The sequence below is a fragment of the Falco rusticolus genome, chromosome 1 (assembly GCF_015220075.1).
Source record: "Falco rusticolus isolate bFalRus1 chromosome 1, bFalRus1.pri, whole genome shotgun sequence".
NCBI classification, from domain to species: Eukaryota; Metazoa; Chordata; class Aves; order Falconiformes; family Falconidae; genus Falco; species Falco rusticolus.
Window position 1 is genome coordinate 45,790,376 of NC_051187.1, and position 125,986 is coordinate 45,916,361.

At 37.0% G+C, this 125,986-nt stretch overlaps 2 long non-coding RNA genes across 5 annotated transcripts; both read left to right on the top strand.

Moving 5' to 3' along the window:
* The first annotated feature begins 49,734 nt into the window (after positions 1-49,734).
* LOC119143372 lies at positions 49,735-82,523 on the top strand. 4 transcript variants are annotated; one of them, XR_005102683.1, is made up of 3 exons: positions 49,735-49,929; positions 79,382-79,502; positions 80,836-82,523. It is a non-coding gene; the product is annotated as an uncharacterized LOC119143372 (long non-coding RNA). The 4 variants fall into 4 exon arrangements; XR_005102684.1 differs by having other exon boundaries at positions 80,841-82,523; XR_005102687.1 differs by lacking the exon at positions 49,735-49,929 and adding an exon at positions 54,810-55,479.
* A 28,539-nt stretch (positions 82,524-111,062) lies between these two features.
* On the top strand, positions 111,063-120,392 carry LOC119143382. Its single transcript, XR_005102692.1, has 3 exons — positions 111,063-111,692; positions 114,949-115,082; positions 118,984-120,392. It is a non-coding gene; the product is annotated as an uncharacterized LOC119143382 (long non-coding RNA).
* Positions 120,393-125,986: the final 5,594 nt, after the last annotated feature.

Here is a 125,986-nt window from a genome sequence, read left to right on the forward strand (position 1 = left end):
AGGAGGTAAAACAAATACAATCAAAAGCAATTTAAATTTAAACTTTATATACTTTGGTAAAGTGATTTGGGGATTTAAGTATTACTTGAAGACTGGACCATGTGTTTTTTCATGATAATCAGAAAATGTAGTCAGTTAAGTATTGCCTTCGTGCTATGTTGATAAGTGGTCACCATAAACCAAACTTTTTATAAGTTCTAAAGTAATTAAAAACATTTGACCTCTCCAGTGCCCCTTAAAAATAAAGGCATAATATTGAATTCAAGACCTCCAAGACTGAATCTATTAGAGAGAAACAGCTATGTATTTAAGAAGTTTTCCTACCAATTAAGAAAATGATTCATGGGGGTTTTGTCCACTTTCCTAGTAATCTTACTCTGGATGCTGCTTAAATCGAAATCCATTAGCTTTTTCTCTGTATTCCTAATCAAAGAAGTGCATGCCATGCCTTGCTTATCCTAACATTTACGCATACAACATCAGGGCAAGTTGGTGTAGCATCATTCATAGCTGCAAACTTTCTTATTTCAGCTCTACTTATACACAGCTCTGTTCAAATGACAGTCTGTAATCAAATTCTCTATATTATTGTCCCTTCTGAAAAATTAAAATTGTGAATATTGCTTTGAGATGTTCACTTGAGATTAATTTAGATTTTTAACTCATTCAGAGATCTTTGCTTTAGTGGACTTTATATGGTTGTATAAAAGATAAAGTTACCATTTTTGTGCAGGCTTGTTATGCTATTACTACATTGCAAAAGTTCCATGTTTTTATTTCTCTTCAGTGCTAAATTACTTAGCTTGCTAATAGTGAATTTGTTTTCATTAATTGCCTCTCTGAACTCAGCTCCTTGGGTATTGTTAAGAACTCCGATCCTAATATATCTAGGGGTCTTCTCACTAGGCTCATGTCCTACGTGTTTATGGATTACTGGTGAATCCTCCAGTACCTTTGATAACAACCTTTAAAGCGACTTCTGGTTTTCATCTAGTGTGAACTGAGAGTTGTGAGGATATGCATTTGGGGTTGCATTGTAGCTTATTACGGCTAATCAAAAGATATCGAGACCCAGACTTGAGCTTTGTTTGGTTTCAAGCTCTGATGAAACAATGGCTGTATCTAAGCTTGAGAAGAATGTTAAAATAACATGAACATTCGAAACATGAAAACTAAACCTATGGATACTTGTACTCCACTGATGCATTCAGAAATGTGGTCCATGTTTGGCATTATTTAGTGTTACAAAGTTCAGAAAAAATAGAAATGGAGCAATGGCTATATCTAATAGAGGCAGTTTGTTATGTCAGCCTGCAATAGCTGGCTGCCTTCTGCTGTGGCCATCGTAGAAATGGAAAGCTAGCATTTTAATTCCTTGAAACTCTAAAACCTAAGTCTATTGCTTAAAAATGTAAATTTATCTTTTTTGGAGGGTGAGAAGTGGTGATTTTAATTTTTTCATCTATTGTAGTGCCAGCCTATTCAAAAACTAAAAAAAATCCCACTTAGTTTTACTGAATTTTATATATGCAAATCTTCCAACATAGTCTATTCCTGTGAGGTTTTGCTCAAAGTAAATCTCTCTAGAATCTTCTCACTTTGTAGCTGTGATCACCACTTAAAATTAGAAACTTATATTCTTCTTAGGAAAAAAAAAAAATCATTAAAATTGATTATATTGTGGTTTGAGTCTAATAAAAAAACATAGTATAAAGAAAATTGAGTGGCATATCTGGAACTGAGTTTATGTAGTAAATTCCAGTATCTTTACAAATCTTTAAACCACGTCATTGAGGGTGAGAAATAAAAAGTTTCTTCTTCTATTGGCATAGTTTTCTTCACAAGACAGAATTTTGTATATTCTTCACAGGACCTTTGGGTATTGCTTTTTTCGACAGTTCTTTGCAAATACCATTTTGTAAGGCAAAGTGAAATAAGTATTGTCCTGTGTCACATGCAGAATACAATTCATTACATCTATGTCGGATATCAGTTGCACATTTGTAGGTATTTTTTTAAATACATTCTAGTGTGTGGTTTTTTTAAGAACAATTGCCTTGATGCTTAACTGGATTACTTTTTTTTGTCTTCTTGCTATCAGTAAAGTGTTCTAATTGTGATGCTAAGTATCTGTAGCAGTCTTCAAATACTAGGGGGGAATTTTAACAGCATCATCAGTGTGTACTTACACTTCAGTAAATTTAGAAAATGAGTATGCTTACAGAGCTGTAAAATAATCGGATCTGTTCAGTTTCACTTTGCTTTGACCCTAGAATGCAGATTTTCTGCTAGAGCTCCCTGACTGCAAAGTTAAATTCCAATTAGAAGATATGCTTATATAGAAATGCAGTTAAGCAGATCTTTAAACTTAAGTGAAAGCATAGTACTTCTTGAATATTTCAAACATCTTACTGGCAGTGAGGCTCAGTTTCTGGTGCATAGAATGGTATTTCTTGGTCTAGGCGTATTGATTTTTCTGTGTTTTCAGGTATATTAATGTCCAGCAAGTAATGTTCCTTTCATACTTCAAAAGGAAGTTTGAAAGAACTGTCAGAACCGTATGTAGCGTATGACCAGTAAATGTAGCAGGGTTTTGTTTCTGAATGACATGAACTTGTAAATAACTGTTGTGCTTCAGATAAACAGAGTGTTCAGCGTCGTGCTGGAAAGCTCATAGCACAAACTGAAGCGCAGCAGCTGTCACACACTCCAGCAGTCCTGCCTTAGTTAACTCGTCTTACTGATGATGATTTTTCCAGTTGTCATCTATTTCAAGAGATTTGATTTTGCATATATATTCCATTGGTAGGTAGTATATTAATGGTGCAGTGCCAAAACTGGAATGTGATATAGCAGTATGTTTACTTAACTGTAATATAAAAGGATTATTTTTTCTACTAAAAGGAGTAAGAAAATATTTTCTGTCTATAGATATTCCAAATTAAACAATGGTGTGTTTTGAATTTTGATCAATGTGAGCAAGGCCACATAAGTTCTACACCAGGAAAGATTACCAAGAATATACTTAATGATGCAATGAAGAAAAAAACTTATTGCTTTGGTAATAAGAAAACTGTAAAATCTTTCTAAAGCTTTACTCTGTGTACATGTGTCTTGAGAACATGAAATATATTACTGTGTAATTAAGGCTTTACCTTAAGTCCAAGTGTGTAGGAAAGAAGAAAATTATAACAAACTTTAGAAATTACCGAACTCGGTGGATGCAAAGTCTTCGTGTTCAAACTAAATAAAGATCTTTGGCACCTTAAGGCAGGTACCAACTTAACCTGCTTAAGAATAGGACACAGGCACAGTGTCCTGGGGGGAAGAGGTATAGCTGGCCTAGATGTGGGCCAACAAGTGCTCTCGGGGGTTCCCGTGTTGTTTCAGGAGCTGGAGTTATGAACGATCCTGGCACTGAGTCCCAAGCCTGGCATGCAGATGCTGAGATCTGGGTCAGCAGATAGCTGGGTCATCCCTTGGGAGGAGTGCTGAGCGACTCAGCGCGGGGAGGTGGTTCACCCACCTTTCAGGCTTCGTAAATAGTATGTATTGAAATGGCACTTGCTGCTTTCCATAGTGGAGAACTAAAACCCATTGGAGGTACTGGTCTAAAAAAAGAATAAAAGGAGGTCAGGTCTCTACTGTTCTTATTTAAAAATGAAAAGCAGGGAAAGATAGTGTAAACAAAGATATTATTCATAAGAAATAGGGAGGGAAGGCGGCATTCAAGCTGCGTTTCCCAGAGGTATTTAAATACCTAGTTCTCACAAAAATTCTGTGTTAGGCACCAATATAAAATACCCGGGAGAATATGGACAATATTGATCAAATCAATTAGCTTCTTTTATGTTGCTTCTCCCTTAAACATTCCTTAGAAGGTAGCCTTTTTTAGTTGCATACTTCAGTCTGTAGCACTCAGAAGACTAATCTTTTCTCGAGCTTTAATATGCTTTCAAACAGACAACAAATGAAAAAAATGTGCCCCAACTTCTTTCAGCTAGAAAACTGTAACTACTTACAGTTTTTGCAGCTACAAAACAATGTTCGCACACATTCAATACTTTTATAGGAGGATGATAGCAGCTGGTAAAGGTGGATACATGTAAATGAAGTAAAAGGTTTCCTTTTATCTATTTTTCATTATCTGATTTATTTAAAATAATTTATTGAGGGAGGAAAATAATGAATTGCAATAATGCATTTTCTCAAAACAGAATGAAAAAGCTTCAGTCAAATTCACATTAAGCTTTGGAAATAAGTGATGCTGAAACCCATTCATTGTGGGTTTAAGGTAGGGCTTTGTCTTGAACCTCCATTCTTTTCCAAATATTCTGGGAACAGAATAATAATATTACAACAGATTGTGAGAGCCTGTAATCAACAGGTCAGAAAGCCACTTTTAGATGGTAAAATTTAGGGTTGACATAGAGCATTGTTTTGTCAGTTTAACAAGGGGATGACTTCCAGAGAGGAAAGCTCAGCTTGAGCTTCTTTACTATTACTTATATTTCACTAACACACAGACAGTTTTGATGATTTTAAAAGCAGAAAGAAACAGCAATTTTTTTGTGTTTAAATGGACTGCCTATAATAAACCTATAATTACCTATAACACATTTCAATAATTCCCCCTTACTGTGTTTTTGAACAGTAAACGATAGTGTATGGTGTAGACTTGGGTAATTGTTGACGGTGGTTTTCTTGATTCCACTGTATACTTCTGTTTTGGTATAATCCATGCTTGATTGCCATGAAGAGTGAAATTACTAATCAGCAAAATGTTGCTCTGAATTATCACCTTCTGATAGCAAGGTGCTGGAGTTGAACAGAGGAATGAAAGGATCTGTGGGGTGGCTTTATTAATTTTATTTGCATCATAAAAAGTAAACTATATTTGGGTGGGCTGCTCAGTTTTGTAGCAGAATGAGCAATGAATGTAAGAGTTCTTAGCACAAACGAAACTGAAATTAGGGGGCCACAGAACCTTCCATCCATGCAAATAAATCACATCAACATATGTAATGTTTAATCACTTGCCACATTACATTGCACAGGATAATATCTGGAAGATAGAAAAGATCTTTCTTATATTCACTGCTGCCTCCACAGATAGTTTCTCTGCATGTGCAAAAGGTTTCCTTCCGTTTTCTGGTAGAAGAGCAGAAAAGGGGACATTAGTGAAATGATGCTGATACTGATTGCAGCTGCTAAGCGGTATTGAGAAGGGCATGTAGGGGGACCTTCTGAAACCTCAGTGATTTCTTGAGTCTGTTAATTCCTCTCTGTCATCCACTGTTCATACCCAGAATTCACTGTCCGATGTGACTGCATTTTCAATGAACCTTTTGCCAGTTGTCCACTGCTATCTGTCTGTAGGAAGACTTCTTGAAGCTGCTTCTAGCTACAATACACTGACTCATTGAGTGTGACTCCTAACTGTGCTTATGCATGAAAAATGAATGTTTGACCCTAAATTCTATGGTTATGTTTCTATGCAGTGTTGAGTTATACATTTAATGATAAAATAAATGTTGGGTCTAGTTTATTCACCATACTAAGGCAGTAACATCAGTTATAATTCTTTAAAAAAGAATCAGTTTGTTGCACTGTGTTTATTTTCTCTGTGCCTGTCACAGAAACTATTGTCAAAGTCAGGCCCACATAAAAGCCCTTGGGCACAGTTCCTGTCATTTGGAAATAGTCATTATTTCTTCTAATGCTTTACAATGAGTGATGAAATGGTTGGAAATAACACAAAAGGGGGCTTTTGAATCGTCTGAAACTGTTTATTATATCTTGGCATTTAGTATTTAAAATTGCTTCCTGAATTACTGAAGGCATTAAATGTGGTGCAAATGCATTTCATGTGCCTGTATTTCTCAAGAAGGAACGTTAGAAGTAAAACAGAGATGGTTTTGTAACTCTTTGGGAATTTGAAGGATTAGGGAGAGGAGAATTTCTTGCATTATTTATCATGTAAGAAGCAATCACATAAAGTATTTTTAAGTAGTGATAAAGAAGTGGTGTTGGAATAAAATGATGCTCCTCAGAAGTTTTGTTTTTAGTGGAAACAGTATGCCTTTAGGAATGCAGTGGGAGTTTTTTTGCCCTAATCTGACTTAATTATGTCTTTGAGATTTTGCTTTCACTGGGTGAATTTCTCAGGGTCTTTTGTTGCTGAGTAGAATTACTATTACGTGGTGCAAAGTATCAGGCATGTTATATTTTCAGGCTGTTGATTTGCAAGTGAGATCATGAAAGAAATAAGTGTTTTCAGCATGATGCTTTTAAAAATCTGACTCCCTCACTGTACTTTTCAAGTGCATGTTATTAATTCATCTTTAGCTGAATGCTCTCTGCCCTCAAGCAAAAGCAATGGAGCTTGCAAACCTCTCAGTTACTCTGCTAGTTGCATCCCAGATTCTGCAGCATAGGCTAGAGCTGATATGGGACCCTTGTGTCATGCTGTGTCTCAGCAGGGCGTCATTATTCTGTTCAGGACACTATGAAACCGAGCAGGCTGTGGTTCAGCTGAATCCTGAGATCAGAGGAATGCAGGTGGTATGTGTGCACATAAGCAAAAGCAAAACCATAGAAAAGGAGAAGGCTAAGTATTTGAGGATGCTTTCCGGTACCCCTTGTTGACAGGTGATTTCTTCAAGAACAGTAGTTAATTTTAGGTAGTCAAAATAAAGATAAATTGTTTTTGTCTGTTTATTTTGCTAGCCCTCTCTGAATAATGTTACTAATCTATAATGGATGCATAACAACAAAATGGGTTGCCACAAAAATGGAATCAAATGTTTGTCTTGTTCTAGCTTGTCAAAGACTCACTTCACCCTGAATATAAAAAAAAAATAATCATGGAAAAGTAAAGCCTTATGACTTTATGATTTTGACTCTGATATTCTGCTTCCTGTACCTTCCCACATTTTGTTGTCTGTTTCCTGAAGGTAATACATCACACATGCATTAAGAAATGATTAAGGGTGATTCATATCTTCATGTTTCATTGAAACATTTCTTTTGGTCCAGTTCTATCCAGTATTTTCACTGGGTAATAGAGAGTTTTAGTAGGTTTTGTATTTAATTTATTTTTAATCATAATTTTTCAGGCTACTTTAATGGTCTCTTAATTCATAAGCAGTAACTTCTGCTGATGGGAGAATCCATTGAAGATTGGGTTCTAATTTCAGCAACAGTCATAAAAATGCTGTCATAAAATACAGCTGACTGTCATAAAATACAGCTGAAGCAAGTAAGTTGAAGGGTAGAATTCTGAGGTGTGACATGGTATTATAAAAAGTGCAGTAGCATCTCTCATATGTGTCACAGCATGGTGTTTCTTTCCCTTTTTTAATGTTGTCAGCTCTGGGAAAAAAATGACATTTGACACACAGCACCATAGTTTAGAAAGTAGCATAGTTCCCTTTTTATTTTTCTCTTTGGTTAATTTTTTTCTAGTAACTTATTGTTGCCAGTCTAAAAACCAGCTAGTTAAAACATTTACCCCTTTATAAATATCCAAGTAAGGAGGCAAAGGAAGGGTACTTGTTTGTATTGTGACAAACGCGGCTCCAAAGAAACCTTCCCGACCCCAAGAAGTGATAAAAGATTGTGCCTTTTTGGATTGCAAAGCAATCTTTTGAGAAAACTGTGTGATAATATTTACCCTGACAATTTGGTTCCTGAAGAGCCACAGTACTGCAAAATACCTCCTGTACTCAGATGCCATGTATTTCCCAGCTTTAGAACACAATTTCCTGGATTTAAAAATAACTGCTGACAGATCTGTGGGGAAATCTGCTTTGGCAAGGCACAGCAGTCACCAATTTACTTACTAACATAGTTAACAAATGTAAATTTATTGTATGGTAAGGAAAAAAACCCTCTAGGTAAAAAATGACATGAAAACACTTGTTTTGCAACTGAAGCAGGCAGTGGTTTTGAAGCTTATTAAACATAATTATTTTAAATTCTTTTGAATTCTTTTCAAGCCTTTCAGAAAAGATGGACCATTACAAAATAAGATTGAATTATGTCAAATGAGATGTTATCTTCCAGATAGGATGATGCAATGGTATTCTGTATGTTCAAAGAAAGGGATTTTAAGGATTTAAGGAAATGACGGGAAATCTGGTCTCTTTCCAGTCTGCTCTGATTTGTTTGCCATTGCAGACAACACTTTAATATGAACTCCTACTAAGTAAAGACAATTTAAACTTTGGTGTTAAGTTACTCAGAAGAAGCTTTTGTAATAATAAAACAAAATAATTAAAATAACTTTTGTAAGATATTAATGCAACTGTAAACAGAGATATGGATCCATGGAAATACAATTACCTGAATTCTCACTATGATGAAATATCAAAGTGTGATCATATGAAGTATCATGTGGATATTTTTATTTTTTATATTTTATATTTTTATATATTAAGTTTTATATTTTAGTAAGATATTTCAGGGTGCTTGTCCTTGCCACCATTTATATAAGGTCTGTACAACTTTGTCAGTTATGTCTTGTTTTATTAATGTAGAATAATTTTAATGTTTCACTTAGCAGTGCTGTTCAGGAAAGCTTTCCAAATTTCAAATATTGAAATGACTTTTTAACTTAATCGTGTATTTTAAATCCTGAGCTTGTTTACCCTACTTCTCACCCTATTGGGCTTAATAATTTTGTAAGGTTTAGACAACCCTTGGAGAATTCTAAGGCTGCACATTCTCCGTGAAAATGTATGCTGTTTAATTAATCGCTTAATTAAACGATTATTAATTCATAGGACGAATTTATTAATGCTTTCTCAGAGGACTGAAAAGGTGCTCCAGCCAAATGTTCTGAATTTTTTCACTATAGGTGATGTTAGAATAAAAATCAATGCTCCTAAATGGGTTTTTACTACTTGGGCAAAAGTTTCCTTTCAGTATTGACAAGCTGTAATTATAGTTTTATATTATTAATGTAACATACATATGTGACTGATAAGCTGCTAATAGTCTTTTTAAATCTCCTGCTACTTGGATGCTTTCTCCTGCAGCCTTATGAGAACCATGCTAAAAAAGGGGTGAAGTAAATGCTGTCTTGGTAACACAATACTGGTGTAGCCAAGAGGGACACATGCGTTGTTGTCTGTCTTTCCCTTTACTCCTACTTAAATTTAGGCTCGGGGTGGTGGACCCTCAGGTGTGTACAGTCCAAGGACATTCCAGTAGGACTCAGTGTTGTGTGTGTTGGTGAAACGCTGCCTTCCCTGAGGGGCAGGAGGACTTATGCTGGGGACTAAGTGCTTTTAGTGGTATTTTGGTTTTGGAAGTTCCATTTCCACCGTCGAAATCTTTGTGCTGTACACTTCTTGGGATGCTTGGCCATGGCAGAATGATTACGCAAAGTCTTTTGGTGTACCCCATGGTGCCACCTCCTGATCTATGCACATTTGCTGTCTCTGCGTTTGTCCTTACATGTACCACAGGCAGCCTGTGACCTTGTCAGGGCACTGACAGAAATGTGCACCAGGCTTAGTGGCGTCTGCGAAGCTGTGAAGGGACATCTTGGAAGATGGGCCAGAAAAGCATCTGGGCTGCTCCTGTAGTACAGCTTGCAGGTGGTATTTAACCCAGCATTTCTTAAATTCATCTTTGACGTGCTACTGGGGAGGCTGCCCACTTAAACTCTGTCTGACCTACACAATATGGTAGTTGATGGTAAATGTGACAGTGTACTGGGAGATACTGCATTATTTTCCATGACCTAAAGACTTAGCCAAGTATTTTAGTATGAATATCATCTAATTTAAGATATGTCCCAAAGCAGTGTCAAGACCTATTTAACTGGCTGTGCACATGAACAGGTTCTATTTTTGAAAGTCAAATGTTATATCTGACTATTTCAGTTTCAGATAAAAAAAATAAATGTCTTCACATCAGCAAAAAGGTAATATGGCTTTCATTGAGTTTGCTGAAGAGTCTTTCTGTAAAAATCAAGGAGTGAAAGGAACCATTGGAAAGTTCTAAGTATTTTTTTTCATTAAATATTCTCTTAATCTTTATTATGTGAAAATGAAGAAGCGCTAGAATCAAACTTTAGATACCAATAATTCTTTTCTCTTGCTTTACCCCTTTTATTGGCTCCTATCCAAAATATTATTTTCTGATTTTCTTTAGGCTCTAGCTTTTCTTATCCCAAATGTTTTTTATTGCTTATTGCTGAACACTTTTGTGAGGTATGCTCAGTTTATCTCTGAGATAAAAATGAATTGTCTATTTCTTGAAGGCATGGCATTGATTTGTATGATAAGATTCATATTTTCTGCTTTGAAGTGGAAAGCTTTAAAAAGGTATTGATGGCACCAAGAAAAGGTTCCTCTCAGTTTACCTCAACTAGAAATGCTGCTGAATATTATCATTGCTATGTTTTAAGTTATTTGAGATTTCCTTTACAGCAGTGTTATACCATTAGTTATTACACGTCCAACACACAAACTCTAAAAATGTACAATGAGACTTAGCTCCTTCTACCTCTGAGTCTTTATTTTAAGACACGTTACAGTGTTTTCTTATGTGGGTTAATACAGACAACTGCATAGAAAATAATTCAATATTAATGCAAAATATCTGCTTCAAAAACGTTTATGGCAGTACTAGAGTTATTTTAAGATGAGATTCAATGTGTCAACATTACAAGAAGAGAAGGAAAAAAGATGGTAATGTCATGAAGACCTCATGGCTGAAAAGGGTGATATTTTGGAAGACCGGTGATACATGTTGACTTTCAAATGAAATACAATATCTGGAAAAAAAAAAACAAAAAACCAAACCACCCAGCTCTCAACTTACAAAAGATTTGTTGGATTGGAATGTGAAACTAGTGAAAGCATAGTAAGGGTCAATGCTCAGTTTCCATAACTGTTAAGTTTGCCTGCTTGAGCACTACCTCCGTCTTCATGTGTCAGACACAATCTTTAAATTTCATTTTTTCCAGTGCGTAAGTTAATTTACATCACAGAAATGGGCAATCTAATTTCAGTGAAAGATGTTCTGAGAATTCCATGCAATACTGAAAAAACCCAGATTCATAAGTTAGAATGTGATTACATATTAATTGGAAAATATTTTAAAATATTTACCTGTAAGACAATTACATTAATTTATTAGAAGAAATAATTAATTACTTTTATTAGAATAAATAATGAGGCTTATAGAAAGGGATATGTAGAATAATGTCATCAATGGCCTTCCATTATTTCCCCAAGGCAAACTTCTACATGCACTGCATATGTCTGATCTGCATTGCAGGTTTCTATTACATATTCTGCTCTTGTTCCATGTTTGGGATTCCCAGGGATCTGCAGCATTGATCACAGAAGATGCTTTTGCCTTAAATGTTGGGAGTGTTCCTGTATTTTAAATAAATAATAGTAAAAGGGAATAAAATGTAAAGTTAATGTACTAGGACAGCAGACTACATAGACTGTCATATCTCTTTGTCACTATTTTTGCTGCAACGTTTTACTAAAGCCAAACAGCCTGCACTTGATATATAGATTTAGGTCAATGAAAATATATTCCAAAACAAGTATGACAAAAATAAAGGAAAGATTAAAGAAATGTGAAAGTAAGAGCCTGGGTGATCCTGTTGTTTCCTTCCCCATCTTAACAACCCCCCACCCTCACAAATCCTTTTTTTTTTTTTTTTTAATGTTCTCTTGAGCTGTGCTGACTGCTTCATGTTAATATCAAGTGGAACTTCAAGGAACTGGAAATGAGAGTTAGTGGGAAATAATGAATAAAAATCTTAACTGTTAAATGCTTCTAAGCTTTTATTTATAGGGGAATTAAGCTAGTAATCAAAGCCAACAGAAAGATTTTCAAAGCAGTAAAACTGTCATGAGGGCACTGTAATGAATGTGCCATGTAGGGGGTGTTAAGGCTGCAGTGGCCCACCAGTTACTTTTGGAACAGTATTTCTTTGGGTCAATTACTCTGTTATTTGTGTTTGAATTGCAATGAAATTGACACTGAGAGCTCAGCTAAAATGTTACAGGTGCGGCAGCAATACGGCAGCAACCGTTTGGTATAAGTGGTGCTGGTGGGCTAGAAACTGGATGAGTTTGAGAGTAATAGGTGCTGTTGTGTCCTCTTAACAAGTGTTATTTGGATGATTATTTTATCAAAGACGTTGTAAAATTTTCATTCTGGCTAGAATATGTTCCTTCCTTGCATAAAGCTTCCATGTTTTCGGTGTCCACTAAACTTACCTGACTGGAAAGGGAAGGCTTGGTGTTTCCTTTACTCTCATCCATCGCTGTTTGTCAGGTTGAATTGTGAGCAGCAAAGGGTAATGACAGCAAGAGAAGTGAATAGCAGAAGAGCACCAGCCTATTTTCTTAACAAGCATACGTTTTTCTGAGAGGAAGAGTTGTGTCAACAGCTGCTGGGTATTGGTCATGTCTCAGCTCAACGACGGTCTCCAGTGATGCCTTGAACAGTCTTTAGCCACCAATGGGCCAAAGTGTTTTTCAGCAGCCAAATGTGTCCGAATCGATCGAAAGGCCAGTTATCTCTGTAACAGCACACATGGGTATGCAGCACTGCTATTAATCGTGCTTATCCCCTTGCATGGTGTTATCCCGACTGCCACCATGTGTCACAGACCAAGAAAACAAGTCAGTGTTTTGCACTCAAAGCTAAAACGTTCAAGGATGATTTATTAGCACTTCTCTGTTAGTTTTCTCTCTCAATGTGTAATATTCTATGGTAATGGGCAGATATGAACGTAGCACACATAAACCAGAAAGCTTTGGTTTAAAAGCAGATCAACTTTCTTTGTAGCTTAATTTCAGGGCTGGCGTAGGTGCTGAGCTCTTTTAGCTGAGTGTGTTTGTGAAGGTTGCTGTGAAAGCTCTGGTGCTCCATCTATGTTCCTTTTAGTATCCAAGCTAGGGTTGTTAAAGTTGCCTTGGGATGTATGTAACATAGGCTCGCATCTTCAGAACATACCGCAGTTGTTAACTTTGAGTTTTGCTATTCTGTTTTCAGTGTCTAGCACAGTAGTTATCAGAGACACAGACAGACAACATAGAAATTGTTTTTCTCTAAGAAAGACACAATGGAGGATTTAAAATATTCAAAATGCTTTTTCTGTCTATACAAAATGATGTTCTATTAAGTGATAGTCTTCTAAAGTTTATCTGCAGTAATGTTTTTTTACTTTAGGCACAAGACTGCACTTATTTTTCAGTGCTGACATTTATCCTGCTAGGTATTAAAAATGTTTACGTGGCTACAAGTGATGAATTGATAAAATACAGAGATTAAAGTCACTTCTGCATATCACACATAAGTAGATATCTTTGAAAGCTTAAAAAGAGAAGTGCTTTTTTAACCCTATGGAGATTTTTCTAGATACAAGCACATTAAATGAGCAAAGTCATGCCATCACAAATAAAGTTATAATAAAATTTCAGATACAAGCTTGAGAGCTTGGACACAACAGCTGTATTTTGAAAGGTAAAACTTTAATATGTAATACCAATATTTGATAATTTCTTGGAAATTATAAAATCTGTTAACTAGTAGGCTAAGGCATTAGCAATAACTTAAAATATTTTAAAATGTTGTATGAAGGAAATATCACAGTGTGGTCACCAGTAGCTTATTAAAGAATACTGCAGCTATTGCAGCTGTTCCATAACTGACTACATTACAAGCCTGAGTCTTTGATTTTGTGTAGTAATGTAACCTGTGTTACCTTTCTTCCCCTTATTTGTCAGACAGACTTATACCAATAACTGGGTATATCAGGAGACTTATGGTAAATTAAATAGTGTTATAATTTAAACAGCTTTTTGTGCTATTTATAATCTTTAACATGTGTTACTCTCTGACCAGTGTAATCTCTGCAAAAATACGGCAGTTGGTTCATAACAGCTCTCTTTGGCACCACATGGGTCACTTAATAAATATTCCAAGCTGTGGTCCAAAGGGGAAAAAGACTTGGAAAAAAACTCTATTGAAATTTATGTGAAAATAACCAGATGAAACCTGGTTTCATAACTAGTAAACATCTTGGATCTATCATGATAGAGCTTGACTTTTATGTTTACAATAAAAAGTTCCATAATAAAAATGGAAAGGTACTGTTTACTATGTCTTAATACATTTAGCCTTAAATTTGATTTTCAGAGCTGGGTGATCGCTTTTCCATAACTTTTGCAACAAATCTGTAACAAACCTAAAAAATATGCCGATGCTGCTGCTGCTTGAGGCACCATCCAGAAAATGGTGAGCTACTCTCCCACTCAGTTTAAACAGGATGCAGCTGGCTTATTAAGAAAATAAGTTATGTAGCAATAAAAGGGGAATCAAAAGTCACAGACTTGGGGAATTGTTTTAAGTTTGTCTCTGTTACTTTCTATCATTTTGGCAAAATGAAACCCAGGCTATTTGCAGCTCATTGATGGATAAAGCTTCTATATTTGCCTGTAACACAAATATTCTTGCAGATAATGCACCTCGTATTTCCAGTAGTAAACCTGACTTTGTATTTCAATTATGTTTGATAGGAAAGCAAGAACAGGGAACTAATTTTGCTCCCACCACAATGAGGGGCTACATTTCCCTCTCTTGGGCAGGAATGGGTTCTAACCCCAGTGCAATGCTTGTGTAGTGCAATTGGCCCTTAACGAAAACTTAGCCACTTTCAGAGGTTCACCTTCCTCCCAGTAAGCAAAACTTTTGCAATACCGATTCAAACAGGCAACAAAATTATCTGCAAGCAACATATTTTCAGACTGCAGTTAAACACATACCTAAATATCAATACTATCACACAATACAAAATCCATTAATGCAAAGACCCTTTTAATTTTTTTGTGATTAGCTCTTAATTATGCAGATGAAATTTAAGACATAATTCAGATGAATCTTTATTTATTTAGCTAGAACATGCACTCACAATTGACAATATGCAGAACTCTGTTACTATAGTTACCATTAAATGAGACTGAGCAATCTGTCAAAGACAAATTTACGACAATCACTGCTGTAATAAATCTGCATTAAAAAATCAACACTAAATTTTGAAGTTATGCCATCTTACAAGAAATACCTAGTCTTTAATGCTTTTGGTATTTAAAGGTATCGGATGATTCTTAAGCGACCGAGTGTAAAAATTGTTATTCTTACAGCCTGAACAGAAGGAAAAGTAACACTTTGTCCTAGGCTTTCCCAGTTTAGGCAAGTAATTACCGCGGCTCAGTCTTATAATTATGCATTAAAATAAAGAGTTAAATTCAGGTTTGCTGTGATCGCATTGAAGTCATATAGCTATGCCTTGGCTTCAGAAGTACAGACTGTCTGGGCAAGACTTGCTATACAACTATGTTTAACATTGGCTTTTAGTATGTCTCCTTCAGGGCTTGATAGTTTTGGATTTTGATGTGAAAAAAATTATGCTTTTGTCCCTGAATGACCTGAACAGCACCTAGGTGCATTATAATGAACTGGAGTCCAACTCAGGTGTGCCCTAAGCTCGTAAATGCTTGGTGCTGTATGATTTTACAGCCCTCAAGTATATTTTGTGATTAGAAGAAAATGTTGACACAATGAGGAAAACGAGGAAAATTGAACCCTAGTAAGCTTTAACTCAGGTAATCACAGACTTCATTGTTGTGTTTTGGGGGTTTTTTTGGTTTGTTTTTTTTTTTTTTTGGGGGGGGGCTTTTTTTTGTTCTATGGTTAGTATTATTTTTTAATGAATAAGGAGTATTATTAGCAGTGAGTTTGTTACATGCCGTCACAGATGTGCTTTTCTTCTCTTTCATTTTTGATAGCAGAGTTTCAAGTTTTTTTCCCCCTTCTCAAATAAGGACATAAGTCTTCTGCTGTCATACTTGCTTTCTACCCTCCCAGCATCTATCCCTGCAGGGCAGTCCCACTTCATTTTCTCCTCCTCTTGCCCCACAGATGGTTACCTGTTGCCCTCCTGCCTCCACCTCACCAGGGTGGTCACTGTTTTGCTTCTGATTTTTTTCAGAAGCTCAGAGGTTATTACTGATGACATTTCTGCAGCTGCGGGAAGAACAGCCTGGGGAAGGACTGAGAGAGTTGATCTGACTCTCCCCAGTGGTGGGCTGTTGAGGGAATCACCTGGAACAATTTACCAGCAATACCGATAAACGCAGCTTTCAGTGAGATTGAATGTGTCACTACACTTTCTTTATATTCCCTTGATTTTCTAGCTAAGGTACAAAAAAAAAAAGTTCAAAAACATGGTAAACCAGCTGTATCTACAAAATACTAGCAGTGTCTATTAACGACTTATAATGAATATTTCAACTTTCTGGCTCTGAAGCACAAATGATGCCAGATACTTTTGATTGTGAAGAACTGGAGTATTTCAAGTGGTAGCTTTTTCAAGCAGTAACTTAGTTTTGATATAGTTTAATGAAGAGAGATTTATGCAAGACCCACAATATTGCATGATGTTTTTAACACAAGAAGTTATCTGACTATAAACACTGCTGTCAGACTGCTCAAATACTTATAAAAGCCACTGCGGCAGAGCAATAATAATCGAAAAGCAGCAGAGTACATCTGGTGGAGACTGAGGTTATAGAAATTTTTAGTTTGTTTCTGCACAGGTTCTAGAAAAAAATGACCACTTAAGTTAAGCAAGAAGAAAATGGGAATGTAGAACAAAAAAAAAATAATTGAATATTCACATCTATTAAAAAATAGTTATGCTATACAAAATGGAAGTGACAGAAATAAAAAAAAGGACTTATGCTGTAAACAGGAAGCAAAGTGTGTCACTTGGCTTTTCCAGCTGCTTCTTCCATTGAGCTTTTGGGGAAACCTTTACGAAGTGAGTTTTTCAGAAGTCATAGCTGCTATGCGAGGAAGAGGATTGTGATTATTTTCCTTATAGAAACAAAGTTGTGATGCACAAAACTGACTTGCGGTCTTGCTATGTTATCCTTTAATAATAAAATTTACAAAATCCCAACCTAGAGAAGTCATTTTAAACTCAACTTGTTAATAATAATGTCAGTATTTAATCCTTTAAAAATCCTTCAAATGTTACACATTTGAACTTGAGAAACAGTTAAAAAGAATGGAAGGTCAATCCTTACTATGTTACAATTACTCTATTTACTTAAAACAGACATGTTACAAACGTAACTTCCCCTTAGAAGTCTTAACTGAAATCAAGAAGATTTAGTCTAAGGGTTACCCATTCTGATTTTTTCCTTGGATGTGGTATGTTTTTATGCCAGTTTTGCCCAAATGACTCTCTCTGATCTTCATTCTTTTCATGGCAAAACTGCATACTCAACATATCAAATAATTTGAAAAACTAACACTGTTGCTTACATTGGATTTTTTGTCACCTATTTTAGCCTGTGTACTAACTGTCAACAAAAGGATCCTGACAAAAATGTTGTCATTTAGATATACCACAGGTATATGAAGGTATTTTGGGAGGCAGTCTTAAAGCTCACAGTCAGAAGCACTAGGTGGTGTATTTATAGCAGACGTGATTCCTCTGATTTTGAGGGAAGCTCCCTGGTAAAGAGGAGCACTCCAGCTGGCTGTGAAATGTTCATTACCCTGCAAGCCTTAGCTCTGACTTTTTATTACTGCTGAAAATCCAGACCACAAAAATAAACAACAAAACCAGAAAATAATTTCTTTTTTTTTGTCTAGAAACTGGGTCAGAATCACACAGACGGTGTTCACCCATCTTCTGTTTCTTATTATTCCTATTTTTGGTTTATTCCTTGTTGCATTCGATACAAAATTATATATTTTATAGTCATTTAGTAATAGGGCTAACACCTGACACCAGACTTTTTATTATTTTTATTCTTTTTCCAGAGGGAAAGTACAATGAATTGTTTTGTTTTGATAATGTTTTCATTTGCCGTTTCCTTTGGCAGATGTTGTGATTTATGTTTCTGTGGTCTGTATTGTGGAGGAGGCAGCACTTCAAGAGAACAAACCTTGCACTTGGGATATAGGTCATAGTGCCTCGTTTGCAATAAGGGAATTCGCTCTGTTGTCTTGGCCCTTTCTTGGGGAAGTATCTTTTCTGTGTGAAAGGTTTTCTGCATCCGAGGAGTGGAGTTGTTAGTCATGGGCTCATGAGATTTTTTTAGCATATTTGTTTTTCTCATTCTGCTCAAGATTATGGCAAAGTAAGCCTTCACTGATACCTTCTGGTTTATGTGTAATCAACATTCTGAAAAGAAGAACAAAAAATGTCAATTGAACATTTATTATTTGTTTTTGAGTAAAACATCTTAGCTGGAGAAATCACATAGTTGAACAAATGGGTGTGGAATATTTGGGAACAAATTCAACCGTGTTGATGTTTACATTGTAAATTTACCTGGAGTAAAGAATATATTTGCCTTCCAAAGGTCAAATGGGGCAGAATGCTGCCAGCTGCGTGGTTGCACAGGTGTGTGTTTATTGCTGCCCGTGCAGTCCTTGGGTGTTAGATAAGGTGCCCTTGGTGCAGCGCTCTGTGAGCTGACCTTCGCACCTTGGACACCTCCTGCTTCAGGCTCTGTTTGGCTGTTACTGCCCCAAGGACCAGGCTGGTAGGAGCAAGCTGAAAGGTGCTCTGCTGCTCCAGGTTTCATCTCTAATGCGTTCTGATTTTACGGTGTGACACAATATTCAGGGAAGGTGCTTTTGGAGAGCAGAAATTGTGAACTTTGCATGAAAAGTGCCCACACAAATTGAAACTGTATAAAAAAAAAAAAATCCTGCAAATCTAAGTGGTCTTGAGCAATTATTAATTTTACTGGTGTTTGAGAGATCTGTATTTGCTAGTAATCTATTTGTATTTGTGACTATATGTGACAACTGAAATAATTGTGAAATCACATGTGTATTGCAGCATGTCCTGGTAGGGTTTTTGAGCTCTTGTACTTGCCATATAACAGACAACTTACATGTGTGGTTTCATTACATTTCAAATAGTAAGGCTTGGTATTTGGTCTTATATTTTTTTCATTTTATAGGAATTTTGGGGTTTAAAAATTAAGACGACATGGGAAAACATAATTTTCACATCAAATTTATAATGTAATTTAAAAAAGCCATAAGGTTCTTTCCACCCAACACTTTTCCATATTGCCATTTCTGGACAATCTCATCTTCTGGGGGATTTTTTCTTCCATCGGCTTTATCGATAAAAAGCATTATCGCGTTTAAAGGAGATATAAATTGCTATCTACTGAATTATGTTATGCGTTTAAGCGGGATTAGGTATCCATACTGCTTCTGTCAGATTCACAGGTTTCGAAATGTGAAGTAAAGTACATTTTCTGCACTTGTGACCTTGAGCAACAGTAAAAGTAAATTTGATGTAAAGAGAAATATTCCTCGGACGCATTATGCAGAAATGCCAAAAGGACATTGAATACAAATGAGAAAATTATTGCAGGTAAGTGTATACAGATGTACAGAGAATAAAATGTTTGCATTATTCACTTTGAACAACAGAAACAAGTTGTGTAGGGCTGGATAGGCCTTTTAGGTCACAGAATCCTGTCCCTTTCTCTGCTGCATGCAAATGCATTATAAACTCGTTAGCTGTATTTATGAGACCCCTGATTTTGAGTCACAGCACACCTTCACTTCTTCACAGGTAAGGCGTTTCAAAGATGGAATGCTCTAACGAAAATGCCCGGGATGTTGTATAGATGTAGTACTGTACAACTCCTCCTTCCCCCAGGCATATGGAAAATTGCATGCTTTGGAGAATTGAGTATGCTTTGATATGTGGGAAACAGCATGAAGGGGACCGGATCCCACCAGATGAAATAGGAGTATATAGAATATTTAAGCATGGACAACAAGCCATATAAAAATACTGTAGAAAACATTTATTTTCTCTGATAACAGAAACATAAGTTTCTGAACTTGAAGTTGAACTTTATTACGTGCTGGTGAAGAAAGGCTCATCCCTCTGCATAATGGTGTACCGAATTAAAGTGACATGCGTATTGTTACCCCAAAACCTTCCTTGCTAGCAGAGGTCACAGCTGGGGGTAAGTTCCAACAGGTTATGGAATGACCCTGCCAGTGCTTTAGTGACCTGTGCCAGAGAAGTGTGATGAAAAAGAATATCAAATCACACTGACATATCACTGGTTTATTATGCTAATGTCTGCCTTCACTGAACAGCTCTCCAGAATCTGACATTTACCCAGCATTCCCACAGGATGCTCATTACTATGTTAGCTGGCTTGTATCTGAAATATGAAGGGGTTCATTAATTTTTTTTAAAGATATCTCTGGAGCTGCTTTGCACCCCACTTTATGAAGAAAAGTGTTCCAAACATCAAAGTCTTCTGTGGATTGAAGTTTTCTAGCAAGCTCTCTTTTCTAACGTTGTTTCACTTATCAGTAATGACCTAAAAGTGCCTGCTAAGGATGCTGCCGTAGCACAGTCTCATGAGTGGAAACAGTTGTGGCTTTGCCACTTCTTGTTAGAAAGAGGAATACCTGCTAGGGACTGAGTAGTGGCATTTTTTTATGTTATTATTTTATAATTGAAGAATGGAAAGAACTACACTTGTTTAACTGTGAATTATCATTGTACTTTATGAATTCTTTCATCATGGATGAAAATCTTCACAGAAAACTAAATCTTCAAAGCTTGTTGTCCTGGAGATTTGTTATGCTTCTACAGGGGAAGATAAAAATAATTTGAAAAGCAGAAAAACTTGACAGTCTACACATGCACATAATTGCCTTAAGACTCAAATTTCACCCTGTGCTTCCAGGGTTATTTGAGCTGGGGGTTATTGTGTTGAGTTTGGCTTTTCCTTTTAGAGCAATTATATTTTAGGCATGCTGTTAATACTTGCTTTTTAAAGGATTAAATTCAAGCTGCAGTTGAAGGGGTGAAAGTCACCGGGCCTCTTTTTCCCACATTCAATTAATTAGAATTGAACCCTGAGGGTAAAACTTATTAATGAAATGTAAATGTAAAATTATGCTACCCTGGATAAACAAATGTGCTGTGCCAAGAAATCCATTAGCTGAGTTTCTTATTTTCTACTTAAACCCTTGCTATTCAGGGGGCATCAGGAGGGCAGCAGACAGGCAGAGGAATCTGAATTACAATACTGTAGTTTCCAGCTCTCATTTTGTAACCTCATCCTGTTTTCCCATAATTTTGATTACATTTCCTTCAGTGTTTTTAGGAGATACTAAAGATGAGATGAGGAAATGAGCAAAGACACAAGCCCATGAGGGTTTGGATAAATGACAGAGTATCCTACTTATTTTGATCTGCGCCATTCTTTTTCCAAGACAGTCTAACCCATCAAACATTCCAAGGCTCAATACATCGGAACATATAGCAGTGTTAACGTAGGATAAATCTGAGTACATGACCCTGACAAAAAGAGATACAGCTTGCACAGGCTAACTAGAATTTTAAGTTTGAGCTCCCAGCTTAATATGGTGCATTTTAAAGACTGTTTCTTTTTCCTCTGCTACTTCTGAATGACTTTTCCTGGAAAAGGGCCTAACGGAGGAAGCTGGTATTCCAGGTACCCAGGATACTGAAGAATCCTTGATAATCCAGTTTAAAATATTGCTCTAGATCCATATAGCTTTTAATTGTTGCCTTCACAAAAACATTTTTGGTTTATATATCGTAGGTTTTTCTTTACAAAGTTAAATTAAATTGAATATATCATCCTGTCAACCAAGCCTTTTTGGAATGGTTAACAATACTGGGTGTTGTTTTCCCTACCAAATCAACTAATAATATGCATCTGTAAATTTAGTTGCTTGTATATCCATGTCTTTAAAAACCTGAACCATACTAGTTCAGTCTTCATCTCTGCTACAAAATGCTATTATTTCTTTTTTGTACTGCCATCTATCTTTTTTTTTTTCCTATCTGGTTGGTGATCCATCTTATATCTTCTTATTCTGTGGTTATTCCTTTAAAACCTTTTTTCCAAGGACCTTGTCAAAAGAAATTTGAAGGTCCCAATGACTTATATTTGCTTGTTTTCTTTCACACATCTTGTCCTGACCTTCTGCAAAAATAATAATATATACTTTTATAGAGCTTGTGCTCAGTGACACTATTTTCACTATACCATCTGAGATTTTCATGTTTTGCTATGGTATTCTTGTTCACTTTCTAAGGAATGGAGTAACTTTTTTGATCTTTGGCACTCTTTAAATTCCAGTTTAACCATTTTCCAAATACCTAGAGAAAATACACTGCACATTTATCTGGAATTAGGAATGTCATGTTACACTGATTCTGCTTAACTGGTTTGCTGATTTACTGCTATTAAATCTTAACTCTGAAAGCATGCACTTCTTCCAATAAAATCTTTTAAATTCATATAAGGTGGTTTTGGTTTTCTTATTTTCATGCCTACCAAGTTTTGATCTGCTCTGTCTTGATCTTTTATATGTATTACTTCAAAAGCTAATTTCTTTATATTAGATTTATTTATAGATGTGACTGTGTGGTGCTTAGCTACCAACCAAGGTTAACCCACAACACATGGAAATTAGATTTATTGCTGCTGAAAGGCTTGTATTACTCTGATAAGGGAAGCCTTTGCTGTATTCGCAGTGTTAATAAAGCACGCTTCCTTTATCATCCCAGCACCAGCCTTAGTCCTGGAGAGAAGGTGCTGGTTTTTCTTGGAGATTAACAGCTTTGTGTTTTGACCCAGGCTATTTTTGCCCTGTATTTGCTAGTTAGAAAAAAGTGTGATTGTGTAAAAGATTTAAGTGGGTGCTAATGTATCTTTAGTGGTTGTTTGACACTTCTCATCTTTATATGTTATTCTTCAAAGCTGTTAACCAAGAGTTTTCTTACTTAGGGTCTGGTTTGATGTTGGTAGGAGTCACCAATAGAATCCAGTGAGATATCTTTGATGATTTCATGTCTCCTACTTTACAAATACTTTGAAAATGTTCTCTGATGTTTTGCCAGGGCTTGCAGTCTGTGCTGTCAAAGGTAGCAACACTGGAAGAGCTGGTGCAGGACTTTTATCCAAGCCACGATAGCTGAAAGCTGAGTGCCTTATGTTTAGGTGCGTACCAAACCTTCTGTGTAGGGGGAGAGCTTCAAAAGCATCCTAAGTGTGTTGTGGCTTTTACATGGCTGAAAGATTGATTCAGAACTCATTTAAACCAAGAGAATTATCTACTGATTTTGGTAATCTGTGGTAAACTTCATTAGCAAAAAACCTGTTCTGCAGTGTATGAGAGAATTAAAGTTAATATCTTAAACTGTAAACAACACAATTAAAAGAGATTACGAAGACAACTGAGACAGTGTTTCAAAGAAAGAATGAAATTCCAAAAATTAAGCATAAATGCATGGCTTGGATGCCATACAGAAGTCCAGCTTCATGTGACAGAAGCTGCGGAGGAAGCGATGTTTGCACCAGCAGCGACGGGATTGTGTGCGCATACTGCTACAGAAAACCAGAAACCAAGGACCCTGAAAGACACTTCAGAGCAGGAGCAAGCCTTTGTTTGCTGCACAGCAGGTCTTGAGCTACCAGACCTTTAATTTAAGACACAGTTATGATGAGCAGTGTTTATGTAATCTTGTCAGGTTTTTACCTTAAACTGTATTATTATTTCAGAACCAGTGTCTGAATGATGCACTATTTTTTGAAAAACAACCAACCAACCAACCCAATATATTTTCAAAAGTAATTTTCTACTCACCTAGACAAGATGAACCTACAGTTAGTGTGTTTAGACTTGAGATAATTTGTGACCATGGTCCGTATTTATTTCTGTTGAGCCTTCCAGTGTGTTCATAGCTGACATTTTTGAAGCCACAGGATCATGTTTCCTCCTTTGTGGGGGTTAGTTAGTTAGTTCAGAGTTCTTCCACCAGCTTCGCTGATGCACTCGTGAGCAATTTGCACCTATTTTGAGGGAACTGTCTCACACCGACCGCAGACTGTGAGAAGTGCAAAAACTGAAGCTTAAAGCTGGAAGAACTCAGGCAGTAGCTGCACACAGATGAGCAGGCACAGTCTTTGCAAATGTAAGCCACGGGCTGTGCAGGGACAGGGATGTGTTCAGAAGCACGCCAGTTCCTCCCTGATGTACCATGTATGAAATGGGCATCGCTGGCACAGAGCTGATTTTTGTGTTGCTTCAAGCTGTCGCAAAGTTTCCAAATCAGGTCACCTTGGCTTGCACCTGTTAATTTAGTCAGATGTCACTGGGTTTAGTTGTTTCCCTATTCATTGTGACAACGTAGAGACAAAGGTTTGTACTTTACTGTAATCTCTAGTCATGTTTTAAGTCAAAGTTTCTACTGACAGCAGATTTTTTTTTTCTTCCATCAGCAGTCCCAAAGTCAGAGCTTTTGCACTGAAATAGTCTGGTTTATTTTTTGCAAAGAAAGGTGATAAACAGAAAGGAAGAGGCATAGGTATTTTTTAGCATAGTTTGGTTGGTTTGGTTTTGGTTGTTTGCTTGGTTGGTTTTGTTTTTTTTTTCTGTCTGTACCTATTAAGATGTGCAAAGAACAGAACACTGAAATGTCTTTCAAAGGTTGATGACTCAATAACTAAAATGCAACATCAGGACTTAAAATACGTTTTGATTACCTTTGCCTAAACTAGGGTGTTGGCCAAATCTGCTTTTTTCCCTTGTTTCCCAGCTCTTCATCTATATTAGAGACCTCCCAAGATGACCTCATTGCATGTAAACATATGAGGTACACAGACATTATATAATCAAGGATATGATGCTGTGTATGTCAGTTATATTTATATATATCAACTCCTTAGAAATTCTACGAAATCCAGGCATGTATGCTGTGCATGTATAGACAGCAATACAGGCTTTTTTTTGGTAGCAGAAGGTACTTATTGCCCTTCTTGGTAAGGAGGTTACTAAGAATGAGAAATACTTCAAAGTAATGGTTTTATGTTGACATCTGTAGTATTGAAAGGGTCTGGAAAGATGATAAAGAATATGAGTTCTGAGAAAACCCTCCTCTAGTGTACTACAGAAGGGATCAGTTCATTAAACTGAAAGAGAAATCCAGCTTATTACCAGAAAAAAATTTAAAGGAAAAAAATTCTTTAGGACAGCTGTGGGATGGTGATGGGATGGGATAGCGAAGTTATAGGTCATTATAGTACTAACTGTAAGGGGCACAAACCTCCAGAACTGGATTTTGGGTGTTAAGAAGTTTTATGCTTGTTTTGAGTGTAATTTATTGGTGATCAGAATCTGTTTAACAGTGTCGTGTTGAAGGACCGCTTACCGGAAACAGCAGACCCCTGTCCCCAAGTGCTGCAGTTGTACCTCTAACGGTTTACCATCAATGGCTAACGGTTTTCTGCATAAAGTATATTAATCTTCCTGATGTTATGTCTGCCTGATTTGTGCAAAAGTATTTCTTGGAGCTTTTCCAGAAGAGACAAAGTCCCTTCTCTTGGGGGCAATGCTGATGGAATGCTGCTGTGATAGTTACTTTCATATTTGTGTTGAGTGGGGGGGTTAGATCATGTAGATTTCCCACTGTATAGTTGTTCAAGATATTCAGTATTTTAAATATTTTAGATGTGCTTTATCAAATACACAAGATGCATATGGGTTCCTTCAGCAACAATAAGCATTCAGAACAGATGTCCAGTTATTGACAGTTATTTATTAGTTTTTGTTAGGTTCTTTGGGTTTTTTTGTGGATTCCTCTTTGTGGGCTCTAATGAAGTCTCAAGCTGAATTTCTGAAGGAGTCTTTTATTTCATGCAAGCTGAAATCCTGAGTTCAAAGACAATTGTGACCTATTTTTTTGGCTCTGCAGTTTGCTTTCTACAGTCTTTGAGGAGCCTAGAGTACACCAGTGCACCCATGTGTGCAGTGCACCATGGTAAAGCCCCATAAACAAAAGACTTGGTAGTCGCTGGCTCTACCAGCAAGACTGGTTGCTGTCATGGTTCAAACCACTGTGCTGCATTGAGCTGTACCTGAGCGGTGCCTTCCATGTGGCAACAGGATAGAAAAGCTAAAGATAGCAGTAGAACAAAAACCGATGAGTAAAATTAATTAAGAATACTAAATACATACTAAATAAAAAAATACAATTAAACTTAGATGAAGAAATGTGCAAATCAGTAATTGAAAAGTTGCTAAACTTGATTAAAATAACCTAGAAGTTAATGATAAAATAAAATACCCCCCCAACCTCTTAGAAATAATGTTCTTTGATTATTTATCACCATATTCTAACAGAAACTAATTAGGCTAATATAGAAGAACCTGAAATGCATGCTTAATAGAAAAACAGGACCGATTTCTTTTGAAGGACTCTTGGGGAAATACATATATAGATTTTAAATGACGTATAGTTATATTTCCCAGATGTTTTATTGAAATACATTCAGATGTAAAATAAATCAGTAGACTATGTAATGAAATCAAGCACTATGAAGCAAAGAAAAAGAAAACCAATCTCTCCAACAGCATACTTTCTAATGGTCTTTTCTTTTAAAATTATAAATCCACCAAATTTAAATATTTATGGCCTTCGTGTCTAAAAATAATCCCCAAGCCGTGCCTGCCAGCTTGCTTAACTCTATGATAAAGACAGATACTTTTTGGCTTTATGATCCTTTTGATTATTTGTCTTGGCTGGGTGATAAAAGAAGAAATTACATTGTGCACGAAAGCCAGCTATAGTTATAGCACAAATGTGGGGATCCAAAGGCTGGTGGCTGTAGTTTACAATGGTTTAAAAAAGGATAATGGAAATGTAGAGGCTTGCTTTTAGTATGGAAAAAAATCAACCTGATAATAGTTGGTATTTATTGACCCTTTCTGTTAACCTTGTTCTAGAACAATTAGTTTTCTCCACTTTTGGATTGTACATAAGCATGGACAATCTTTTTCTTTTTTTCTACCAGATTTTTTACTGTTGCTACTGTTGTATTCTACCAGGTAGTACCACCAAGTACGTAGGTGTGAAGAAGCAGTAAAAAATTCTTACCTGAGAACAATGCGTATCCACAAACATACATTTGTCTGTTTATGTATGCATGTGTGTGTGTGTGTATATATATTTATGTATGTATATATCTGGCTGCCACGGGGTTCTCTTTGTTGCAGTTAGGACTGACCCAGCTCTGCCCTTCTGGGCAGGCTCTCTGAAGATCACTGATTGCTCCCAGCTGTATCTGCTCCTGCCATTGGTCATCCAGACCAACAAAAACTTTTGAAATTGCATGGAGAACAGAATTTCTTGAAAACCAAGTACTTTATTTCCAAGACCTCTATTTTGGCTAGAAAAAGGAACCTTTGTACTCTCAAATTTTATAATAGTGTTCTGATCAGAGAAATCTGATAGGAAAACAAGCCAAAGAAAAGGCGTACAATTCCTTCTCCCACCCGCTCTGCCCTCTCTCTCCTCCACCTCCATTCTCAAGTGTGAAGTTATCACAGTTTATTAGTGTCATACCAGCCTGGGTTAAGTTATCTTACCCGGTATTGCTGTCTCTGAGGCCACCTGCAAAGCTGGTCTAGATATCTGAATTATGTAGTTTCACTACCTTTATTTTATAACTAACAGTTTTGCTCTATTCTGGTATTTGACTTCCCCCCCCCCCCCCCCCCCCCGTTTGCCTCTGTACTTTTCAAATGCTTGTTGTTTCCATCTCTGTTCTTCAGGCATTCAGCATTCACTTTGCTGTGAAGGGCAAAACATGGCAAAACCCTGGCCATTCCCAGTTCATCCAGGTTAATGTGACAAACAGGTCAGGCACATGGTAAGGTTCTGGGGACAGGACTCGAGATTTGTCCTCTTCCAAACTCATGCTTGCAAAGTTGCTTACAATGTTATTTAAGGTTGTGCTTGAATGCAAGGTGCACTCCATTCTTGACTGAGAATGTTCGATTCAGTCTTAGGTACTCTCCTTTCTACTGCTTGAACCGTAAGAGGAAATTGTTTGAAATAGTGTGACCCAGCTGGGTCCCTTTTTTCTTCATGCTGGTATTTATTTAGTAGCATTACCAGCCACTGCAGGTCAAGCAATAAGCCGAGTAGCTCATATTCTTTCAGAACATGTGATATGTTTTTAACTAGATAGATTGCTCTTCTGCAATATTTTAGCATCTTCATAAATGTAATGACTGGAGTTGTAGATTAAGAAGAAAACATGGATGGGAGAGCTCAATTGTGCATAACTGGGGTTTTATGCATGCGTTTATACATTTTATGTATAAATATGAACAGCTACTTGTTTTGGGGACAAAGGAACAGAATGCACTAAATAGGTTGTATCAGGCCCAGGGCTGCAGGCAGTGCTGTAGTAACAACCTGGCATTGCTGCTTTTAACTGCAGATCTCTTTACAACGGTCGTGGTGACTTTTGCCTTACTTCTGTGCAGTTTACTCCCGTTTTTAAAGCAGGTCCAGTCAGTATGCCTCCAGTATTTGTGGTTCCTTTTATTTGGGCTTTTTTTCTCCATTGATGTCTGTCTTCAACATATGCTAGCATATTTGAAATATATTTCTTTGACTTTAAAAAAAGAAAACTAGTAACTTATACACTATATTCCAAGTGTTGTACCATAGAAAAATCTTGTATTTGACCTTTTCTTATACAAATTCAGAAATCATATACAAAGCTGGTGTTTGTTCAGATTTAACGTCTCAGAAATGTGTTCTTTTATCTGTTCATTACTCACTGTTCCAGGATCTTATCCCAAGCTTTCCCTTAACTTTTTAAATAATCAAAGAATGATTTTACTTAAATGAATTGGATGTGTGTTGGCACAAGTTCAGTAGCTTCACATTTAAAATACAAGGAAAAGAGTACTTAGAAGGTATCTCTGCATCACTACATCACACTGTTCCTTGAGTTGTTCAATTAAAATTTACATACTCTACTGCAATAACCATTTACAGCCATTTCAGCAGTGTAATCTAACAAAAAGATAACTGTTCGATAACATTGTGGTATAGTAACTATAAGCTTTATTAGTTAGGAATGTTAATATTTTATGTTCTTTTGGCAGGACTTTTTTTTTTTTCTTTCTTCAGTTTTCATAGCAGTATCAGGTTAAAAGCCCTGGTTTGTAAGGTTCTCTTCTCATCCTTTTATTTAAATAGCCACTACTGATACCAAATTAACACTTACTTGGTGGTAGCCATATTCAAAAAATCAGAGTGAAAAAAGAGCCTTAGCATGGAGATGGATATTTCACCATATTATTGGTCTGAAGAGCTCAGACACCTGAATATCTAGGACAAAAATTTAAGGTTTATTTAGCAGTGAGGTACTCTAGCACCACATGTACTGTAAAACTACTCCCTGTGGTGTGCCACGCACAAAGGTGATGGCTCGAATGAAGTGGCTGTTGCTCATCCCACCACACCTGGGCACTGGAGCTAAGAACATGGCTCTTGGGATCCCTCACTCAGTTTGCTGTGTGATAAGGGTCATAAGAATATTTGAAAATAATTCTGCTAGATTGTCTTCGCAGTTTCCTTTGAGTTCATATTTCCTTTATTTGTTGTTTTGGGGGGTTTTTTTGTTTTGTTTTTAGCTAATGAATTTTCCTATTTTGGCATTTTAAAAGGAATTTAATAGTAGCCAATTTATTGGATGTATTCTTAGGAAGGAGGAAAAGGAAAACTGTTGACCTTTCCTGCTGGAACATCTTTTTAACGTTGTACAAGGAGTGAAGCTTTGTTTCCAAGATTAGTTCCAGTTTTCACAAGAATAGTGCTGTGTGTGGTGTGGGCTTTTTTTTTCTGTCCGGTCATTTTCCAAAGAACCAAACAAGTACATGTTGAAACTCCAGATCCAATATTTTGTTTGTATAGCTTTTTGTTAGAAGAAACCTGTCTTTATTTTTTTTTTAAACTTCATTGGTAAAAACTTGGATTCTGGCTTACAAAAGCTCAGAGCTTTATGTACCCAAGCAGTATAAAAATGCAAGCTCCCTCTCATTTGAAATAAAGAGTTTCTTTTTAATTTAGTTTAGAAATCTGGGCATTCTATACATCAGATAATAAATAAAAAATTCTTTTCCTGCCTCACTTATTGAGTTATGTCTTTTACCATCACAAAAATACTAATTTTTATTGTAGAATTAAAAATCAGAAGAGATAAGCTTTTGATAATAATCAGTTATATGTTTATCTTTACATTAGATTAATTTGTTGGTTTCAAATTTTCTTATGCATTGAAAAAAAAATGAACACCCTCAGATCAAACATATAGCATGATTTTTATGAAGATCATAAGAAATGGGGGAAGGCACTAATCACAGAAAAAGATTTTGGGACCACAATGAGTAGTGAATAGTACATTTTAAATGTAAATGTCTTGTGCATCCAACCAATTATTTTTCGAATATAGATGTTTTCAGAAGAGTATGGATGTGTCCAATACATTGATCTTCTGGGTTTTCCAGGGTATATAGAACTGATAAATATCCTCCTAGCATGTTATACTTATTTATTCCATCTAGCACCCACATTGCCCCATCAGAAAAGGTTGATTTGGTTTAGATGGTAGACAATATTTTGCAATGACTGGCTTTTTTCCACGTTAATGTGCTAAATGCAAAACAATCTTTCAATCTGTGATTATCATTCTTGAACAGGAGATTTTTATTGCTTAAAGAGTCATAACTTTCTCTTTAAAATTACATGAAGGACAAATTTGATCCAACTAACCATTTCTGAATTATTGTACTTTTATCAGCCCAGAAGGTCTCCTGAAAAACAGGTATGTGTACTATTTGCTCTGTGTTCTCTTTAACTGTAATTTATCACCCAGGTGAGAGTACAGTGTAAAAAGATGGAATCTTAATTTTTTTAATATCAAACCAGTATTATTATTCAGTTGTTAATATGTGAGCTGTAATATCTGGTTAGTTATATATTGATGGAAAAGTTGATTAACTGTATGAGAGATAGGTCCTCATAATAATAGTGTACCAATATATTTTATGCTGCTGTTATAAATATCCTGACAGAAATTAACAAAGCCGGTATTTGATTGCTATGTTTTCATGGTTGCTAGATTACCATAATAACTTTGAATATATCAGCAGCATAGGTAGCAAAAAGCTTTAAAGCAAAAGGAACAAATTTTTGTTTTCTAGAAAAATTATAACCCAATCAAGAAATATTTTAAATATAGTGCACAGAAAAAGGCACCAGAACAGCAATCCTGTACAGTCATTTCTTTTTAATATTCACTGAATAAGAAAAAGCTTTGTGGCCAAACCATGTGCAATATCTTGTATAGTCTCTTCTACAGCCAGGGACATATGTACTCTGCAACTCTAAGTGAAGCAGAAGCAATTGGGGCATTTATTTTCAGCCTGTGCCCCGACCAAAGTTATCTCTTGCATTGACGTCAGAAAGATTTTATTTGGTTGAAACACTGGAATCAGAGCTGCACTATATTTTTCAGATTGCAAAATAGTCATTTTTGTAAGCTGAACTCTAAGGAATATCTTCTTGTTTGATTTACACTACAAATGCAGTAGTTCAGAATTGACTTAGATTTCTAAAAAGAGTATATTTGAATAGTAATGTGTCACTACTGTTAGTTAAAATATCTGGCACTTACCATTTAATTTTTAATTTCTTGATGTGAAGAAACCCCATGTATTTCTAAGACTATAGTTTAAAAACTTAATGACCCAGTATCACATTCAAAATGAACAGTTCTTATTTTAGAAAGACAGACTGCAGTAAAATCAAAGAATGTTAGCCACTTCAAAAATTTCATATTAACTTATAAACAGGTAATATAAACTTACAGAAATACAAATTATATATGTGTATATATATATTTATAATAAAAATAATACCTTATGATGTACTGCTACTAATAAAGAGATTCTGTGACTGGTAAGTAGTAAGGCTATTACAGTTCTTTGGAGTAAATATGTCAATGTTTCAAATTACTTATAAAACAATAAATCTCAATCTCAAGTAAGTTCTAGTACACTTCTCATATAGGTCTCCAAAATAAATTAAAATTTTCCAGGTCATTAAGTCATTTAATGAATACAATGAATTCCTAATGTAACATTGTATCAATAGAGCATTTCTGAGCCGCTGTGTGTAGGAGAGCCGGTTTCACCCCCTGCCGCTAGCTCACCCCAGGCAGTGGGGAAGCTGGGAGCAGCGGAGCAGCCGGCCCGGGCAAGCGGTCACCTTCGTGTCCGGGCTGGGAAGGACAGCTGCCTCCCAGGCACTCAGCATCCTCTCTTGCCATTTTTGCCCACATTCAGGATGCTGACACAGTGCCAGGGGAAGGTTAAGTTCAAGAGAGTAAGCAAGTGTGCGTTGGAGGTATATCAGAGGAGGCGGCAGTAACTGGCAGGTTTCCATGAGGCGCCGTGGTCGGGTCAAGCGTGTGGTTACACAGACTTGTTTCTCAGTAGAGCTTCCTTGGCATGATCACGCGGCTCCCAAACTGGAGCCCTGGCACTGGCTAAGGAGCACAGAGAGGTGGCTCAGGAGCTCCCTGGGCACGGCTGGAAGGCTCTGGAAGCCGTGAGGGCCTTGGGAGGGCTGGTGGCGCTTGGACCGGCCACTACAACACACGTACAAGCTGCTGCCCTACAAAGGACTCGGTCTCACTTTCAGTGCAAGAGACGACCAGAGAATGTATTGTCACTGCACAAATACTTTGGTTAAAAATTTACCCAAATGTAAACCTTTCCCACCACCACCTCTTCCTTCTGCTTGCTCATTTAACCCTCCCAGAAGGCTCCCTGTGGGCTCGCAGCGCTGTGGGGCCGGCTGCGGGGCTGTGCTGCAGGCGTGCTTCCTACCCAGGGTCAAAAAAAAAAAAAAAAAAATTGTTTTGCTGGGTGCAAAGCAGAGACGGAGAAGGGTATGAAATACGAAAGCAGCACTACAGCGTGGGAAGGCAAACTAACAGAACATGCAGCCTGGGCCTAGTTTGTGACAGCTGGGAACCTGTATCTCTGCTGAAAGACTCGGGGATGTCCCCAGCTTCAGCAGCATCCCAGCCCCGTTAGATACGCTCCACTCGCAGATATCTGAAAGCTTAGCTACAGCTACGTGTCTCGGCTAATCAAGTATGAATCTGGTAACTCTTTCTGTGATCAAAACCAAGATAATTGTATAGCTAAACTTTTCCCTACAGTTGCAAAATATAGATATAGATAGATAGCTATATGTACAATCCAGGGACTATTGATAAAATTTTCTTGTTTGCACAGGAAAGTTACTGAAAATTTTGTATTCACATCTATCGTGGACAGCCAAAAAATACTTATAACAGGTAAAAGTGAAAGAAGTCAATATATGCTCCTTCTTTCTCCCTCCCTGGCTTGGCTTTTCTGAACCTATAATATAAAGAAAATCCAGACTTTTATCTCTGAGTCATTCAGAAGGAGCTCACACAAATACAAAAGCCTTCCAAAAGTGATAGCAACATATTAGCATTGTCAAAAATGTTTAGTGATGCCAAATATTTAAGGCCTGTCCAAAGGCAAGCATGTCTTGCGTGTCAAAAATATGTCATTGTTTGATATTTTGTTGGTTTCAGTGAAATGCCCTTTTCGTATACTGCTGGAAAAATAAAAGGCACTGTTAAGATTCAAAAAAGAAAAAAAAGTTACGTGATAAATAATGCAGTAATTATCAACTATTTATTCTACATAATAAAAGAAAGGAATAATGCATATGCATACACATGAATGTATTGCTTGTGTATATTGTATCATGATTAATGAGTGATTATGTAGATTGATTTTACCCAGGTGGGTATATATACATGTCAAAAACCACCTCCGTGTGAGAAAGAACTACCCAAGTGAAGAAGGAGCTAGTGGCACCTGATTCTGGTCCCAGCACTGACACAGCTACAGAATAGCGAAGCTCAGTCTTTTGTTCCAGATTCTCCAAGAACTGCAGCCGGACCCTCCTCCAGGTTCCCCATTCCCGCTGGCTGTGGGTGTCTCTGGTCTGCGCAAAAGTGACACTTTAATGGGATTCATTCTTCTAATTATAAAAGAAAGGTGGTATTTTTAGCCACCCGTGTAAACAACAATCCCCAGAAATAAAGGAACACATTTTAAGGACGGCTAATGCTTTCCAAGCCATTCCAACATTAACTGTCAAATTTAAAGGCAAAATAACTTAAGAGAAATATCTGCTAATAGGTATGAAATATAGAAGGATCTTTTATTTCTACATTTAACAATGTTTTAAGTGATTTTAGAGACCACTTTTCCAGTTACAGGTTTATGGGTAAATCATACAGAAAGCTAATCCATGGTGCTTAAACCAGAGCAGTTTCTTGGAATCCAGCTCAGTAGGGTCAGTAGATCACGTCAGAAAATGCAGGTCATACTGCATGGATGACAAGAAAAAAACACACCCATATTTTAATCTTACATGTCCATTGTTACAGCTTTTTCCTTTGTAATTGCAGCTTTCCCATGCTTTCTCCTGACCCTTTACTTAATTATTTTTTGTTTGCTAAAGTACTGTGGTGCCTGATTACTGCGTGAAAGCTCTAGGAGTTAAATTATTAAAATATTATTAAGTGACTAGAGTGGGAAATTAGTGTTATAATTTTCTCAGGGAGATTTGAAATTTCCTTTGAAACTTCTTGTAGGTAAAATTTTGTCGTCTGATACACATTCACACATATGCACATACTTGTATATATTCTGTAAATTGGTCACAACATTTTTGTCTGCAAATTCTATCCCATACAATCAAATGTATTTCCTGGATCTTAATCTAAATTACCAAATAACCTCTCTCTCATTACAGAATACTAGTTTGCAGCATGAGCAGTATCTAAGTGATGGTTTGCTTTATATTCCCATCACTTAACCTCTTAAAAAGAAGAATATAAAGCTCCCAAATGCCAAAAAAAAATCTGTAAATTGCAGCTAAAGGGCCACTTTAGAAGCTTTTCCCCCTCTATTAAAAATGTACAAAGCTTGTAGTTCATTGTGTAACTGAAGGTCAGCGTGACTGAACGATGGCTGCACTCCAGAAGTTTTTGTGCTACCGAGGGCTACCATGGAAAGACAAGCATCAGTCTACGGTTGGGCTTTTTAAGGTACATTTGCGTTAATAGGAACCTTCTGTTCAAGCTGGAACTACAGCAAAGAATAGAGAGATAAGTGTGTGGTGGAGAGGGAGGGATCCTGCATTTTGATAAGCCGTTTCTAAAATATTTCTCCCAGCTGTTTGTAAAATTGAATACCCGCTTCGTGTGTCAGGGAGCAGCGAGCGCGGACTGCTTTGCAAGGGCGGGCGAGCTGGGGGTGCAGGGTGACAGCAAGGCAGGCTGTCGTTTGAAATCTATACCGTTTACATATTGTTCTTCATAGTAGTAAGGAATGAGAGAGTGATCTAACTGCAGGTGACTATGAAGATTATATGGGAGAGATCTATTCAAAATTTCTCTTGTGAAGTTGTGGTTTCTGTTTTAGCATTTTGTTTTTGGTGGTGTCAATTTGTGCTACTAACACAAGTTCCAGCAAAACCTGTCACTGCAGAAATGACATGCACCTGAAAATAGGCAGTATTTCTGTTTGGGTATGTCACTTTTTACTTACAAAGCACACCCCATCAACCATAAAGCATGGAAGTTATACACAAGATCTGCATGAGAAGTTCTTTTTTGGGAAAAAAAAAAACAATCTAATTTTTACCAGCATCTGGGAGAACTAGAGAACTTAACCATTGTAATTTGAAAAATCCTGCTCATTATCAATCATTTTATTAGCTCATCATATTACAAAGAACGTGATATTTTTCTTACTGCAACTTTAAACACATTTTCTTGAAGGAATAAGGCTATTCTAATAATATCCTTTATTTCAATGTATCAAAAATGGCTTGATGGACAAATCCTGGTAGTTGAAAACAGTTCCTTTAAATAACTGTGTATGCAAATGAAGTAATTAATATGAGATTAAACATGCATGTGTATCTGTGCTATAGCCCTAGTGGACTAAAGGAACACGAGATGACTAAATAGCCCACTGTTAAATTGAAAATAATTCCCTTTCAATGCTTTTTAATTTATTTTCCAATCACATTTTTTTCAAGGTTTTGCTGTGTTTTATTTAATGAGGGAGTGTTGGTCCCCATCCCCCATCCCTCCCCTCACATTTTTAGCAAATGTGTTTTGAGATATTTAATTGTGGGCTTTTTTTTCCTGTTACATTTCTGATGTAGATAATGATTTACTGTAGTTTGGACTTGGTTAACAAATACTGTATTAATTTTGAATGAAAATTATTTTATAGACAGCCAAGAGGCAGCCTTCTGGGGGTTGGCATATGCCAATTGCGTAATGGAGCACAGCAAACATTTAGTAAAAGTACTGAAAAATTTTTTGCTTTATCTGGGATATTTCTAGAGACTTGGTTAGAAGCTGACTTCTGTCTATCAGCCTACCCTGTATGCATCACCTACTGCTATCTTTATTCCTGTTTTTGAAAGTGGTCTGTCGTAGTTATAGATGGCGGTTATGGTGTTTGTCAGCAGCCTTAAGGCCATGCAGAGACAGAGATGAAGCTCTTGCTCTGCTAAAGCTATTCTTTCAAGTTTAAAAACAAAATAATACCCCCCCCCCCCAAATACCCATGCTCAAGAAGTAAAAATAGTGTTCCTTTTAAAACTCTTCACAGTGTAGATCATAGATTAATCAGTTTGCTTTTGAAAAGAGTCTCAGAGGAATGCTTGCCATGAGAAATCCCTGAAAGAAAAGAAGCCTTTTTGTTTCAAACTGGAACATAGTGCTTACAAAATGCAGTGGATCTCTCTATTCCCCAGGCAACTGTTGCCAGCGGAGCCACGGACACTACAAGTAAATCAGGTTCGACAATTTCCAGCTAAGCACAGTAAATTCAGCTGTAAAACTGGATGTCTTAGTGAATATCTTTTCTTATTGGTAATATAGTTCTCATATGGGATATCACCTTTAGCATTCCTCCAGGGTGCAGCATCTTCACCAGTACTATACTGGTGTAATACAGACATAAAGGAAAGTGTGTTGCACACTAAATTCTTAATTCTGCTTCCACAGCACCAGGATGTTTTAATGGGCCAGACAGTTCAAATAACGACCCTGGCTATACTACTAGGGGGATTTCTCCATATTAACGGTGTTCTGCCTTCTGGAAATATTCTTATGCTGTGTAAACTTTGAAGTTTCTGTAAGTGCCTTCGGGTTGTGGCTTTTTTCCCTCCCTTTTTTTTATTTATTTTTTTTTTTCCCCCAGTGGCTCTCTAGAGTTATAGTATCTCATAGAATAGGTGGGGTTGGAGGGGACCTTTAAAGTCCATCTAGTCCAACCCCCCTGCAATGAGCAGGGACATCTTCAGCTAGGTCAGGGAGCTCAGAGCCCCCTCCAGCCTGACTTTGAATGTTTCCAGGGATGGGGCATCTACCACCTCTCTGGGCAACCTGTTCCAGTGTTTCACCACCCTCAGTGTAAGAAATGCCTTTCTTACATCTAGTTTAAATGAAACTTTTTTAGTTTTAAATCCCTTGTCCTATTGTAACAGGCCCCGCTAAAATGTTTGTCTCCACCTTTCTTATAAGCCCCCTTGAAGTGTTGAAAGGCTGTTATAAGGTCTCCATGGAGTCTTCTCCAAGCCAAACAACCCCAACTCTGTCAGCCTGGCTTCGCAGGAGAGGTGTTCTGTCCCCCTGACCATTTTTATGGCTCTCTAGACCTGCTCCAACAGGTCCATGCCTTTGCCTATATTCCTACTTATTCCATGGCCACTGCAAGAAACCGTAGTTCATGGAACACTAACTCTGTTGACGAGCCTAGTAGATTATTCCTGAGCAGTCAAAAGATCATTTATTGCCATCCTTTGTTAACTAACAGTAGCAGCAGGTCTAGTTTTAAGGACATTGTTTTGCTTTGTGGAAAGCCTAGGCAGGTGATGAGAAGAAGCAGAAGGAACAATGACTTGCCAAGTTTTTCCTAAGTTATTGCCAAGTGTGAAAACCTTGATCTCATCTCAGAATGCATTTCCACTTTAAAGTACAGCATATATCTACTCCAGTATTTCCAGTTTCCTATTAAATTTCCAGCAGTTCTGTCCAGGATAAGCCTCTGGAGACAGCACCAATCAAAAAGCCAGGGAGTGAACTCAGGCACTGGATTGTTTGTATTTCAAATTGGTGGGTTTTGCCCACCTTGGGTTTGGAGTGTTCCTGCTAGCTTTCTCCAGCATGAACTCCTCCTGGTGAGAATCTACCAGGTTTTTATTTTCTGCCTTCTAGAGTTCCTCCTTACTGTCCCACCATGGGTTTTTTTTTGAAACTTCCTCTACATACTTCTATGTCAAATCCCTGGGCGTGAAGCTCATAAATACTGCCACTTTCTTGCCATGAAAAGACCACTCATAGTTGCAACATGGCTCACTTTTAGAGACCTCAAAATGAAACTATCACATACACATCAACATCAGTCTCTTAGGGCCAAAGCAGCATCACAGGCAGATCAGAGGTCCCCTAGGGCCTTTGTGCCACTTGTCCTCAAGTTCAGTCATTGCTTCTTGGGTCAGATGCTCTTTAACAGACCTCTGGTTGCAATGGCTAGTGGCTTGTTCTGTAGATATAATTTGTTCAGCTGCACAGCTTGCTCAGAGCACGTAAGGAGTAAAAGGCTCCATAAGTTACGCTGTGAGGTGCTGACTGGACGGCGTAAAACATAGTCATGTTCCACATCTTTATCTAATTGTTGAAAGATAAATAACAGTATTACTCATTGACAAGCTAGTAGGCTCACTACCAGGTATTTAATTATGGTATTTGAATGGCCACTTCCATCAGTCCAGAAGAATCTAAGTCTTCTGTGCAAATATAGTTACTTGTGATAGCAGGTGTGAGCATTAACACCTGGTAGTCTGCATGTCATGTGCTAGATGTCCTATGAAATTCTAGGTGTCTTTACTCTGTATCTTTTATTCATCATAAAAAAAAAAAAAAGGCTAACAAGCATCTTAGTATAAGTGATTAGTATTTAGCATTCTGTATTAGATTTAAAAAGGCCCTTTTAAAATACATATTTCAGAAAATATGAAAGAGTGTGATATTTATATAAAGCTTTCCAAGGCATGGGATTCCCAAAGAACCTTAGTTTGGAAGCAGAAGTACATTGAAATAGAAGTACTGTTGGGGTGAAGTGTCCTCTGCCAGTGCACAAACTGCAGCAGAGAAACTGAATACGTGTGTGTAACATAATGAGAAACGACCACTGTCCATCTAGCTGGAGCTACAAAGCGAGGCAATTACCCAAGCAGACTTTGATTGAGTCCACTGTGCACAGTAATTCTACAGTTTTGAAAGAGTAATGACTAGTGACACAGAAAATTAAATTTTGTGACTCCGGTAACTGCAGTCAAATATAATTTTAATTAAAGTATAGGTTTGAACTTAGTGTTTCCTTGGAGACCTTATAGCCATCATATCTGAGGTCAAAACACCTTAGTATGTGGAAAATAATTTGTCTCATTGCTGTAACAGGATGTAAACATTTTGCCAATTATGTTTTCCTGGAAAGGATGAAAAGATAGTAGTTAAAGAGAAAAAGCAGCTCTTGATTGCCTCTCAGAGCACTAAGAGGAGAAAATGCCTCTTGAAAGCATTTAAAGGCTAAGTGTTAATGTCTTCAGGGACCATTCATTTTTAATTAGGTTATAACACATGGGATGCTGTGTATCAGACATCACTGATTCCTAAACGCTAGTAATTAGAGTTTGTATTTACAGAGTACATAGTAAGGAAGAGGCAGCTTAGTTTGCAGTTAGGATCTGCTTTTTGTTTGCTTAACTAACGATTCCATCCAGATGTGATGGTTTCTATTCACTAATCAATATAAAGAAACTGTATTCCAAATACGATAGCTGGGTTTCAGGATTAAATTTCCACATTCACAAACTGCTTCGGTTTTCTCTGAGGATGTGCTATATGCAATTGCTAAATAGAATAATTTTTAGAACTTGTTTACCACATTACCCCTGACTGGTGGTGTTTGAAAACTTCTGCACGAGGTAGTAAAGCAATATTTGTATAATATACACATCTTTAACACACAAATAATTGCACAGACATATTGTGTAGCATATCTATTAATTCATTGTGAGATTATACCTGTTAAATCTTATCTAAATAAATTCTATTTGATTTATTTTGCTAAAGCAATTTGTATAGGGAATCAAAATAGTTCCTTATTCTAAGTTACTGCCTGTGAACAGGTAATTACTGATAAAGGCTTGTTTCAAGACTGATATATAAGAATCATCGAGCATGCTAATGAGAAAAGGATGAGGAAGGTGAAGTGCATTTCTGCAATTGGAGAACAGTGGAACATAGGTCAGTCAAAAGAAAATGGAACAGGTTTTGTGTTCAGGTAGATGGGGTATGTGCTGCATCATTGGCTTAATTAACATCCGCCATGTGGGAAGTAAGGCCGATGCAATTACCTAATTAGCCTTGAAGACAAGAAGGAGACAGAAATAGTAGACATTTGTTGGTATGGTAAAGATTTCTCCTGCTCTTTATCGTAATGTGTATCAGAGCAGCTGAAGTTAGTAAATGTGAAGACTTTTGAAATGTAATACAAGATAATCTGACGCTTAAAATTTTGTCTCCTCTTCAATGCTTGCTGTGATGAAAGTGAAATTTTAGGCTCCAACTGCATCCTTGTTCTCTTTGTACAGCTTTGTCCCAGCAGTTGTGTGTCGTCATGATTTAAACTTCAGAACAACCCCTTTCCTTTAAGGACGGTGGGTAGTGGCATCTGGCTTTTGGGAAACGAGATTTTGGAGCATTCTGTCCACCCCGACTTCTGCCTAATACTATTTTCTGGCTTTATGCCAGAGTGGGGCCTGCAGCACTATAATTAAAACAATTATTTCAGAGGCTGTTGTCTCTTTCAGGTGTTAATTATTTTATATGAAACAGCATTTATGAATGGGTTCTATCCAAAGCTCCTTGGTCTGGAAATAAGATCAGAGAGGTTTATACATCTCTCAAAGACCAAACTTATATACTCATTCTGTAAATAAAAATAAGCCACAGTAACAGAATTTTTAATTAACATTATTAATTAATTAAAATTAATATTAACTGAATAAGTAACATTAACAGAATATTTTATACTAGCTGGTATAAGGATCAGCCTTAATAAAAGAAAACTAAAATACATTATATACTGTGCTATGTCTAGAATTTTCACTGATACTTGAAAGAAACACACAGCAATCAGAGTTAGACTTTTTTTTGTTTCCTTTTGTCATAGGAAAAAATAAACCTGAACTGTTCTGCTGCTGTCTTCTTGATGCAACAGTGCAGTTACTGTCATTCAGTCCCATCTGTCTTGCAAACTGAAAGTGCCAGGTAAGTGTTCCGCTCCCTTTGTTTTGTTTAACGATCTCTGCAACTACCAAAAACATTTACTAACCAGATCCAGCAGATGCAAACACCAAAACCATTCTGATCACACCAGCAAAAGTTCAAACAAGACACAAAATAGCCAAAATACTCATTGCACAGGCAGAAGTACCTACCAAGCACCCCTTGGTTGTACAGAACAGAGGGAGACCCATCTGCCTGAGCAGCGTGTCCCCGCTGCTGCTCCTGGTGCTGCGGCTCTGCGGCTCACAGCAGCTGCTACCGAACAGCACGTTCCTTTGCGCTCGATGCCACTTCGTACTGTGTTACAGCAGGCTCACACTGCATCCTCACAGTCCAAAATCAGCCAAATCAATCCCAAAACTTCCCCAGCTGCTAGAATTATTAGAGCAGAAAGCCATGTGCTCTGCAACGTGGCTGGAGTCTTGAGAGGGCACTGGGGACAGAAATCAGAGATAAACTTGCATTACAAGAGTATTCTCCTGTGTCATTGACCCAGTTCCTCCTGGCAACAGTTCAGCTAAAGTGAAACATATTTAAAGGCGGTGGAATCTAAAGATACATTTGCTGTATGTACTTAACTGAGCTGGAATGACTGCTGCACCGGCGTGGGGGAGAGCAGCGATTCCACGGGTGGGGAAGGGCTGTTTGCATTATTGCCTATGTGAAGATTTTAAAGGTGAATGGCCTTATACTCCCTTCAGTCACTTACTGACATATTGTGAGAGCTTTTGTCTTTTTTGAAGCTGTAAAAGCACCCTTCAGCAGCTGGCTTTCTGTACAGGGTGAGGTTAAGGATATTAACAGAAGGGGCTTTGGCTGAGGTGGTGTACAGCAAGATCTTTAGTTTGACAAAGGTTTTTTGAAATACATTCAGTGCTGAGGGCAACCTGTCTGCTGTCTTTTGAAGCTTTTTGTTTTTCTTGTTTAGCTACTCTTCTTTTCCACGTTCCCCCCTCCCGCCACAGCCCTTCTGCCTGTCTGGAGAACCCAGAGGAGCCCTGAACGGACAGCTTTGCTACACGGGCTGAGGATCTCCCTTGAAAAACTGGGGTGGCTGCTCTCCTACGTATTTTTGTTCTGCGAACGTTATGTCCCAGGCCTCAGCCCTTCGGCCTGTTGTAGTTCAGGCATCTTTCCAGAAAGGTCTGTAACGCACCTGCTTTAAAACCCTCCTGCTTTTAAAAGCGCCAGTTCCTCCTCGCCCTGCGCGCTTTTCAGTGAGGGGCTGGGGTTGCAGTCTCGGTTTCACAGTTTCACAAGGAAGTTTGTGAACATTTCCACCGGCGTAACAACCATTTTCCGTTTATAGCTGGAAGACGCGCTTGGGTGTTCACGGGGTGGTGGCAGGGCAAAGGGGCTGGTTCCCAGGCTCTTTTCTGTTCAGTTTTCTCTGTCTCCTTCCATTTCTCAAAATTACCTTTTCTTTTTGATATCAGAACTTCTTTCCTGTGAGGGTGCTGAGGCACTGGCCCAGGCTGCCCAGAGCAGCTGTGGGTGCCCCATCCCTGGCAGGGCTCAGGACCAGGCTGGACGGGGCTGGGGGCAGCCTGGGCTGGAGGGGAGGGGTCCCTGCCCGTGGCAGGGGGGGGGGTTGGACTAGATGATCTTTAAAGGTCCCTTCCAACCCAAACCATTCTGTAATTCTATATTTCTTTAGCTCACTTTGTACATTCCCTTTTACAGACAGCTTCATTAAATACATATTTTACTGTATGGTAAACTGCTTTGAGGAATGTTTATACCCTTTCCTGGTGTTTGGAAATAATCACATTTATATTGACTTTTTTTCTCTTATTGTGGTATACATCTCTGTAAAGCATTCTGTTAACTTTCCTCCTAGGTCTGATATTTTAATAAAAAAGCACTTACATTTTTTTATATGATGTTTTTGTTTTACAACACTTGCATTTGTCAGCTTTGTCTGGAGTCTGGCCAATAATATTCCACATTATTTTTAAATAACATTGTATTGTTCAATTAGAGAAGTAAAAAAAAGGAAAGAAAAAGAAAATTGTACATTTCTGGTGAAATATTAGGCAGCAAAACAGTGGAGTCAAATACAGAGGAAAATATAGTTTTCCAAGAACTGTTGAGCATGCACAGATAATCTTTTTTGGTTTTCTTTTGTTCTCACCCTCACTTCTGCCACAAAGCTATACCTCCAGCTACTTTGATATAGAAGCCCATCAGCTAATACGTCTTCCTTTTTTTAAACTGTGGGAAATAACTTTATTTTAGAGATTCATTTAATTATTTCTATAAATTATATCTTTTCCTACAGTATTGCTGTGGTTTAAACCCTGCCAGCAACTAAGCATGATGCAGCCCCTCGCTCACTCCCCCCGTGGTGGGATGGGGGAGAGAATTGGAAGGGTAAAAGTGAGAAAACTCATGGGCTGAGGTAAAGGCAGTTTAGTAAGTAAAGAAAAAGCTATGTACACAAGCAAAGCAACACAAGGAATTCACCATGTCCCATGGGCAGGTGTTCAGCCATGTCTGGCAAAGCGGGGCTCCATCACATGTGACGGTGACTTGGGAATATAAACACCATCTCTCCAAACTTGTCTCCCTTCCTCCCCCTTCCCCCAGCTTTATACGCTGAGCACAACGCCATACCGCCATATGGTATGGGATGTTCCTTGTGCCAGCTGTGTCCAGCTGTCCCGGCTGTGCCCCCCCAGCTCCCTGTGCCCCCCAGCCTGCTCGCTGGGGGGTGAGAGGCAGAAGAGCCCTCGGCTCTGTGCCAGCGCTGCTCAGCAGCAAGGGAACATCCCAGTGTCACCAGCACTGCTTCCAGCACAAATCCAGAGCACAGCCCCACACCAGCTACTGGGAAGAAAATCAACTCTGCCCCAGCCAGACCCAGCACAAGTATCCAAGCTGTTTCATTGTTTTGTTGTTATGTCTGCCTTGTGATTCCCAGGAGAAGGTGTATATGCAGATGTCTGTTTAGATTTTCTTATATCCTTACATTATAGGATGTACTTGATAAGCTGTTTTGAGGGTGAGTCTGAGAAAGTTTTAGGGAAGTCCGAGGACGTGCCTCCTCATGCACCCAAGCTAGAGCAGGAGGTGGGAAGGGGAAAGGAGGTGTCTGCTGAGCAGTCAACTAAGTGGTGTATCTCTGTGGGACTGCAGTGGCAATGTAAATGTCATGCTGCTCAGTGGCACTTTTCATCAGCCAGCTCTGCTGGTTCAGGCTGAGCTATCTGTGGTGTGTTGCCTGTGTTTTTCTCTTGCAGAGATAGCAGCTCAGAAATCTGATAATTCTGCCTTGGACATGTGCTTTTGTCTTAGGGGGACAGTGTTGTAGACCCTGGGAGCCCCAGGACCTCTGCTGCTGAACGGCTGTAGAAGCCGTGGGTCTGACTGGTTCAGCTTTTGGGGCTCTATTAAACACTTGTAGCAAACAGCTCAGCCTTCTCCAGCTGCTGGAAATCTCCTGGGATTTTCACAGTCGGGGGCAAGAAGTAGATCTCCAGCACAGGATAACAGTTGTCCTGTCTTGGTTTGAAAAAACTAAACTAAGATAATTCACCTATTGCCCTGCATTTCCAGTTTCTATTCCTTTTTTTCTGTGGAAATCTGAGATCCTCATTTTCATCCCTAATCTGTACATAAAAGGCTTTTTTTAATGTTAGAAAATTCAGTTTTGACCCACATTCTTCTCCCCTCTTCTCTTGGTTGCCAGCAGCTAGCAGCTGATTAAAAAGGCTCAGAAGCATCTTCAGAAACAAATTAACCTCCTCAGCCAAACATATCTGTCTCTCACAGATGCAATTAAAAAAAATAGGAATACCTCTACATATATTTCCTCTTATCCATGACATTTTATTAAAACAATGATATTCTCAATTATCAGGGTAAAATCATAAAGCGAGGGATGAGAAAGGAGGACATCTGTTCTTAGAGCAGTCAGTGCTTTTCCTTGTTTTTCCTTCAGTTCACAGTTTAATCTTTCCCAACAAGGTTTGATAACCTCTGTTCAAACCGGTTACTTCCATCTCCAGTCAGGAGAGGGAAACAGCTTGTAGTGTCTTTTTGCCTCTGCGATGCCTTACCAGCAGCTCTCACACATACTGAATGCAATTGAACCACTTTTTGGATATTCTGCTTTATGCTTTTTGGATATTCAGCTTTATGGGTGACACTATTACTTCAAAATGTTTTCCACGCTCAGAACAGGTAGTTCTGAACCCTTTAATTAAATTTTTCTTCCTCCTTTCATGTTGTTTTAAAGCAGATGTACTCCTCAGGTTCATAGTAGCTGCTTCACAAAAATAACGGTTTTTACCAATTTCACTTACCAGCTCTCAGTTCTTGCATGGGCTGCCAAGGCTTCCCTGGGGTTGTGAACCCTCAGCTTTAGATTTCACATGGCTTGCTACCTTGACTACTTAGACTGTCAAAGGAGCTGTGTTCAAAAGCTACAGAAATCAGGAGCTAGTCATTTAAAGAAAGTGATTTGGAGATTGCAATTTATCATTATCTACTTTTACATTCAAATTTGTTGAAAGGCAACATACGGTGTTAAGTACAAAGTTATACAAATGACTTCTCTTAACAATGGTATTGTGGGCTGAGTAATAGTAGAGAGACATGCAAAGAAAAGCATGTTATTGTTACTTGAATCTCTGAGTGACTCAGCCTTGCTTTACATTCTTTCATACAGTATCTCAGAGTATAGAAGGTAGGAGATTGATTTTATCTGTGTCTAACCTCAGTTTTCCAGTGTTGTGGTGTATCTAAGAGAATAATCTACAGTTATATTATATAGAACTATAATGGAGGGAAACATTCCAGAATGTAATGTGATCAGATGAAAATTATTTACTTTTAAATGTTACAGGAGAATTTGAATAATTAATCTGACTTTTTTTTCCTTTCTGTTAGTAGAAAAAATTTAAAAGGATTAAAATCAAATATTTACCTATATGGCCTTGCATTTAGCAGATGCATACGGGCTGTGTACAACTTGTGGAGATTAATTTTACTTGGATTGATATAATTGAATAGATACTGTATAATGTATATGTTAGGAGTTGGGCAAGCACAGAGATCTCAAAGAGAAATTGCTGCGTAAAAGGAAAAAACAGAGTTTTTGAGTTCAGGTCTGTAAGCTGTCTTCAGGTTTGCAATAAGCTATTTTTCAGCATCTTTTCAAGATGGGTACTGCCTTTTAATTGTTTTTAAAGGGAGACTTAAGAGACTTGTATGTCTCAGCAGATAAGTTTCAAGGTGAACGAAAAGGAGAAAGAAGCTGTGAAATGGCACACAGAGATAGTGATTCCCTCCCCCCCCCCCCCCAAGCAGTCTTCCACCGATGCATTTCTAATACTACTTTCAGAGTGGGTAAATATGTTATTTCCATGTGTTGTTAACCTCAAGAAACTGAAAAGCAGCAAACTGTTTATTAAGGACAACTTATGATGTTTTCCATCATCACATCAGATTTAAATTGAGTTGGCCATGACAACATCTGGAAAAGTTACCCTTTTTGTTCAATTTTTTGTCCTCTGCTGAAAGGTTTTACCTCACTGGAACTATGTACATGTTCTGTGAAAAGCTTTTAAAATTGAAAAATGGAACCAAAAGTACTGCTGGATGTGCATTTTAGTGTTTACACCTGTATTTTTGTAGTTTTTTCCAGAGGAATAAACCACGTACCCGTCAGGGCTTGCTGAATGAAAAATAAATTGGCTGTTACCACTCTTTCAGTGACTTATTGCTTTGTGAGTTGATATACATATTTTTAGTTTATGAATGTGCATTCTTTTAAGGAATATGCAAAGTATTACATCTGCTTTCTGTTTTCTACCCACTTCTGCTGTGACTTTTTTGTGGAATCTTTAAAATTAACTTAAAGGTCTTTTCTTATTTTTGTTTCCCATTTTATGGGATATACTTTCTTATGAGAAATTTAACAGGAGCTGGGGTTCACGTGTCAATAAACTTATCACTAAAAAAAGAAGCAAAGCATTTTGTTATAAGATATATATATATATTATATATATATATATATATAATAGAGAAGTGGGGGGAAATTATTTTATGTACATTTTTATATTTATGTCCTGTAATTTCTGCAAAAATAGTTGGAAAAGCTTTCAACTACTGTTTATGAAGGTGAGCTGCTAACATAATCACTCCTTAAAACCCCTTAAGGAAAATAAACCTTAATAAATCTAATCAGAAGTGAGAGAGGCTACATATAAATAAGTGTATAGATCATCACCATCTGGACATGGCTGTCTCGAGCAGCAGTTTCATTCAGCACATCTGCTTCACTGAGTTGCAAGGTTTATTTCTTACTGATGAACCACACTCCCAGTCACTCCAGTCTGGTTTTACAGCATGAACTTGGTGGAAGGCTGCAAAGGTTACAAGGCTGTCACTGACGTGGTCTAGCATCCTTGATCTGCCTCAGGTATTATCCAAGAGGCAAGACTATAGTGCTAGCACTTGCTGCTGAACTAAAATAATGTTTAAGATAAAGAAGTTATTCTGACTGAAGAGTAAGAGGGTAGTCAAACTTAACTATTTTTCCAAGAAATTTCACTTAGGCCTCAATTTTTCTGTGTGGATTAATTAACCTCCCAGTAACATGTATGTATCACATTTGACCACATGCACATGATTATTGTCATGATAATTTAAAATGGGAAGATGAGTGTACATGCGCAGATTTATATAGATATGCATGGAGCACAAAATTGCACCGGAGAATTGGGAATTAAGTGTTGAACTTTCTTTTCCCCGTTTCATACCCCTGGTTTCCTCTCCAGTATATTTTTTTGATATCTCTTTTGGTTGATTAACTGTCTCCAAGTGGCAGTCGATACTTACTGTATAAGGAAGGGTAGGAGTAGCTGCAGGTGTGTTCCTTTCTGATAGTGTGGATGCTGTTTCTGACAGCCTTTTCAAAACTGTGTTTGCAGGAAGTTCTTGAAAGCTGCTTCCCTTCGAGCATCCTTGCCTCAGGCACTTCCAAGCAACCTCAGACCCATACAAAACAGTGTCATCTTTTCTCCATTCTGGCCTGAAACTTTGCAGGGAAATGTGTGTCAGAAGATGCTCCCACCAAATCTCTCCTTTGTATTCTGTGCAGAATAAAAGGATATATATTGATTTGGTTCATCAAATATAGGCTGCAGACTATTTTTCTGCCCTAGTTATCTACCAGTCGTGGTGGAAATATAATTAGCACAATGACAAATTATGATTGTTGATTCTTTTAGCAGTAAAATATTACTCATGATGCTCATTTATTAATTACTATTACTAACCACATTACCACATTGATTCCCCGCATGCTTAAGGAACAACTGTGACAGTCCATATCGTGTGAGGTGCCGTACAAACAGTCGGTGCAGAGGCTGACCAGAGCCCCAAACATGCTGCCGTTAAACAAGCCCACACTTGGTCGTGACACAGATGATACTGTGCCTCATCTGCCTTAGCAGCAGCATTAACAATAATGGTCATGTGCAGTTTTGCTGGAGAAGCTGTTGCTGTTTGTCATTAATACTTCTTCTGTACCTTCATGTATAGTATGACAAGACTGTTGGCAATTTGGGTAATTTTCTCTGATTTGCTGTGTGAGTTACACAAGGCTTACCAGCACTTCTTTCTTCTTTTTTTCTATCACATTTTTTTCTTCTTCTTTTTTTTCACTTTCATGTGAGACCTTGAAAGCTCCAAGAAATATTTAAAAACACATATGAAAACATACATATTGGCTGATTTTAATCAAACTGGCTTGTGAATGTGTAGCAAGATTAAGCAAAATGGTTATCATGTGACACCCAGATGAAAGCCATGCAGAATGTTAGCAATATTTGCCTATGTATGGACATATTTAATTATTTAGATGGTTCTACACTTGATTTCCTTGCACATCCCATGTACATAAAATAGAAACAGCATAGCAATCTCTCTCATCTATTAACTTGCAGAAGAAATAGCTGAAATAGCTTATACAAGGCTGTTCTGTTTGATTTGATCTTTAATTTACATTTGTTCTGGAAAGCAGATGTTTTCTGACTGATTATTTATACCATGAAGAACTGATTAGGAAAAAGTTATTGCATTAACACTGTTCTTAAAGTTGTTTCTTATTTTTGTCTATTTGTTGATCCCATGGACTAGAGAAAAAATCCAGAAGAATTTGCTTTCTTTCCTCCCAGGTTAGTTTAATTTTCTGGTGTTATTTGGAAAGGTCACAGACACAGATTTTGAAACTTGATATAGTCACCGTAAAACAAATGCTGAGTTGGGCAAAGTCCTTGTTCAGATGAGAGCTAGAGGACAGCGTACTCCTGATGAGCTCTAATGGCACAATTATACTGAATTTCCTGTTTCTTCAGGTTTTTTGAACGATGTGGCTCCTACGTAGAAGGAATTGCTATAGAGGTACCACCTCTCCTTGCAGCAGTGAAGAGGAGATGCTCATTACTGATGCAAAGGAAAATTGAGACAGGTACGAAGATGCTTTAGATGTTCACTTAGTAACTCTTATTAGAGAACCAGGCTTGTTGACAATGTGAGAACCTAGTCCTCAACCTGTTTCAACTACTCTGGATAGATTTACATGTTTGCTTCAGGTCAGTTCTGGGGATATGTGCAGACCTAATAGCAAATAGGTGATTTTTAGAGATGAGTCAGTGTTACTGAAGATTATTAAATGCATTTTACTGACCATTACCTTCTGCTTTTTGACGTATATACATGATCTTAGCCTATGACAGCACGTATTCAAAAGTGCTAATGAATTTTATTACATATTCACCTGTAAAAGAACTAATAAATCATGGTAGGGTGAAGGTGAGAATTGATTCCCCTCATGTAAAAATATTTTGTTAAAATTATACAAGTACCTGCAAGGAGACCCACAATAGAAGTCAGGGTGTAATGAGAAAAGAAGTTATAGCTTATTCCTATATACAAATTTTCATGTTTTTCCTCTGGAAGCTAGATATGTTCTATACATACAGTTGCAGAGTCTGTAAACTACACAGATTCAGGCAGTTGTATTTCATCATCAGATTACTCAATTTCTAATGATGTAACTCTTTTCTTTACAGATAGGTTTAATAAAACAAGTGTGGCAATTGACTCTTGGATAGCTTCAAGTCCATCTGCCTTTAATTATGTCTGGAAATTTGCTTTCAACTCCTGGTCTGAAAGACACTATGGAGTCAGATGCAGTGCTTCCAGGACTTGAAACTTTATTAATATGAAAGGGTTCCTAAAACAGTCTGAAGTATATTATAACTTCATAATATGCATTTTGTAGGAAGACAGTCATGTTCCAATTTGTCTAGAACACAAAATAAAATATAAGAAAAGCAGTTGCTATATATATCAAAACTGTTCCTCTGAACCTCTTGTTCACTGTTGCATGCACTTTCTTGAACTGTAGCTGAAAATTTGTAATAATAGGCTGTGGTGTAGTACAAATGGAGATAATGTATTTCTTAGCATTAGAGATCCCAACTGTGACAAAGCAGCAGACTCTCACAAATGTACTGTCTACCCATGCAGTAATGACAGCAAAATATTCAGAGACATCTGTTATAAAGAATTACTTTCTCTGACCTTCGAGATGAAGGTAAATCTTCATAGTCATTAATAAAAGAAACTGAACCAAAGCAGCAATTGCCAGCTAAGATTAGGATATTCAGAGTTTTCTGTCTTCTGAGTTATTTTCTCTTTGCTGTCATCTATCTACCATTTCTTCTACTGGGCACATTTCAGTATGAAAGAATTCTTAATAAATTTGGCTGTCCGTGTATACATGTTATTCTTGCATGATTGTTCCCCTGATAATTGTGTATATGAAGTATAGCTTGTTTTTCATAGAGAATTTTGAACACATTATCCAGTATCTAGTGAGATTTTGGATATTAGATGCCAAGCTAAAGCCAAACTCCCAGACTGGCCTCCACTTTGATTTATAATTTTGTATCTAATCAGAACTTATCATTCTGGTTTGATTAAAAATCTTGACACATTTTTGTTTCCGGATTAGGAAAAAGTCTTGACTGTCAGCCCTGAAGCATCTTCTAGGATACACTCTAGGTCTGAATACCCATAGTGTTTTCAATTCCAAGCAAGATGATGATGAGGTCAAAATGTTTATTATGTCTGTGACCTGCAGTACCCATGAATTTAACGAGAATGATGACTTAGTAGAAAAATGAAAGTAAGTCTTGTCATACTTCTGTTTTGAACACATTACAGATCATTTCATGGAGGTCAAGCATTTTTATCTCAGTCAAAATGATTTTCTCTTGATTCAAGAGCACAGATTATGTTGATGGAAAGATTTGTGTCAAACAAAACATTTTGTGAATTCATGTCAAGTTTGTGATACAGTTTTGGCTGGAAGGAGATTAAATCCCTCCCCCACACCCAATTTGTATTTTAAAAACTTCTAGATCAAAATGCCCTAGCACTTCAACTCGAATGCTTTGTTCTGAAAAGCAATTTGAAATAAAGTTTTTCCCGAAATTGAAAATGAACAGGATTTTTCTTTTTAAGTCAAATCAGTCCTTTTATGATGACCTAGAAAATTTCCCAAACCCTCACTTTAGTTACCTTCATTTTTAAAGATATACTTCTAAAGGACCCAAACAAAAGTTTTAGGGTGCTTTTGTTCCAGAAAACTGTGAAACTCCAGAAACATGTTATTTCTCTAGTTCTGATTTTGACCAATGCAGGTTTTTTCACTAAGTCTCTTTTTTCATCGAGTTTATATTTTGTCTCTTTTTTGTCCATTTGACAACAATTTTTCATCTGGAAACCTGTGTAGTAGGTCTGGCCTAAGTAATTTCTGTGAACTACATAGACACATTGTCACCTGAAATGCACCTAATTCAGCTGATAATCTTGTGCATGAGGGACTGGTTTGAAGGTCCATTTTTTACAAAAGATAGACTAAAATATACTTCAGAGTTAAACTTGTAAATGTTTTAATTGTTCTGGTAGTTAATGAGAACAATAGAACCCTTGGCCTAAGACAGGGAAAATGAGATCCTCCATGAAAAAGCTAAAGTTGGATGAGATGTTATGATGCTTATTAAAGGAAAACACATGGTAACAATTGTCTATAGCTTGGAATAGCTAAAGAATCATTGTGTTATTTTTGGATATATAACAAAGATAACTTCATAAGAAAAATTATTTCTAGCTCCTAAGCAGCTGCTAATTCTTTCTTTTCAAAATTTACTTACAATTAGCATTCCAGGCATTATGCAAGAGGGATGCAGTATTTTTTACCTGTCTTTTTCACAGAAGCATCTCTTGGTATAGGCTGTTGAACATTTTCTGGATACTTTTTCTAGACTCCCTAGTGTGAGTCACCTTTAAAGGATACTATATATTAAAATGTGACTCTGGATTTTTATATAATTTCTGTATCTACATCTGTGAACATCATTTGTACTGCCAGGAGTTAGGATGTCTGGGCAACACCTTCTGTTTCTGTCAGAAATTCTGTCTAGGAAAACTTCAGCCACCTGCCTAGGATTTCCTGAAGTCTGAAGTAAGCTATGATTGAGCTGCTGGACACCCGGAGATCTTGGACAAATAGCCACTCAATATGTGCAGATCAGTTTTAGATACAGAAAAATGGATTGATGCATCTAAGATCTACTTCGTATATGTTAGGCAGCTGGTGTGTGCGTGTGTGGTAAGTAGGAAACATAAAGAACATTGAATTTACTGCATAGGAGCAGTGAGTCATTGGACCCACTCTGCACAAATATGAAATAAAAAGGAAATAAGCATACACATTTTCATGCATGCAGTAAAAAAACAAAAATGGAAGAGATAATAATGTATGAATATTCAAGATTTACTATCTTTTTATTTCTTTTATAGTATCTTCTTATTTCATTATACACAAAGTGCGAAGGTGCATAAGAGGGTACCAGATTTGTTGAGGGGTGTGTGTGGGTTCCGCAATAGGAGTAGGTAGTACTTCGGTTTGAAAAGATGAAGCAACATGCTAACAAACCACATGCACAGAAGTCACAGGACCAAAATCACCATGTTCTGCAAGCAATGCAATCAGCTATCAGCTTGAGATGAAGTAACTTATTCTTTCTTTTAAAATATCACAAGATTGCTAATTTCTTACATTTATTTTACATTGCATATCTCATTCAACAGCACTAGTGCTCTGTTGCAGTTTACCCTCAGCCAGCAGCTAAGTACCACACAGCTGCTCATTCGCTACCCTGCCCACACACCCCCTGCCCCTAGTGGGATGGGGACAAGAATTGGGAAAAAAATAAAACCTGTGGATTGAGATAAGAACGGTTTAATAATTGGAATAAAGTGAGAATAATAACAAAGCCAACAACAATAAGGAAGAGAGAGAGTGGAATAAAATCCAAGGGAAAAAGAAAGTGACCAAACCAAAACCCCAAGTGATGCACAGTAAAATTTCTCACCACCCGATGCCCAGCAGTCCCTGAGCAGCAGCTGTTGGCTCCTAGCCAGCTCCCCCCCCTTGATGTCCTGAGCATGCCCTTCTGTGGTGGGACATCCCTCTGGCTGGTGGGGGTCTGTCCTGGCTCTGTTCCCTCCCGGCTTCTTGTGCACCCCCTCCCCGGCAGGGCATGGGGAAACCTGACAAGCCCTTGATTTAGAGTAAACGCCGCTTAGCCACAAGTAAAGCATCAGTGTGTAATCAACATTATTCTCATAATAAATCCAAAACACAGTACTGTGCCACCTACTAAAAAGAAAATTAATTCTATCCCAGCTGAAACTACGATGCCTCAGTGTTACCCACCAACTGCTCAGTTCAAGGTGTCTGAGGCAAATCTGGCTCTGACAGAGCTCGGTTTCTGGCTGGCAAGTACCCTGTAATGCGAACCATGCAATGGTCTCTTCAGCTTGCAGCCCTCAGGCTCCACATGTATGTTTTAGTGAAAACAGGAAAAGAGAAAGATGCTCGTGAGTAGAAAGACTTGGATCCACATAAACAATACACTGCAAGGTGGAACTAGACTGTCTAAGGGAAAATGGTTTGCGGCCGGGGAAGGGTGTCACCCTAGAAACAAGAGAGGTGCTGGGGAAGAGTGACTATCTGAATCAAAGGCATTTCTTGAAGCTTTGTGTTTGGACATAGCAACTAGTCAGGCTCGTGTAGAGCTTAAAACACAGGCTCAGTCTGGTTTATGAAAGGATTCTTAGTCTGTTTTGTTCACTCTAGATATTCCCTGGGAATATTAAAAAATTAAATCTATTCTTATTGTATATAGTGGCTGTGTTTTCAGCATATTTATGTGGGTGTAACTTTTTGAACTAGGTTTCCACAACGAAAGTTTTGGAACAACAGTAACTCCAGATAGGCAGCTAGATTTGCTTAAATTAACTTCTGCTGTCATTAGAGTATTTATAGAAACTGAAAGGGCTGTGAATGCAGCTTAGGCAGATATTTGTTTACATTTTAAGGAGATAATTATGCAATGCCCACCAAGCTTATGTGTAATCTATAATGATAATTATAATACTTACACAAAAGTAGAAATTACACTCCAACATAGTTATCCCATGGCAAATTATTCTCTTCTACATTTTTAAACTACTTGGAAGAATAATGCTTTCCTAAGGTACTACTGCTTGCATTGTTTTCACACTAGTTTCTTTTACTTCTATATGATCACCGCTTATGTACTCTCATGTTGTAGAGCAGATTCACTTTTTCCTCCAGTTTACACAAGCTGAAGGTCAGGACTATAGTTACTTGGTGTCATTCAAACTAACTGTCTCAAATGGAACTGCTGATGCAGGAGGCAGCAGAGTCATCTTAATCCATGTACATATCTACTACCAGCAGCACATGAGACCTATCGACAGAAACTATGTGCAGTTGCAGTGCAAATCTTGTTCAGTTCTAACATTTGCAGTTGTAAGGTGACACTCTAGTTCAATACCACCATGAATTCTGGAGCACTGAATGCTTTCATCCTGCTTTTTCAGGAAAGCTACATTGCTTTTGGACACTTCAGCCTCTGTAAGTGAAAACTTAGATATATTGAAATTATTGTGGACTAGAAACTTTACTGTGTTAGAGTGCAACTTGACTGAAGGATGGAGAAGACGTTTCTGACACCTTTCTGTCCTGCTGAGCTTGACACTGGTAAGGCAACTGTTTGGGAGTAATCTACTCTATCCTGAGCTACAGCAGCGCTGGGACAGCTCCTCCACAGCTAGCCTAGCTGAATCCAATGCCGTTAGTGCAATGGCACTACCTCATTTATCTCCTTTTTTTTTATTATTCAGTGGCAGAATTCTGATGATCCAACAGAGTTCAATATGTTAAGACCAGAATCTATCAGCTCCCTAAGTGCTAATATACCATATTCTTGTTTTCCTGTGGCTGTGTTAATCAAGACTCTCTTCAATATGGTTTAAGAAAAAATGAATTTATACCTTAAACTTTGAAACTTCAAGCATTTACAGAATCACCCAGCTCGCTTTCGAACAGCTTGGAATGCTAAGGAGTGAACCATGCAAATAGTTTCCACAGGTATTTGATTGATCTGAGCAGAATTCACATGAGGAGAGGGCACTGAAAGCATGGAGCATGCAGACCTTTCACATGGCAGAGAATAAACACCTCTTTTCAGTGGATTTCTTATCAGTGCAGATTAAGGAAGAGTTTCAGTAGGTGTTAGAAATCAGATGTTCTTCCACCAAGTTGCATCTCCACACCTAGGAAGCGTCACAGCACACACTAATAGAATATGAACATCCGTAGGTTTCATCGGTTATCCCTGGGAAAATGTGATTTTCCTCTTCCTTTTATATTAAAATAATTTCTGATTCTGGATGGCCTGAATAATTTGGATCATTGTTCTCAAGTCTAGATTAGATTGGCTTTGCAAAGGAAAAAGTGAGTTGGGGCACAATTGGCTGTGCATAATTAGCGAGTTAATGTGATCACGGGGCTCTTGCGATGCAACGCAAAAGTGCAACTGGCTGCTAGATTCCTGAGGGTCAGTGCAGCAAATAGTACAGTCTCCAGTCTTTACTTCGTTGATCCACTGACAGAAACGCTTGTATTTTTGTCCTTCACTGCAGGGCTTCTCTTAAGTGTATGATGCAATTACACAAGTTCCCTATAACTTCAGTAGTAATTTCACATTGGCCAGACTAATCTAAGGGCAAGAATATACTGAGAAGAGACAGTAGATAAGTCTTTAGGGGAATGATTCATCTGATGAAATGTAGATGCCTACATGCAAACCAAATGTCTATGTTTCCATCACAGTCAGTGGAGAAAAACAAGGAAGAGTGGGACCTTACTCCAGTCCTCCTACAGGGCTAAAACCGTGCGGATAAATAATTTCCAATACATACCAGTTTCTCTGCTGACCATAAAAGGAGGTTTGGATGAACAGTTTGGAAGTAGACATGCAGATTCTCTCATCAGTGTTTAAAATAGATCTTTCGGCAGAATAAATCTTTCGAGTCGGGCACAGATGAACAAACACAGCTGATCAAACTAATAATTTGAAGCTCAAAAAGCTAGCACTTTTGATGGACTTTGTTTCCCTGGGAAACCTCTGACTAGCTCTAAACAAAACTGCTAACCTTTTGCTGTGGTAGGAACAATTCCAAAGGCAAGCTCTCCTTGCAGGTCCATTTGAAATGGGAGATGCTTCCCGTTTCCCCCATAAGGGCTGCTGCCCCCTCTAAGCCACGCTCTTTGTCCTTTTAAATAGTGTTGGCCGTATATAAAGATGCAAGACACAATTAGTGTCTCAGCCTTCAGTGAGTCATGTGATTATTTCTGCTACATTAATATTTCAGCTAATGCATCAAAACATACAATTCACCTGCACTAACCTCAGAGGCTGGATTCCTCCACAGAGTTCTAATTGGTTTTGTACTTGGTGAAAGCAGTAAGAGAGGGAGAGATTTTATATTTGCAATGTTGAAATGAATTATAGATCAGGGCAGAACATTTTGCAAATATTGCTGACAGGCATATAATTGGTTTTGTGTCAGGCAAATCTCTTCTGATTCTATCCTGTAACCCCTCAAGTCTTGCAAAAAATCCAGTATTTTTTGTCTGTTCAGAAGAATATACCTTCCGAGATATATTTGGTATAAGCTAAACGGTGAAATATTTTGATAAAAAGTACTTGGCTTGCTTTCTTGAGGAAAAATGAGCATGAGGAAAGGGATGGGGTTTGGTTTTTTCCCCAAACTTTAAATCATGTAGGGCACAGAACATCCAAACCCAGGGTCTGGGTAAGCACTCCCAGGTCACGCAGTATGGAGTAGCCTGACAGTTACATGGAGTCCGAGTCGGCATCATCTGGTGAGTGTGTGAGAACCTTCATGTGTAGGAACAGTTCCGTCGGGCTGCGTCAGGCTGCATGGCGGCTACCTTGAGGGAGCAACTTCTGTGCCTACTGTAGATTTGGACAAGCTTATAACCTGCCTGGAATGCTGCCTATTTACCCTGTGTCACACGCCATCAGGGCTGTTATGAAACCTGTATTTCCTTATTCCACAAACAGAAAAGATTTTTTTTAAAAGAAAAGAAAAGGAAAGAAAAGGAAAGAAAGAAAGAAAGAAAGAAAGAAAGAAAGAGAAGTAGAACACACACCCCCACCCCACCCCCACCCCCCAATGTCCTTTTATATGTTCCTTGTGTACAGAAGTGTAGCTTTTGAGATACGTAATTGTGTAGGGTTTCTCTGGCAGCAGAACGTAATGCAGCAAACAAACAGCTTCCACCCCCTTCAGACGCTGGGCGCCCCGGAGGCTGTGTACGCTGCAGCTGAACCTGCCGAGAGCCGCAGAAGGGACTCGAGGGAGCAGACGGGCCGTGATTATCATTGGTTGCATCAATTAGACCAGCAGACTGTGAGCCACTGAAAGCCACCTTCAATTGCTTCAGAGTTAATTTTGCAAGTGGAACAGCATTTTCAATGTGCCCATTTAAGAGATTCTGCATTATATTTGCAGCTTGTTTTCAGTTCATATGATGGGGAAAGATGTTATTTTCCTGTCTTTTACCAGAAGCTGAGCTTGATAGCTTTACTTTATTTTCAGTAATTTCTCCATTACCAGCCAGTAGCTGCCAGTATGAACAAAGGGTATTAATATGCTAACAAATTAGCTAATCCATAATAAACAAAGGGATTAATTTATAAGCTAGTTGTATTTCTTAAGTGTGAAAACCAAGATGGGAAAAAGGCAGTACTAAAATGCCTTTGTAATAAAAAGAGGGGCAAAGGAAAAAGCGGATACTTGGCACTTTGATATTTCTGTGGAATATAAATTCTTTCCTGGATGGCTGCAGTACTTTATCAGGGAAAAAAAAAAGCCTGTCTGGAAAAGAATGTGGGAAACTTCTGTAAATCATCAGTTGCCTGACTTACAGAGTGTAACTTTATTATCATATTTTGATTCACTTTAAATTTATTCCAAAGGAAATGAAAGGAAAGGGAGTGACTTCCCTCTTTCTAGAGATTTCTACTATTTTAAATTTTGAGAGGACTTCTCCTTATTTCTTAATAGGAAAATTTTGCAGTCAGTGTTGAATATTCTATGAAATTTGAAGAAAATTGGCCACTAAATTAAAATTTACTAAATTTTAAAATTTAAAATTAAAAATTACTAGTAAGAAACAGAACTCATATAGAATTAACATCCTTCGCATATCCACAAGAGTTTCTCACTCTCCCCAAATGTAAAAAACCACGTTTATCTTAATGGGAATCGTATCTCTATATATAAGTGTGAGATCCAATCCGTCCACTGGAACTGAGTCCTTTGTATGAAAAGTCTCCAAGCTTTGTGTCTTAACAGTATCAGGTGTCATAGACGCTTCTGGGTTTGACCTGGCTTTTACCAATTAGCTGATTGTTCAGCTGATAAACTGAGCAGAATAAAACAGGGCATTACAGATAGGATGTGTAGAATTTAGATGACTAAGTCATGAAAGTGAACCATCATAGGATTTTTGAGCAGGTTAGACATCTTCATTGGCTGGGTTTCAGTCCTGGGTACGTTAGGATAGTTAGCTTAGACACAGAACACATAGGATGGGTGAGATGAGTGACTTTGGTAAGATGAATCACTTTGTAAGGTTGCACTGCCTCACTTGCTTAGACAAGTATCTATCACTGTAATATAACAGCAATGAACACTACAAGAAATCCTAAAATAGAAAATCTGAAAGATATTGTTACTACACTTAGAATAACAGATCCAGCTTCAAGTGGTGTATGGTCCCACGTGTGTGACAGGGCATATAGGAAACAGGACTGTACATAGTAAATGAATTGGGGACCACTGGAAATTAAGCATATTGTGGCAATTTTAATGACAGGCTTTTTAAGGATTGGGATTTGCCTTAGCTTTTAGTCTGTTCCATCTGTTTTGAAGTTTCCCTAGTGTTTAGAAATTAATTTAATAAAAATGGTCTGCTTTGGCACTGCCAATTCACTTCTTTTAATCTGCAGTTAACATGACATGAACTCCCAGAGAGCTTTTTACTGAAATACCTGAAACATGTATCAAAAAAATAAATCCTTCAAAGAACTTCCTTGAATTAAAGTGCCACTAACTGGAACTTAATAGAACAGCAGTTTTTTAAATGAAGTTAATTGAAAGACCTTGCATTTCCTTGCTGAGTGTGTGCCTGGAGCAAAGTTGCTTGGAGGATGACTTACTGTCATGTAATGTGTTCATTTATTATAGAACAGTTGTTATGGGGATCAAGGTGAAAGTGAACTGCCTGCGGTGTGCTACCTTATTTTGTGTGGTGACTGAAACACGTAGCTATCCTTAATGTCACCGTAATTCCAGAGGAGATCTGGTTTGTTGTTGCTGTTGTGTGAATAGCAATAGCTTTTGTTTTCTCAGTCCGTTTTCCTTTCCATTTCTGGACTCTGACTCTTAATTACCTTAGTGGCTCTCAGTATTACCTTAATTTCAGGAGCCTGTGACAGCTGGCAATTCAGTCACAAGTGCTCAAGGGACTGGTCTTCTTCAATTATCCACATCATATGCAAACCAACACTTGGCCCTCTCCCTGTAGCACTCGGGATCATTGGGCCTGACCCAGAACCCACTGCTCATTTGCTTTTGATGGAAACCCAAAAGTGCTCAAGAAGAGTGGAGACAGTATCATCTGCCTTGCAAAGAAGAATTCCATTTCTTGGTAATTTATTATTGTTTCTGTGTTGATATTACCAAGACTCTACTAGCAATAATGAATTGGCAAGTCAATAGCTTTCATACAAAAATGTATGTTTAATGGGGCTGGTGAAGCTGAGCAGTTTTATGGGTTAAAAAGGCTAAAAAAAAGAAAATTATACTGGAGATTTTTTTTTTTTGTGGAGATTTTTTTATGTGGAGATTCAACTGTTCCACAATAATATAATATATATTTTAATTGGTATACATTTTAGAAACAAAAATATCTCTGTTAAACTAGGACTTATCAAAAGCCTGGAAATAAGTATTATAAAGAAGGGGTTAGAAGCAAGTTACACCCATTGGCAAAACCCACCTGATTTTTCTTTACAAGATACTCTTAACTTCAGGATTCATACTGGACTGTGAAGCATTGAGTATCAAAGCTCCCACAGGAATATCAATGTACTTTTAAAGTAAAGAAATCAAAACCCAAATTAAGAAATATTTTCCCTTTTATTCAATGAACCTTATAATAAACTTCAACACTCTTCATAGGCTCCCTGTATCTATCCGTCCTTCCTTTATGATGATGATTTCTGAGGTTACTTTTTTCCCTTTCTTGCAGTAATTCTTGAAGAAAGTATATCCACAGATTCTCTGATATATTTCTGTCTATGTGTGGATATATATATATGCATGTTTGTGTGTGTACATGAACATTTGTTTACCTAGATGTATATATTTCTCCTGTGGTGGGTTTGGGTTTTTTTGGTGTGGTTTTTTTTTTCATGTGTTTTGTTTGAGTGTGTGTGTGTGTTTAGTTTTGTTTTTGTTGTTGGTGGTTTTGTTTGTTTGTTTGTTTAATATCTGTTTCATGTTGGAAAAAAAAGCTTTTGTAGCTAGATACATTGCTACCATTTCTGCTCCTTAGGTGAATGCCATAGGTCTGTGTATTTTAAGGTTACAACATATCTCTGTAATAATTTTTTTGATTTCTGATATAGCAAAAATTTCCACTGCGATGTTCAAATCATAAGACTGATAAAACTGAAACTCATCTTTAAGAAAGACATCCAGTCCCATTTTAAAGACTTTTCACAAGGAATCTACCTTTAAGAGGTCTTGTTCTGGTAATTGACCACCCATTAGGAGTCCTTGTCTAACCTCAACATTGCTTGCTGGATTAGAGAATCCTTTACTATCCATCATGGTATCAATGTTCAGCTCTTTCCCAGGTGTGCTCTGCACTTGTGTGCACTCTGCTCTATGTGAGGAGAAGTACATCTGTGAGAAGTATTAATGGTATGGAAAAAGTATCATAGGGTGTTCTGACTTTTTACAGCTTCAGAACATTGTTGTTATTCCAGATAATCAAAGCCTCATCACTCAGGTTTTCACCCCAGAAAATCCAAACAACTTTCCACTGTGCAGAAATTAACATTCTGCTTTCATCAATAACTAATCATGTCCATTGCTGAGTGGTGGTAAGTGATCCCTTGCGAATCTAGGGTAACTTCCGCACCCATATGTATCTAAACCATTGAAAGTGCCTTTGAAGATACTTTGTAGGGTGGCTATATTGCTTCTTTTTGAATTTACTACTATTTATATTACAAGCAAGACCTAAGCTAGCTATACAGACACATACCTCTGTTGGTTTTGTGCTAAACAGTTATGTGCAGATTCAGAGACTACTGAGCAAGTTTCGACACAACTAAAACTTATTTACAAATAGAAAGTGTTTCTAATCTGTGAACTTACAAGCTGTATAAACATAAATTTCTTAAAATTGCAAAAAACTGAAAACCTAATAAGATTTGATTCTTCAGTTACAAATCCTAGAGTCATGTTAGATCTGGCCTCCTCAGAGCCTGACAAAACAGAGTTGGGGGAAAACATCTGCCTTGAACAAAGAACGATACCTCAGAACTAGTACTGATGGTATCAGCAGTCTGTCTTTGGAATGGACAGTTGATGAGTCAAAATTGGTCTCATATCCCACACGACTGCTGAACTAGCTCTAAGCTTGGGCTAACAATGAAAATCTAAAACAAAACAAACAAGCAAACAAAACCCCAACGACCCACAGAATTATCTTACCTTGGGAGTCTTCAAGCTGTCTTTGCAAGTTTTGAAATCTTTCGCTTGATCGGGATATTTTTGCTTATGTAAGTTTCATTGAGCAGCTTTAAGTCATAATCTGATTTTATGAGGTACAGGCAAACGGTACAATTTTCTGCTTCTCAGGGAAAAAAAAGAGTCTTCAGCAGCCTACTTCAGGGAAAGGTCAGGGAAAGGTTGCTGCAGATGAAAAACTCATAGACAGATACATTAAGGCTGCTAAATGTTTCGTAATGCTCGGCTGCGCTGAGTTCACAAGGATGCTGAAGTTACTCTAGCCAGCTCCAGCTATGCATTTGTAATAGCTCAGTTCCTGCCATTTTTATTTTGGGTATAAGCAGATTTGCATAAGCAGAGCAGAATTCTGACAAGCTTCTAAAAATGTAGGAAGTCATAAAAGCAGGGGAAATGAATATGCAAATTAATGTATAAAAAGCCACTGAGAAGAGGAAAGGAAGAATTAGTTTTTTCAGTGTTTCATATGTGATTTTAAAGGCAGCAAGGAATGGTCAAAATTAATATGAAAAAAAAAGAACAAAACTGGTAAGACTTTCTAGCAGATCTGTTCAAACCTTGTCATCCGTAGTGTGTAGAATAGGTTAAATAAACATTTTGTCTATGGTTTTGAAGGGTGGCTATGAATAGATCCTGCCTTTTGGAGGGTTGATTGACTAGCTGATCTCTTGTGTTCCTTTCCAGATGCATGATTTTGCGTACAATAGTACTGTACAGCAGTACAATAACAACATAGTGACATTTGAAACTTCACAGAGATTAGTCAAAAAAAAATTTAAAAAACTTACAAAATAAAAATGATGCTATAAAAAAGCTTTTATTTACTATATCCTGGATGAGAAATCAGAAGTACTTCAGAAAAACATCTAAGCACTTTAATTAAAGCACAGGAGTAGTTTAACTGATATTAATCAATTCTTATAATACTGAAAATATATATTTTGTTTGTGGTACCAATGTTTCCAAAAGTAGAAAAAGGAAGAAAAAGCTATATATTATAATGTGTAAATTAGCATCCTGACATATCTTTAACCTTATTTTCAATATATATTGTTTTATTTTTTCTGTGTTTTATAACACTCTGCAAGCAGGACAAAAATAAGTTTGTGGCAGTTTATGATTTACAAGGGATCACAAAAAATTAAAATTTTTGAAAATTTCCCCAAATTGCACAACACATTTAATTCTTTTTCTGTAGGGAAAGAGGCTGTTGTCTGACTAATGAAATATCAACTTCAGAAAAGAATGTCTAAGTTCAGCAGACTCATAGAGGAAGAATCTTAAAAATCAACCTACATTAAGCATTTCTGAGGCCTTAAGAAGTCCCCAAGAAAACTAAGAGCACATTCACAAAAAATATGACTTATTTAATGGGAAAAATATTCAAAACAATGAAAACTAAAAAAAAAAATAAAAAAAATCCTGAAACATATTTGCAATTTTCAATTCTTGCTTATTTGAACAGATGCTCAAGAGACCACTTTTTGATCTTTTATCCCTCTTCATTTTTTATTTATCTTGTTGAGAAAATACACACTTGAATGACTTCTTGCTTGATGCTTTCTTTGAAGTATTCAAAGATTCTAGCTTTCCTAGAATGAAATGCCAAATGAAAATGCAACAACATAAATTCTACAACTCAAGCTTTCTACTTTATGCAACCATCAGAACATTTTTTTTTAAATGAAAGAGATGAAAACAGTAATACCCTAATAGAAAAAAAGTACTTTGACAAAAATATTGAACTTCTGCATTCTGCATATGTAAAATAATACCTAGAGTTCAAACTTCAGATAACATGCAGAATGTATGATTTGTAGCACTATAAATGCTAGCAAATTGCTAGATTGTGCCTGGATAACTTTTTCTTCTACATTTCACTTCAGGATGGAGTAGACTTGGATGAAGTGAAAAGTTTAAGAGGTTAAATATGGAAACAACATAAGTGAACAGTTGCAGATGAATATATGGGATTTCCCTTGTAATTTGGTGAGTGTGATTCACTGAGCCATCACATGAGCAATCATTTACCTATCACAGATAAATGATGCCGTGTAAAAAGTGAGTACACATGGTTGATGGTGCTCAGTTAATCCCCATTCACTTTTTTTCCTCAAAGAGACAAGGGACTAAATCCAGCCCAGTGGCACTAGTATGGCACTTCGGTTAAGATCACAGGCTTGAATATTAAAAGATGATGTCCTCTGTGAGTGTGTATTTATATATATCTCAGTTTACTCACCTGGAGAAACAACAGTTTGGAGTTTGGTGTCTTTTCACGGTACAAGGCTATAACATAGCTCAGCTATGCCTCCCTGTAAAAGTGACGCTTGTAAAAGTTTTTAGGCCTCTCTTTATATGTATTCTGCTTCTGCGATGACTAGATTATGTAATGTGAAAAGTAACCATAATAACAAACAAATATGGAAAATATGAGGGGATAATATAAATCTTGAAATTCAAGCAGGTTTCTTAACTTTAGTCATAGTTTAAATAAATAAATGATCATATCTGAATGCTGAGCTCTCAGCCTCAGCTTTACAGAAATTTCTGAGAGGCTTCTTTATCAGGCAAAATTTTTTTGTTCCTGTATTATACTTTTTGCATTCCTAGATATCAATTAAAACACACTCAGCATAATTATGCAGTGGACTGAAGGCTTCCCTGACAGTTTACTCTGTTTTATAATTTAGTAATATCTGAAAATTAAATCAAAGATTTGAGAAGGTTTACATTTGTGTGGAAATGAATCAGGAATCAGGTACATTTTAAGTGTAATCTGCTTTAGAATGGCTGATTTTTTTGTCCTTTATATCTTTAATAACATGGTTCTCAGTTTATTTTTTCAAGCACTATAGAATGTGATCACCTGAGGAATTAATTATTGGTATTTTTAGTTTAATGGATACTGACAGACTCTTGCAATTAACCCAAATGTGTTATTCAACGCACAAATGGCTATTACCGTGCAGTCATTCCACTTTCTCTAAGAATTTTTAAAACTTAGAAGCTCTCTATTTTTATAATTCAGGAGAGTTTTTGCAAGTCTTGGTGGAGCTTGGCCGTTAAAATTTCCAAACTTGTTACTTGAGATTCTTATGTTGCATTTGTTTTGTTTGTTTGTTGTCTTTTGTCCCCTGAAGAGTAAGTGATTTGGTGTTGTCACCACAATCCGTGAAACCTTTTTATTTGCTCAAAAAAGCAACATAGTCCAATATGGTTTCAATATTAAAATACGTGCACATTAATACATATTTTGGGTGTGTAGCACATTGTACCCAGCTTGTGCCCACTGACACACTGCTATGCTGGCTGAAGGAGAAGGTCTGACCTGAAACTGCAGGAAAGTTTCCCAACTATGCCTAAGGGTGAGTCGCGTGGGAGGTGTTAGCCATGAAAAGGAATACATGGAGTTGATTAGCAGCCGATTTCAAATGCTTCTGAATCAATTGGACACTTCTGTGCCAGCCTAAGGATCACTGTACTTACAGGGTACATGGGATGGGGTGAGAAATCATGATCTGGCAATTCTCACTCTGGGCGTGATAATATGGTCTCCTGTGGACAACTCCCAGTACCTAGGGAGAGCTGGTAGCTCTTGATGAGCCTGCTCTGGGAGGGATTTCCAAGGTACAGGCTCTCTGGAACCTCCCTTGTGTTCACAGGAGAAGGAACCATCCCAGGTTTAATCTTTTATTCTCTGCCCATACTGTCCCAAGCAGAGCTTTTAGGTTAAGACCCCCATTTTTAAACACATATAAATCTAAAAAGACTCCTTAAGAATCAACAGAAGTTGTTCGTGTAAATATGGGGTCTACACATAGCAAAATGGAGAGAAGTAGAAGAAGAAAGGAAGAAAAGCAAGCAGGTCCAAATGCAACACCAGGGACTTTGAATCCACTCACCACAAAACTTAAGGACAGGTGTAATTCTCCTCACTTTACTCCTGTCAGGAACGAAGCTCCCTTTCTCTCATGTACACTTTCTTGTACTCTCCTTTTTGTGATGCTCTGAGAAACTTCTATCTTTAGTCACCCTTGCTCTAATTTTATTTAAAATGTATTTGCATCATCTTCCAGATTCTGTGGGATTCCTTTGTCAGAGAAATTCCAGAGGATATAGTCCTTATTTGATGAAATTGGTAGTTGCTAAATTAACAAAGATGATGAAAATGGACTAAAGATATGCTTCTTTGTTCGTAATAGGAACCCTATTTTACTAGCAACTATTTTAAAGGAATCCTATAACACAAGGTAACACGTATACCTGTACTTCCGTGTCCCTCTATTTTATGTTCTGTCAAATAAGACTCAACTTTTATGACTATAGTGATCTGTGGATGCATCTCATTGGGAATTTGGACCTTAGTTTGTGTGCATGCTGCCCTTGATCTCAGAGCCTCCACCTGTATAATCATCATTTGAACTAATTTTCCTAAATAATTTTCATTTTTGCATTCTCAGAGGGTACATGTGGCTTTTTGGCACACTCAAAAGCCCTCCATGTAACAGTAAGTATTCTGATAGTCTGACTTAAAACATCTAACTTAAAACCTACCTGTGCAGCCAGGAAAGAAAGGTGTGATCCTAAACTAAATTAGATATCTGAAATTATATGATGATAATGTGGATGGTGCGCTAACATTGGAAATGACTTCTAGTATTCCTTTTGCAACACAGTTTTTGTTGATGAAAAATATATTCGGGGAAGATATGGTTTTCAATCAAGAACTGATGCTGAATGATGTTTAACAATGGCCCATTTGCTCATATTGCTGATTGCCTGCATCTTATGGTGTCTATAATTAGTTTTTACCTGGCTGAATTTGAAGGTTTTTTCCACTTATCCCCACTCTATTTTTTTTTCTCAGAACGAAGTAGAACTTGTTCCAAATTCTTTCCCACAGTTCAGTCCGGTGCAAAAAAAAAAAAAAAAAAAAAAAAGACTAATGAAATCTTATAATTTGTAAACAAAGTATTGATAAGAAAGAGAAGTCTTAGAATTTTGTTTATGACATTGAGATGCTGCTCATGAAGTCTCTATTTTGAAAGAATGTTGAAAAATTGAAGCAGCAGAAGAAAAGAGCTATTTATATGTTTGTAAGATTAGAAAGTGTCTTTCTGTGAGTAACTGAGCTCAACCTGTTTATCTGAAATAAAATTGAGATGTCACTTGATTACAACATATGAATATATAGCAGTTAGTAAAAACCACTTAAATCCAGCAGAGAAAGATGTAATTAAAGTCGGGTAGCTGAGCTACTGAAATTTGTATTAGGAATTTGGGACAGCATTTTAACAATGATGATAATTAAGTGGTGGAATAAATTACTATAGATGCTAAGTTTACTGTCTTTAAAGTCCTCAGCATGTCTGGAACGAGTCACAGTGTAGGACATTCTGCACTTGTTTTCGCTGAAATCCTGCTGGTTGGGGGAGGAGGAAAGCATTAACGTCTTCCTGATTCTTCTTGCAGTAAATGTTGTGCCAAAGCCAAATTGGATTCCTTTCTCAGAGTTTTCCATTAATTAAGCTCCAATTACTGCAGTTGAACATAGGGAAACACGATTGAGATCTAATGACCTGTGATATGGAGCATGACAAACTAAATCAATAGGGTTTTGTCTTTTGATTTGCAAATTAACAGACTTCACAGAGTATTGGAATCTGGAGTAGCAATGTAATTGTACTGACTGGGGACTTGTATTTCCCCCTCTTTTTGTGAGGACTGCCTGCTTTAAAAAGTTTTAGAATTGATGTTATTCATAACCTATATGTTTCTGGGTTTGGGCTGAAATTTATTTTTTTTTCCACACATGTATTTTTGAGCAGGGAGTTTGTCATGTTTCTTGGCATATAATAAAATCTTAATACGCTTTTCTGTAGCTGTAGTTCTCTAACATTTCTAATCCTGTTTATATTAGCGTTAGAAAATAAACCTACCTACTATTACAGTACAGATTTTCATCCAGGTAAAGATAAGTGAGAAATAGCAATCATGGCAGAGTAAATGCCAGAGCCTCGGAAGGCATGACACCTGCACTCACTTGTTCTGGCTGCAGACTTCAATGAAATGAGAAAGGAGAAATAAAGAGCAAACATCACACAAAAGCAGTTTTATATATCCCACACCCATGTGTCTCATGCTCATGTTTAGTTATACTATATGTTAAAGTTCGTCTGTTCTTCCAAAACAAAATCCATCAAACATGATGACTTCTAACCCCTACTGATTAGTGGGTTTTCCATTGATTCATTCATAGAGGCAAAATCACATCTTGAATACAGTTAGCTACAATACCAACCTGTATTATAATTACTTATTTTTAAAAAAAAAAAAAAAACCAACCCAAAACCAACCCCCAAAGTAAAAAACTTAAATATTCAGTGAAACTGTTATTGGAAGCCTAATTAGGATTTCAGCCTCCTCATGCAAGGCATTGCATGAATAGACCCTGTGTCTGTAAGTTTAAACTTAATTAAAGGTGGAAAATCAGAAATACATGTAAAATGTTAATATTTTATACCTATAATGTCACTCAGGAGAGTTTAAAATAGAAGAGGACCAAATTAGCGTTGTGTTCCAAACATAAATCCATGGTTTTTTAACTATCATTAAAACAGTCTTTTGAATTATGATAGCTCTGTATTGTAATTCCAATTTCTAATGGAAAATAAGTGCACACTTCCTCCATTCCCAGTACTGAGTGTGTAGAAAGATACTGTTTGTGTTAAAAATCAGGATATTTAGGAAAAAAACGTTTTGTTCCATAGTGAAAGGAAAAGACACAATTTAGACAGTTTGAATAACATAGTTTGAAATTATACTTTTGAAATGCTTTGTTTCAGAGAGGATCAAATGTTATGATTTATGGCACACCGTGTCATTAGAGATAGAAAGTCTTTTGATGTTTTTTATGTCAGACTATGTACATAAACATACTTGAAATAGGAAGGCAAAATGAACGAAGTCAAATCAATTAAATAAAACTTTTTGACCTGCTAATATTAAATATTTTCACAAACTTCTGTTGCAGCATATGAGGAATGTTCCCTTTCAATCAGTTTATCTTAAATAGAAAGAGATATTATTGATATAAATTTATATAAAATCTAGGTGTCATAGCATACTTGGCAATAAAACACAGCCAAAGGAGATTAAAATGATCCTCCAGAAAACAATTCTGGCAGCTTGCTAACGTCAAGTAGAAGCCACCCTGCATTCTTTTGGGAAGTAAATTCTCATTTCTTTTCTACAGCCCTTTAGGGCATAAAATATGATAATGACCCATTTTGATGGGTGCTTAATTGCCTTTGCATGCATTTTTACTGTAGGAATTCATGGTGCTTTCTACTAAAGAGTCTGTGTCAGTAAATCATGCCTAACATGTCTCTGTTGGGGAAGGCAATTATGTATATGCTAAAGTCCTACTGAAGTGCTAAGTGCATACCAAAACTGGAAGCAAAGAAATGCTCAATAAATGACAAGAAAAATCTGGGTAGGAACATTTATTCAAGGAGTTTTACTTTCAGCATGATTAATCACCTAAAGTGTTTTTAACTTTAGTCAATGGATTGACAAATAAACAATAACTGTAATTTAGAAAAAGTACCTTTTTGGTACCTTTTTAAAGAAAGTCTTCTGCAGTTCTCCAAATAGTAATCTCACATTTGGGAATATTCTTCTTGTATCATTCATTGAATTCTCTATTTGTCAAACTGTCTCTGGAATAATTCTTAGTGCTACAAATGATCATAATTGAATGTATCTGGCAAAGAGAAATTTATGATCTCTCTACATAATGATACAATAGAGCATAATTTTTTCTTTCTTTATTTTGGATATAAAACATACCTGCAATTAAGAACTTTGGTTTTGCAAGATCTGTCATGTAGAATACACTCAATTAGTTTTAAAGAACATATTTATTAAACAGTTGTTTTTTTCTAGATGCTTACTGGGATTGACCTATATCTTTAACTGAGTGGATTGAAAAAATCATATTCTTTGTTACTGGGTAAAATGTCATGTAATTTATATAACAATAATAAATAGAAGATAGGACTGTGTCAATTTCCAGATGCTTTAGTTAGATTTTTGAAAAGGAATAATTATACTTGACATTTTTTAGAGTGAATTTTTAATGATTGTTAAGGTAGGGGTTTGGTTTTGGTCCTCCCTCCCTCCCTCTCTTCCATCCTCCCTCCTTCCTTTCTTTCTTTCCTTCTTTCCTTCTTTCTTTCTTTCCTTCTTTCTTTCCTTCTTTTCTTCCTTCCTTTCTTTCTTCCTTTCTTCCTCCCTTCCTTTCTTTCTTTCTTTTCTTCTTTCTTTCTTTCTTTCTTTCCTTCTTTCTTTCTTTCTTTCTTTCCTTCTTTCTTTCTTTCTTTCCTTCTTTCTGTCTTTCTGTCTTTCCTATTAAGCAAGGACAAGCCATCAACTGGTATCTGTCCTATGAGATATAAAGTTCTTTTCCTACAGATACTGACTATATCATGTAATCAGATATAAATTTTTTTACAGTCATCAGGTATGATTTTTTAATATGTCACAAATCATGATGTTATAATCAATAACCTGTTCTTTATTTAAGGATATTTCTTAAAGTGATTTATTTAGTGTTATATTTAGTCTCAAGCCATACCGAGAAGAAAACATAGGAAGAAGAAAACAAGAAATGAGTTGGGATTATAGCCATCTGCTGAGAGAGCTTTTCTATAAAGTAATGAAATAATGCTTTAGGACAATTAGAATCAACATTTAAAATTTAATCGTCACATACACCTGATTTCTACAAGATCTGGATTCATAAGGTAAAATCCCAATCTCTTTGCAGTTAGTTGCAAAATTCTCATTAGCTGTCATTAAAATATTCTCATTAGCAAGGTCAGGATTTAGAGGTCAATAGTGAAAGGAGTTACTGGTAAGCATTGTGATTATTAACAAGCACAACATTTGTAATGATCCATCTTTTCCATGTGAGCATATTTTTCCATTTATATGAGCTTGTTTGTCTGCTTTGTGTGTTTAGACTCCAAACTCTTGAGGACAGAAATTAGTTTAAGAATATTTTGTACAGTCTCTTAACAAAAGTGCTTGTGATTTCAGCTTGAGCATCTGGGTGCTATCTGAATGCAATGGTTTAATAATAATTGCATGCTAAACAGCTAGGAGGAAAATTGCATACAGAAAGGCAATTAAGTGGAATGTGATAATATAGGCTACCACCTACGTTGGTTTTTCGTGGTAATGGCTGTTGAGAAAGACTGAGCACCTTTGTTAAGCATTTCAAAGACAGAACAGTGGCAGGTGCTATACAGAATTCAGGAGCTATTGTTTAAACTTAAACAATATTGACTGAAACTCCGATTTTACCGTAGGAAGCCAGTTAATTATAGCTGAGTATTCAAAAGCTGAGATGACATAGAATTACAGATAGAGGAAACTGAGCTACTTGTTCTCATCAATGATATAAAGTACTGTGGTGCTTCTTACCTCATACAAAGGAGTAGTTACAAATTACTGGTATGATTGATGATACACAGTGGTTAATGACACATATAGTGTATTCACTATGGAAAAAAATTATTCAGATCTGATTTATATGTATTTCACAGATGATGGTGCTGTCTTGAATGGAAATAGAAAAATGAAATGAGAATTGCATGGTTACATACTTTTCTGCAAGGTAGGCCTGAATTACTAAAGGGAGGAGGGTTTGTTCTCCCTTTTTTATTTAAAATTTTAAACAACAGTTTAAAAGTTGTTCTTCCTTTTTTTATGTGTTAGATATGCAGAGTTTTTCTGCCTTACATTACTCTGTAAAGAGTGGAATACTATGAAGGATAACTTTCACCAGGAGGTAAAAACTAAATGCAAGGGGAAATATACTTTATTTGGATTGTTTGAAAGTTGGGAGGGCAAAAGAATTCTGGTCCTGATAGAATTTATTTTACCTAAGTACCTGTCCCTTTAAGTTAAGAGTATTTTGATGCTGTTGTATTCAGAAAACACGGAATAAGTCTGAAGTCTTATAACAGGAAATTGTATATCAAAAGTGTAAAGTCTTACAACACAAGACATAGAAGGATAAATGATGAATATGTAAAGAAATGTATTAGATACTACAAATCAGGGCTACATTTGTGGCTACATTCAAAATTTGTAAACCTGAAAAAATAATTAAGAACAAAAACCTTAGCAAGGCTTATGCAGTTCCCAATTCTTAATGCAAAATGGATTGCCAGACCCCAAGAACACCCATGATTTATAACACTCCTTGCAGTGCTGCCTTATTACTTATCCCACTTTTGAGACATGCAGGCTTACTTTCCTGAACTTTGAACCCATACCCGCTATTTATAGGAAAGAACCCTAATGCTGAATTAAATGATGTTCTGTGGAAGGGGTGGGTATTCCTCTCTTCTTCCTAAGGAAACTACTTCTTCCTGCACAGACCAAGTCCAAGAATTATTAAGAAAAAGAATGTGTTTAGTAATTGGGACATCCACCTGGGGAAGGGGAGTAGGAGTTTCATATTCCTATGCTGGTGAATATTTAATGTATTAACTTCATACTTGAGCTACTGGATAATTGGAAGACAAATGTGTTGTTTCTATGACTGTCTCCAGAGAATTAGGGGTTTCAGTGCCTAGAGGGAAAGTGGTCTTTGTAGACCTGAGATATGGAGCTTAAGACATCCTGTAGGACTTTCTAATGGTTATTTTAGCAAGACATCATCATATGGATATAATTTTGGGCAGCTTTTGGTGCTAGCTCTGTAACTCAGATGCTAGCTTAGGCTGCCCCACTGTATCCCCAGTCAGTTCCCAGGCTATTATCCCTGCAGCAGCAGGAGCCTAGCAAATCCAAGTTGCACCCACTCACATCTTTTTTACTCCTTTTGCTAGATAGATGGTTGGCAGAGACACATAATCTATGTCCTGGCTCAGAAACTCCTCCTGAGAAGGGGGTGGGGAGACATCAGGCAGACCATTGGATCTGTAAGCTTCTTGACTTTCCATTGCACTCAGCAGGTCCCTGGGCTGTTTGCGGAGCTACAGGCCTGAAACGAACCCAAAGCTTCTAGTGCACGTTAAAAATTGGCGTCAAGATAAGCTCTGCTGCCATCCAGACAAATTACGCTCTGGGCCAACGTGTACTTCAAACTGCTTGGTAGTCACTGCTTGGGTTGTTTTTCATTATGTGATCCACAGTGATCAATAGTAATCTGTTAGCAAACACTAGAGCCTAAAAGAAGTCAAAGATCTGAATCACAATTTTTTTGTTGTTGTTTGTTGGGGTTTTTCTGTAGACTCTTAAGTATAAAATCTTGGTTACCAAATAGGCCCTCTGATTCATCAATTAATTTTGTTTAGGATTAGCTCTCTGTAGAGATTTTAGTGTGTTGCCAGACTGTGCTACTAATTACTTACTTGGAATATTACCTCACATCCAATGGGCCCGTAAAGCAGTATTTGTGAATGTAGGCAGAAAATGACTAGTGGGAGAGTATCTGACAATGTCTCTGTGTGTTTTGAAGGTTTTAGATTCTGATAACTTTATTCATATTAAGGAGGGTGCTACTATGTGGAGAAGTACCTCAGAGCTGATGCTATAAGGTATGGCTGAAGTTTGAGAAATATTCAACCCAATTAGTATCAAGGAGGTATCCAAGCAGACTTTGTTATAGTGGGCAAGAACAACCCTAACTATGGTAAACTAATGAAAAGTGACGGGAAATGTAATAAAAACCAGATAGTATTTACCCTCTATCAGATGCAATGTCTTATCGTGAACATTCCTGAAGTACAAAACTTAAGTGATGCATTAAAATCAGGGGAAATGTGTTCTTTACAGTAAAAATGCAAGTAGCAAATTTGGCAGTGATAAGTGTAACTGCCTGGAAGAGCTACAATCACAACCTCCGTTCATAGTCTGGTTTCTACATTGTTATTAAATAAGCCTTCATTTACTTATGCTGCTGGAAGCCCATATTCACTGCAGTATCTGCGTGTACCTTTTAAATATAACCTTCATACAATATTATTTTAATTTGATACCATTTATGGTTTGAAGGCATCGTTGACTACTGGCACTGGTCACAGTTTTGCCTCCCTTTGCAGCGCTTACCTGGTAGCACAGTGTTTCAGTTTGCTCTGGCAGTTGTCAGTCATCGATGTCTTACACTTATTTTGCTGGTGGGTCAGCAGAGAAGAATGCTGTGAAACAACACACAGCAAATGTTCTTAGGATATAATGTACTTGTTTAGCTATATCAGTCAAATCTGTTTTTTTCCAGGATATTTGTTGGTCTCTCTTTTTGGTGTCATAAAGTGTATACATTAGGCTTAACACACACGGTTCTGGGTATGCAATATCTCTGGGAGCTGGTGTGCCTAATATTTGCACAATAAATAGAATTCACTTCACTAGACCCTGAAAATTTTAATGACAAATACTCTTGTTATTATGTCCTTTATTTAATATTTTAACAGAAAATAATTCCAATAGAATTTCCTGAGCTATCAGTCTTGAGAATAGAAGGCAAATGACTTTACCCTAATGTCCATTACTTTAAAAGGAAAAGAGGGATGTCTGTTGTATTGATTGATATACATTCCTGTTATATGAACCTGGAAGAAAAGGTGCACAAAATTATTTTCTCTGTAGAAATTTTTCACACAGACCTTCATAAAAAGAAATATGTTAATGAGTTAATAACCGTTAGTGGTATCACCTCTTTCCATGCTTAAAACAGTCATTCCTTTAGTGGAAACAATTACTTCACAGAAAATTGACTAATTTTCAAGTAACCTATGTTAGAAATCCACATATTCAGGTGGATTTTCAGGGAATCATGCCCAAATTAACGACCCACATTGTACCTGGAAGAACAGTTCTTTGTTTAGTTCAAATGTTTAGTTCAATGTTTATTTTAAGGGACAGTTCTTATTTCCTTTTCTTTCTGATACAAAAGAGAAGGTGGCTGAATCAGGTCGCTGTGAAGGAGCACAGAGCGTCTAAGTAACCATTTAACTGAAGTCCATTTTCACTGGAAGCACAGTGGTAACTCCACTTATTTGGGCCGCTTCTGGAGAAAGGCCTTTCCTGAGCTCCGTAGAAATGCCTGTGCAGGCTGAGCAGACTTTAAATCCAGGAGGACTCCAGTGGTTATGGAACTTACCCACAGTGTGCTGCTGATGTGTGCAGGTTGCTGAAAGGTGTCTAGAATGAAGGCTTTAGACATCTGTGGTGGAACTCACTCAAGAAATGGATTCTCCTTTTGCTGAGGGTAGGCATTGCAAGCTTAGATGATACGTCAGGATCACCGCTTAAAAACTGAAGAACATGTCTGGGGCAAAGCAAGAAACACAAACTAAACAGCTTATGCTCATGTAATTATTGCCAAATGAGAACGATGATGAACAGTGCTGGAGCTGAAATTGGTTTTTTTTTAACGTATGAATTTTCAGTCATTTTTCTTGTATCCTCTGTGTAGACCAGTAGTGTGAGAGTAAGGTCGTTAAATTCCATTAACCAAACTATTTCCTGGTGTACTGGGTCTGGCTGGGATGAAGTTAACTTTCTTCATAGCAGCTTGTAAGATGCTGTGCTTTGGATTTGTGGCAAAATAATGTTGATAACATACCAGTGTTTGGCTGTTGCTGAACAGCGCTTGCACAGCTTCAAGGCTTCCTCTTCCCATGCCCTGCCTCCCAGCCCCCAGCCAAGTAGGCTGGGGCTGAGCAAGGGTGTGAGGGGGGACACTGCCAGGACAGCTGACCCAAACTGAGCAAAGGGATAGTCCATGTCACCTAACATCATGCTCAGCAATAAAAACTAAGGTAGAGGAAGACAACGATGAGGGATTTTTTTGCTTCCGAGGTGGATATTGTTCAGAGAATGGATGGACATTGGTATGCCTATGGGAACTGGGGTGTGATTTCCTTTGCTTTTTTGTGTTTGTTTGTTGTTCCCCGCCCCCCCCCCCCCCCCTGTTAACCCCCCCCTGTTCTTCACCTGTTAACCTGTCTCTAGCTTGACCCACGAGCTTTCTCACTTTTGCTCTTCCTGTTCATTCCCCTTGTCCTGCTGGGATGGAGGGAGTGCGTGAGTGGCTGTGTGCATGTTCAGCTGTGGGCTGCTGTAAAATCACCACACCTGAAAAGGAGGGATTTTGCCCTTTCTGTAATGAGTAATGGTTTTGTACAGATCAGTAAAGAGAACAATAAACCCACTAACTGCAGTTCATGAAGCCTCTCTGTTCTTCATTTTGAGTACCAAATGCGAAGTGTCATGCAATGGGAGTGACTTGGAAAAGCAATCGTGGCACATCTTCTGAGGAAACAACACTTAAAACTTCTTTGGTTTGATTATGACTGAATGTTGCATCATTTTAGCTATATGTTGGTCTATCTTTGCAGGAAAAAACCCTTGTGTATTACCAAGGGTAGGGTAGATTCTCTTTCAGAAGAAGAAATTGAAGATTTGGTACAAAAAAAAAAAAGTATGTTTTCCTATATGCGAACATAACGTCAGATCATGGAACTATCCAAGTGGGAAAAAATGAATTGTTTGATTTGTTTTCAAGAAATGAAAATACATTGCACCAAGAATATATGAAAAAAGTTCTCCAGTCAAATGGTTTGAGCTTTGATAAAGTATAATTACTTGAGACTGATAAAAAAGCAGCTATCTTTGGGGGTGGGGGGGGTGGGGGGGGTGGGCACCATCAATAAATTAATATTAAAAAAAAAGGAAAGAATTTTCTTGTATACAGCTCATGCAGTAATTAATACAGCTATTTTTACTTCAAGGAAGTCATGATTTGTTCAAAAGTTTTCAATCGTCTTATCCATCTGCCAAAAACATTACAAAAGTAAATGCTTTAACAGTTTCTGGAACATGTCCTTACCAAACAGTTGTCTTTCCGTCTGCAATTAGAAAGATTTTTTTAGGAAGTACTTTTCTTAATTAAGAAAATACTCATTTTACATTCTCCACAAATGATAAGAACATGAAAGTTATTTTGACTCTTTTGTGAAAAGTTGGAAGCAATTCACTTGATAGTTTAGAAAGATAAATAAAGACTGTGGAAGGACTATTGTATATGGAAGAAACCAAGAATGCAAATGTGTGAGGAATCTCATCTGGTCTGTTGTGCTCTCTTCAGATCTTGTCCTCTCTGTTCCTTAAGCCAATATTCTTCTTGCATATTAAATACAGGAGTAATAGGAATACATGTTTCTGTACAAAACACCTGGAGAAATTACGGAAAACAATGCAGTACTGACTTGATTAAAGCTGAATTTCCATTAAAATTAATTCCCTTGTACTGATGCTCATAAAAATGTGCAGTCTTAAGGGTATTTGTAATATATGCTTCCAGATCTGCATCCAGGGGAGCGCAAGTGTCAGAAGAGAGCAAATTTGAAAGGGGATTTGATAAGAGAAGTGGGCCATGCTTTTGGTGGGGTACCAGGTTAACTAGACTGTGAATAAAACTTTGTAATTACTTTAATTTTGGGGTTTTTTTGGGGGTAAAGCAAGTGATTGTTCTTACAGATTATGTGAGCTAGAGTAGTCTTGCTATCCTGATTAGTGCAGTGTCTAATGTGATTAAAAACTTTTGTTAAATTAAAAATTTTTGTTCAAACTTAAAAAAAAATCTAAATCCAGACTTCAAGAAATTTCAGGATGTAACAATAATGCTTTGCTCCTGGGGGTGAGGGCTTGGGATAAGGCTCCTGTTCTCATTATGAAGGCTGACAGACCTTCACAGATTGTGTCGGAAATTGAATTTTTGTTAAATAGCTATCATCCTCCTACATTTTGATCCACTTATCTGTTATTTTTAATTCTTGGAAATGTTTCACTTCTCACCAGGTTTTGTATAATGCATTATTGCAGTGGCCTAAGATCATTTAATGATTTCTGCTGAACTCTTGCTTGAAAGTTAATGATGATCGAAAAAATATACGGTTTTTTTTCAAGTAATGAACAATCATATTGCATTAAGAAGTCTTTAATGTACCTGAACAATAACTTTACCAGTTAAAGCATATGCAAAATTTCTTAAGCTAAATCCAGCACTATTACATGGGAAGTTTAGTAAAGTGGAATGCATATTTTATAATTTTACTTTTTTTCATTTACTTCTCCGCTGCACTTTGATCTTTTCAGAGATCTCTGCCTTTCACTTGCTAGGAAACCATTCTGTTTGAATGCTTAAAGCTGTCTTTTTTAATTAGTATTTTGCATTCTAGATTCAAGAAAGAAGTAAGAGTCCCGAGATTAATGCAGGCAAATGCATGACATGTAGTTCTTGATTTAAGGTTGTGTTTATGTGCTTGGAATCATCTTGCAGCCAAAGTGATGAATTATTATTCTTGGCTGTCACATAAAACCAAAGAGCGTCATAGTTTATAAAAACAAAAAAAGCTTGTTAATGTCCACAGCCAAGTTCACTGTTAGTAAGCTTTTGCAAAACAGGTTAAATCCTGAGATATTTAGAAAGCTTTTAACAACATTATTAACAATTGCATATTTATTCAATAGTTGATTAGAGTAGGCAAATGTGACCCTTCTTTCTGCTCTCGGTTTCTTATTTTTTTCAGGATCTTGGTTTCAACCAATTGGTAACTGGACAATCTGTATTTCTCTAAAATACAACATTACAAATCAGCGTAGTGCTTTGCAAGTTAGAATGATTCTGACTTTTCACAGTTTGGAGTTAAAGTAAGTAGTACTTTGTGAAAAAAAAACAACCAGTAGGTCACAGTATTCAGACTTTGCTGTCTACAACTTCAACATGATGGGGAGGGGAGAGGGTGATGCTGATCTCTCTGCTGTCCGGTGATAGATAGGATGCGAGAGAATGGCTTACATCTGTCAGGGGATATTCAGACTGGATATTAGGAAAAAGTTCTTCACTGGGAGGATGGTCAAGCATTGGAACAAGCTCTGCAGGGAGGTGGTCATGGCACCAAGTCAGTGAATGCTAAGAAACAATTTGAAAATGCTCTTAGATAAGTGGTATAACTTGCCCTACATGCACTTTGGAGTTGGACTCAATGACCTTCATGGATTCTTTCCAACTCAGGCTGTTATGAGTTTCTCTTTTGTATTTCATATTTATTGATACGCAGCCATTACTACACATCTTTGCAAGATTCCTATTGCATTCAGCAAAATTTCTTCACTGAAACTTTCTCATGTTATTAATAAAATAACTGTTAATTGTAACATAATTCACACACAAAAAGAACATTATTCATAAAAATGTGTGTGTAGGTAAAATAAAAAGGGCTATGGGAGGCTTCTTCCCAGGTAGCAATCAAAAAATGAAGAGACCTTTTAACCCCTTCTACTTTAAATTTGCTGTGCTAAAATGTCACCTCATTATCTGAGCACCTTCTATGGCGTTCGCTCATCAAAATTACTAGAACGCATCTTAGATTCTGTGTTCTTGTATCTTCTCCCTAGGAAAGAAATATGAACAGCAAAACATCTTTTTGGTTTCTTTTTCTTGTGTTTTGGGGTGTGTGGGGTATGATGTTGTTTTTTGCTCAGGCTTTTTCCCCACAACAATTTCTGTTAACACTAAAGAGAAAAGTTCAAAGAAACATGAGTCACACCTGCAGCAGCCAGAATGAGGTTGCATAATCCCTTTTTTTGCAAGAGACTTTGTCCTGCAGTGCCAGATGACTCCTTTATATACCTGTATTTATATGATATGCGTTCTATAACCTAACAAGCCATGCTACTTTTGACTATGAGGTTATGTTAGGAAGAAGGGAGGGGAAAGCTGTACTTGGGGAGAACTGGGTGATGGGAAGAAGGGCAGTCCTGTTGGAAACAGGGAAAAGATGATACAATCATTGAGGGGTTAGAGAACAGGTAGACATGAAGTCAGTGTATTTTCAGGATAAAAGGGGAGAAGAAGGGGAAATTCAATTTTCAGGGCTTCCTTTTATGGAAATTTAGGAATTCTTTAAAACATTATGGTATTATTACTGTATCAGTATATCATTGCTATAATGAGAGATACTCTCTCTTTCTTCTCTTTAAGTACAGACTTCAAGATCTTCATTTTGAAAACACTTAGCAGAATGACATCTAACTGAAGGGAGATGGAAAGGACTCAGTTCCCAATTATATTTCTCCTGTGGCTGACTTTCAATAGAAAGGCTTTTCTTGCGATGTCAGAGAAGGCACTGATGCAAGAAGTACAAAGAAGTTCAGACCTGCATGGTATAAAAAGCTTTCAGAAAGCAGGTGGGAAAAAGATAACGAACAAAACTTCAGTACATATGCAGAACTAAGTATCTTAAATGTTTTAAGAACTGTAGATTGTGTGTTCTCCTAGAAATATTTCCTTCAGAGCAAAAAAAAGATAATCATATAAGCAATGTAGTTTGTGGTAAATACATACTTCAATTTTAGACAAGAAGCACAGAAATATGGATGGAAATTCTTTACTGGCAGAGTAACACTCAATGTTGGTGATGGTAATATGGTTCTACTGCTGAAGATTTATTGCTACATTTGGTCAGCATCCATAATCAACTTCAAGATGCTTAGTTTATGCTGTTATGTCCAGAAAATGTTATAGTACATGCATGTAGCTTTGCTCAGGTATTTTATTAACTGAACTATTCAGACTGGCAAAACACTTATTTGCTGGGTTGGATGGAATAACCTGCAGTATACACATATTCTAGGTGCACATTTTAAAATAATTTACTTTAAAAAATTGTGTGACATTCATTCTTCTGTATCTTGGAAAATATATATAGGTCTTATTGTTTTATGGTTTATTTCCTTTTGTTTTTCTAGATCTATTTGTTTTAAATTGTAAGTAACATACATAGAAATTCTAAGGAGAATAGCTCAAAAAGAAACACAAGTTTTACCAGTAAAAAAATCAATATAACTGAATCTAATGTATCAGTTAGTACAGAGAAAATTGTTTTTTAGTGTATCCAAAGCAATTACTTTTTGGAAAGCTCATGTTATTTAAAAGCTTTGTGAAAGAATGAGGTTTTACCTTTAAGTAAGGAGTGAGTTTCCTGTGGAAAGTAATAAATTTTACCAGAAATTTAATTTTCTTGTTTTAAGGACATGAGAAATAATATAAAATTTGACAAGTATTTTACTTCAGTTACTTTTGAATTTGTATTTCCCATTCAAAGATAAGAAACTTCTTGGTTCCTTACATAAGTATGTTACTTCTGAGATGTGTGATTGCAACTTTGAAATAAGGGGTATTTGGTAGGTGCAACATATTTTCTACTCAATAATAAAATCAGTCAGTCTTAAAACTAAAATAAGGTACATAGTTATGAAAATAATATGTTAATTTGGAAAGTTATTATCTGGTAAAGTTAAATCATTTTTTTTTTTGTCCAAACTCAAAATAGTAAGCTACTTTTCCAATGATTAGTTAAAACACATGGGATATGAATTTTAAAATAACTAGATTAAGAACTGACTTCAAAGGCGTAAGTACAGGAGTCTATGTTAAAGGGGAATTACTTTAAAATGATGTTTAGATGAGACTTTTTTTGAGCCTTGATGGAACTGAGAGGTTAAATCAAAAGATGAACTGAATCAAATAGAGAGCTTGAAACTACTCTCCCTAGTATTTCTTACCATGAGGAAAAAAAAAGATGAGGTTAAATCAAAAGATGAACTGAATCAAATAGAGAGCTTGAAACTACTCTCCCTAGTATTTCTTACCATGAGGAAAAAAAAAAAGATGTGATGCTAAATGTACATCAATGCAGAGAGGTTCTTTTAAGGTATCTTTCCAAAGTATAGTGATTCGGTGTATATCAGAGGCATGTTGCATTTCTCATATGTATTTATAAGTATAAATTCTACAGAGTGGTCTTTTCCCACCGAATCAGTGCCAAGTCTTCAACAGCTCTTTTGGTTTACAGTAAGAACCTTAATGCTTAGTAGCTCTTGTGTTTGGGGTGCCATGTAAGTGATCCTTATTCTTGACTCACTTTTAATCCCATCAATTTGAGTATCAGTCATTCTTATGATGCTTGTGCAAAAAGGATCAGAACTTCAGGTGCTTTCTGGACTTAAAATATCTGTGGGCTGACTTAAAGCAATAGAAATTTATACCAAAAATCTGTGAAACTAGATTTTGAAACTAGAAATAACATTTTTCCAATATACTTCTATTCAGTATTCATGGTTATTTCTGTAACACAACCTGTATGAAATGAACCCCTCCTTTTGCCAGGAAAGAGTTACAGAGAAATCACCAAACCACTTTATTTTCAATGGGAACAGAATGGAATTTTTGATTTTGAAGGTGCACTCTTCATGCATGATTCTTTTATGTTAAACAATTAAATTAAAATATTTAATAAAATTTACTGGTTTTAATAACACAGAAGTTTCCAATCTTTTAGTGTTCTTTCCTAAGCATAAATCTGTATTTATGCTGTCAAGATTTATTGAAAACATATATTCATTAAGCATAAAATGGAACATAATTGGTAGTACTGTGCAGCTTATAGGACAATGCTGGTTTATACAGATGGTGGTAAAGGAAAGAAAGAAAAAAAAAGGAGAATTAAAATTCTTAATTTTACAGTCTTTATAATTTTGAAATCCTTTAGTGTATGTCTTATTAATCTGTGTTGATCTGTGCCAACAAACTATACAGATTATTTTCCAGAAGTCCTGGAGGGAAATAATGGGGTTTGATTGGAATGCCAAGGTCAAGAGGATCATTACTCTTTATTGCATTTTTTTCTCTAATAACAGATTAGGAGGAACTCTAAGCATCTCTGTCATCTCTGAAGCTTTAATACAGTAGTTTGTCGCAGTTAGTGCTGCTAAAGCCATATGTAATGCATGATATCTTTTTTTTGAAATAATATTTATATCACAAATGTTTGGAAAATAAAAGGGCTGGTATTAATAATGATCATTATTTATTAAATTGCACATAAAGTTAACGTGTTCTTGTTTAGGACTTGGACTTATGGTATCTTTGAATACTAAGAAATGTTTTTCATGAACAGTTTGTCCAAGGACTGAGTGGATCTGTGCAGAGTAAACACAATTTTCAGGAAGATAAATGATTCCCTCACTCTCTGAATCGAAGTGGAAGGAGTAAGTTGGCTGGAATTCCAGTGTTTTAGAGGGAACATCTAATATGGGTAAGTTAGAGCACGAACGAAGCCACAGCGGGCTTCCTTTACTTTAGGAAGGTCTGCTTCTGAATTACCAATGGCATGAATAAGCATCTGTGTCACACAGTACAAATGGCTTTCTTACTTATAGGGCAGTCACCGTACTGGAGGTGACTCTATCTCCAAGTCCAGACAGCCATGGAAGGTAATTTAACTGTGATATTCTGTCTTCTGATGGAAGTTATAGCACTGGAAGGTGTTGATACAAAATACGATAGATATGAATAGAAAATTACTAGAAACAACAGAAATATGGATGCAACTGTTCCCTTTTTTTTGCCACAAGGAAACATGCTATTTTCATTGTTTTCTTCAAGTGATTGTTAGCTGAAAGCATATTTATATTGTCTTAAAGCTCTTATAGCCCCGTTTTCTTAAAGTGAGTACATCTTTGTGCCTCATATTTGTGCCTCTAACACTAGACAGAACAAGTTTGGAACTAGCTTTTATTGAGTGACTTCTTCCCTCCACCAGTCCTTTCACCCTGAAACCTTTTAGAAGTCTTGTTGTCAGTCTCTACCTCTGCCTTCTGAACTTTTAAAAAACAGGTTATTGGATAAAATATATTTTTACACTGTGCTTGTCTCAAAGAAATTAGTCTCCATCAGCTGCTCAACTGGATTCTTTACACTTTTAATGATGCAAGTCACATAGTATTCTCTGCCAAAAACGCAAAGGAGGGAAAAGAGACTTGATAATCCAGGCACTGAAGCTTTAATGAGACAAATTCCGTGTAATCATGCAAATCACCATTTGGCTGGCTTTTTTGGACAAAGTAGCTCATTCTCCACCTGCTAAATGGTAAGTCTGCATGGCACAAAAAAAAAAAAGAGAATTCTTCCTGCTTTGTGTCATCACAGTTCACTGGTAATACCGTGTTACTGGTGTTTGCATTCTGCTATACTGATATTCTGTGGGGTTTTTTATGCAAACTTTCTGTTCCAGCAGAAATGCCAGTCTGAACATTAATTTTTTCAACGATAGCCTAATACTAGAATGAGACTATAAAATTACTGACTCTCTTTGATGTGTCTCAGAGCAGCAATTATAGCTGTTCTTAGCAGCCAAATGATAGTGGAGACTGAATCCCTTAGGATTCTGCAACATTTTCACATAGAGGAATATCTTAAAGCTTGTTGTGCGTTGAGTTACCATTATAATCTATACCGTAAAGTTGGTGCATTTTTCTGGGTAATATACAGTAGCTTGCAAGTAATATCTGCAAGATTTCATTTTAGTCAACGCTTCCAGAACAGGACATATAAGTAATGTAATTCTCGTAGTATGTTTAATTTTTCCTATTTCAGACAGTTTTTGCTGTGTTTTTCATAGTCAGCTGTATGGGTCTTTTGCTGACACTATTACACTGTGATCTGTGGCTTCACACTAGTCATGCTCCACTCATTCTTGTGTTTTTTTTTTTGGGGGGGGCGGGTTAGTTAATCAAAGATCTTGTTTATTAGAAATTACTGGTAACTTTGGAGAGCTATTCTTATCTAATCCGAAACATTTACTATAAATGTCTACAATCTGACTTCATTAAGACCTCACTCACTGTCCCAATTAAAGAACATTATTGAAAGCTATTGGCATACCAAGTACATATTCATAACTATAATAAACCACAGCAATATATTTTTCCTTTCGCATTCTAATAACCGAACAGCTGCTGTAACTTTCAGACTACAGCAGAACCTGATTAAAAACCTGAAGCTTATTTACATTTCAAACGGTTTACTCTAAATTTATCTTAGCACTTCCAGTACAGTTGCATCCCTGGTAATGTGCTCTCGGAAGACCCTTGCCCTTTCCCCCGGGGGAAGCTGTGCCTGCTTGAGAACCGTTGTGGGCCCTTCTCTCCTTCCTCGTGGGCCCTTCTCTCCTTCCTCTCTCAAGTTCCCTATGTGGACCACCGGTCTGTAGAGCAGGCAACAAGCTGAGAAAGGCATTTACTGCCCTCGCGCTGCTTCAGGGCTGTCTTGTTACTGGATATAATGGAACTACTGTCAAAGAACACAGAGGCTTTTATAAAGCCTGCTCTTATTTCAGAAGGGTGAGTTAGTTTAGCCAGGCTTCTAGGAAACCTCTTAAGGCAGCTTAAGTTTGTGCTGCAACTAAAAGAAGCACTTATTAAGAAGCATTTATTAGCTTAGTCTCACATCTGTGCCATTTACTTTTCTCCTGTTGGCACAAGGTTTTGTGCAGGGGTGTGTTAAAATGAGTTAGGGAAGCAATCCAGGTTAAAGTTAACAGAACCGAGGAAATGACCAGAGATGGTTACTTGGAATCCAGCTGATAGGTCAGACCCGATAATACTTACAAACTCTGTGATCAGAGTGTTTCCAAACCAGAATTACTCAGAACGATTGATGAGACCTTGTTAGGTTGCCAGGTCTCATCTGAGAGATTGCTCAGTTCTTCAGTAGTGTTCCTGACAGGAATGGTAAGGGTTCAGTTGATGTTAAATCAAATATTCAAGGGTATATTTCGCACCAGAGCTAAGGAGTAGATTTTAGGACATCCATGAACACTGAACCACCTGTTTTTATGTTAATTCATGTGCATTGTACATCTCTGAAATCACATCAAAAAAGCAGAAATAACCCTTGGGCATTTAAGGGGGAAAAGGATAAAAGGCCTTGGAGCACTTCTCAGGTAATTGTTTGGAGCATTTCACACTGTAGTCCCACCTTTTACTTCCTGTGAATCAAAAAATGGGATTTAACAGATGTAGTTCCTTCTTTGTAGTCTTTTCAACACTGCAATCCATGCCAGACATTTGGCCATAGCCAAATATATTTTTCTGATGAACAGTTTTTATATTAATTTTTGATCTGTTTTTACAAGGCAGTACTCCCTGTACTGTCAAGACATGCTTCAGTCCCAAGTAACTCAATATTCTATGTTGCATCTGCCTTATATAGAGTATATGCAAAACATTGAATAGTTTATACATATCATGCAATAAATAAAGACTAATTCAGCAATTGCTTAGAGTGCCACCTTTTGCTGTGCTCCTTGTGTTGTATATATTACAGTGGGGTGGGTTCTCCATGATGTATAGTAATTAAAAAGATGGAATAAGGCATCCTTTAGGATCTTCCTAAAGCTGCTCAGTCCCAAATTTCTTTCAAATTTGTGATTTTTCAACAGATTTACATAACAAAGATGGGGTTTTACATACGTTTTCAATGTTAAACCATTAACTGCTTGTATGGTAGGAAAATTCATTGTTTACTTGTGCTATCTGAAAGAATAAAGTACACAGACTGTTACTCTATAATTTATTAACTCACAGTTGATCTTTTTTTTTTTGTAAATTTATGAACATTTCTCATAGATATAGGCAATAAAATAACATGTTTAAAATGCAAGTAAATCAAGGTTATGTATACCTTGAATATACATAACATTAGCCCTTTACAGAAAGGCAACCTGCACAGTTAATAGCAACAACATTCATATAATTGTAATCAATAGAATAAGTAAAATAAGGTGGAATATAAAACCCCTCAAAGATTAAAGAAAAGCTATAACATTTTAAATGCTTATTATTTCTTCTCTGGCTATGCATTTTCCATGTAATAGTATATCATGTGAAATTGTGTCCCCAGTTGCATCCAAGGAGTTTCACTAAGGGCTGTACATAGGTGTAGCATCAGAGTAGACAGTGCACATGTAGTAGGCAGAGTAGACAAACATGAATAGTGCAAGAGGAGCAGGATTTGGAGGCTATGGAAGGGATGACTTCCTTTCCATAGAGAAATGAACAAAATAAGATGTTATATAATAATCTTTAATTTTTAATGGTGTTGCAGTTTCTTAAATTTATAATGTTCCAATGGCATTTTTTACAAAACAGAAGGTTTACTACTTAATACGTACTTAACCATCCTAGAAAACTGACTAGAAACTGTGGACAAAGATGAAGGGGTAAGATGTGGACAGAATATAGACATACCTGAAGAGATTTTTGTATATTTATTTTAGAAATTGTTGGCAACTACACACTCCATGTTGGCTGCTATGCACCATCACACAGAAGTTATGAGATGGCTACCTAATAAGTGTTTTGATTTACAAAGTCATATGCCTAGTTTACAGTTATTTACTCCTCACCTGTGTTACACCCTGCCCGCTCTAAGCTGTAATGGCCTATTTCGAAACAGCAGATCTGTGGCTGTTGAACGCACATGTGACACAAGCGAACTCTGATCCTGGATTTGGCTGAATTATTCCTTTTGTCATTTGAAGGCTTTTTCATTGATTAACAGTGGTCCACTCATCTCCAAGGCAGGACTTTCTGTTGTTTTCTTTTGATCATTTTAAGTGGTGACAGGAATAGGGCCCCAAAAGTCTTGATCACTTATGGTCTCTGAAGTGGAGAAAATAGACATGATTTGTATAGCTCTGATATTGTCATTTATGTTCAGCTTGTGACAGTTATTTTTTGGTCTCTTGAGATTAGATGAATATATATTGGCAAAACCACAATGACCTGATGAAATTTTAATGCTAGAGAAGAGCGTTCTGCCATTAAGGTCCTTCAGAAAGCATAGTCTCAGGCAGTTCCGAAAACTGAGGTTGTGTTCTGTATTTTATATGACTTTTCCAAGGCATCTTTATGTCTGTTTGTCTGATAAACGGAAACATGTTATACTTGTATATTTAAGACAGATAAACTTATATAATAAGTTTATATAATAAGGTAAGTTCTTACAGTATTAGCAGCAACTCTTTAGAGTTGTAACTGCTCTCTAGAGGAAAATGCAAGACTGCAGTAATTCAGTATGAAGCTTTTCTATTTCTAGTCAGTTCTCACACATTTGATTTCTTCCTTGTTTCATTGCAGAATCACAGAATGTTTTGGGTTGGATGGGATGTTAGAGATGACTTAGTTCCAACCCCCCTGCCATAGGCAAGGACACCTTCCACTGGACCATGTGGCTTAAAGCCACATCTAACCAAGCTGATCATAGCCAATATGAAAAAGTCCAAAAAATCACAAACACTTTACCTACATCTAATGACCATAAAGAATAGAACATATTTTTTTTTACTCAGTTTCTTCATGTTTAATACCAATGAAAGTTTAGTGAAAATTAAAGAAAAGCAGAAATGCTAACATATAGTAATTATAGAATCATAGAATCTCTTGAGCTGGAAGGCACCCATAAGGATCGTTGAATCTAACTCCCTGCTCCTCACAGGACTACCTAAAAATGAACCATACGACCAAAAGCATCCAGACGCTCCTTGACCTCTGACGGGGTTGGTGCTCTGACCACTTCCCTGGGGAGCCTGTTCCAGTGCCTGACCACCCTCTCAGTGAAGAACCTTTTCCTAATGTCTGGTCTGAACTTCCCCTGACGCAGCTTCATACTGTTTCCACATGTCCTATTGCTGGTCACCAGAGATCCTCCTCCACTGCCCCACCTAAGGAAGCTGTGGGCTGTGGTGAGGGTCACCATAGCTTCAGTTGGTTTCAGAGCAATGGCTAAAGTCACTTTGTCTTTCAAGACTCAAACACAAATTCAGTCCCAATTGTATAAACTTTGTGAATCCATGAAGTTATGGAACTGTGGGCAGGTTCAACAACAATTCCAACCCAGTAATAAGAAGGTGATATCAAATGCTAACTGTAGACCATTTCTTAGTCCCTATAATAGTTGTTCTTTGTAGAATGCAATAGTTAACGTTTCCAGAATTGTATTTGACATTAGAAACTGAGCTACTTTGATGCAAGAATTTAAAATATTTCTGGTTATTTGTTTTAATTATTAATTTCTCTCTCTCTACCTTGTATTATCATAGATTAAATGCATCCTGGGTTATGAGTACTCAAAGTTACCAAAAGAGCTCCATATAACAAATCTAGATGTTTGTTGTTCCAGTTACAATGAAGCTTTTTGCAATGTGGAAATGTAATCCAAAATCTGATAAACTCTCACTACTATTTTTAGTCAGGTTTACTAACAAGTGAATGAGTAAATGACAAACACTATTGGGTTAAATCTTAAGTATTTAAACTTCTCTTTAACTATATCTGGAATCTTTTCAGTAGGAATAACGAAGTAGTGACATTTGATTGCTGCTTTAGTACATAGAGAAAAAAGCAAAAAACATACAAAGAGGTTCTTCCTTTTAATGTTGTACTTAACCACAGTTCAGTGTTTGTGGTTTGGGGTTTTTTATGTTTGCTTGCTTTTTCTGGCATTCCAAAATGCAGTACTGGCTGAGTGCATTTTCTGCAGATCTAAGTCTCATTCTTCATGACCACAGTAGTGAAGTTCATCCATCTGCAAGAGGCTTAAGGGAAAATTCAGTTCCCTTTTTTTCCCTTCCCATATTTATTCCTTTTTTTCCCCTCAAGTAGGTTACAAAACATGCAATCGGCCAGATTATTTTCAGATTTAAAGAGAGCAAATTAAGCACCTGTGACTCAGCTAGTTGTGTTTTCATATATTTAAAACTCACAGGTTCATGTTGCTGAAAAGAAAGGTCTGGTGAACACATTTCCTGGAAAAAATAAAGAAGCTATAAGCATTCATTCTCTTAAAAAAACATTTTGTCTTCTTCTAGATATAATTTTTTCAAATGTTTTATAACCATAATAATTCATACATCAGGAGCCCAATTCTTATTTGCTTTACAGACCAATCTTTTATATTTACATAAATCCTACATCAACAATGTTACCATGGTTACATAATTACAATTCAACCTTGCAAGTGGCTTGTCAAAATATCAGGTACAAAAACTGTGCTGGGACTGAGCCTACACATCCCAACCAAACAAGTATCATATTCTTTGTTTTCTAATTAACTACAAGTTCCTCTGTATAAAAATAGTATTTCCTAATCAAGAGACTTGTGTCAGTCAAAATTCTCAAGCCCAAAATTTCTCTTTTTGTTTTTCTGAAAAGATGAAAATATTAAGAGAACCTATTGGTGTGGTTCTGTGATTTCCTGGATAAACATCAGTGAAATTTGCTTTCAGACAAGTTTTTCCTCTTGGAGGTGGTAATCTAATTCACTTGCTAAAATGTCTGAATTTCAGTAAAGCATGACTTCAAATGGCTTTCATTGTTTATCGTCTGAGAATGAAGACAGCAGAAAAAGCTGCTATTTTTCATGAGTGAAGAGAAAACACAGATTTTGATCCATTGGCGATACAGGTATCTGTTCCATATCATTAAATTGTCTTTTTTAAATGAAAGACGATAATGCCATTCAAGATACTCTTGCGGGTTTGTTAACAAATACTCTCTCCATAAGGTGCTGGGTTTTTTTTTAACTCATAAATAAAAGACTTCAGGAGGAAAAAGACAAAGGACAATCCTATAGATTTCCTTAAAAAGAGGTGCAAAGAACAGTGACTGTTTGGAAAACACTAAAAGGTGATCTTTGAGTTGTTATTAATTTATCTATATAGACATTTGAGGATGATTTTTCATATATCCTTGGAAAAATCGATTCTACAAAAAAATTGTTATGGTTTGTTTTTTCCCATTTCTATGGCCTTCTAGAAATAACAAGTATTCTGTTAAACTGAAAACTAGAGCATAACCTTTACTGTACTGGATGTACAGATGCTGTGATGGTGGATGAGTAAACAGAATTTGTTAATTATAAGATAATCTAATATTCTAAGTAATATATCCAGATGCCCAAGAATACTAAGTCTGTTGTTTTATGTTTTATTTAGTTTTATTATTCAATTTTTCCTTTTTATTTGTCATATAAAAAGATTCTTAGACATATATTCATCAAAATATGCAGAAAACCTTTAGCAGTTTCGGTTATGGATAGTAGGAATATAGCTGCCTTTCACTAAAGTGATTGGTAAATGTATGTTGGACATTTATGTAAGTCACATTTTTAATCCAGTGAGACACCAGACACATGTGCTGAGAGATGTGGCTGGTCTAGGGGATTCCACTCATTTAATTTGCATAGGAAAGACCAGTTTGTGTTGGGATGTTCAGCTGGGGATGCTGCCTGCCTGACACACCTTCTCTGTCTCTATGGAATGTGAACTCTTCCTCTTCACTTTCAAGGTGTATGGCAGGCTCCATCTGACTCATTTGAATTTTCAAAATTAAGGCCATCAAGACATAAACTAAGAGGTAGTGCTAGTAGATTGAATTGTTAATATTTCCTAGGTGCTGATGTGACTTGACTAAAACTTTTGTGATTTTGTTTTTATCAAGTTTGGAACTGGTAACGTGCTCAGACTCAAAAATTACTGGGAGTTTTTTTGACATAAGTAGTTAACTGCTAAAAGCTTAAAATTCCATAGGCTTGTGCATGTGTGTGATTTTGAAAAGTTTCACCTTCAATTGGGTGTCAAAACAACCCTGTGACTAATTTAAATGAATTTAACAACCCGTGCTGTGGACACCTATTGTTGCACAACATCACCTCAAGAGCTGCCACAGAAACGCTTTGGGCAGTTGTCTTATGCTAACTTAGCCTTTCTGAGGTGAGTTATTTCAGTGCAATCAGATACCTGCTGGCACCTCAGACAAAAATGGGAAGGTCCCAAATGACCTTTCAAGAACGACACATCAAAAGAAAAGCCCTGTGGCTCCCTCATTGTTTTTCCAGACCATTTGGTTCCTAGTCTTTTTAGGAAGAAACAGTTCATCGTAGAACTTGAGTAGAGCCAGTAGGTAGTGGTCCTCTACAAGTTTTCCTTCCTGAAAAATTTGCATAGTAGCTTGATTAGTCCCTCTCCAGAGTGCTGGTGCTTGATATTTGCCCTTTTTTACAGTACTAAGTTCACTTTTTTCTTTTTCATTAAACCTTATACAAAAAAGCATCTCTTATCACTAGTCATGTGTTTCACTTTTTACTGTTCTTAGAATTTCTGGTAGATAAAGCTTTGATTCTTCCTATTTTGTTATTCTTGATTTGTTGTGGTGTTTTGTTTTCTTTTAAACAGCAATTCAATATGGCAGTTGGATGCACATTGCAGTAAAGTCCAGACTGCAGCACTGTATACACATGGGTGTAGATTCTGCAAAATTCCTCTGGGAAGTTGTGAAGGGGAATGCAAAAGGGAGAGGACTGCAGCTGCCTAATGCTGTGATCTCCTCTGTCGAAGGTTACTAAGCTGTATCTGGCTCCGTAATGTCCTGCTACTTCTGTGCTCCTGAGCTGGATGAAGGTAGTGGAAGAAAGTAACATATACTGGGGAAAAAGGTTGGAGGAAACAAAGACACTTAAAAAATTAAAAATGCAACATCTGATGCATGGATTATTTCCCTGTTGATAATTTTCAGCTGATGAAATAGTTATTAATAATGTAATTCAGAAAGTCAAGAATAACATAAACTCTATGCAGACTCTGAGGAACCCTACAGAATCTAAACTACTTACCTAAAAATGAGACACTGTGAGTGACTACAGCATAACATTTCAGCTGAAGCATCTCCTGTAGCCTGCTGCAGATATTCGTACTTAGAAACAATGTTGTCAGTAAATCAAAGATAATTTGATTTGATATTTAAACACCGAGATATTAAAAAAAAAACCAAACAACAAAACAAAACAGTAATGTCAGTAAATCAAACAATATTTGCCTCAGGGAAGTATGATAAGGATAATATTTTGACTCAGAATATTTTGGTAAAATCTGACTCTTTTGATCAGGGGAATTCTGAATCATGATGCTATATAGCATGTATATGAAGTAAATATGAACCTTCCCTTCAGTTTTAAAAACAAGGGTTACAAGATCTCTGTGTATATTAGGTCCCTGTTGAACTAAGCAATACAAAAGAAAAACATCAATTGACCACCTGGCTTCTACGTGTTAATTCTTCCCACTCTGTCCATTACAGCCCAGTGTTCTAAACCAGCTTTCTAAAACTAAGACTGTCTCATCCTTTATGTTTGCCATATCAGATATTTAGTATTAGTGGTGAGGTCATCTTAAAAAAATTTAAATTCATACTTTGTTCCTTCAGTCCCAAAAGAAAGACTGAACAGCAGACTCATGACCTTTACTACATAATAAGAAATATTAATTCTGAAGGACCTCTCAGCATCTTGCAGTGCACAGTTTCTGCTGAAACCACACAACTTCTGCTGTTGACCCCCCAGTGGAGAATAAGGCTGGCAAAGAGAATGTTAATAAACCCAGATTTAGCAAAGTTAATCCTTAAGAGGAGACTGAATGGTACTTTCAAATTATTTGAGTATCCATGAATTTCTAATAATAACTGATATTTTTCCTGGCCTGCAGAGTAATTGTTACAATACAACTATCTAATTTATTCTCAGCTGATACTTGATTTGAAAGAAACAAAGCATCAGAACACCCCAAATCTTGCATGTGGAAAAAGATCAGGCAAATTTCAGTAATAGAAGAAGCAAATTACTGCAAGAAAACACCCCAAAAGAAATAAGACATGACATAACTAAGAAATGAACACCAATTTACATGTAAGTCAGATTTGAATTCCCAGGAAGGCATAATCTAATGGGGAATTTATTGGTAGGTATTTTATGGTATTTATCATGATGTAGCATCTGAAATTCAAAGTATTGGCCACAACTGTCATTACAAGGGATGACATTTAATGTCAGTAGATATAATAAATTACTGAAATATATTTTCATGGTGAAAATATTTGGGATTATTCATGTCTGTTTGGCCACTCTCTCTCCTGGTGCTTAAGTGTGCACCAGTGTAGAAGCAGTGTAATTAGGGAGTTACTAATTATTAGTTAGCATCACTATACTTCTTAAGCAATCAACACATTATAGTGCAGAGTAATTTAACAGGAAATTAAATCTCAGTATGAGAACTTTCAGCAAAGATTTTGTCTCAAACAGTTGACACTTGCTGCTGACAATGTAGTCGAAAGATTAGATACCTGCGTTAGCCCGTCTTGTCTGCCTGCTTTTTTATAGCTTAAACTATTCCTCTTTTTGTCCTCCTATTCTGAACAAATGCAGATGTATATCAGCTTTTCTTTCTCACATATTGGTGCCACAGATTTTCATTTTATTGGCAGATATAAAGTGGGTTGTTTCTAGCACCTAGTTATCAGTAACATTTTTGCTGATTCTGAATCATTGTTTGAGACATCTTGCACTGTCAAACTGAGAGCTGTCTTCAAAATCATACATCCTTGACATATATAATTAACAAGCTTGGAGAAAGATGGCTGGCTGAAATCTGTACAAGGTCAGGAGAAAAGCCCATTACTTGGCACATACTCATGTGACCTAATTGACCTAACAGAAAGGGAGGAATTAATCATGCTTTCAGTCATTTCTCCTGCCATCTCTGTCGCTCCTTTTGCTGTGTTTAACATTATTACTTTTCCCACAGAAGATATCCAATACCTTTCTACTGAAGATGACCTCAGGTCTGTCTGCTTTTGCTGACAGTATGTCATGGCCCACCAGGTATGAAGGTTACAAGGACCAGCTTTCGTTAGGTGGGAAATGGACTGAAGGGCTTCAGCAGTGGTGTTGGCAGTGGATCTGCAGAGGTGCAGTTAGTAAGCAGTGCGGCTGGTGTGGCTAAAAGGGAAAAAAGCTTCTAAAAATGTGGGTCAAATATCACTTCAAACAGTATTAGACATCTGGACTGGGGCATTATTGACTGGAAGTAATAAATAACATGAATTTATGTTAATTTAAATATTCATATGTGTTTTGAAAAGCACAGATATTTTGAAATATTGGATTCAATTCTTGATCTAAGAATTTTTCTAAGTATGTTGTAGTGTAACTCACCTAGATCAACTAATATCAGAAAGTGGTTGTCAGAATTACCTAAATGCCATTCCTCATCACCAAAGTTAACACATTTGACCATTCCATGAAATGCCATTCTTCCATATTTAAGCATGGGCCCACTTTTCATCAGTGTAAAGGATCAGGGTCTTAAAAAACTTAGTTATTCTAAATTGTTGTAATTTCTGTAAATTTGCCCTGCTTCTTTATTAATTAAAAGAGACCTGCATTGTCTTAAAAAACTCAGTTATTCTAAATTGTTGTAATTTCTGTAAATTTGCCCTGCTTCTCTATTAATTGAAAGAGAGCTTCATATTATGACTTAAGCTAGGCTTATGTTTCAAGTAAATCCTGTGCCTTTTTCCTTTTGTTATTTAAATATATATTACCTTCAATTCCTCTGGAAATTTTGTCCTCAAATGCTTTAAACATGAATTTTGCGTGCATGAATGCACACAGAAAACTTAATTTAGCTTGAACACTGTGGTGAGATACTTAAAATTACTTAATACATAAAAGGTTTGATCGCACATTTTGGAAACAAGAATATTTTTAGACATATATTTTGCCAGAAACATGCTTTATCCTTTTCACAGTTCAAGGTGAGAACCACTGAGAGGGTTCCTAAAGAAATCAACAGCATCAAGCTCAGGATACTCTTTGAGCTGCAAACATTTATATTTTAGTAGATTACTTGGATAATGCTTCAAATAACCTTCTTGCAAGTTGACCTCACGTAGGCCTGCAGGTAAAAAGATGTTGGAATGGTCCTTGGTCTGAATGAATATCACTGTCCTTATACTCTGTTAATAAGTTTAGATTAACATGACTTTTTCATGAGGAGACTATGGCTAGGGTAAGACTTGCTCTGTCTTTCAGAAGGAAAATCAACTTGCTGATTTCACAAACAGGATTAAAAATAAATGCATAAAAAATGGTCTGCTTTTAATTAAGGCTTCTAGCCTGCTTCAGTGGGCTAACAGTTAATGTGAAACAATAATATTCTGGTCGTCTTTTTAATAATATACTGGCTGAAGAAATGTAAAATCTGCTTGATTGATTTTTTTGTTTGTTTTAGTGTGTTCTACTGTTCCAGGTAAGAAATATATCCAAGATTTTCTTTTTTTCTTATGGAGGAGTGAATATAGAGCAGTTCAGTAACTTTAGTCAAGTGGCATAGGATTTTCATTTGGCTAACCGAGTGAAAAAAGGACTATATCTTTCCATAATAATGTAAACAATATTTCTTATTCAGGTAGTGTATCTGTTCATTTGGACATCTTCAAGTATATTATGTTGGATTATAAACTGCTTCTCCTGCATGAAAAAACTTTGGCAATAAAATAAGAAAAGAAACTAACAAAAACAAACATATGGAAAGAAACATTATTCACAGGCCAATATGTGTACAGGTAGTACAGCCTTGCCCAAAAGATATAAATAAAGATGCTTGGTCCTTGAACAAATGTAATCAGAATGTGGTCATTATAAATGTTTTTTCTTACAGCTTCAGAGAGCTGAAAAGATCATGATTCGGTGCACACTAAAAGAGCTAATGATATACCATTATTTTCTAGCTATTTAGCAAGTAACTTAGATGTTGCTTTACTGTTGTACTAAGCCACATTTTGATTCTTTTAGGTCTCATTTACTTAGACAAATATTCCATCTTGTTTTGCTTATTTTTTCTTTAGGGTATTTCTTGGCAAACAACTTTAATTAAGGGGTAACTATGACTGATAGTGAAAAGCAAATGAAGAAGAATGCTCTAGAAAACTTAAAGGTTGTAAGTATCTAAGTGAATGTTTGGATTTTTTTGTCAACACCATCTTAAATTTAAGATGTAAAAAAATTGTGCTTCACTGTCTCTGAGGAAGGTCCACTTTAGGGAATTTAGGTATAAACTGTCAATACCTGTCACTGGACATAACAAGGTTCATAGCATTTGGTGTTACTTTCTGGTGTAAAATAGTTGCTACAAAATTTGTAATCTGTCATGACTACAACATTTATATTTAAATAATGTAATGCACATCTATACAATCGATCATCAAAAATTGTTATAGCATAAGAATTTCATTTAAACTGTAGAAGAAAACTGCAATTGTGGGCACAGTCCTAATAGCCTTGCTGTGCTGCTTCACTAAAATCCTCCACCGCAACCTGGAGCAGAGGGCTGTAGGCTCTTTTCCAGCACGTTCAGCACCTGAATTCTGTGTTCTTCATGGCAAAAGGCTGGCTGCTACTTATCCACTCTCACACCATGAAGTGACATTTCAGCACTGATGGGCATCTCTTCAGGCATCCATGACTGTCAGGTTCCTTCCACATTCTCCCGAACACATGTGCCTCTGAGGCAGTGAATGACAGCGTGTGGGTGCATGTACCTCCAGTTCTCTCCCTCTTCTCTGCTTGCCTGCTAGTGTTATCCTTCTGTTTGATCGCCATCATAGCTCTCAATTTAGACAACAGAATCACACTTTTACAACCGTGTCTGATGTCTATATACTTCTTCAAAAAAGCCCAAACCCCAATCCATAAAATACATGCTCAGGAGTTAATGTGCTACATAAGCAATGAGAAACTATTTTTTTGCTCAGTCAAAATACATGAAAAAATATCTTGTGTTATCCATAATAACTCCAGTTACCAGTTACTTGGTAACTAAATCCAAGTAATCAATGAATATTTTGACCCACAAAATTATGATGACAAAAGCCATAGCACTGATGTAACTTCATCGACTGAAAAATTTCTGCCTCTCCCTTTTTCTGTTTGAAAACTGGGTATATACTATATCTCTAAAAGAACGATTTTGCTTGTACAAATGTTTTGGCAAACAGGTTTACAAAACTTTTCTAATGCAAAACTAATCTTAAATCTTCATGGAAGCATAAATGTAAATTACTTTTCTGAAATACTTCACCCACTCTGAGAACAAAGTGGCGTTGCACATACTTCTTACAAAGAAGGAATTACAGTACTTACCAAAACATTATGCTCATGTAACTCTTACAAATCCAAACACCGTACAAAGAAAACAAAGATCTAAACTTCATTTATCATGATCTCCCCTGCAGCAAAGAAATATTGTAATGGAATTATTTAAAAGAGTAAAATACAGTATCTGTAACTGCAAGCTTAAGAGCACTCTGCAGACGTGGTAGTCTTCCTGTAATGATGTAACTGCTGGCTAAGACACAGTAACTCAGCCTTCACAGTGTTCTGGATTCTACTTTAACCACTTTCACTCTCTGTGTTAGACCAGGTCTAGAACATGAAAAATTGTTAAAGATTATACACATTACAGAATTAGGGGGCTGCTATATTATCATGTATTCTGTTTCTAATATTGCACAAAGAGCACTAGGTGCTCCTGTTTCATAGACCTTCTTCATGCAAGGAAATAAACTATGATGAATCCGTTCTTCTGCAGCCTTCACATGCGGTGCTGTCAAATATACCAGTGGGGAGGGGGATTTGGAAAGTGGCTGGAGAAATAGCTTTGGAATTGATAAAGATATTTAGTGATTATTTCCATTAGTACAGAAGAAGTTCTCATAAGTTCCTGGAGAAATCCTAACCTCTCAGGTAAGCCTTGAGAAAAAAGTAACAAGATTTGTTACTTCAGTCTCCCAATTTAACTAGGTGAAAGAAATATCCATGATTGAAAGAGTTACTTGTGTTTTGTAATTTGTTCTTTGCTCTTGACTTCAGGCTGTATACAAAAATACTGACTCTCTCTCGCAGAATCTATTACTGTACTTTGGATCTACAATAAGAAATATTTGCAATAATGTAATGGGAAAAAATGAAGTGACACTGTCATTTGTTTCTCTTACATTGAGCATGTCAGCTTCAGATGAACGTACAGTTGCTGGACTGTTACATTATGCTTAAGACAGCTTTGTAGCAGTAGGTGCTGTATTAAATCGTTTTTAAATTTAGTTTGATGATAGCTTGTAAGTATGAACTGTTCTTTACATAGCAATTCATGAAAAAATCAAGCAGCATCTTCAATTATTTTCGTTAAAATCTGTGTTCTCATCTTAAGGGGCCAGTCCGATGTCTTTCATACCAAGAGAATTCAGTATGACACAACAGTGTCATCTAGTGAATGGCTTGGGTGGAGGGGACAAACCCGAACGCCTCAGCAGTATCCAGGTTTTGAGCCATACTATCAATGTAGCTGATCAGACAGCAGAAATACTCAAAGCTTTAAAAAATTCTATTCTGATCAACACTACACACTAAAGAACTGCTTTACAATTGTACTATTAAAAGGAAAAGGACAAACTGTCATTTCCTGCTTCAATACGTGGTACCTGTCCTTCCTGAATACCTTTAGATCTCATGTGCTAAACCCACAGTCCAAACTCCAAAACTCAAAGTCTAAATGCAAAGTAAATTAAATCAGAAAGTTAATTAGATTTTTTTTCTAACTGATGCTTAATATTTATCTGAAAACCTTAAACATTTATTTGCTTTACCTTAAGAAACAATAAATAACTGTTCTCCAGAAAAGCGTGAAAAAAATATTACGTGAGGAGAGCACTTATGTTAAAGGATCTTTTATGCTTTCACAAAAGTAAGCTAAACTCTGCAGTAGTCTAATTTGTTATGCCAATATGTTATTCCTGCAGTGGAATGAAAGGTTTAAGGTTAGTCTGGACATAAACTCTATTGTTATTATAAAGTCTCCTTGTTCTTTGGTATTCAATATACCAGTGAAGCAACAGGAAAGATAATCAGGAAATACTTATAGACATCTAGCTAAAAATTGCAATTCTCACTAAACAGACCACTTTGTTGGAGAATGAGGAATTTCACTACATGTGAAGGACAAAAAACTATATTAGGCAGTGATTGCTGATAACTTTTATCCTACAGCTATCTAAAGATTGAGGGGGGGAGGGGAGGGGGAGAAGGACATTTCAAGTAATATAGCTTTAATTTTAATTACACCAAAATTATTCATTTTAAGGTTTTTGATATTATACGTACATTCAAGGGTATTATAAAAACAACACTCATTGAAGCTTATTAAGACTTCTAATCTGAAAAATTAAATAAAATTTAATTGTAATGAAATTGAATTTTCAGCTGAGACACTTAAAGTGATAGCAAATCCTATTATTATCCAAACCATAAGAATGGTTCATCTGCTTCATTTCAGCTGTTCCTTTATGTTTTTCCTATTTGTAATCATTCCCTGGCCCTTTCTCTAGATTCCTCTTTTAAATTCCATCTTTTTTTTTTCTAATTCTGCTTGTCTTATTTGTTATAAGCTACCCTTTCATTTTCTAACACATTAACACATCTGCTATTCTTCCCTTTCCTTTCAGCCCCTTAGATATCCCTTTTTTAAATCAGTGTTATAGCGGAAAACAGCAGAAAAATGCAATAGCAGTTGTGGAAATAAAAGCTACAAAATAGCTGTTAAATAAGGGAAACAGGACTCGGTAAGCAATTCAGTCACAGCTGAATTTTCAGTGTGGGTTTTTCAGTAACGGTTACAGGTTCAGCACTGCTCTGATCATCTGAAGCACAGAAATGCTATACTTTGAAAGTCTGTAGGCTTCAGAATACGGTCAGCAGAAAGCTACCCTTTCCTTGTAACCAGTATAAAATAGAATTAGCTGTTCAGTGTAAAACTACCACAGATTTGTAGCTGTCTCTAGAATACAGGTCTGTGATATCTGCTTTAAAATGTTTCAGGACATCAGGACAATCTTTTCATTATTATAACTAGACACTTTTTCTTCGGTGAATGTTCTTTTCCTCAGGCATGGATTCATTGTGAACTAAGAATAATGATCATATTTTGTAAAATCTTTCAGCTTGTCTTTAGTTTGTGTGTGCTGGTGCTTTCCTTTAAGAGTACTATCAAATTGTTCTACACATTAACCAAGCTGTGGGCAGTATTTTTTTATCATGTTAAAAAAATCTTGTTCTACTGCCTATGTAATATGTGGCTCTAAATCTCTTAAAATGTTGAAGCTGGAAATAACCTTTAATAATTCAAGCAATTACAATTATTTTATTCTTTCATACTTCATTCATGAAGGAACATTTTTTTTCAAACTATGCTCATTAAGGATCATCTCTCCAGAGACAGGGTCATTCTTGGACAATGCTGACATCAGCTTCTCTTCTGCCTTTTTTGAGACCATTTCCCATGTCACACCCACCCACACCCACCCTGCCCTGTCCCCCCCTTTTTCTTCTTGTAACGGTCTATATGTGTAATCATCTCCTTCAGGGAATGTATCTCTCCCAATGTAGGAGACAAACCCTGTACAGTCATAACATCAAGTTTGCCTAGAATTATGGAGAAAGATTTTAAATTGTATTATTATATGCATGCATAAAATACTGTAATCTAGCTCTAAACCAAAATAGTGTTTAAATGCATTGCCAGAGGCACTGTAGCAAGATCTATCACACCAACACTGCCGACATTGCAGATTTCATTCCTCTTCCCTAACAAAAGCCCATATAGCTTTTCAAGTTCTAAATGTGCATTTTTCCTTTAGCGTGCAGTAAACAAACTTGGGATTTTTTAGGTGTACCACTGTCAAATTTATTTCTGCTTCCACTCAACCTTCTTGCCATCTGCTGTTATAGACTGCTATCTCTTTTAGAACAATGGCAAACTATTCACTAGTTTATTCCTTGTGGTACTATGTTTCCAACTACATTTTCTATTATACTGCTGGCAGCACGCTCAGAGCTGCCTTTCATGCCTTTCAACAATCTTTAGAAGATGAAGTGTTCTCTGGTACCACACTGAGACAGCCTTAGTTCAGACACCCATGGAAAAAAATCAGGAAGGCAGTACTGCTTCAGATGCAATGTGTTCCTGGAGGTCCTGTAGCACTAAGGACCACAAGGTCACCATGCAGTGGGTGGCCCTCAGCCAGAGACAGATGATGGGAAGGAACACCTCCATTACTGCAACACAAGGACTTTGCTAAAACCGAGATAATAGCACCAAAACAGCCTCATTTGGAACCATTCTGATGGGCTTCCTGGTATTAGTATTAATTCGTATTAAATCATATTAAAGACCTGAGTCAGTCCGTTAGATTCTGTCCTAGCTTCTGCTGCCTGGCCACCAGCTGGCCTGCTAACCTTTCCTTGAGACACGGAGCTGCCAGGCTTTCACACTCAGGAGTCGATTCCCTTCCAACAGCCGTGCCGAGCCCTCCTGCTTGCACAGGTGACAGTACTGACTGCAGCCTCTCCCCAGGTGCTTGTGGTGGTAGTTACATGTAAGGGAGAACCCCTGTATAAGGGAGATTTTCCTGAATCCTCTGGGCTGATTCAGATTCTGACTTGTTTAATCCTTGCAGAGAGGAGGGCAGCTGAGGCTTTTCTGGAAAGATTTAAAGAGAAGGTTAAAAGTAGTAACCTGAAGTGGTTCCCTGCTCAGATGACGAAGGGGGAGAAGTAGGGCAGTTCCCATCAAAAGGCAATAGTGGTGCTTCCGCGACTGTACCCATCAGAAAGATCACGCATGTGTGGTCAGGTCATCATTAACAGTGCCTTTTGTCCAGGTTAGTGCCATCTGTCCCAGCATTGGAGGACATGCTTGCTCATGGGGTTTGTTGGTTTTTCTTTCCAGGGAATCAACTGCTGCTTGGTGATGGGGCTGAGGGGGATCCTGCCACAAACACTCACCCTCTAGCAGTGCTGCACAGCTGAAGGCAATGTGTTTTTGCAAACTCAAGGCTTTCTGGGTGAAGAAGAAACATAGGACGACTTCAGCTAGGCCACAGAGGACACCTTCTGAAGGACGAATATACGGAGTAGCGCTATGTTTAGGAAAACAGCTTGCCTTGCCGAAGGGCAGTTCACAGCAGGGTAAGCAGGTGGGTGAGGGCAGAGTTAAACAGGGGTCATTGTTTCCTCCTCTGCTTTTTTGGTATTTTTGGTAGTGTAGGGAGAGAAATTCTGTCTACATTCTTTTAAAGACTGTGAAGGTCCTTCCAGCAGGTGGGAGGATGGACAAATGTGAGCTGAGCCCAAAATGATAGAACAGATAAGGCTAACGAACTGTCAAAGAACTAAAGGCATTACAAATGATTTGTGATGTGAAGACAAATGCTCCGTTTACTTTCAAGGCTGAAGAGGACTGTTCTGGAGCATTTTTTCTCAATTCCTGAAAGTTTTGTTTTGCCTACCTGGTAGACAAACTGCAGAGTTGTTCATGACTCTAGCCAAGGATTTAGAGATGGATTCTTCTCCTGTTATATGGCTGGGTAGCACTATGAAAGACATACAGAATCTTTAGAACATGCTTTAGCAAGATAGTGAAGTGAGCAAAAAATCAAATGTTAACCTTTCAGCTTCTTACACAGAATTAGAATTATTGTGCTTAGAAAATGTGGATTGTTTTGCATTATTTTAAATCTGGAAGAAAATATGCACAGGTCTGGGAATTTCTGTCATACAGCCTAAACCACCTTATCGGTGAGAGTCCCTGTGAGTGTTACAGAGGACATCATTCAAAAGCATATACCATGCTGTTGTGAAGAGGTCATTGGCCACTAGAAAAAAATGCAGCTTGAATTTCCTTTATTGGTGGAATTTTCAGATGGCCATTTGAGAAAGATACTGTAGTGACTCAGCCGTTCCAGACTAAAGTCAGGTGTGTTGTAAACAGGTGACAGATTGGCATAATGTGAACAGAAAAGTTACTGTGATGCAAAGCAGGGTAGGCTTTTGTTTCTGTAATGTGGGTTATTACTGGTGCCCATGATCTAATAATGGAATTTGCAGCAATATCAGACTACTGCAAGCCTTCCTTTTTCTGGTCTGTCTGTCTCTCTTCACCCTTCCCTGCTCCTGGTAGGAGATCTTGGTTTAGTCAGCTTTTTTTTTCTGTCATGATAAAAATAAGACATAGTGGATTTATGGTCCCATGAGCTTTAGTCAAATATATAAGGACCACAGGATCACAAATCCACTGTGGAAATCATCTCATTATATGACCCTTCACATCTCATTTCCCTGCAAAGCTGCTTTCAGGGTGGAACAGCAACTAGCACAGTGAGGCAATAGCACAATGGCAGAGAAGTTCATGAATGGTCATTCCTTGCAGTCTCACAAAATCTATTAATGTTCTTTCCTATTTTTATTTTTTTTTCCAGGGGATCCTGAGTCCTACTGTAGCGGTTACTGTGTGCATGCTATATGTGTGTTCATGGTATATGTTCAGTACAGCTGACTCCTCTTGTAAATGGTAAGGCCTACAACAGACCTGTGCGTGTGAGGTAAGTCTACTATGAGGTAGTTTCCACAGATGTATCCTACAGTTTTGGTGGTTTCATGCATTGGATATGGGGTCCAACACACACTCTAAAGTTTGTAGTAATCTGTTTCATTTTCAATAATGATGACTATGAGAGTAACAAAGTATTTTCTTCTACAAACTACGAATGAGTGTTTTCTTAGTATTTGTAAAGTAAACCAGTATGTAGATGTGCAAAACATTCATGTAATTGTAGTTAAGAGTCATTTGGAGTGTCATATGATAACTTAAATAGTTTGTAACGGAGTGTGTGAATAATCTTAGCTAGTCCATGAATATAAGAAAAGCATTCTGCTCAATTTCACTTTTCAATTCTTTTCAGTCAACCACTTCTGAAAGCCCCTCCAGGTGAGGTACTTCCTCGTATGAATCTTACCTTCTCATTTATATCTGTCTCCAGAAAACTGAGATGATAGAAACATTGAAGAAGATCAGGTTTGGAATAAAAATTAAAATTCCTTTAGAACACATGATATTTCTGGAAGACAGTGTCCGTCTATTGACTTTTTTTTTTTTTCTCCCCCATCCACTAAAGTGGGCTGAAAATGCAAAAATTGTGTGTCTATGATGCAAAAATACAACACCTAAAGCAGAAAGAAAGAGGAAAATTTAAAGGGCTTTTTAATGGGAAAATTGAATTAAAGGTCTCTATATAATGCCTAAATTCTGTGGTGGTAGAAAACAATGCAAATGCTACAGATTTGAGAATATTAACTTCTTATAAATAAATTAGTAAGAAATCTTTGAGCTGTACTTCTATTCAAAGGATATATTGTTGTGTTGCTTCTTAAGCAAGTATCAAAAAAAGTAACTGTAAATCAATTTTACATTTTTGTGTAAATGTAAATTAAGTGTTTATGATGCTGGCACTTTCATGTCTTCACTGTTTTCTTTGGTGACCAATTCCTTTAAAAAACCTGAGCTCAGATAATTACTCTACTGGAGAGAAGTGTGCAATATATGAACAGTGAAAAATCCTGTGCAAGGAGCAGCTTCAGACCTGAGTAAAATTGAAATTTCTCATTTTGTCCTGTGATATGCACACAACTTTTCAAAATGGAAAATTAAAATATCTATATTTGCATAATGTACTATGGAAATTTTGGATAAGAATATGATGCTGTTACACTAAATAATACCTCAGAATTGTAGCTCAGCAATGGGAACGAAATGCAATTCAATTGCAGCAACACTGTCAGAATTCAGCTTCACATGGGGGACTACATAAGATACTTTAGAGTTCAAGGTACTTTAAACCTCGTGCCCTTCCCTGATAGATACCTAAGTCATATGTAAATGTGTACTGTTTTCAGGTTTAGCTCAATGGATTTCCTTTCTTTGAAGCTTTAGTGACAAACACAGAGTTGTATTAAAAATGTCTGGGGTTCCTTTTTTTATTTTTCCTCCCCCACCCTGCTTCCTCCATAGAGTAACTTCCCAGCCTGAGTATTATGAGTGGCATTAGTGAAACAATTGCTGGTCTTGGTATGGATCTGCCATTGCAGAGCAAGCTTTATGGATGAAGATGAAATGGCTTTTCAGCTTATTTCTGCAGTTGAGTTTTCAATACTGCTGTTATCCTTATGTGAAGCTGTACTGTGATGTGCTACTTAGAGGGTTTTAAGCATCTTTTGAGCATTAAGGTTGGACTAGAGGTCTCCTGAGGTCCTTCCAACCTCAATTATCCTGTGATCTGGTGAATGTTACTTCTGGGGAAGAATTCTTCATGCTTAGTGAAATACATTTCATGTTTTTCATAACATCTTGAAAATCTGTGGAGATCTTAAAAACATTTTCTTGATTTCTAATAAACATAATCATATATAGCAAAATGCTCCACACATTTCAGTTTTTCTAGTCAGAGAACCTATTTTTCAAGCTTTGTTTTTTCGCCAAATTACATTAAAATATATACCTTTTGGCTGGTTTTATTTCTACTTGATAAAGCAGACTAGATGTAATTGTAGGTTCAGTATTATTTTTCTGTGAGAAGTAACTACATCAATGAGCTTCAGCCTAGAGGTTCTAAACTTTGTCTTTAGACATTTTACTGGTCTCATACAGGAGAATCTACACTTAGAGTGTGGATATTTATCAGTTCACTTCAATTAAAATGTTTCATATAGATGTCAGAAGGAAAACATACTTGCTGTTGTTCTCCAAGCACCTAGAATTCTGTGAGGCTTTTACATAGTTCATGTTACACTGGAATATGCTTTACTGCATCTAAAAGGGTTTTTAGTATGCTCAGTACATCTTTATTTCCCACATTAACTTCTTTTCTTGTATTTCGTAGTGTCTGGGAACGGTTTGCTAAACTGTTCTTACTGCTAAAGTGAAATATTTCATAGTTCTTTGTGCTGTTTTAAAACCCTTGACTTACCTTTAACTAATGGCCTGAAACATTTAACATCATGTCTGTTGTTGTTGTTGTTGGTTGTTTTGTTGTGTTTTTGTTTTTAAAAAAGGCCTTGAAGTTTAAGCATTTTTTCAACACATAGTATTTTAACTAGGTAGTCTGGCAAAACTGATCTCATAAAAAAATTATTCAGTCAATCATCCCCAGGCTGACTTAAGCAAGAAATACAAAGAACATTATTTAAATCATAGAATAATTTCTGTTGGATTAAATCTCCAGAGGTCATCTGGTCCAGAGCCAAGTTTAAATTAAACTTTTTACTAAAGAAAGTTCAGCCTGATACTTATTGAATCTAAGTAGCAGAATGTTCCATCAGTTCAAAATAATTTCTTTCAAAAATGTAAGATAAATGACTACTAATCAAGTATATATTGATTTATGTATGCTGGGAATGATGACTTATGGATATTTTTTTTTAAGGTTTGGACAGACTTTAACTCAATAGCTATTGTGCAAGCAAATTACTTCTTACAGCTTATAGTAAAGACTGACAGCTAATTTGCAAAGGTAATGGGATCATGACTAACTTGCATGCTTTAAGTACTGCTCTTTAGCGTTTCCAAGCACCTGTAGATTCAATTTTTTTTGTTTGTTTGTTGCCAACTTTAGAAGCTCTACATTTTCATGTATTCCAGTTCTCCAAATACTCATTTTCCTTTTATTGGAAATAACATAGTATGATAGTGAATTGTATTAGCTTTCCACTAGAATATGACAGAGCTTTAATTAAGTTAATCCTTTATTTTTTTCATAAACACCTGGAAAAAACAGGTAGGGTTTTTGTAGTTGTATTGAAAAGCCATGTATTTTCTTCAGTGTTATCTTGGCCGTATAAATAAATAATATAATCTAGATAAGCAGATCACCCACAACAATAAAGGTAACAAAGGTATCCATTCTGTTAATGTAAATGCTCTTTTGTAACAGAATAAATCAGGGTCTCAGTATAACTGTGTTTTCTTTTTCTAATCTGCTGGAAGGGGAAAGCAAGATTGTTCTGGTAGCGTGTAAATCTTGCTAGTTGTGATAAACCTTAGGAACACCTCAGAGTGGAAGATATCCTTCTCTTTCAGGAACCAGATAAAACCTGAGCATCCTGTCTTATTACTAAACTCTGATACTAAATGTCAGAAATTTCCAAAGGTACTGAATTTCCTAAGGCGTGAGTGCAGCAGGTGTAGGTCATTGACATTAACTGTGACAGACAGGAAATTGTAGAGGTAGGAAACAGTGTTTTTCCAAGAAAAGAGGAAGGAAATAGGAGAAACAAGATTTGAAGGAAAAATATATACACCAGCTAAGTATAGTCAGAAATTTAAAATTTTAATTGATGAGACTCTATTTTTAGATTGCAAAAGAGAAGTTTACTTCCAACTCTATAAATAATCTTAATTTTGGTCTTCTTGACATTTGATTGCAACCTTAACATGCTTCATGAAGAGTTACTTTGTGTTTATTTCTATTTTAATTTAGGTATATAAAAATAAACCCATAACATGTTTGAGACCTTTATTTAATTGGAAGAAAAAAGGAATATTGCCCTTGAAAATCAAAGTAATGGTAATACTGTATTTTCTAAGCCCAAACGATATCACCATCAACCTTTGAGAAAGGATAGGGCAGCTTTGGAAAAACAAATAGATTTAAGGGATGAAACCTCTTTGGAAGAACAGACTGCCCTTAGGCTTTTTCCTGAAATAATATAGTGTCCCTTTCTCTTTCAATAAAAGAAAGCAACAAAATCCTAAGATTTTCATAACTAAGAGAACCAATCTTTCAGAGTGCTTACTGCAAATTGAATGTTCTTATCTCACTGTGAGAGCCTCCCCACCTCTGGATTGTAGCTCAGTTTAGCAACTTCAGTAGCTAACACATGCCTCTGTATTTTGCTGAATTGAGACATTAAGTTATATAAGGAGTGTTATTTGCATAAGTGTACTCATACGCGGTTTAGAAAACAGTAATTAAATGTAGAAATATCTTGTGGATTTTACATTAAGTAGTGCCACTTCCCATAATACATCTGTAAATGGGATATACTAAATAAATATCTCTGAGGAACAGCTATTCAGTTGTTCGCAATAGATTTGAAACATAAGGGTCACTATGCACTATCAAGGCATCAGTCTGTGGTACCCACAGGGACTTTGATGTGATTTGGTAAATATTAGTTTTTCCTGAAGCAGTTCAACTTTCACTGTGAGCATGTGGGGAAGAGCCACAGCAGCCCCAGAGGTGATGGAAAAATCCTTCTCCTGGGGATCTGAAGGAGATGGTAGAGTTTGTCTTCTGGGTTCACAGGTACAATGAAAGTGGCTGGACACATGGCCAACCTGGAGAAAGTACCATGTTCTGGATGAACGTGGTGATTAAGGGCAGCTTGTGTGCAAACCATTTCATATGATATTTGTTCTGAGCCTGCTTTAAAAGCTGTCAGAGTTGCGTGTGCTGTTGAAGGCCACTGTAGCCACACCTCAGTGGTAACAATGAGCTGTCTTTATCAGAAGGTGTTCCTGTAGGCTGCCCAGCTTGCCGCTTGTTGGTTGCTGCGTTTGTGCTTTTTCCTCGTGCTGGCTTCAACCCAATTCCCGCTCCTGAGGAAGCGCCCAGTCTTGCACCAGAGTTGTCAGCTCTTTTACCTAGAATCTGCCTTCCTTGGGCCTCGTTTGTGATCACATTCTTTGTCATGTGCCTAAAACATAGCACTCATGGTGTGATGTAATTCCTGGCTTCTTGAGCTTTTTTGGAAGTCTGGCTTGGCACCTACATCGGTTTCTTGCCTGTGGTGCTTGGTGCCACATGAAGGTGCTGTCAGAAAGGGTGCAGGGAGCCCATCCCAGGTCTGACAGAGGACCACCCAACCTATTTTTGCATGGACCACAAAAATGATTGGGGGCCAAAGAAATGATGGGCCAAAGAGATGATTCTAGTGTGACCTGTGTTTGGCTCTATTCCCCTGGACCCATCTAGTTCCTCACTTGCTTTGTTTTGGAGTTTCCCAGCCTTTAACCTCTCTGGTTTTATATTATGAATATTAGTATTCAGATAACAGCCAAGATGTCCTCAACCTAAAAGGAAAAAAAAAAAGTTTTATGCTGAAGTGAAAATTAGAATGAAGTTTAATGTTCAGTGGGTGTTGTACAGTGCTTCAGATGATGATGTTTTCATAGGGTAATGCAGCTGGTCTTGAATGCCTGATTTATTGACAAGCAGGAGTGATCATAGCTAATAATTTTTACAGGTTCTCAGCATCTGTATAAGGTAAGGGAAGGACAGACATTGTTCACCAATGCATTAGTTGTTTGCGACTATTCTTTTTCTTGTGATTCAATTTTTATTTACCTTTTAAAACTTGAACTAATAGTCATGTGTGGCAACAAGTTTAACTGGGGTTGGAAGTATTCTATTAAGGTTGTAAAAGTACTGCTTTCCAGTCTTTTCTTCTGCAATAAAATGACAAGATGATATAAAATATTCTGGGCTTTGAATGCTGTAGTTGATTTGTACTGCTTGATTCTTTATTTTAAAAGAACCCTGTTAGGAAAAAAAAATATAGATTAATGTTACTGCTCTGCAGCAGCTTTGCCATTATGTTTCAGATTCAAGTTTGTGAGGCTCTGTTTTTGTTAGGGTGAATGTCTTTAAGATTTGTGTGCTTAGTTGTAAAGCTGAAATGCTGCAATTTTTGACCTTTCCAGTTCTTGCTTCTTTAACAGGGACTTCATAAACTTCTAGTAGGTTATACTGGACTATTTCTCATAACTTAGGTAAATTTATAGGTATGTTTCATTACATAGGAATCAGGAAAGTTGTGAACTTGGAAGAGCTCCACTGATTTTACTTTTCTCAGTGAGACCTGCAGAATCTGGGACAAATTTAAATTTGAATTTTGTGAGATTGAATAAATTCAGTCTATCCAAGCTCTAGTTTACATTATTTTATCTGAATTTACCAAATCCTACTTTTATTATAGTAGTTCATAAATTATTTTGTTAGCAACTTCTCTAGATTAAAAAAATGTTAAATTTATACACAAACATTTACTTATATATGCTTATTATTCTAATATCTATATGTGTATCTGATATGGGCAAAAGTCAAGAACACATAAATATTTTTGTATTTCAAAGTAACACTGGCTTTGTTCCCTGTTTACTACAGATTTCTGAAACGGTTTGCAGAAAAAAGAAAAGGGAAACACAAACACTTCTGAAAATGGTAAACTGATTTTAAGCACCTCAGTAGGGCAGCACTTTGCCTTTGGTGGCTGGGGAGAACAGGGCCAGGAGGTCCCCAGGGAAGCGAGTCATCCTACAGCTTGGTGTTGGAGCTGTAAAAGCAACAGAAGTGGGAATGACATAATACTGGAAGCTGCAGCCTCTCAAGAGTGTATTTCTATCTTACAGATTCAGAGGGGAAAAAAATATTTAAATCGGGTCATTAGCTAAGATTTTGCAACATATGTTTTTTAAAGCAACCCACCAGAACTCAAAGTAAATGTTGTTAATGTTGTTGGTCCATAATGCTACTGGTCACAAAACATTTTTAGGTTTTTTTTAAAATTTACTGGTATAAAACACAGCTTTATCAGACAGAGCAACAGTGCTTTTTATAGCTGAGTGATGAAGCTCAAGTTAAGGATAATTTTTTTCACATGGCAGGAAAACTTTTGAGTGTGCCTTGCAAATGCTGCCATCAAGTGACTAAAAAGGCTATGCTGTTTCTCACTAGGACATAAAAATATTCCAAAATGTTTAGTGAGTTTTCATTACCAGTACTCTTGCTGCAATGACTTCTCCAAGATCCCAAAATTCTCACTGAGGCAATAAGCAGAGATGACTACGTTGTGCATTTTTGAAAGTAAACATCTGATTAGACAGAAGATTCTGAAAACCAGAGAAGCAAAGTTGCAGAAGAATGATGCTGTTTGGAGAAGCAATGTTTAGCATTGTTGAGAGCAATGCTTTTGTCAATAGTAATTGACTTGTGTTTTACTTGAGAAAGGACTGTGTGAAAAAGAAATTCTTAGAAATATGGAAGAATATTAAGTAATGGGGTTTCTTCATTTTAGCCAAAACCCCCAAAGCCAAAATCCCCAGTTGTTCATTCTGTTCTGGAATGAGGTATATTTAAAAAAGTATGTTTACAAGATTTCTTGCCACCATTGTTATGGGAATTGAGATACAGTACTGCAGCAGTCAGAGTGTGAAAATTCTTTTTCTGCTTGAGCTTGTAATGACATACTAAGCCCCAGCATACAGCAGGGGCTTGTTCCAAGAAAATGACCACTAAGCAATAAAAATCCCATATACAAAATTAATTTCTAATTGTGTGATAGAACAGGATATATTTCCATACTGAAATGTTAATCTGCTAACAAAATCACCTAATATTGTAAAAAAGATAAACCAAGATAATAGTTTTATAATATAATTAAGGGATCAAATCCATCCCCTGTTTAAATAAAAAATAAAAAACCCCAGTCTGTTCATCTACTTTTACCACTAGTAGATGTTGGAATTTTCAAAGGATGGTGGAAAAAGCCACAAATCCTGTTGAATTAGATACAAATAGCTAACTTGGTAATGAATCCAATGAAATAATCTAGAGAATTGCTGGTTCTTTTTTGGAAATTTGCAGTCAGCGCAGCTAAGAAGGGCAGGGCACCTACAAGGAATACCTGTTTTTATACTGTTGAACTGTTAGGAGTAAGGTTTCTTGGAGCAGGCTGCAATCTTAATGATCTGTCACTTTAATATTATGAACATAGTTATGTCTTGTAGTTACACAGTAGGGAACTAATAGAAAATACATTAATTCATCAGTTATGCCCAAACTCGGGCAAAACAAGAACAAAGAGTGATTTCCCACTTTTCCTGAATAAGAAGCTGTCTTTTGAATGCAAATCTGTTTGTCATAGCTAAAGGCATAAGAATAGTCTATGTGAGCAGAGAATTTAGGCAGTTCTAAGAAAACAGGTTGAATGCTTCAGGAGTACTGGGTCATTCCTGCGGGGTGGTCATCAGAAATGAAGATCAAACAAGAGAAATGTCCTCTTTGCCCAGAGGTCATCTAAACGTAGAGGTTTCTTTAATGGCATATGAACTACATGTAATGTGTTGTCTCTGACCTGCAGTGAGTAAACTGCTTATAGCAGTACAATCCCTACACAAAGGTGAAGGAGGGTACAGGGCTTGTATACAGCAAATGTGCAGGATGAAAATTGCAACAAACATTGATTACTGGAAACATCGGTTACCGTGCAATTTTCTTGGGCCAATAGAGTTGTATCCTGTGAATTATTCCCTTATTATCAGAACACCAGATGAAATGTTATTGTTATTGCCTATTTATTTGTAAATAAATCATTGTAAATATCCACAGAGTTGAATACAGCTATTTACATATTTCAGAACTGCGGAGTATGATGAAAAATAATCTTCCTAATATTGAAAATTACATGGAAGATTTCTATTAAGGATGAATGTAATATGGAAGAATTTGTTTTTGATGGCACAGTTAGCTCACTTAGTATTTTGAGCCTAGTTTTAATGGGACAATTAGCACAATTAGGAATTCAACCTCCTTTCAGCTGTTTATGACATGTTTTCCGACATGGAACTTTGTTTTTACTGTTGGTTTTTTTAACATGTTTTTTGGTTCCAGTATTTGTGAGAATTGATGAATGACTGAAGGTAATTTTGTTGGTATTTGCAGACTGTTTGTCTACCCTTCATGAAAGAACAAATTCCCTTTCATGTGTATCAGCATACTTTCAACTCTGGGGAAAGAACAGGATTGAGGAAAGGCATTTTCTCTAAAATGCTTCTTTCTTGTTCTAACTATCTGTTTTCTCCTTTTACCCTACCTCTAAAAAAAACCCTGAAATGAACAAGAAAACAAAAAAAAACCCAAACAAATCACTACCCCCCACCGAAAACAACCAACAAAACATCTCCCCCAAAATTCCATTATGTCTTTTTAATGGACTGTATGTAAAGGAGTAATTGTCACAACAAATAGTAACACGCAAAATAAAGTAAGATGATTTAGATAATACTATTGTGCCAACTTCTTAGAAGGGAGCTGTGAAATCATTAATACACTGTGCTCTTCTCACCTGTGTTGGGATGATAAAGGAAAGATCCAATTACTGTTGAATCTACTGCTAATCATATAAATCCTATAAGATATTTTCTTAATTTGTAATTTTAACTGTTATTTTAGAACAGTATCGTTTATAACAGTATGATTATTTTATAACAATGCTAATAAAATATCAATTGCATTTCCAGTTATAAGACTGTAAACTTGCAAATCTAGGAGCCTCAAGTTGGGATGTACTTGCATTCAATTTCTCCTCCCACTTCCACTCCCCCTATTTATTTTTCCTACCTCACTATTGCTTTGCTTTTATACTTTGATAATCATCAGACTTTTGATCAGTTTGCTCTCCTTTTCGAACCCTGTTCAGAGATAAACCTCTTATGCAGTGGAGATTTCATGTGGAGAATGCTGGTACCTGCAAGCTTTGCTGTCCCTGATAAATGCCATACGCTTCAATGTGAACCAAACCGCTATCTGAGCCCCAGAGATAAAAGAATGCAGGTAAGTAGAAGTGGGAAGCTTGTGGGTTTTTCATGAACTAGAATCTTTGGATTTCTGTTATGTTCGGGGTGGCTGATACAGTTGAACAACCAACCAACTGCAGGTGAGAAAGGAGTGAAGGATTAGGCAAATCCTCCTAGACAAAAATTGAAATCAAACTAATATAAACCACCATCGTTCCTCACACACAGCCGTCTCCTAGCAGGGAAGCACCCTTTTGGGTTGGTGACCTTGCTGGTAAGGATGGACAGCATTTGTGTTACTGGGAACAGTGGTGCTTCTGTCCCTGGTGTGCCTCCAAAAATTCCAGGGAGTCTTTCGCCTCATGCTTCAGCTTCCAGAGCCTTTCCCCTGGGGGAAATGTGGCAGAAGCCCTCACTGGGAGTTGTTTTGCTGCTTGACCTATTTTATTCTGAGAGTTTCTGATTAGGGTAAGCCTTTTATATCTGTGATACCTGCTATAAATATTGTAGTTTCCTATATGCAGGAAATGGCGATGGCTATTATCTCAGAATAAAAGCAGTATCTTGAGCTTGTTCAGAAAAGAATGATTAGCTTAGAAAGACATTCCTGTTAGTCTGTGGTATCCAGCTGTGAAATATGTAAGCCTTTAAGGCTTTTTATAACATTTCCTTTTCCTCCATAGAATTCAGGTGAAAACAAAGACAGCAAACCAAATTACCTACAGCATATACTTTTGAGAATTTCAGTACTTTAAAATTTTTAAATTAAAGGAGGGTAGGGCAGTACTGCGCATTCATTCAAGTCAAGTTCTTTTGCACTTTAATCCAGCCAGAAGACATAGAAGTTACTAGGGGGTTAATGCTTTCTGAAAACCACAGGCTAAAATAATAACAGTTGGGAAGAAATTCCACTCTGTCAAGTGAAAAATGTCATCCAGTATTGTTTGTTATTAAAATCAGTGCATAATTCAGTCTTGTTCCTTTTAGTGCTTTTTATGAAAAGAAGAAAAAAAAATCTTTTAGGCCTAATTTGTTTCCACGATCCACATCTGTGCACTTAGAGTACATTCTTCCTCATAATAGCATCTGATGAGACAACTGATGTTTACTCTAAACAGGGCTGGAAATTAAAAAAAAACAACTTAGGTTATTTTTTCCCCCTTACACTAAATTTCAAATGCTCAAGAATAATGTTAAGTACTTCTTTGCCTAAAGCAATAGCTACTTGACATTAAGAAAGTATGAAAGTTGTATTTATAATCAAGAGCTAAGAGCGCAGGAATGTGTGGTTTGGATATGTGTGAAGAATGGTCCAGGCCCTTGAAATTTATTGAAGGGCTTGCTACAGACTGAAAAGCATATCTTTCCTCAGCTCCTCAATCTTTCTGCTACACCTTTGCTTTCCAATCTCTCTTGTGCATCTTTCCTAGTGCAATTTCTCAAGAATGTCTGCTTTTCAAACGTACTTTGCTGACCCTCAAGGAACGCAGTGTCTCTTTTTTTTTTTTGTGTTAGGATGCAGGGACCACCTCACCCAGAAGTTCCACTCTGTGGGGTCCCCCCTTTTCTGTCTTTAGTGGGATACAGCTGGGGCCAAAAGCGTAGAAAACCCCATTTTTTGGTAATTATGGCCTGCTCTTTCACTTAATAGGTGGCTGGCAGTGTAAAAGTGATGTATGCAAAAAGCACAGCCTCAATTCTGCTTCAGTTTTTGAGTATTTGTTGGGGACATTCTCAAATTTTCACTGGCCAGCCACAGATCTTCACCCATCTGTTCTGTTTTGTTAAGCCTCTCTGAAACCTCTGTGCCCATGTTGGTTGTACTGTAAATGCAGCAGACTGAGGATATTTTTTCTCTTGAGTTGTTTTAGTTGTAGAAACAGGTGGTTTTATCTTTCTGAGAAGTTGGAAAAAACCCACTATAGTAACCTACTGCCAGATGAGAAATTAATCTGTTATCTCCTTGAGTCTGTTTGAGAAGATTTGTATCCATCCATAATTTCATCTATTTACTGTATAATAAAATAGAGGATTCCCAACAATGCTTCTAAAGGTGGAAGAAAGAGCATATGCACCACATTTCCCACCCTGGCAAGGTAGGAGCTACAACTTGGTCACATCACACTGTCATAGTCATTTCCATGAATCAATACAGGGACAGCTAGGATGGACTGGTGATGTGCCAGGTAGCCAGGGAATCCAAAGGAAAGAAAGGCTTTTGAGTATAGCAGTCATATGAGGAGGAAAAACAGGAATTAAAAGTTAGCACAGCTATCTCTTAGGGGAAGGGGCTTTAAAGGAAGGGCCTCTGCCAGCTGAAAATTGCCTAACTTGTGTGAACTGAATGCTGGATGGCTGCTTGATCCTATGAAAAATCTGCTTGTGACACAATAATCATGTGGCTGGCTATTCTTGTATACGCATACTAGTATAAGTGTATCTATGTATACTTGTATATGTATAAGAGTAAAAGTATACTTGTATGCTTGGCTATGTGTATACTGACTAAATGGTGGGAGTTCTCAAGTGCTCCGGGGGTTCGAGCTCTGAAACTCTATTAAGAGTTTAATGAGAAAAGTCAAAGTAATTCCTGTCAGCCAGGCTATACGCAGGTAGTTTAGCATGCTCATGCAAGCTGAGCAAGTAAGTTTTCCATCATTCCTTGTTGAACCTCTTGGGAACAATTCATGTTGCTCAGTGTTCTTCCAAAAAACAGTTTGTCAGAGGATTGACCTTTTGCTTAAACTTCACTGGATTGCTTTGGTGGGTTCTGTTGTGTAGGCACTTTTTTGCACCTGTTAAGCCTTTGCTGACATCGCTCTTTCACATAGTCCTGTTGTGAAACTTGTGAGTCTTGAAGTTATGGTGGCTTTGGGGCAGAGGTGAATGCTGTCCCTGCGAATGTTCATTCCATTGAAGTTCATATTCTATTCAGGCTGAAGACATTTAATTTTCTTTTTGGTTTAGTTTTGTTTTGTGGGTTTTTTTTTTAATGGTAATCCTTAGTTTATGTAGTAGAGAGTGAATAGAAGCTGGTGATTTTTACTACTACCATTTGAAATTACGTTTTTTTAATATACGGGTAAAAGACAGTAATTTTTTTTATAAATTATCAAAACAGAGCTTGAACTGATTCACAGAACGTATGGCATCCATTTTTATGTAAAATAGCTTCTAAAAATACCCATCTTATCCTGGAGAAACTGCTTGGCTAAATATTGAAATGAAATGTAGCAGCTGCTACAAACAGAAATTTTTTTATTTATTTTTTTTCCCCTCAATCAGTGAGGTTAGGATTTGAGTATCGAATCATTCAGGGAGAAACTGAATAGAAACATAGTGACAGCTTAATTTTAAAAAGCTGCCATGCCTTTCCAGGTAGCACAGTCATACACTATTTTAGTTAGGGAGCTTTAGGAAGCTTAAAACTGACAGATATGCAAATTCAGTAAATCAACAAAAGCTTTCTCATCTTGAATTTCACGTTTAGATGGCTTGCCTTCAGCCATATTTGAAAAGAATATTGTATTTGTTTTCCTTTATTTTTCTTTCCCTTCCTTTCCTCTTATTTAATTTTACATTGCAGCCTCTATTAGCTTCAGTGAAAAGAGAATAAGACAAATTTTGTTTTCAGTGACTTTTCAGTTGACATTTTCATTTAGTATAACTCACCAGGAGGTTCATGTTTCTTTCACAAAATTACATGAAAAGGTTAGACAATTCAGCCATTGAAATAGTGACTTTAAAATCTCAAAACATTTCAAATCCTTTTCTTAGCAAAAGAAATAAGTGGATTATATGATGTTTTCACTGAATCCCACAGTTACTTATCAATAGAACAGAACGATATTCAACAGTGAATATTGTAAAGAAATTAAATGTTTAACTTAAATATTTTTTTTCTTTTCTTTTCTTTTTTTTTTTTTTTTTGTCTCTAGCACTTACAGACAACTTCTTTGAAAGGCACATTTAATTATGCTTTCAGAAGCCAGAAAGATGATGGTAAGAGCTGTGGAAGGACTATTCAAAGAACAGAGGGGCAAATGAAATTTTAATCATCCGAGTGTTACATAATTAGAACTAACTGACATTTCAACAACATCCATGTGGAAGTATAGCTCTCATTTTTTGCGAAGGGATATATTAACTAAATAACACACAATAAATCCGTGTTCACAGAATGTTCATTACTCCTTTGGATACATATTGACTGAACTAATGAAGGAACCGTAAGAAAATTGTTAATATTTTGTGCATCAGAAAAAGTAACATTATATCATCTCCGTTCTAATATTTTCTGTTTCCTTAGTTATGCTAGTTGAAGAGGAGCCCGTATTTTCTGTTGTTTATATACCCAACAGGAAAGAAGATTCATGTGTTTGGGAGTTATGTCTTCATTTAATGAAGGTAGAATTAACAGAGACTTGAATGCTACCAAACCTTTCTTGCTCCCTTTCCCTTTTTCCCTTTCCCTTCACAGTTTTTGTGGCCAAACCTGATTCAGCTGCAGAAGAAAAGCCCCCACAGCTGTGGCACTGTTTACCCACCCCTCCATCATTTCACTCTGTGACCTTGCCGTGCCCTTGACTTTGCCAATGCAGTGATGCCAATCCTTGCTGCTTCTACAAAGGGCTGGGTAAAATGCCATTCCTTCTGCTTGCCCAGGGAAGTCAAAGTGATAATGTGGTTATAAAATACAATCTTTCCATCCTGGAAGAAAGAAATATTGCAAATCTGTTTGCACAAACTCATTTGTGATTCCTTTATTGGAAGTACTTATTCAATAACAGGCTGACAAAGGATCCCAGGCAGTCACATTTGGTGCAAAAGAGATGATAATGTGCTAAGAAACAGGATGGAATTATGCTGTGCTCCAGCTTGCCCAGGAGTGTGAATGCACAATTCTTTGCACAGTTTCTGCTCTGAGTAATTCTTAATGTATGGCACAAAAATTATATAAATAATTTTTTTAATCAATTAAATCAATGTTTGTTTAGACAGACATGATCTGGACATATATACCTAGAGCTGGAACCCTTTGGAGAGAGAAATCAGCTTTATTTGGGTGCTACAGAAGAATGTAGTACTTTTCCGACAGGAGGCTCCCCATTTCTGCTACAATTTCAAGCATTCCATGCTTTATGGACTTTACCTCCAAATAATTAAGATATTAGTCGTTATCTTGGTTGTCCTGCCTTCTCTTCCAGTGCTGCCTAATCTTGCTAGTAAGTATTATACTGTATATCCTTTAAGGCTTGATGTTTAGCAGTTACTGGTTCATAGCATAACATATGCGCTTTAAGGATGAGAACTCCAAAAGCTTTTGTAATTGCCTAAGCAAAGAGAAAAAAAAAAAAAAAAGTCCTTTCATTTCAGCTATTATCAGAACTCTATATTGAAAGCATCAGTGCAAAATGGCGTGACATATTCTTCCCTACAGAGGGAATATAGCTATAGAATGTTGGCCTTCTCAGGCTCACAGATATGCGCCACGTCTGCTGACTTTACACTAGGGCATGAATCATTTCCCATCTGGAAGCCATTAATACGGCGCTGTGCTGGCATTGTGCAAGCCCAGTGCAAAGGCTGGCTTTATTACTGCTAGCACTGCTGTCTCCTGGCATGGCTGAACGGCTTCTTGGCTTTCATGACTGTGCAATGGCATATCAGCAACCGTAGAGAACTGCCCTCCAACGGTCTCACTCCTATGACAGTGGCAGCAGAGCATGAGATGGTACTGCTGAACGTTCATATTTCATCTTGTGTTTTCATCTGTTTTTTTCAGAGGGGGGTTATAGTGTGTGTATGTGATTTCAAGAGATATCTTCATGAATAAATGATTAGTCTGGAACATGGAACTGCTCGACTTAATCAGCTGTTTATAGATGGAGCTTTACAACTCATATTTTTCTTTTAAACATGACAATCTTTGAAGTGTACATAGATGTAAATTCTCCCACCAGACTTGTTTTCATTTAGCAGCTATGTGTAAATGGAGCCAAGCACAATATGCTGAAATGAAAATAAAAGTAACATGGACAGTTTTCAGCAATTCTTTTTCATTGCCATTGATTTTCAAGCACTGTATTGTTTCGTTTTTGTCATGGTATGCCTTATGTTTAGCATTCAGATCTTACCCAGAATTTTATTGGGCAAGATTTCCAAGAACCATTTTTTTTGCCTAGATACAAAATGTGAATTTCATCCAGAAAATCAGCACGTGGTCAGGCCATAATCTACCTTTCATGGAGCACAAAATTACGGTTTCCTCTGATACTGAGGGTGGCAAACAGGGACTGAGTAGAGGGCTATTGATGGAACTGAACAGGTTGTGTGCCGGAACAGGAGCCTTTCCCAAAGCTCTGCTAACAGCAGGCTAATTCAGAAAAGAAACTGCCATGGTTTTTAGGGGCTGATTTTTTTTATTCTGGTCATAGCACACTGTCGCCCACTGGGTTAACTCATGCATCTCAATTAGCTGAAAAGCGTAATAAGACTACTCAATAATTCAATAATCTTTGAAGCTTTTATGTGGTGGCCAGACATATTGATTGATTTGGACGGAGGCAGAATCTTTTACTGTGACTTTGATGCACTTTTGTCTCTGTTAAGGAACATTAAGAAGTGGCTCAGATTTGCAACTGATGTTACCATGTTAGCAGACTAAGTGATTGATGGTGTCTTCTAAGCCCTTTCAGCCTGATTATGTGATATAGATATAGCTGGAAATGAGACATATGGAAAAGCAGAGAGGAACTTTTTAAAATATATGAGCATACAATTAGAATAACAAATTATCTGTTGCAAAATTCAGTAAGAATATGCCTGCTTTGCAGTGCCTGCAAGCAGCTGCAACCAAAATTATCAAAAATTGTTGTGTCAGATAATTTCATGCTAATATGGTGTCCTGTTGCCTTTTCTAAGCACAGAGTAGGAAATGGCACAGTAAAGCATCCTTGTGTGAGATATTCAGAGTTTTTAGGACTCTTCACAGTATTTGTCTAAATTACACTGAATAATTCATAGCAAGCTAATTAGTTAATTAGTGCTCCATTCCAGCAGAACTTGCACTATCTCTGAATTTGGTTTTCTATCTTCTTGCTGTCACATTACATTCTGAAGAAATGACAATAGAAGTCCTCTCTCTTGCATCTAAACCATTTCCCTACAGCATTTTTCTCACTTTACAACAAATATTTTGTCCACTATCTGTAGATACTTCACTAATTTTTAAGTGCCTTGCTCTGTATTTCCCACTGCATCACTAACAAAAATTCTGCAGGTGAAATGTATCTTGGCAGTGTAGGATTCACAGTGCTGGGAGGGGTAGCTGCGGGTGGAAGCTGCTGCAGGAGTACAGGGGTACAGGCGCCATAAACTGACGCTGTTACTCTGTACATAGCACCTGCGTGGGACACTCCGCTGGAGCTGATGGCAGTACCTCCAGCTGTGTGCTCTTATTTTAAGCAGGTTTTAGTATAGAGGCAGAGCTCAGGGGCTCCCTGTTTTTAGGACCAGGGATAAAGCTTAGCAGGTACACGTAAGCTTTTAAGATTCCTGACAAAGCATCATATTTATGGATATGCACAGGAAGAAACAAGCACATGTACTTGCTGTACCCCAGCTTTTCCTTGCTGTTTTTCAGGCATGTAGCAAAGCCTTTTGTGTTTGGGGTTTTATTGTTATTGTGGGGTGGGTTGTTTTGTTGGGTTTTTTTGATTGCTCCTCTGTTCCTTCCATCTAGAAGCTGAAATTTTTCTCCCTTAAAATTAAAAAATACAGTAGTGATTTTTTTCTTAACTTCTACTTCCTTGCTTTGCCGCTTTTTCTTTGGGAAAAATTATTTTTCAAAATTAAAGACAAAAATGTAAGACCCAAAAATATGTGATGGATTACTCTAGAAAATAGACAAGTCTTTGTCTGTGATGACATCCATTAGATTACATGATCACCAAGGTCTACCAGTCCTCTACTGTAACCTTTAATTTTATCATCACTTGTGTCTTCACATTGGGTTGGAAAGGGAGAACAACAAAGGGCGGAGATACTCTGCAGATTAGAAATGGATTTTTTAAATTTAAAAATACTTAAAGGTATTTTATTTCCACAGATTCAAAATCTCAAAAAGAAATTACAAATTTTAAAATTTACTATGTCTGATTTTGAAGTAAATATGATGGGAATTAAGTACACACGACCACCATATTGCATTACTATGTAAAGAAGTAAAAATCATTGCATAATGAAGGGCATGACCATTTTGCATGCTCAGGTATGAGGTCTGCAGTTTAGCATCTCTTGAACTCCTGCCCTTGTCAGGCTGTTTTGTGCTCTCAGATGTATTTCAGCTGGAGGGTGGCAACTCCCAGCTGACACAACACCCAGGAGATTTTTTTGGTGCCCCTCTTGGGCTGCTTTATTCCACTGCAAAAATAAACAGGGCTGTTACTCATTACAGAAAGGCCATCCATAATCCAGAAATTATCAGTGCCACTTTAGGCTAACAACTAAAGCTAAGGTCTTGAACTTTGGAGCCAAATATCAGTGAAGCAGTCAGTCTTACACAGATCCTCCACAAAGTTACCGGGTTGTGGTCTCTGTGAGTGCTCCTCTAGGCAAAGTGGAATGGTCTGTCTTAAACTGCTAGTGGGTGAAGCCTACCTAGGGTCTGGAAAGAGTGGGGACTGCTCGTCACGAGGCCACCACACCTGAAATACAGGGTGAAAGCTGGTGACCAGTTGTAAGGTTCAACCGCTCCTGTATTCTCTGTCTGACTTTGTCAGTGACCTCCTTGCTAGTGGATTAAACAAAAGTCTGAATTTGCCGTGTAGAAGAAATGATAAAATCCTGTTGGCAAAGAAAGAAAAAGACAGAGTTCAGAGAGCTGTGTTGCTCTTCTAGGTTACCAGCTCCTCGTGTACTCAGGCAGGAAGCAGCACACTTGTGGCAGTAGCTGATTGGGCATGACGGGAGGGCAAATTCTTTACGCACATGACAACAATAGAAGAAAGCATCTCTGTAGAGGGGAGAGCAGAGCAAGGGTGGGAATTTTATCAGTTGCCCAAAGAACCCTAAGTCTCAAACTAAGAATGGCTGTAGGGAACAGCAGGAATGAGGAATGTCACATAGATTGCAATGTGTAAGACGTGCAGGCCACACGCTCCTTTGCTGGGCCTGCATGCTGCCCACCATGGCTCGCCACACCGCACAGGGAGAGGCACAGGGTGCGTGTAGAGTTGCTCCTACCTGATGGTTATTTTGGAAATTCTTGTAAAGAACTATGAGTGTGTGACTATTATTGCCTTTAGCAGGTGTGACTGGTAACAGGAAAATAAGCTATCAGATGATCTCTCCCTGTTGTTATGTCTTTTTACATGGTTGTATCAATGGTCGGGGAAAAAAAAAAAGGTAACTATGGAAACACAGAAACATCAATGGTGTCATCTTCACTGATATTTATTTTTCACGCTATTGAATCCAGTGAATGGTTCTTCACAGGTTGAAAAAGATTTTTCTGAATGTCCTTTCTTGCGTAAAAGGTGAAAACGGGGTTTGACATAAACATTCAACCAGCTTTGATTTAAAATACTTCTTGCTAAGGATATGTGAGGAACACAAAATATTCCTACTGTACGAAATTTTTCCAGCCTTCGTGAAAGTTTAATCTTTCTCTCAAATTTTGTGAACTGAATTAGCGTCAGCTCAGTTCCTGAAATGAGGAAAAGACAGTTATGGATCTCACTGTGAGATAACTAGTTTAGGGTTTGGAGAACTTGAGTACATGCTCTTTCACTCTTGTATCAACAATGATAATTTTTGAAAGTGCCTGTGGGGAGAGGAGGATAGAGAATGTCTGAAGAGAGATGTATGAGAGGAGTATGGAGAATGTCTGACCATTACTGATGGGAGATAAGAGATAGGAGGACAGAGAATGTCTGGAGAGAGGCATATGAGAGGAGGATGGAACTCCACAAGTGCCAACAATTGAAGTTTGTAAGAACTGCTTGATTTCCATACCTTGAGAATTACAGTTGCATATTTAGATTCCTAAATATTGATTTGTATGTCTTTGTCAGCTGTTTTATCTAAAATGTAAACGCATTCTATTTGGAAAAGTATCCATCTTTTTATCAGGCTGGGTAAGTTCATGGTGTTAGTGGAAAGCAGAGGTTACTGAAATGCCATTGGTTTTAGACTGATGTTATCAGGGTCACATAAATGGTGATCAATTCCATCAGTAAAAGTGAAGACAGAATTTTTAAAAAGGCAAACATTTTCTAGTTCTATTACTGTAATGACTTGAGGTTTTCCTCCCTCCCTTTCCCTCCCCTCCTCTCCTTTTTTCCCTACCCTCCCAAATTTTCACAACAGCAGTACATTTCATTTCATTGGTAACCTGCATGTAATTTGGATCCGGCAGAATTTTGTAAGCCAAACTTGACAGAATGGGGACACTCACTTAGAAAAAAAAAAAAAAAGGTGGCATGAACCATTTCTTTGTGCCCCCCCCCCAAAAAAAAAAAAGAAAACAAACCAACCACATTACACCTTTTCTATTTTCAATAAAACTAGCTGATACTTTGCATATCCTTGAACATGATTTCTTGTCAAAATCATCCTTCTCTAATGAACATCCATTGCAGATCTCAGACCCTCATGTCAGTTGTATCTAAAGTAGGATCTAATGAAATCTCTGAAAGTCTCCTGAATTCTGCTATATGCTTGTTTATTTTTAGAAAAACAAATACTTTCCTTTTTTCTGACTTCCATACCACCTTGCCATGCTCTGCTGTTTCAATCTTGCAATTACTTCTGTAACTTAGGCAGACTGAGCCTTTGAGGCTCTGTATAAGAACATGTACAGTATCCTAAGTCACATCCCTTAGAGTGTTACCAAATCTTCCTGTGCGTTGTGGAGAATACAATACCCCCAAAATCTTA